The sequence below is a fragment of the Choloepus didactylus genome, chromosome 2 (assembly GCF_015220235.1).
Source record: "Choloepus didactylus isolate mChoDid1 chromosome 2, mChoDid1.pri, whole genome shotgun sequence".
In the NCBI taxonomy this organism is placed as follows: Eukaryota; Metazoa; Chordata; class Mammalia; order Pilosa; family Megalonychidae; genus Choloepus; species Choloepus didactylus.
Genome location: NC_051308.1, coordinates 130768920 through 130909661, shown reverse-complemented (window position 1 = coordinate 130909661; position 140742 = coordinate 130768920). Strand labels below are relative to the sequence as shown.

The following is a 140742-nucleotide window of genomic DNA, read 5'->3' as shown; positions in this document are numbered from 1 at the left end:
GGTGCCTGAGGAGCAGCAGCACCTCCTTTTCCGTGGCCAGCTGCTGGCCGATGACAAGTGCCTCTCCGACTACCGCATCGGGCCCAATGCCTCCATCAGTGTCATCATGCGGCCCCTGGAGAAGACAGCACCAGAGGAAGGCCCCCAGGCCCAGCTCCCGCCCCAGCGCCAGACCCTGTGGCATCAGCTGGGCCAGATCCTGTCCAAGCACTTCCAGCCACAGGATGCCCAGGCAGTGCTGCAGGAGCTGAGGCAGGAGCACAAGAAGCAGGTGCAGAGGTTGAGCCTGGAGGACCTGGAGCAGCTGGCACGGAAACAGCTGGCAGAGGAGAAGCAAGACAAGCCCAGAGAGAGGGAGCCCGTGGCCCTGGCCTCAGAGGCCACGTGATATGAAGGACGAGGAAAAGGCTGATCAATAAACTGGCCCGTCCTACCCATTTGCTCAAATTCTCCCAGCCTCGTCCTTACCATTCCCTGGTGACTTTTTCCACTAGTTCCTGCTGATGTAGACCTATCCTCACCTCACCCCTTTTTTGAAACTTCAAAGCAGCCGGAGGTGTTTTGGACACCCTTGTCCCCTCTTGGGCCTGAGGTCTCCCCTCTGAAATGCAGAATGATTTCACCCCTATTGTCATCCCCTAGAAGGGACTCTAACTGCCCCCCCTCACCATGGGCAGCCCAAGGGGACCATCAAGGGCTGCATCCCCTTCTGAGCTGGGCAGCTTTGTCCAAGTACACCCAGCAACCTCCTGGGCATGAGTCTCCCTGACTCTAGACAGACCCTCTTTGTCCTTTGGAATAGAGAGATATTGTGAGTTCTTTTCCCCCATCCCCAGGTCCCTGACCCCAGGCCCCTGCCAGCCAGTAAAGGAGGAATGCTGGGTGGCTGCCCTGCACTCTGAGTGAGGCTTCCCTGCTTTCTGCTGCTTGGGCTTCCAGGGCTTAAGGGACAAGGACAGCAGAGGTAGGAGTGGGAGGAGAGCAGCCATGTGTGCCAGGCCCAGAGCTAGGGAGACAGACATGGTCCAGGAATAGCAGGAGACTGAGGCTCAGGCAGAAAAAGAGGCCACTGCGGCCAGGGAGAACAGAGCCATGTCCCACACTCCAGGTCTGATCAGTCAGTGTCGCCACTGAGCACCTGTTACTTGCCCAGCACAGTGCAAGTCTCCCTGGGAGAGAAAAAGTGCCATCCGTTGGGAACCTTGCCCTCAGAGAATACAGCCTGGATGGAGAGACAAGGCACAAACGTGAGAAGTAAAATGACATTAAACCGGAGAACAGCCTGTGTGACTAAACGTGCAGGTGGTAGCCACAACCTCTCAGGGCTGTGGGCTCAGCAGAGAGATGGGTCCCCTGCAGGCTGGGGGTGGGGGGAAGCCAAGCCCTTTCCTCTATTCTTGGTGTGAAGGGAGTGGCCCTTGCCCAGTACTCTGTGTATGGGGAGAGAGGGGATGAGGGTGCTTGCTGAGAGCCCTGATCCCTCCCTTCGCCCCGAAGCCCCTGGGTGCCATTAATGCAGTAACTGTCTGGGTGAGGGGGATGGGGAAGGGGGCATCTTGAAAGCCAGGAGCAGGGCCTCTTCCCTGGGAAGCATTCCTTCCATGGTGTGTGGAGTCCAGTCCTAGCTCCGGCCAAGGTGACCTTGGGTAGCTCAAGTCACCAGTCAGATGCTCAGGTTTTCCACCTGTTTAATGGGGTAATTATCATTAGAGCCACTTGCCTCACAGGTTCTCGTGAAGGTTGCTCATGAAGATCACACAATGGGGAGGAATGAATTCCAGGGGTAGGATCATTGGCAGAGGCAGAGGTGGACCCCAGAGCCAGAGACACCCTCCTTCCAACTCATGGCCCATCTCCTTTACTGATGCCCCATCCCCTGTCCCCAGTGGCGTCTCCCTGGGAACCATGGACTCAGCATGGGGTGGCTGGGCCAGCACTCGCAGGGTGGGGACAGGGAGCCTCCCCTCTGGGTCTGGTCCCTCATCCTCAGCAGGCCAGGCCTCCTGACAGCTCTGAGAGGTGTTTGTGCTGGAGCCGAGCCATTTGCCAAGGGGGTTGAGCCTATTGTCTTTACATTAGGGGAACTAATAGCCCATTTCCCAGGAAATCTGAGAGTGATAAAAATAAGTGGGCCATTTTATTTCTTTTGCTGAAAGAAGCTGGCCTGAAGGATGGAGGAAGTGTTTATTTTCTCTCTTGTTAGTGGAAGTGTCAGGGCTGGCTAAGATGCTGGCCAGGTGACGCAGGCCATTGCATCTGGCCCCATCGCTGCAGAGGAGGTGGACAGCCCTTCCAGGCCCCTGGTGTGCCTCCCACTGCCAACTGCCCTCTTCCCAAGGGCGTTTCTGCCCTTGCCCCTCCCCACAAAAGCTGTTTTTCTCAATGCCATGCCCTGTCCCCTAATGGATGAATTTATAGGTATCAGGAAACAGCAGGTGGGGTGGGGGGTGTATATTGAAAGGCTGGGGGCAAGAGCAGCCCCGAATAATTCTAGAGATGGATTAGAATCCTAACCTGTGTGTGAAGCTCTAGCTCTTGGGCTGTTTGCAGCAGGGATCCTTTACCGTGCCCAGTGTCACTGTTTCACCTTATTTCAAACTTAAACCAGTGCCAGCGAAGCAGCTGAAGGTTTCCTGGGTCCTTCTCTGTTGTCACCACTAGAGGGCTGACGGAAGTCAGGGAGCTGGAGGACTCTTCTTTCTAAACTGCAGCCTTGAGCTCTTCCCCTTCATTGCCCACAGCACCTCTCCCTACCATGAAAGGACATACACATCCCTATGGGTAACAACCGTGCTCTAGTAGGAGGCCTCTCGGGATAGCCACTGTGTCCAGGTGTGCCGCTTTGCACTCCAATCCACAGGGAAATCTGGTTCCACGTCCTAGCTCCTTCCTGCTTCACCTGCAAGCCAACACCCCTCAGTCATCTGGTTCCTGGCAAAATAGTCTTCCTGATGGAACAGGTACATGTGTTAGTTATTCACCAGTCCTTTATTCTTTGATTAATGCACATCTATGGTCCTCTTATTCTGTGCCAGCATCATGCTATGGATTTAGGCTTGTAGAGGAGAGCCCTTTCTCCCGAGAAGGCAGTTTAAAGAGAAGCGTGCCCTCTGCCGTCCCTTGTGGCACATGCAGCAAAGGGGCATGGGGAAAGCCCCTTACCTCCCATCGCTGCCTGCATTTGATGCGCTTGGTGGGTAGCTATGTGCTTTTACTCATAATCCTGAATGGTCTGTCAGGATTACAGTTCTTGCAGCTGTTAAAGAAGGAGGAGGCTTATGATGTTTTAGGCCCCAGAGAGCGTGGATACCTGATTTTAGAAGTGAGCCCAAAGACCCATGACCCCACTTCCCCTAGTCTCCCCTCACCCCCTTCTGCTCCCTGCACCTCCCCTCTCCTCTCCTCCCCTTTGTTCAGGAGTAAGTGAGAGTTTAGTTATCATATAAACCTGACAGCTCTTTGACCTGGGGAAGAAGGACATGTGGTGGCCTTGGACTGAAGGAAGTGGAAGGCAAGGCTGTGCTTCCCCAGAAAGTGGCAGACAAGTTGAGCTGCCTATCTAGAGGTGTCCAGGATGGGAGGGCTCTGGGCACCTGCATGTGCCCAGGGAGGCTTGACAGGCGGCTGGGACAGAATCTCAGCTTCAATTTCCGTATCTTAAACTTAACTAGCTTGAACACAACTTTGCTTCTGCAAAAAGAACAAGTCAACAGACCATGGTAAATGCAGTCAGCTCTACTGGGCTCAGTTATAAAACTGTTGAAATCTTCATCTTTTGGGGGTGCCTTGTTAGTGGGAGAATCACTGCAAATGAAAGGCCAGAACCACTCAGTGCAGGACTTCACATTAGGACTAACTTGACAAAAATGCCCTGTGTGAAAGGGAGTGATCAGGTTGACCCCCGAACAGAGCGTGGGCTGATAGGCAGAGGTCCTGGGTGGGAAGCCTGCACCGGGTGTAGACCCAGGTCCCAGCCTCTGCTCTCCCATTAGCTAATGCCATGGCCTTGGGCAAGTCACTTCATATCTCTAGAGCAGAGACCCCTCATTTGCCAAATAGAAAAAGAGAAGGCTGGCTGTCTAATGCAAAGGTTCTGTGATGACATGGAGTCACAGACATGAACTGCTGTTGCCCAAGGCTGGGACAAAGCAACAGGGACCGGCCCTCATACAGCCATGGAAAACACATGTGGGATGGACATCTACTGACAGTGGGGAAATGGTCAGGATGGATTGCTATGAAGCAGCATGTTTTTTAAAGGATATATGAAGCTTGGCATCGTACCCAAACCACACCACAGAGATTGTTTGGAGATGCATGCAAAGGAAAGCATGAAATGTTTGGTGGGAAGGGAAATGCAGTCAAGGAGAGGTTCACAGGTCTGCAATTGTACCGTAAAGTTTATTATTAGATGGTGGACATGAGGGTACTAGTTTTCTACTGTGTGAAACAAATTACTACACACTTAGTAGCTTAAAATAATTAGCAACTTAAAACAACACACCTTTATTGTCTTACAGTTTCAGCAGGTCCTCTGCTTAGGGTCTCAAAAGGCTGCAGTCAAGACGTTGGTTGGACTGTGTTCTCATCTGGAGGCTGGACTGAGGAAGAGACAGCTTTTAGCTCACTCAGGTGGCTGTGGGCAGAATTTGTTTCCTTGAGGTCAAGGACTGACAGGGCCAGCTTCTTGATAGAGTTGGAAGCTGCCCTCAGCTACCTGAGTGCCCACAGTTCCCTGCCAGATGGGCTTTTCCAAAATGGCTACTTACTTCATCAAACCTGCAAGGGTCTGCTAACAAGATGAAGTCATAAACGATGTAATCATCGATGTGGTACCCTATCACCTTTGCCATATTCTATTGGTTTAAAGCAAGTCACAGGCCCCACCCACATGCAAAGAGAAGGGATTATACAAAGAGAATCATAGAGGCCTCCTCAGAGTCTGGGGGTTCATTATGTCATAGTTTTTTGTATCATGAAATCATTGATAATAAATGATGAATTTATCAATGAAATCATTGATAATAAAGTATGGGAGCACAGATGAGAGAGTAATCCTGCCCAGTTGAGTCTCAGGGAGGCTTCCTGGAGGAGGTAGCACCTGAGCTGGTGAAGGGTGGGCAGGGAGGCAATTGGGGGACACTTGAGGAACTTTTTCTGATACCAGAGCTCCACATGTCACATCTGGAGAAACTGCCACTTGGGCTCAGCACACACAGAACCTGGGTATCTCATGCACAACCAGAGATGTAGGGACACCAGACACATCCATGGACACATGGACACCCCCTCCCAGACACAGAATGGGGTCTACAGTGGCGGAACCAGGTTTGCAGAAGGGAGCTTCAGGCCCCATGCTGCTTACAGTATTGGGTCCAGACCTTGCCTTTCTGGACTGAGGCTGCTGGAGCCCTGCTGACCCAGCCCAGCCTGGCCCAGGTAGTCCAGCTGGAAGATCCCACACAGCAAATGTGAGGACAGTGGAGCCAAGCCCTGCCCACACTGCTCACCCAGGAACAGCTAGGCTGTGGGAAGAAGTGGCCTGGACCAACTTTGATATCTTCAATGACATAGCCTAGGACCAGGATGGGAGTGTTCATGAGGTTATGTAAAGAGATCTCCAGGCACATGCAGATGACACATGTGTGCACACATTTGTACATTGGGTGCCCTGCGCAGGCACATCAGCCCATGTATGTCCAACGGCAGAGAACATGTGATGGTTTGTTTTATGTGTCAGCTTGGCTAGGGTGTGGTGCCCAGTTGTTTGGTCAAGCACAACCCTAGATGTTGCTGTGAAGCTATTTTGTAGATATGCTTAGTAAACTTTAAGATGACTTTCAGTAAAGGAGATTACTCTTGCTAATGTGTGTGCCTCATCCAATCAGTTGCAGGACTTAAAGCACTAAGACCTGAGGTTTCCAGAAGAAATTCTGCTTCAAGACCACTATATCAATTTTTGTCTGATTCTCCAGCCTGCCAGCCTGCCCTGCAGATCACAAACCTACCAGCTCCCCCAATCATGGAGACTAATTCTTTAAAAAAAATTTCTTTCACACACACACACACACACAAAAGCAAACACAAACACACACACACACACATTTTGTTGGTTGTTTCTCTGGAGAACCTTGGCTGATACAGCCTCCCTTCTTTGTATGAACTCCCCCAGGTGGAATGTCTCCATTTGAATCCCTGCCTGAGCCTGGCTCACTCTCCCTGCATCCTGAAGTTAGGGTAGGGTGGCTGCCGGCTTGTGGCAGGGGTCTGGCCAGAGGGCAGCCTGGCCTGGGCTGGGGTCCTGCTGCTGAGTCAGCTGTCACTCGTGGAGGCGGCCGAGATGGCAACAGCTGCACAGCTGAGGCCTGTCGCCCTCTGGAGCAGATGGTGCTTCCTGCTGGCCTCCTCGCCTTCTGCCCCTCTGAGTCACCTTTCTCTCCTTCTTCCTTCGGCTTTTCTTCTTTTACCTCATCTCTACCTCCTGTTCTCTCTGACCATGTTTGGGACCGATTTGGCTTCACTGAATGGACATCTGGGTGCTTCCTTTGGGCTCTTTCTCTCTCTGTACCTCATGTCTCTTTCCACCCAAGCCCTGCCTTTCCCTTTTCTCCTTTCGGTCGTCAGTAGTCACCCACCTATTCAACAACAAAAATACTGGCTTTTCTCCCAATCCTCCTCTGTGCCCTCTTTCTCTTTTACTTACCCAGATTCACCCAGCGGGCAGGCCTGGACAGGGACCTGGCACCCACTACCTTTTGAATACGTTCCTGACCCTCCACGCCACCTGCTCACACGTACGAAACTAATTCATAGGCACAGCTTGCCAGCCCAGTGCTTGAGTACAATGAGAAATTGTCTCACTGCATGCATGCACCTGTGTGCAGACATTGAACACAGGCAGAGTAAGGGCATAGACACCTGCACACACACACACTTGCCACAAACAGCCTTGCTCGCAGATGGACATAGGGGCAGGGAGGTAGAACTGCCCAGACAGGGACAGAGCAGCATCGGCTGCACTGCTTTGGGGGAATCTGAGCAAGCTGTCCCTCACAGCTGCAGCAGCCAGCAGTTTGGGGTGCAGGGTCCCCGCACTTCCTACCATGGCTTTGCCTGGGCCAGCCTAGCAGGCGCTCAGGGCACCCTCATTCTCTTGGCCCAGCTCCCGGGGTCCATCCTGGCTCCACGCTGGGGAGGCTAGTTGGCCCCACTGAGCTTCGGGGCTGTAAACCCCCCTCTGGAAATGGCTGTAATTTGAGGAGCCAAGCTGGCTGGAAGGCCCAGCCCCCAGGATGGTCCCACCTACCTGCCCCTCATCTCCCTCCAACAGCATTCCCCATCATGGTGATTTAAGGGCGCCCGGGCAGCCTTTAGTGGCTCCCTCTGCCCTCATGGAGGGTGATAAATCTGAGCTAACTACTGTCGGCTGGCTGGCTGTAAACCCATCACGGCTGACTGCAGTGGGGCCAGGTCTGCTCCACCGAGTCTGCCTTGTCAGTCAGCTGCCCTTGGAGAAGTCCCAGGGCACCCGAGCCGGGACATTATTTATGGGCCTCAGACCCGAGGATCAAAGCCACTGTCCATCAGACAGGACAGGGTGGAGGCTGGTCTCTCCACCCCCTGCTGGTCTCCTCTCATCCAGATAACCTCAGGCCACTGCTGCCACTTAAACTTGAACGATGATGCACTGAAGGAAGCCCCAGTGCCCCCAAATTGCCCCTGAGCCCCTTCCTCTTTATTTTCCTGACCAACTCCAAGTGCATCCCTCCTGCCTCCCCCCACAGCCATCAACTAGAACAGGGACTCTGGAGGGGCTTTGGTGATAGAGCTGCAAAGATGGTGCCAGCCTGGGTCGCTGTCTTTTCCTGACCCACTGTCGCCCTGTCCCTCCAGCACAGCCTGGCTGAAAGGAGAGACGCATCGGGCCCTCAGACCCCAGGCTTTGTATAAACAGCCCCGGAGCTGACATCCCTGTGCAGGGACGTTTGAGGAAGATGCATACTCATCCTCAGCAGGGTGAAGAGTCTCCCGCCTCTGCGTCTGTCTGTGCTGCCTTATTCCCCGTGCCCTCAGCAGCAGGGTGGTGAGAGAGAGAACAGTGTTAGACCTGGAATCTGCAGACTTGTAATTGAGTCTTGGCTGATCCTTCCTAACTGTGAAGCTCTGGGATGATCCCTCGGCCTCTCTGACCTGATGAAATGATGTATGTGAAAATGGTTTGCAAACTCTAAAGTGCTACACAGAATGAGGGCTTATTCTTATAACCCCCTCTCTCCACACAGATCTCTATTGCAGTGAACAGAGTCCATCCAGCCAGTTCACAGATAAAGAGATTTATTGCAGGGAGATGGGTGGTTTACAGGATTCCTGAAAGGGCCAAGGAAACAGGTGTGGACACTTAGTGAGGAGCACCCAGGAGGAGCGCCCAGAAACACCATGGGATGGCTGTGCTGAGAGCCCACAGTAGACCACCTGCTGCTTGGCACCCATAATGTTAGGGACCAGGTCCTGGGGACCCCACCACAGGACCCTAATGCCACCAGCACCGTGCTGTGGAGCTGCTCTCAGGTGACTCACTCCACCCTCAAGTGACTCTGATTGGGAGGAGCCAGGTTCTGCTGAAACCTTAGCTGAAAGGGAGTCTTGGAAATGTAGATTTTAGTTTACCAACAAGGTAGAGGGGGGTTGCATTGTGACACATTTTATGGAACAAATGACCTAGTTTCTTCAACAAATGAATTGCCAGGGAAAAAGAGGAAGAAAGACAGCGAGGAATCCATAGATTAAAAGAAACTTAAACCTACCAACCAATTCAGCCAAGGCTGAAGCATTAAGTCCAGGAGTTGGTGAGGGAGACCTTCTGTCCCATGTCCTTAATGTGACATCCACGTAGAGTTTACAAAGGCCTCTCGCATACATTTTTTCTTTTGATCTTCTCAGCAAGCTTGAAAGGTTGGGATTGTCATGCCCATGTTACACTCGAGGAGATGGAAATGCAAAGAGGTTACGTGACTTGCCCAAAGTCATAGAGCCGGTGTCCAAAACCTTTTCTTTCCTGTCCCATTCCTCATCCACGTGGGTGGGATAACTTACCGCAATTTTAGTCTGTGACTTGATCTTGCTTTTATAGTCAATCATCCTTCCTCCATCCGGAGAGAGCAGCCAGGCCTTTGTGCAACTTTGTCTTACTCCAGGTTTTTATTAGAACCTGGAACTTGGGGTCAGAAGGCCGGGAGCCACTTGTGAACTGGACTGACCTTGGACATGCTACTTCAACCTTCTGTTTTCTCCTGTGGACAAGGGCTAATATTAATAGTATCTACCTTAGGGGTTTTATTCACAGGATTAAATGAGTTAACACAAGTGAAGTGCTTAGAATATAGTAACTGTTCAGTAACTGTTATCATTTTTGCTATTGTTTGGGGTGACAAGGCCCAAAGCAGCAATTGTGAGGTGCCCAGAAGACCACTTTCACACTTTCTTGGCTTTTGCTTTGCAAAATCCTGGGCTCATTGAGGGGGGTTATTGTTCCAGTGCTAATGCTACCATTATGCAAAATACCAGAAATGGATTGGCTTTGATAAAGGGGGTTTATTTGGTTACAAATTTAAAGTTATAAGGCCATAAACGTGTTAAAACTAAGGCATCAAGAAGAAGATACCTTCACTGAAGAAAGGCCAATGGCTTCCGGAACACCTCTGTAAGCTGGGAAGGCACATGGATGGTGTCTGTTGGTCCTTTGTCCTGAGTTGTGTTTCAAAATGGCTTTCTCCAAAATGCTTTTGGGTGTCTGTCTTAGCTCCTCTCAGCCTCTGTGCATCCTTGCTTCTTCCTCCTGGGCCTTTCTCTCTAAGCATCTGGGGGTCCTCTCTTAGCTTCTCTGGGGCAAACTCTGGGCTTCGTCTCTTAGCTTGGCATCTCCAAACACCTCCGAGCGTCAACCTCTGTGTTGGCTCCTGAGTTCTCTTAAGTACACCAGTGAACTAATCAAGACCCACCCTAATTGGGTGGGGTCCACACCTCCACAAAAATAATTTAATCAAAGGTCTACCCACATTTGGGTGAATTACATCTCCATGGAAACCCTCAATCAAAATATTTCATCCAACAAGATTGGGTTAAAAGATCATGGCTCCTCTGGGGTCTGTAACAGTTTCAAACCAGCGCAATTATTCTGGGTTGTCTTGTAGGAGGAGGTGGTGGTAGTGAAGCAAAGCAGGCTAAAGGGGAAGGGTTGGGGAGTCCCACAACAACTGGGACTGGTACACCAGGGATGAGGCAGGACCTCAGAGCAAGAGCTGCAGGGCATCATGAGAAGGCTGACCCTCAGCAAAGACCTTTGCCCCAAATTGGCCCAGAGACAGGAGACCTACCACTCTTCAGGGCTGTTAGCATATCTGGGTGAACATTGTGCCAAGAGACCAGTGGGCCTGTCCCTGCATGTTCTGAAATGTGAGAGCCCCCAGAATCCTTGTTTGCCTCTTATGGATGGTGGCAAGGAAGCTCCAATAACAGCCAATCGAATTTCCCTCTGGACTGATAGGATGGAGAGTTGAAGCAGATTATAGTTGATCTGGAGAAAGAAATGTGACCTTTTATTTACACTATACGTTGGAGAACAGAATCCCGTACCCATGATGCCTTATCTTGTTATCATCCAGAGGGGAGATCATCCACAAAACCACAATTAGGCAAAGATTGCCTTGGAAACCTGCATAACACAGTCAGCAAACAATGCTCTTCTCCCCTCCACCTCCCTTTATCAAACTCAGGTAAATGCAGGTTCAATTCCAGCTCTGCTACATACTAGCTGTACCAGCTGTGCATGAGGGTGGGTAAGTTGCCAGTAAAATGAGACATTAAATTCTGTTCAAAGAGCTGTCAGGAGGAATAAGTGAGATATTGGAATTCAGATGCTCTTTGTAAACTGCAACTGTAACCTGACATGAGGAGGGACTATGGCACCTTATGCAGATTTAAGTCAAGGTGTTATGTGATGGCTTTGTGGTGTGCCAGCTTGGCTGGCTAAATTACATTCCCCAGAACTCCCTTTCTGCTATGCTTCTGGATGTCTCTCATGAAAGCTGGAGGACAGAAATGATGCAGCAGCCATTTTGTAGCATATACACACCTTTTCCCAGTTATTCAATCAAACACTAATCTAAGTGCTGCTGTAAAGGGATTTTGTGGATGTGATTAAAGTACCTAATCACTTGACTTTAAATTAGGGAGATTAACCTGGGTGGCCTGACTTAATCAGTTGGAAGCTGTGGTGGTTTGAAGCTGTATGTACCCCAGAAAGGCATGTTCTTAAAGTTAATCCATTCCTGTGGGTGTAAACTGTAAGTATGGTCTTTTAACAAGATTAAGGTGTCTCATTCAGGATGAGACTTAATCCTATTACTGGAGTCCTATATAAATGGAATGAATACAAAGAGAAGGAGAGAGAGAATGCCCTGGAAGCATGAAGCTGAAAGCAGTGAAACCTGGAAGAGAAGGGAGAGGCAGCCAATGCCATCCATATCCCTTAGCATGTGGCAGAGTAGCCAAGGATCACCAGCAGCCAGTCTTCAGGAAGAAAGCATCACCTCGATGATGCCTTGATTGGACATTTTCTCAGCCTCAACTGTAAACTAATAAATTTCCATTGTTTAAGTCAGCCTATTTCATGATATCTACTTTAAGCAGCCTAGGAAGCTAAAACAAAAGCTCTTTAAGTGAAGGCTTAGGACTTCCCTGAGAGAGAGAGAGACAGGTGTGTGGCCAACAGCTTCGGCCCGTGCCTGGGGCCCTGCCTGCCCAGCACCTTCCCTTCCTGACTGCCTGACTTACGGATTTTGAACCTGCTTAGCCAGCCTCCACAATCATGCAAGCCAATTCCTGGCAATAAATCCGTTTATATCGTCTACTAGTTCTGTCTCTGGTTGAAACCTGACTGGCTCAGGGTGCTCCTCCTAGGCCACACAGCATTGTGGAAGGCCTCGGCAAACCAGGAGGGAGGCATTTGGTGGAAGAGGCCCCCTTGGTACCAGGGAGACATGCAGCCTGTGGTAAGGCGAGCCCTGCCTCTGTCCACCACATCTGCAGCTTTTGTGGAGTTCCTGCCACCTGCTGGCCTGGTAGTAAACACCGGGTCACATTAAGGCATTTAAACAGTGGCTGAGACGGTATCATTATCCCCGCTCTTCAGATAAGGAATTAGAGACTCAGAGAACTTGGTGACTTACTCCAGACCACTCAGCTGATAAGTGGCAGCAGAGCCGCACTGCCTGTTGGGCTGGGTGTCTCTCCAACTGTTCAGCGTGTCTGTGCTGAGTGCCTCTCATTGGCCAGGCACTGCTGGGGACGGGGACCAAATAGTGATCAAGCACATCCTTTCCCACTTTCTAGTCCAGAGATGACTCTCAGGAGGTACGGCTGGACGAGGGTTAATGCTGGACCTGGAGAGAGCAGCAGTTGGGAATTGGCTCTCCCGGCTGGGCCCGGTTGCCCTAAGCAATACTCTGCTGACAGCCTTCAGGAGAATACTCTGCAGACGTCATCGGAGCTCTGGGCCTGCAGGAAGCATGGCGTGCTCTCAGGGCACAGGCAGGAACCCCCGGTGGAGGTCCCCAATTCCCCTGGGCCTTGTTAGGGGCTCCAGGAAGGGCACTGGAAATTGCTGTCCAGAGGGAGGTGCAGAGGAGGGAGTCTGCAAGGGCACAAGGAACTGCCTTCCACTTTCCTCTGCTGGCTAACTCTCCGTTTCTAAGCCTTTCCATTCACCCAACCCTCGGAGAACCATCCAAGCACCCCAGCCTACCTCAATGGTGGGGGAACTGATACAGGTGGTTCTTTAGCAGCAGCCAGAGTGATTGCTTCCTGATTGGGTCTACATAGCACCTCCGGAAATGCAAAACTGACAAGAGCACATTCTCTGATCTGGGTGATAGATTGCATAGTTATCTTGGGAGTAAATTTTTTTTAACTTTTCTTGGTTTATCTATTCTGGCTGCCTATACAAATTGAAGACTGGCTCCTGACTTTTCCTATGATATGTGTAGACCAGCCTCTTCCTTACTGAATCAATACATACTGTTTGAGGGCCTATGTGACAGACACACACCCCTCTCCAGGTGAGGACTACAACCAGTTGCAGTGCTTGCTGAAGGCAAAGGGGCTGGGGAGTGGAGGAAGGTAATTATAAAAACCAGTGACCAGTTGCAGAAATGAAGACTGTTTCTTCCTTATCTTGAGATGAATATGTCTGTCTGGGTGTGTGTATATATGTACATGTCTGTATTTCCATTAAGCAAATATTTTTGTCTTCTTTCCCTCTCTCATTCCTTTATCATCTAACATAAGATGTGTTAATATTGGTTGACTTTACATTTCAGAATTTAAGTCATAGGATATTAAATGGGGAGTGTGAATCAGCTAGAAGAAGAATGAACACCAAACAGACAAAACTACCAACCTCACTGACTTACATTCTGGTGGGGGAAAGAAATAATAAACAGATAAGTAAAAATATATAGATCTCAGCTGGTGATAAATGATAAGGACAAAAAGCCAGAAAGAGGGAATCGGAGTGTGTGAGGATGTGTGCATGCATGTATGCATGTATGTGCAAGCATGTGTGTGCATACGTGTGTGCATGAGAACGTGTGTGCACACACGTGTGTGTGATTTCATGAAAGGTGGTTAGGGATGACGTCTCTACAGGATGACATTTGCACAATAACCTGAAAGAAGTGAGCTATGAGGCTATCCGGGAGACAGCAGGTGCAAAGGCCATGAGGTGGGAATGTGCAAGGAGGCCTCCTGTGACTGGACCAGGAAGCAGGTGGCAGACTGAGAGATAATGGGGACCAGATGACATAGGGCTTGGTGGGTCATGCTAAAGACTCTGACTTTTACCCCAAGTGAGATGGGGACCTGGGACAGGATTTTGAGCTGAGTGTGACCTGCTCTGACTAAGGTTTCCACACAATGTCTCAGCTGCCCTGACTTGACCCCACACTTAACCATCTGGATAAGAAGGATGGTCCCACTCACATGGTACTGCTGCCCACTGCTGGAGGGTCAGAGCCCCATGATCCAGGGCTTCGTGGACCGATGGCCAGAGAAGTGGGGTCTGATGACGCCTCTGCCTCCCAGCCCAGGGATACTGCCCTCTGTTGACTGTTTAGGGTCTTTGAAAGGCTGATGATTAGATTTCATGAATGTGACCCAAGCCTCCCTTAGGGCTGGATAGAGCTAAACCCAGAGGTTGTGGAGCTAGGCAAGGGGCCTTTTCCCTGGAAGACCCTGCAGGAGGAGACAGACATGTCTGTGACACACCGAGATGCAGTGTAAGCAGGGACTGACATACAGGAAAGCTTCCTCCAGCTTATTCTGGACAGGCTGTGGTCCCGGAGTGGCGGTGTAGGGAGTGCATAATCCTGGAGCTGAGGTGTTAAAAAGAGAGGCTGGAAGGGCAGGCCAGAAAGAGGGAATATCACATATAACATACAGCGATATGAAAGTGTGTAGAGGAAGAATCTCAATCTCAAACTCAAGTGTAAGGTAAATAAAATGTTCTTTGTATCCCCAAACAGCTTAAATTCCCTCTTGATTCTATTGCCCCATGGTGGTGAAGACATAACCTCGGACAATTTGAGGGATCCCCATCCGTTTCCCTGAGATTGCTTTAATTCCAGGTGGGGACAACTGGCTTTGACATTGTCTGGCCCTGAAGGCCCCAAAGTGCTGGTTGTCCCTGAAAACCCTGATCCTGAAGACCAGCCCTCGTGGAAGGGGCTCCTCTGCTCCTTGCACACCAGCTGGAGGTGGGCACTTGGGCTTCTAAGAGCTGGAGGAAAGTCCAGGGCCTCCCGGCAGGGTCTGCCTGTAGGGCAGGTGCCCAGCCATCCAACAGCTCTGGGCCTCAGTTTCCCCTATTAGGGGGGACTAATAGGTACTTGTGGGCTGAGTGAGTGGAGAAAATGTGACAGGAAGGGAGGCTGCACAGCATAGCCAGGATGTGGAGAGCTTAGTGCCCTGGGGGACCTTGACCCTCACACAGAGCCATTAAGCCCTGGGCTCTCCCCACACTTGTGGTGTGGTTTGGGAAGATGTACCCCCAACACACTGTGCCTTGGCAGGGAGCAGGGGTAGGGGTGAGAAAGGGGGCGCTGGGCCAGCTGTGAAAAACCTGAAGTTCCCCCCAGCCCCACTTTGTGCCCCTCGGTTCTCAACGCACTGGCTGCTCTCAGAGGGTCTGGGTTGCAGGAGTCCTGGCCAAGGGAACTCCTGAATGGGGGCATCAGGGACCCCCGAGACCTCTCAGCAGGCACTCTGGAGGCACTGGCAGCTGCCCCTGCGGTTTGGAGACCGACCGCTAAAGAGCCCGGATTTCTGTCCCTTCCCCCGCTCCCCGTCTCTCTAGCTGCCGAAACCGGCTCATTTTTCACGGTGCCGCGTGACTTTCCAGACTGTATTTTCAGCCTCGGTTTGACGTCAGGCTCGCGCTCAGTCCCTGGGGATCGGTTTTGTACATTTCCAGGAGCCTCCCCACCATCCCCTTGGGTCTCTCATGCGGTCCCTGTTGCCAGATCCGGCCACTCCCTGGGCAACAGGAGGAGGGGTGGGGGCGGGCTCTGCCCCCAGGAGGGCCGGGTGGCTGTGAGAGTGGGAGGGGCCGTCGGCTGGAGAGAAGTCCAGGTGAGCCGGTCCCGCCTGTGCTGGGGAGTCCTGCGTGGCATGTGCGTGGGACGTGAGGGAGGGGGTGGTTCAGGATGCAGCACGGGAGGCGGAAAGCAGGAGGCAGGCGGGGGGAACCGGGCTGGCTGAGGTGTGCCGTGAGCACGTTTGTCTCTAGGCTGCTTAACCACAGACACTCTGTGGGACAAGCTGTGTCCCCAGGCCTAAAACGAAGAGCAGGAGTGGGGAGGGCAGAGGAGGGTTGGGAGGGGAGGGAAATGGGAGCAAGGATGTAAAGGGAAGAGGAACGTGGCAGAGGCAGAAAAAGGCAAAAACTCAATCACAGATTACATTAGTACCGTGCATCACTTTCCCATTTCTTTTTCTCATTTATTCCTCCAAACAACTTTGCTGGGGATATTGTTCTCTTTTCACAGATGGAGAAAACCTGTTGTACAGAGACTGTTCTTGGCTCCCAGCATCTGAAACTCAGCCCTGCTCTGCCTTGGGCTCTTGTGTCAAAGTCGCAGAGGCGGGATCTGCTCTCAGAGCTGTGCCTGGGTGCACCTGAACCTGCACCAAACAGTGGCCCCAAAATACTGACCACGGCTTGTGTTTTGGTTGTCTCCATCCTCATCCCACCTCTGAACCCAGATCAGGGCTCTGTCTGGGTGAGGTACCCCAGATACAATCCAGAGAGTGTGTCAGTCAAGAGACTCTCTGTAGTAGGTGCCCTAACACCAAGGGTCACTTCTTAACCTCTCTGGACCTTGATTGGACCTTCATTTTTCTCTGTACCCAGTATTATTAGCAAGTCCTGCACTGAGCTCATTTTCTCTCCAGCCCCCTACAGTTGGGGCCCAGATCCCCATGCCACTCATCATCTCAAACCTTCTCCCCAGCTAATACTGTTGTGCTCATCCATCCACAGCCAGAAACTCACGAATCCTCCTACACCCCTTCCTTAACCTCACCCACATCCAGTCTCAACCACCACGTCCTGTTGTGCTACCTAAATACCTTGAGGATTGCTGCCTTCCACTGTGTCCCCACAGCCACGGCCACTGCTCTGGGCCTCCCCCACCTCCCCTGCCTAGCCCTGGCTAGCTCATTGGCCACCTGACTGGTCTCCTTGTCCCCCACCTCACCCCACTCCAGCTCGCCCCTGGCTTAAAATCCTGCAGTCTCCCAGAGTAAATCTGATACCTATCTCACTGGGTAGTGGAGGGGATTAAGCAGGATAATGGACATAAAGCTCTGTACACCATGCCTGAAGTCTGGTAGATGCTCAGAAAGTGCTAGGTCTCCTTCTTACCACTCTCTCTTCCTGCTCTGAAAAGTATCAAGTGATCTGAAAATGCGAGTGTCACTATGAAACAACCTGATTCTGGAGTCTCCGTTCTCTACCTGTCAGTATCCCAACTTCTACTCCAGAGGTTGGAGCTTGAAAATGGTTCCTGGTGGTTGCCCAGTTCCCAGTGCATGGCCCGAGTCCAGGGGTTCATGGCAATACTGCCTGGTAGTTATGCAACATGGGCTCTGGACTCAGATCGCAGATCTGCCTCTAATTAGCTATGTGACCTGGGGCAAATTACTTAACCTCTCTGTGCTCTAGTTTCCTCATCTGTAAAACAGGGATGACACTAGAGAAGAATTCACTATGAGAAATGAATTTTTACACATAAAGTACTTATAATGCTGCCTTGCAGCACACACACACACACACACACACACACACACACACACACACACACACACACGTTTGATAAATATTAGCTTTTGTAATTATTGCCTGGAGTATGTAATAACCTCCTAGATGGTCTCCCTGCTTCCAGATTTGTCCCCACCAATACATTTTCCACTCAGCGGCCAGAATGCTTTCTCTATCACTCCCATGTAGGGTTGCCAGATAAAATACAGGCTGCCCAGTTCAAATTCAAATTTAACTGGACATCTGGTATTTTTAGTTGCTAAATCTGGGAACTCTAGTCCCATGGTAAAATTTTCTCCATGGTTCTCCATTATCTTCAAAGTAAAATCCCTGCTTTTTAGCACAATATTCAAGCTCTATGTAATTCGAACTCCTGCCCTTGCATTTAGTCTCTCACCTCCCCTTTTCTTGTTACTCCCAACCCCCTCATCTTAGGCTCCCGCCACCTACAACTGCTTTCTTGGAATTCCCAGAGAATGAATCTTAGCATTTTGGATCAAGGAAGAACCACTCGCCACATTTTCAGGTGAGGATATTGGGGCCCAGAGATGTTAAGGACCTGCCCAAAGTCACACAGCAAGGAGGTGAAGCCCACAGCTCCCTAGCCAGTGTTTTTAACAGGACCTCAAACCCCTGATCTAAAACACTGAAGGCCACACCTGGGCCAGAAGAGGACTGTCTTGGGGTAAAAAATATATTAGATTTAAAATCTCTTGGATCAGGAGGACCAGCCATGTGTTTCTCACATAGTTTTAGAGGAATGGAGCGGAGGCTGGATTTGCTGGCCTGGAGCAGTTCCCAGGGATGGCCTCAGCAAGTTGTGTTGCCCAAGGGGCTTTGGGAGGTAGGCAGGATCACCCAGATGCATTGGGGGCTTAGGTAAGGAGGTCCCCAGAGTACAGATTAAGTGCTTCTGAGACTTGGGAGTGGGGGAAACAAGCCCCTGTTACAGATCTGTACTTGGGGTTTGGTCTGGGATGGAATCTTAGTTCCCCAAATCCAGGCATTTGAGAGTGAGGACATGTTAGACTGGGGAGTGCAAAATGGGTAGAATAATCCTAGCTGGCCCATGCCTTGCAGTGACCTCAGGGGCAAACATAGAATGGAGGTGAGTAATGGGAGTGGGATGTTTTTGCCACAGGGCCCCTGGGGCAGGTCTCACCACTGTATAGTCACCCCTGGCATTAAACACGAAGTGGAAGTTTCCCAGCCAGATCCCTGGGAGGCTCTGGCTCAGTTTCAGCCATTCGATGAAAATATCTTTGCTCAGTGCTGAAAACTTGGTCTCAGTAATTGACTTGTATAATGTCCAAAGACTCTCTGCATATAACCAGCCCAAAGTGATGCATCATCTTTAGCAAAAAGATTTATCACGGAATTTGCGGCAGCCTCACATTTGTCTGGAGCAGAAATAGGAACAACTCTTCTCCCAGGAGTCATCCTTTGTCTTCAAAGCAAATTCCTCCATGCTTGGAGGCTTCCTGGGCCCTGGCTGAGGCCTGTGGCCAACTTCCTGGCCAGGTCCCAGAATCCCAGGCACCTCCATCTCAAGAATCTTAGCCACAGGCAGCAGGGAGCAAGGGCGAGAGTGGAGCACTGGGTTTAAGAGCCCCGAGTTCTAGAGCTGACTCTGCCACCAGCTGTGACCTTGGGGGAGTCGCTTCATAGCCTCAAGCTTCTACTTCCCCATCTGTGAAATGGAATTTGTGATTCCTTTCTGAACTATCTCACGAGAAAAACAGAGGCGGAATCACACGCTGCGTACTTTGTAGAGAGGCAGCATGGTAGCATGGTTGAGAGCCTGCGCTTTGGGACCAGGTGGGTCTGGGGTCAAATCCCCACTCTGCTGCTTCATTACATAATATTGGGCAAGTTTCTCAACTTCTTTAAGCTTTGGTTTTGTAAAATGGGGATAGTAACAGTATCTACCTCCTAGTGTTGTTGTAGGAGGTATAATGAAAGGATGCACAGAAGCCCTTAGAATGGTGCTGGTGCCTGGTGTGTGCTCAGTAGTTGTGGTAGTGCTTTCATTCCATGCCCAGCCCTGGGCTGGACACTGGCGAGAAAACAGGAAGAGTGAGTGATTATAAGACAGCCCATCACCGCATGCCATGGCATTCTATTTATCATACCTCTACAACCCCTCCCACCCCCCACCTCTGACAACTCTGGATGAGGTCACTCAGACTTGGAGAGGTTAAGGATGTGCACAAGTTCACCCACCTAGTCAGTGGCAAAGTTGCTCTTTAAACCCAGGTCTGGCTGACCCCGAGGCCTGTATTTTTCCCTTCACACTGTGCTGGCTTTTAATGTAGCTGCAGAGAGTCAAGATGGTCAGGTGAGAGTATAATTAACAGTAACGACGCAGAAGAGTGGCATGCAACATGTACAAGCCGTGGGACCCATGGATTTGGGTTTATCTCCCACCTTCACCACTTTTTAGCTCGGTAACCATGGACAAGTCACTTACCTTCTTTCTCTAAGTCTCACATACGTTAGGTTTTTAGCACAGTAAATGGTGTTCTGGAAGGATAGCTTTTGTGGTGTTATTGCTATTAAAGGCAGGTGTACAGTGTCCTGAAGGATGATAGTATGGCCAGTAATAAGTGTTGGCAGAGTTTACTGGAGGAACAGCCCTGTGGGTTGGAGGTGATCAGGGAAGACAGGAGGGAGGAGGTGATACTCAAACAGAGCTTCGAAGGATAGAAAGGCTTTGGATGACTGGAGCTGAGTGGGAGGTCCTTCTAGGCACAGGAAGGTGCTAATGGGAAGACTCAAGGGCAAATGAGCATAGAAGTTGGGGGAATCTGCATGGAAGTGCTTTCCATTCATCCACCCACCATAACAGAAGCGACTGCCTTTAGAACATCACTTTCTACATGCCAGACACTTTGGAAACATTATCTCTAATTTTTATAACTGCTCTTCAAGGTAGATGACAATATATCCTTTTATAGATCAGCAACGGAGGCTCACAGAGACTAAATAAGCTCCACAAGGCACAGAAGTAAGTGACAGAGCCAGGATTCAGTTTCCAAAGCCAATCCCTTCCAGACCCACCCTGAATGAGCTTGTGCTTCCATTCAACGGCCCCTGCTAGAGGAGGGGTTTGTACACCGAGGTTTGGCATTGTCTCTGGACATCAGCAGCTTACTGTTTTGGTAAAAGAAATGCCCACACACGCACACACACACTCAACGTGGGCATTCAGCTGGTTGTGGAGCATCGAGGGAGCATTGAGGAAGAACCGAGGAGGTGCAGTACTCACGTGGCTGACCCCAGTCTCCCTCATTGGGCATAAATGCTCTGCTACCCTTCAGGGTTGGGGAGAGGCAAGTTTTTGTCAGTTTATTTGGCCGGTGCACAGACGGTGGCGTGGGGGCCGGTGGGGAGCTCTGCCCTCAGCTTCATGCCCTCATCCCTAGGCTCCGTCAAGACTGTGTGAGGGAAGAATGAGGGAGCAGAGCCTTGTCCTGGGGCCACTGCAGCTGATACGAGGCTCCAGCACTGTGGATTTTAACCACCTCCATGGAAGCTGCTGGACATCTGTCCCAAGGCCAGGTGTGACAGAGCCGACAACCGATGCTGAAGCACTCTGCCTCCTTCAGTCATAAACCTTTCAACGCAAGTCTTTCTTTTTCTCTTCTGAATCCATCTCCCCCCACTGTTGGACCCGCTGCTGCCAGCTGCTTAAGCCCACCTGATTGACAGTACGAATCGGCCATGTGGCAGACAGCAGCCATCCTGGTCTGAGGTTGGCCAACATTTCCTCAGCCCACTGCAGTCGGACCCACGGGTCTCCCCACTCTGCTCACTTGGGTCCTTTCCCACTGCGAGCATCCCCGAGGATGCTCCTGCAAGCTACCTCCTTCTCCTCACCTTCCCCTGGAAGCCCTCCCTACTTCTGTGGCCTGCCCTGCTTCTAGACCCTAGACCCTTCACTGGAGCACAGCTTGTTAGTTAACCAGATGCTCTTCTATTGGCTTATTCATACGGACTGAGGCATGGCAGCATCGTGAGGGCAGGAAGTGTTCTTTTCCTGCCTCTTCATCTTATCCCCAGCACCAAGCAAGGAAGGGTACAGGATTTGGTGATGTCTGAAGGGTTTGGCTGGATGGGGGCAGATCCTGATCAAAAAGAGATTTCCACAGAGTACCAAAGATTGCATCTGGCTTTGCCCGACACCCTAGGACTTTGCATGATTTCTTAGTCACTCTATACACACTTACCAGCCACGGGGTTAAGGCTGAGTCTTGGCACAGACTAAATGAGCTCTGCTTTCACCTCCCCTGAAGAACCTATTTCTCCAGCCAAGTGGGAAAACATGAGAATAAAGGTCCCTGAAGCCCCATTGACCAGAACAGCACTTGTATCTCTGTGGCCCCTCAACTCCCTCATCCCCAACCCCACTCCCAGCCCCAGGCCCAGAGCTGAGTACTAATTAGATGTCGAGGAGTTAGCTAATGACACACAGCCTGGTGCTTGCCCCAGTTTTGCAACTGACTTGTCATGTGGCCTTGGACAAGTCATCCCACCTTTCTGGGCCTCGTTCTCTTCACCTGTACAACGAAGGTGGTGGCCCAGAGGACTATAAGGTGCCTTCCAGCTCTGGACCTCTGATTCTCTGACTCAAGGACACGAATGTCTACTGCCTTTCAAATAAAAATGTTCCTCCCCTGACAGCCATCCTGGGGAGATCAATAATTCTGTCAGAGCATCCTTGCAGTAAAGTTGGAGCTCTGCAGTCTCCCCCAAGGCTGGAAACTTTATCTTTATTCATTGTTCATCCCCATCTCCCTCTCCTGGTCCTCCCTCCGGCCCCCTCTCACCGCCCCACCCCCATCCATGGCTGCAACCTGCTATGAATGAAGAGTGGCTGGTCACATGGCCCGGTCACCATGGCGACGGATCCCCGCAGACGAGGTAGGCATCGAAGTCACATGAGAACCCCGGAAAACTGGCTGAGGTATTTATAGAAGCAAGCGGCTGGTGCCTTTATGGAAATGGGTCTATATTTGTCTCTGGTTCTGAACCCCTGCATTGCTGTCCCTGGGGCGAAGCGAATTTTGCATCTGATTCTCTCCCCAAGCCTGTTGCCCAGGCCCCCCTCCACTTCCTATTGTCTCCTTCTGGCATGGTCCTCTCTGCCCCGCTCCAGCCGCCCCCGTTATTGTTTACATTGCACGAGGCTTCTAGGCTGGGAGCTTGGGGTTCCAGGGTGCTGGGCGTGGAGGCAGGAGGGTAGACCCTCCTTCACTCCCCACCCTGTGCAAACAGGAGGACGCTCCTTGCTGCTCTCAGTAAAGATGACACTGCTGTTACTCAAGGTCTTTGCCACTCCTCTCTTCCGTAAGACGGTTTGGAGGGATTATACGTCTGAGCACCGTGGAAGGATGCAGTCACCCTGGCCCTTCATTGGCAAATAGCCAAGTTCCAGAGAAGAAAGTTAATGCTAACCATAAGCAGCATTTATTGAGCAGCACTTTAAATATGTTATCTTGTTTTATGCTCGCCGCGCCCTAGGACATAGATACTGCTCTTATCCCCTTTCTACACACGAGGACCAGGAAGCTCGACGTCAGAATGAGAACCCAGATATGTCTGATTGCAAAGTCCATGATCTTCCCACTCTTCTGCAGTAAAGAGTAGCGGAAAGTGTGCCTGAATTCAGGGGTGGGAAGGGAGGTAGGGGTGGAGGGGAGAGCATCAGAAAGGGGCAGTCAGGAGGAGCAAGGAGAAAGGCATTCCGTACAAAGCTTCCCTCCCCAGTGCCCTCTAGTCCCACTCCCTCCGATCCTGCCCCTTCTGCAGAGGAAATCACTGTGGCTGGTTTCAAGAGTTTCCCGTTCCAGGGATGTCATATTCATATAGAAACACATAGTGATATATTGAATACACGTAGTATAGACATGTGGTACAAAATTCGAAAGTCATGCAAGGAAAGCTAAATAGTTTTCCCATGCCCTGCCCCCAGCTACCCAAGCCCTCAACCTGGAGACAAGAAATGTTACCAGATTCTTATGTGTCATTCCAGAAATGTTCTATGCCTCTATAAGTACGTGTAAGATATACAAATGGTCATGTTCTCTACACACTCTTCGGCATCGTTTTTCCATTTAATAATACATCTCAGAGACTTGTCTAAATCAGAACACATAGAGCAGACTTGTTCATTCTAGTGGCTGCAAAGAATTTCAGTGCATGAATGCATCATAAATTATTTAAATGTTCCCGTGTTGATAGACATTCAAATCATTTCCATTTTTTTTCTTTTGCAAACACTGCGGCAAAAGGTGTCTTTAAACAAATGTCATTTTGCACATGTGTTTTCATAATTTTGATAGATATGGCCTAATTGTCAGTGGATGTGTGCTTTTGTCATTTTGATACATACAGCATAATTATTTTCCACAGAAATTGTACAATTTAACTCTTCTCCCATCAGTATGTGTATTATCAACATTTTTTTAAATTTTTAATTATTTCTTAAACTAACAGGTGAAAAATGGTATCCCATTATTTTTGCAATTTTCATTTCTCCTATTATGAATGAAATCGAACATCTTTTCATATGTTAAGAGCCACTTGTATTTCCTTTTCTGTGAACTTCCAATTCATAGCCTTTTCTTTTCCTCACTGATTTTTATGAACGCTTTATGTATTAAAGAAATACACCCCCTTTTAAAAACAGACATTCAACAAATATTTATGAACACCTACTATGTACCAGGACTGTGCTGAGCAAGAGGGATACAGCGTCCATCTAGTTAGGAGAAGAGGACAAACAGTTCAGTGTGTCAAATGCCAGATGGTGATAAGCAGTTTGGAGAACCATAAAGCAGGATGGGGGAAGGAAAGTGCCAGTGATTGTACCGTGCTTAGAAAGGTCTCCCTCACCCAAAATTGTACATGTTTTGTACAATGTACAAACACTGTACCAAATTTTCCATGTTTCAGTTTAGTACTTCTATGGTTTCATTGAAAAATTATTAGACTTTTCAAAGGACAAACTTCTGACTTCAATGATCTTGTATGTTTGCTTTCCTATTTCATTAATTTCTACATCGTCTTTATTATTTTCTTCCTTCTATTTTCTTTGGTTTTATTTTGTAGTTTTTTTCCCCTTAACTTTCTGAGATGGTTGCTTGGCTTATGGATCTTCAGCCTTTTTTCTTTTCTAATATATCTATTTAAGGCTATAAATATCCTTCTGAGTGCTACTATAGACACATTCCTTTGGCTTAATTGTTTACATTTATTTATCTTGGTACATCTAAAATTTATATTGGTAAGGATTCAAATTAATTTTTTTCAGATGGCTGACCCGATATATTTATTAAAAATCCATCTTTCCTCTACTCATTTGAAATAGAATCTTTATCCTCTTCTGAAGGACTGTTTGGGTTTAATTTTGGACTTTGCATTCTGACTCATTTATTTCTCATGGCTGGGACCACGTTAGTTTAGACTTGTATCTCTATAATATACTTTACTGTCAGGTAGGCTACTTTCTCACGTCATATCCACTACTTTCCCTTTGCATAATTTTCCTGGCTATTCTTTTTTCTTTTTCCATATGAACCACAGACTCAGCTTATCTGGTCAAAAAGAAAAAAAATTAGTTTCCTTGGGATCATGTTAAAATGATAGAGTAATTTAGAGACAATGAACATCTTTACTATAGTTTGTCTTCCAATCTAAGACTATGTCGTTTTTCTATATTCAAACCTTCTCTGGGGTCTCTCAGTAGCATTAGGAAGCTTTCTTCAGGTCAGTATTTTCTACCTATCTTTTTACGTTTCTTCCTAAGTATTTTTCTCTGTTGTTGCTATTGTAACAGAAGCATTTCTCATTTCTTTTTACTGCTGTTGTATATCTGAAGAGTATTTTTTTTAATATTTTAATATTGCATCCAACCATGTTACTGAATTATCTTATTGTTTAAGTGTTTTAGTTGTAAATTATTTTAAAAATGAAGCTTTCAGCCTTTGGGGGAAGAATACACATTATATTTTAAAAGCCCCAGAGTAAGATGGCTATTTAATGACTCACTGAGTTAATGTAAAACACTTAGCGTAGTGCCTGGCACATCTCCTTAGTTACTGCTAATAGCAATGGTGATAATACTGCCATATGTTTATATAAGGTTTTATCTAATTTAATCCTTACAACAACCCCATGAAGTTAGGAAATGGATTATTATTTCCATTTTCTAAAGAATCGGAAGTCCAGGGATGTTAATGGATTTGTCAAAGGTTGCCCAGCAAGGGAGTGCCAAGATCAGAGCCTTAGTTTATCTGACTAGATATATCATCCAGTCCTAGAAAAAGACAGGTAAAAAAAGAAGGGTCTCTTAGGATCACTCATTCATAGAGTCTGATTTGGTTCTTATTCTGGATATTCATAGCCAGGTGTGTCTCACTTGGGGCAACCCTGCACTGTTCAATAGGTTCTCTACGCAATAGGTCAGGTTGTCCAGTGACAACATCGATGCCACCAAATTCCAATAAGCAGAAGAATCGGGGCTGCCTTTGGAGTCTGGACAACGGGGTCTGACCTACCTTTGCGTGGAACTTCTTGTTCCCGCGAAGAGCTGTCCATTCATTTCCTCCAGCGTCACACATGACAGCCTTGCGTTGCCTGGGGAGATGCGGAACAAAGCGGTTAGGAGGCGCGCCTGAGTCACAGCGGAAGGAGAGGTGATGGCCGCAGGACAGAACTGGAGGCCCCACTGGTCTTCCAGGCCCTGGGCCCTCTTCGCCACCTTTCTCCCTCCCCCTCCCCTCCTCTCCCCTCCCCCTCTGCTCCCCTCCCCCCTCCCCTTCCCTTCCCCCTCCCTCTCCCCTCCCCTCCCCCCTCCCTTCCTCTCCTCTCTCTCCACTTTCCTTCTTATTTCTCCTCTACCTTCCCCAATCCTGCTCACCACTGGGGTGCAGGAATCCCTCTCAGGCCCCGAAATGAGGCTTCCACTTTACAGACTGAGGCAGGTGTCAAGGTCAGGAATAAAGGTTATCATTTGAAGCTACTCTGATGGGGGTTTGGGGAGTAGAAATCGGGGTCTCCTCTCAAGCAGTAGGGACACTGGGTGCTTCTGAAAGGCTCTGGGGTTGCTACCTTCCACTTAAGCCTACACAGGAAATCATCCACATAACGTCACCGTTGTGCTCTAAAACTTTCAGTGGCTCCCTATTTATCTTCCAACTTAAGTAGAGGCTTTCTAGGCCTCCACATTAGAAGATCAAACTAGCCTTCTGGCTTCATCTCCTACTTTTCTTCTCAATCCACAACTTCTAAAACAGCCCACTGAGTCTATAAGGCCTGGGATATGGTGAATTCCTTCACCAGCTTGTTCCTGCTTGCTTTCTATTTCTTTACAGTGACACATTTGCTCCGGACAGTAATCCATTCTTCATCTGAAAACTATAATTTCATCAGTGTGCGTCAAAATTAACTGTTTCAGCAGTCTTTTCACATTGTTGCCTCATTTTTTAGTTTGAAATAAACTAAAAATCCAGGTTTTTTTTTTCATATAAACTGACAAAATGACCACTTTTCTCCCTCCTGAACTTATCCAACTGATTTTTTTAGCCTAATATTGGCCTTTATTGGTATATTTTGTTTTCAGCACTCACATTGGGTATCTTGCCCAGCTTTTTAAAATCTGCATTTTTATATCTACCTTTTATGATTTCAAGCAGGTGATAAAAATGTTGACCAGGCAAACCCAAAAAAGAATCCTTTAGTAGGTGTGAGAGCCCCCCTGGGAGGTTGGCATCCGTTTATTAAAAGCGACTGCATGCCAGCTAGGTCCTGGGCGGGAATGAACACCTTCTTCTACTCCTTTCTCTGTGTGCCTCCAACCTGGGAGACAGACTGGCAGTTAAACACACAGTTCCAGTTGTAATGCCATCAGGTGTTGCGACAGCCTAAAGAGGGGTGGCAGCTTTCTGGGTAAAGGGCGTGGTGGGGAGTCAGGGAAGGCTTCCTGAGGAGAAGCGAGGGGAGCCTAGACTGAAAGAAGAGGTGTTTCGCTAGGCAAGGGGAATTGCAAGGTCAAAGTTGCAGGAGCTTCAACAGGCTGGACTTGCTTGGGGGGCTTCTGCTGCCTCCATCCTGCGGGTGAAGGTGGGATGAGGCAGGAGAGGTGGGGAGGGTGGGTGGGGGATAGCCCCAAGGTAAGAGAAGATAGCAATGGCAGGAGCACTCTGCCAGGGCACCCCAAGGATAAGAAGCAGTCATGGGAAAGGGTTTTAAGTCTCGAGGGACGTGACTAGATCTCTGACGGAACTGCAAATGGTGGTTTTTGAGAAAAAACCCGAAAAAGAAACATGAAAGGTACTGAACTCACCTGTGCTGTTTCTATAAAGATTCTTACTTGACCAAAAAAGAAAAAAAAAAGGGTGAATGTATAGAAAAAGAGAATCCTATTTCTTTCTGTGCTGGTTTGTATATTTATGTCCCCCAGAAAAAGCTGTATTCTTGAATGCATTCTTGTGGGGGCAGACGTATTAGTGTGGATTGGGTTGGAACCTATTGGTTCAGTGTCCATGGAGATGTGACCCACCCGACTGTGGGTGATAACTCTGACTGGATAATTTCCATGGAGGTGTGGACCCGCCCATTCAGCGTGGGCATTGTTTAGTTTACTGGTGCACTATATAAGCTCAGACAGAAGGAGCTCACAGGGAGCTGGAGCTGAGACAGACATTTTGAAGATGGCCGTTGGAAGCTGATCAGACATTTTGGAGAACGCCATTTTGAAACACAACCTGGAAGCAAGCAGATGCCAGCCACATGCCTTTGCAGCTAACAAAGGGTTTCCGGATGCTAATGGCCTTTCTCCAGTGAAGGTACCCTTTGTTGATGGACACTTTGTGGCCTTAAGACTGTAACTGTGTAACCAAATAAACCCCCTTTATAAAAGCCAGTCCATTTCTGGTGTTTTGCATTCCAGCAGCATTAGCAAACTAGAACACCTTCTAAGCAACATAATACTCAGAGCAGAGTTGAATTGAACTGAACCTTGAAAAGGAAGTCCCTTTTCTTCCCTGCTTTCTCTTATACCCGGATGAAGGTCATTATCTTCTCACCTGTGGGGCTGCTCTGGGGCTTTAATGAGGTTCTGGTCTTGTAGGACCCACACTCCAAAACGCTATCTAGAGGAAAGTTGTTTAGCTCCTCAACACCTTCCAAGTTGCCTGTGGCCAATTGCATAAACCTTTCCTCTGAATTCTGACATAAGGTGAGACTAGCACAGTGCCTGTTATAGAGCAGGTTTCCCCATATATCTTTAGCTGGATTTGAAAACCAAGGCATTGCATAGCAGACGCAGGCTTGGAGCTGCACGGGAAGGGCTGCCATCCTCAAGGCTGCCACCAGTTGGGCAAGGTGAGGAGAGACAGCTGCTCTTTCTGCCCTGACTTTGCCCAGGCCAGTCCCCTTCTCCTTTCGGGTTTTCACTGCTCCCTCCTTCACACATGGCTCAAGTTGGGACAGGTGACCATCTGGACAGCCTGGTTTCCAAGGTGGATCTCTCTCCCTGGATGCAAGGTTCTGTTCCATCTGCACAGGAGCGCAGGAGAAACAGCTTTGAGCCTTGTTTTAGTCTCCTAGGGCTGCTGCAACAAGTACCACAAACTGAATGGCTTAAAACAACAGAAATTTATGGTCTCATGGTTCTGGAGGCTAGAAGTACAAAATCTATAGGGGTGATTCCTCCTTGCCTCTGCCTGGCTAATGATGGTTTGTCAACAATCCTTGGGCTTCAATCTCTGCTTCCGTTGTCACATGGCTTTCTTCCTGGTGTCTGTTCTGCATCTCCTGGCCTCTTGTCCTTCCCCAGGACAGCAGTCATATTGGATTCAGGGCCCACCCTCCTCCAGTATGACCTCACTTTAACTTGCCTAATTCCATCTGTAATGACTCTATTTCCAAATAAGTTCATATCCTGAGGAGATTAGAACTTCAACATATCTTCTTGGGGAACATAATTAATTCAACATGTAACAGGTCTGAAGATCCTGGCCCAGTCCCTCACTATGTTGCCATTGCTATCATCATCTTCTTCTTCATCATCTTCATCCTCACAACCTTAGCGCCTGGACTCCAGGGGCCAAGTCTTTAACCACACGCTGACTGTGCCACTACTGTGCCTTGCAACTCTCATCACGTCTCCTCATTTTCTAACTAGGATGGCAAATATGTTTCCCCTCTTTTGCCAAGTCCACCTGCTTGGTGAGATGATGAAGCCAAGTAGGGGCTCGTTGGAATAGACAACCCCAACTTATTAGGGATGTTGGCGACAGGCAAGGAAAGGGTACTGAGGAAGCAAAAGGGCCCCGGGTGTGGGCTACGCCTAGAAAAAGACTGAGCCCTTGCTTTAACTTCCAGCTTCCTCTTCCCCAGGGGAATTTCACTGACACTTGCCTCTTCCTTCAGGTAGAATTCCACATCCCCACAGGGATTTGCTTTATCCTAAGAAATGACACAATAAACCCAGCATTTACTCCAGAGATGCACTTATCCAGTAACAAGGGTTGTTGGGGCCTTTCTTATTAGCTGTGTTTTGGATTTGAACACTGGTTGAGTGGGATTTGCTCATCCACTTTCCCTATCTAACATCATAAATCTGGGAAAATGGGTTTCCTCTGATGGCTATGGGAAGAGGCTCCATTTACTGCTTCCAAAGCATAAGGGAATTCTCAAAAGTGTGTGTGCTGGTTTGGAAATATTATGTCCCCCAGAAAAGCCATATTCTTTAATGGAATTTTGTGGGGGCAGACTGATTAGTTTGTTGATTAGGGTGGATCTCTGACTGAATTATTTTCATGAAGGTATGGACCACGCCCATTCAGGGTGGGTCTTAATTAGATCACTGGGGTCCTTTAAAAGGAGCTCACACAGAGAGCAGAGAAGACAAAATGCCCCAAGAGAAGCTGAGAGAGACATTTGGAGAGAAGCTAAGAGCTGACACAGACGCTGACACTTGGAGACACTTGGAGATGCAGACAGAAGGATGTTTGGAGATGCTAAGCTAAGAGATGAAGCCGAGTTTGCCCTGGAGAAGCTAAGAGAGGACCCCCAGACATTTAGAGAGAAACATCCTGGGAGAAAGAAGCAAGAACTCACAGGAATTGAGAGAGAGGAGCTAAGAGAAACCCAGAGGCATTTTGGAGAAAGCCATTTTGAAACACAACCTGGGAGCAAAGGACCAGCAGATGCCAGCCACATGCCTTCCCAGCTGATAGGGGTGTTCTGGATGCCATAGCCATTTCTCCAGTGATGGCAGCTCTAGCAAATCAGAACAGTATGAGAGTAGCAGGTAAAGAATGAGTGTTCACTGACTCTTTTTACTGCCTCCATACTTCAACGATGACACCAGCTATTCTGGTTATTTATCACAACTTAACAAATCACCCCCCAAACTTAGTGGCTTAAAACCACAATTTTTTTTTTCTCTCTCTTACAGCTTCTGTGGGTCAGGTATTCAGGAAAGGCTCAGCTGGGTGGTTTGTCTCGGCTCCACACAGTGTCAGCTGGATGGCCTCGAGAGGAATCTGGCAGCTGGAGAAACTGCTTCCAAGATGACTTGCTCCCACAGCTGGCAAGTCAGTGCTGGCTGTCAGTCAGGAGTGTAGCCAGGTTTGCGGGCTGGGGACCTCAGTTCCTCTCCTCGTGGACCCCTCTGTGGGCTGCTTGAGCTTCCTCACAGAATGGTGGTCAGGTTCTAAGAGCAAGCATCTCGAGAGAGAGAGAGAGATGATGGAAGTTACTGTTTTCTTATGGCCTGGTTCTAGAGAGAGGCACAAATTCTCTTATTCAAGCAGGCACAGAGCCCAAATTCAAGGGGATGGGGGACAGACCTCACCTCTTGAAGGGAGCATCATCAAAGAATTTGGGGCCATGTTTTAAAACATCCACACTGGGGCAACTCTAATAATTGTGCCACTCAGAGCAAAGGGGAAGTCGTATCTTAGTATCTGCGTGTTAAAGATACTCAGAAATACAAACACAACTTAGGTGAATGGCAACTCGAGTTGCAGGCCTGTGTCAACACTTTCTCCTACATCTTACTATTCAACATGTCCAGGAGTGGTGCCCCTTAGGTTCATGTAGAGAGAGAGAGAAAAAAAAAAAATTAGGAACATCATCCAGTGTCTTTCTTTTCAGGGAGGCAGACTTGGGTGAAAGGGTAAGCTGGGGAGGAGAGGTAGCCAGCAAACACATCTCCTCTTTTGAGCAGAAACAGAATTGAGAAGAATGGATCAGGTTTTGGAGTTGGACCTCAGTTGCGCTGGGTACCTCCTGTGTGCCAGTCAGTCACTGTGCTAGGGATATCAGGCGAGCCAAGACAAATAAGAAACAGTCCCTGCCCTGCCAGCAGTCACACTCTAATTTGGGATGTGTTCTGGTTTGCCAAAGCTGCCAAAATGCAATATACCAAAAATGGATTGGCTTTTGAAATGGGGGGTTATTAGTTCACAAATTTACAGTCGTAAGGCCATGAAAATGTTCCAATTCAGGCATCAACAAGATGACATCTCCTCTGAAGAAAGGCTGATGGCATCTGGGCTTCCTCTGTCACATGGGAAGGCACATGGTGATGTCTGCTAGTCCTTTTTCTGGGCTCTGGTTTCAAAATGGCTTTCTCTAAAATGTCTCTGGGCTTCTGTCTTAGCTTCTCCCAGGGGCAAACTCTGGATTACATATTTTAGCTTCTCTCTTAGCTTCCCCTGGGGTGTTTCTGTCTAAGCATCTCTGTACGCTTTTCAAGATGTCTCTGCCTTTTATTCTCTCATAGAGGATGCCAGTGAAGGTGATTGAGACCCACCTTGAATGGGTGGGGTCACATCTCCATGGAAACAATCTAATCAAAAAGTCCCACCCACAATAGGTCTGCCCCCACAAGACTGGATTAAAACAACATGGATTTTCTGGGGTATATAATAGATTCAAACCAACACAGGAGGCAAGCCACAATATATTGAAGGACCGATATTATAAGACCCTAAATGGCAAAACTGAGAGCAAGGACTTTGGACCAACTATATGACTTGAATAGATTATTTCCACTCTAAACCCCATTAGTAATATGGGATTGCCATGAAAGAGGAAGAATCAGTGCTCGAGAGGCTCAGAGGAGGGACAGTCATTGAACACTTCCTTTTCGAGGAGACTTCATGGCGGAAGACTTCCTTCCCATGTCCATCTCAGTGCTTTCAATGTGGCTTCACGCCCATCACCCCACAAGGGCTCTCATCAAGGGCCCCTCCCAGGCTTCACTTTCTTTAATTCTGCTGATTTTGGCACAATAGATTGCCTTTTCCTTCCTGAAATTCTCTTTCTTCTGTGATACTCATCGTCCTCTCACCTCCTGCCTGTTCCTCTGTGTGTCCTTTCCTGACTCTTCTTGCTCCTCCTGCCCCTTAGAAGAAAGTCCTTCCCACCAAGTTTCTACTCTCTTGATCATCTTCTACACAAACTTCCTCTGGAAGTCTCATCTTTCCCCACTGCTCCAACTGCCCTCTTTATAGCCATACCTTCCAAGTCTGTGTCTCCAGCCCTCTTTCCTAGGCTCTTTACCTGAATTTCTAACCACCGTTAATCTATTCATTCAAGACATATTTATGGAGAGCCTCCTGTGTCCTGAGGACAGGGAAGGTCTCTGCCCTTGTGGGGCTCCCAGGTCAGCCAGGGAGACTGCCCCTTAGCAGCAAGTCACACCATTAAGGACTTAGTTACAATCTGACAATGGCTACAAAGGAGAAAAAATGTCCACCTGGGAGGTGGACCTAATTCTTCTGCATGGTCAAGAGGGGCAACTTTGAAAAATCTGGGGCTCAGCTGAGCTCTTGTTGGGTGAGTGGGAAGGGAGAGAGGGAAGAGAAGGGGACTTAAAGGATTCCAGGCATATGGGCAGGCACCTGAGTCATGAAGGAGTGGGTGAGTTGGAAGAGCTGAGGAAAGGTCAGTATAGCTAGCGGGCTACAGGGAAGGCTATGGGGAGAGTGGTGTGAAATGAGGCTAGAGACGTGGAAGGGCCTTGTGGGACATGATAAACATGTGGGCAAAACCCCCCATCAGGAGGCCGTTGTGACTGCAGGCTTGAGAAGGGCATGACCAAATTTGTACTGCTAAAAGATCACTCTGGCTGCTGTATGGAGAAAAGGGGGCGAGATTGGAGTTGGAGCCAGGTGGATATTGTGAGAGTTATGCAGCCAAATGACTATTACGGTTTGGACTAGGGTGGTGACAGAAGAAGTAAAGAGAAGTGGCCAGAAGGAGGTAAAATCTTCAGAATTTAGTAATAGATTGCATGAAGAATAAGGAAGCGGGAGGTCTCAAGGATGATTATTGGGTTTCCAGCTGGGTCAAAGTTCCTGGAGCCAGAGAGCACCTGAGGAGGAACAAGACTGAGGCAGAAGATGTTGAGTTCATTTCTTACTTATGTGTGTTGAAGGTAGTTTTGAGGCAGGCTAAAATCTCAGACCTTTCGGAGTTCTTGACAGTGTCCTTCATCACCTTTCACTAGGACAGCTGAGACAGCCTCTACCTCCCACCCCTCCCAAACACCTGCTTCTGGTGCCAAAGTTCCCCTCAGCGTCCCCTAGAGCAGAGATAATTCATTCCAGACTCCCAAATAGTCCTCCAAGGCCCCGGCAGGATGGCTCTCGTCTCCCTAACTTCACCTCCCATCACCCTCACCCCTGCTACGGCTCAGACAACCATCCCCCCTGCACACCTTGTCCACTCTTTTGCATCTGTGCCCTTGTCATGCTGTCCTTCCGCTGGGGCTGCCCTTCCCACCCTCTCTCTGTGAAAGTCCTCTCTCACCTTATCCATGAGGCCTGCCCAGAGTCCAGTCAGACCTTCCCTCTCCCTTTGCTGTCTTCCACTTTGCTCATCTTGCAGAATTCATTAAGTCCTCCTGCCTTGTAGGCTGGATACCTGGGTAAGCCCCACTCTGCTTCTTCTAGAGGTTCTGGACCTCATCTCTGTGAACCTCTCAGCTCCTTTAACCCCTGCCATACAGTAGGAACTCAACCGATGCGTCATGTTTTGAAGAATCGACTTGTACAGGGAATGAATGTTCTTGCAGAATAGTATCATGGAGTGGTAAATGTATAGGTGGGGCAGAAAAGGCATTCCAGGTGAGGGGAACAGAATGAACAGAGGCATAATGGAGAAAACGGCTAAAGCAGGGGGAGTAACCGCTTCGCGTAGGACTGAATTCATAAAGGAGGGCTGAAGTCGGTGGGTCTGAAAAGGTGAAGAAAGTGAGGCCCAGGGATCAAGAGGGCTTTGGCTTTTGGGGCCCCATTCCCCTCCTAGGGCAGAGGCCTTGGTAAGGGCCCCAAGGTCTAGGTTACCTGCCCACTGGCCTCAAGAGACTGCTCCCTAGGTTTTCCCGTCTCCTGCTCTCTGCCCACCCCGTCTGCCTGCGTCGGCCATCAGAGCCTCGCTCGCGGCTCCAAAGCCTCGCATTGACGCGGGTCCGTGCGTGAGTCAAGCCTGCGTCACGGCGCCCCGGCGCCTGGGTGGCCTCTCCGAAAGCGAGGGAACAGTGCGCGCCGCGCTCCGCCCAGCTCCGTTCCGCTCCGCAGAGCTGGCGCGGCCAGGACGCGGGGAGGGCGGCACTGGACACCAGCGACTGCAGCCCAACCTGCTCCCTCCGCCGCGGGACCTGGGCCCCCGGGCCGCTCCCCCCGGGGCCTGAGCGCGTGGCGGGCGGGAGCCGAGCCAGGACCCGAGGCGCGGGAGCGAGCAAGGAGCGAGCGGAGTCGCGTGCGCTGGCGCGCAGGTCGCGCGCTCCCACCCCCCAGACCCGGCGGGGGCCTGTCAACGCCGGACTCCGGTTACCACAAGGAAGGGCTGTGCGCCGGCGACCCGTCGGGGACTGCAGCTCCTCCGCGAGAGTGCAGGGGCTGAATCCGCGCGACGGTCCACGCGGGACAGGTGAGTCGCCGGCCGCGCCCCGCCCGGCCTTACCCGGCAAGCCATCGCAACTTTGCCTGGTCCGGCCCCGGCCTAAGGGCCGAGGTGCGAGGAGGCGCAGCCCCGTATCCGCCGGGTCCTGCGCCGACCCTGGGTTCCTCCAGCAGCTCGAGCCGCCGTTGCCTGGCGACGGAGCACGGGAGCCCGCGAGCCCGCGAGCCCGCGCTCCTCTGGCGCAGCGGTGGTGCTCAGCGCAGCGTGCACCGTCGGGCATGGGGCTTCGCGTTCCGGAGCTCAGGAGGGCCCGAGAACTCCGGAGATAGTCTGGCTGGGCTGCAGAGGGAGCGCCTGTGGAGCACAGGGGAGGTGGACCGAGGAGGGGGACCAGGGAGGAGGCCCGGCGGGTCCCGCCGCCCGGAACTGCGCTCCCAGGGCGCAGTTCTCGCGCGGAGGTTCCCGCGCGGCGGGAGACCCCAGCCCTAGCCGCTCGGCCTCAGGCCCGTGACCTTGACAGTAACATTGGCAGGAGAACAGAGCGCTCACACCCGAGAGGAGGGTTTAATTACCAGTCCTGGAACTAGTCCTCGCTGAATTCCGAGGGAGCGGGAGTCCTTCCTCCCTCGAGGGAAGCGCATCTGGGAACCGAGGGGCGGAGGCTGGGGGACGTGCGTGGGGTGCCGCTCTGGAGCGGGCGCAGTCGGCGGAAAGGCCTCTCGGCCACATTTGTACCTACGCGCCGCGATCTGAAGCGATGGTCCCAGTACTCTAGCGAGGGCCTCTCGCCCACGGGCGCAGCCGCCTTGGAAGGAACCTTATGTTTATTTCTTAGACCGGGACAGCCGTGTCCGGCCTCCAAGTGTTTTTAAATCCCGAGGCCACTCACCTTACAGGACCGAGTCGCTTTCGGGTGTTTTTGTTTGTTTTTAAATTTAATTTTCTTTCTCCTTTCATATTTAGAGAAGTATTTTAATGGGCCCTTTGGATTAGGAAATTTCTAACCAGAGCTACCTTTGTGGCAATTCAGGTGTGACACGAGGCATGCTGAAGTTGGGTTAGGGAGATGGAGGAGTGGTATAGAGAAGGGTAGATTCTTTTGAGGACACTGCCCTTGTTTACAGGGACTTCTAGGAAGGAAGAAAATGCTGTAATGGCTCTAAAAATATTCAACCAAAACTTTAGTGAAGGGCCTGAGTTTGGCTGTGCGGTGCTTGCTGACTGATGTCAGGAGAACAAGGTCAGTGTGTTCAGCTCAACAGTGGAGGCCTCTTGTGGCTCATGCTGTCCTTACATTATCTCAGGGCCCTGGGAGGTGGACCCATCCCTTGGGCCGGAAGGGCTTTGCGGTCACACCTGGTTGTCCTTGGCTGGGGCCCATCCACGGGGACGGTCAGAGGCTCCCCTTCCTCCGCTGGCTTTTTCTCTAACGGAGCAGCTGTGGCTAAGTAGGTGGTTTAGTTTCAGAGAATCCCTGCAGCTCAGCCCGGAGGGTGACTCAGTGCAGGAGGCAAATCGTGCCCACCAGCTCTGATTGGAGTGAGTTTGTTTGCCCTGAGTCACATGCAGAGTTGTGTGTCAGCTGTTTGTGAGTTGAATAGAGTTGTTTAACAGGATTCGTGAGCAGCAGTGGTCCATGCCCCAAGTGTTTGGGGGCCATTGGCCAGGGGTGAGCGAGTCCTCAGAGTAAGCTAAGCAGAACTCAGGCTGCTTGGCTGCTGGGCAAGGGTCCTGGGGCTCTGACCACACAGGGAAGATGAGCAGGGCTGGGTTGAGGGAGGCTGGGGGTGGGAGGAGGTGAGCTGTGATTGCAGTCAGTTCTGGGCCCAGGGCTCTGCCAGGTGCCAGTGGGATGATCTTGGACAAGCCGTTCACTTTCAGAGCCTCAGTTTTCTGTTTCTCAGTAAAACGGGATGCCTACAGTACTTTCTCCATGGGCTTATTTTGAGCCCAGTGCTGGACACATAGCAGGTACTCAATGTGTTATCTGCCTCTTCCCTGAGGAGCCTTAACTGGAAGTGATTCTTTCTCTCCCTGCTCCTGCTCCTGAGTATGAGAGGGGATGTGGAGACAAATGGAAGTGGCTGGGCTTCTCATGTGATTAAGAAGGACCAGTCACTCTGCTTCAAGCTGACCTATTTCCAACCCTGAAGTCTCCCCTGGAAGACCTTGAATGGGGAAGCCTGAGTAAGAGCAGGGCCATTGGAGGGGTGGAAGTGGGGACAGAGTTATGCAGCATCTGCCAGGTGCCTTTAGCTGCTGTGAAGTCTCCAGGGTGAGGCTCCAGGACAAACCTTGACTCTTTGGGATTGTTCATGACCATCACCTGGTCCCTAGCTGTGTAGCACTTACTCGGTGGCCTTCAGGGGTCTCTGCCCTTTAAATAGGTCTATCCCACTTCCCATAGATGGAGTTGGTAGCTGCAAGACCATCCAGGAGTGGCAGGGCTGAAGAGGCATGTGTCTCCAGCCTTTTCCTGAAGGATTCTGGGTCCCTTGCTCCCTGAAGATGTGTGTACCTCAAGAGTGAAGGATATCAGAGGATCCCCAATATAGCAAGAAAAAGGCCATGCTGACCCAGGGAATACCAGTCTGCTGTTAGAAGTGTGCATGTGTGTGTGTGTGTGTAAGGTGTGCATTCATCCTGGAATTACTGTCCTCCCCATTGGATCTGGAGGTAAATTTCAAGGATGATGGGGACAGAAAAGAGGATTCCTGGGAAACAATTTCCTTCTGCCTCTGCACCCTCCCTTCCCTCATGTTTCCATACAGGTTGCCACAGCAGGACAATTCATCATTAATCCCTTTAAAGCCACAAAGATAAGCAGCAGAACAGTTTAAGGGGAAGATGGATTCAAGCTTCTGTCCTAGAATTAGTCTGAGTTATCTGCTGCTTCCAGTCTGATCTGTAAGAAGTCTTCATAACCAAACATCTGTAGCATCAGCCATTTACATCAGCCTCCTCCAATTGGTGTCCCAGGCTGCCAGAGGTCAGAAGCACAGTTCATGGGTAGAGTTGATTGCTAAGTATTATCCTGAACTTAGGTGGGACAGTAATCTGTTGGGAAATGCTACTTTAGGTGCTTTTAGGAGGAGCGGGTGCAGCTCTGGATTCCAGTAACTCACACTGCTTGGCACATAGTGATAATATCCACTTTTTTTTTTTTTTTTTTTGAGGCTTCTAAGCTGTGCTAAGTGCTTTATTTACACACCATCTCTTTTAATCTTCACTACAGTCCCAGGAGACAGATATTGCTATCAGTGGTTTTTAGATGTGCAACTTGAAGTTCAGAGAGGCTAAACAGTTTGCTCAAGGTCACACAGGTAGTAAGTGGCAACCCGAGAATTTGAACTCAGGTTTGTCAGATACCAAAATTCATGCTCTTAACCACTGCATCACATGTCTCCATAAGTTCTTAATATATGTTTGCTGGCAACCCAGGCATTTGCCCGAATGAAGTTGTGGAAGCCCTAAGGACCATTTCTTTAAGAAGCACCCTGAGAAAGGAAGAGATGAGCCCCTATCAATGGGAAATTGGTAGAGAACATGCCCAAACTTCCAGGGCTTGGAGAATATGGTACGTGGCTCCAGGTGGGTAGAAATCCAGAATAAGTTCCCAGGCTACATCTTGGTGCTTCATTGTCCTGTTCCTGTCTTTTCTCTCTCTGACCTCTGCCACCCTCTACTTCATTCCCTTAAAGTTTGTCCAAGTCAGGGACTCAGTGCCTGGAGCACGAGGAAAGAGCCAGAAGCAGGCTGGATGCTGCCCCGAGAATTTCTGCATCTGCAGATTCAAGGCCGACCAGCCACTGATGGGAGCCCTGGTGTGTCAGGTTTCTCTGCTGGAGAGCATGTGCCAAGGATTGGCAGTGGTTTCTGATGAGGTCCAGACCCCCCAGAGCAAAACTGCTAATACTCTAAGGTTACTGACAGCAGCTGCTGGCATTGGGCTGCTCGAAGGGACACTGCTTGCTTCCCGGGCTTGTCCCACAGAGAGCCCACTCTCCTCACCCCTGGGCCTCTGCCACTTGCATCCTTGGCTATTCTGGGAAACCCGGCATCTGATTCCTCCTGCTTCTCTGTCTCTTCTCTCTCTGAGAAATCACCATTCCAGGAGGAACAGGCCCATATTGTTCGTGCCTTCTCCAAACCACCTGAGAGCTCAGCAGGATGTTCCTGTAAATAAGGCTGGATACCTGGACTAGAAACATCAATACTGTCCCACCCCCAGCCAGACAGGGAGGACTTCCCAGGAGCCCTTGCTCCACAGGCAGCCATTTTATAAAGGAGACAGTCATTTGATAATTTTCCTCTCCCCTCCTGTGAGTAATCAATTTTTTATTAAAACTTTGCTCATCTATAGGTAAATCCAGTTATTTATAACACATAGATATTCACTGTGTATGGAAAAAAAAAAGCCTCACATGGGAGAACATAAATGCAGATGCAATATGAATTACTGTGCTAAATCATTCTCATGTTCAGAAGAAAAGAAAATTTTCAGAACCAGGTGTGTTTTGTTAAGAGAATAATCCTGGGTCAGGTAAATCTGAGGTAGCCTGTATCCCCAATTTGAAGCAGCCTAAATAGGGTTCGGGCTAAAAGCCCTGTTTGCTCTGTGACCTCTTGTGGAGTGGGGCTGAGGCAGAGAAGTGAATCTACAGCTTCCAGGCCCTGGGGTCATCTCAGCGGCTGCAGTTGTCACACTGAACTGCCACTCTGCCTTCCAGAGCCTATGCAGCAGTTCATTTGAAGATAACAAGTTGCCTCTCGCCCTACTCCATCATTTCCAATTACTGGTTTGATTAGAATTGCTTCTGGATTCTCTGCGCCACTAATTTCCCACCTTTCACTTGCAAATAGAATTCATTGGTCCACACCCCAAAATCCTGCTGGTTGAACTTTCTCTTTAATTATAAGACTCCTGGGCTCCTGGGGTTTAAAATCTCATGCCAGCTGTACACAGAGCAGGAGTGCTGTTTGGTAAAGCTACCTAGCATGTGATGTGGTGGTGCTAGCAGATGCCATGCTACCAGGTGAGAGGATTCGTTAAGGGTGTAGACCTTCTCTTCCCAGGCTCTAAAGGAAGATGGGCATGTGCTCCAATGCTTATTGGCAGCCTAGCACTGGTTCCCCGGAATGGTCTAGTGAGCGCTGTCCATGGTCCTGGCACACCACTGAGGCTCTGGATCTGCTAGAAATTTGGAGACTCCTTTAGAATAGCTGGAAGGAATCTCCTTGACCAGTCCTCAACATTGCATAACTTTGGGAAAGGACTGGCCAAGTGGGGAAGCTCCTGGCCTCAGGGAGAAATGATAGCAAATGGACTTGTTCCACTGTCGACTTCCTGCATCGGATTTAGATAAAGCATTTGGAAAGGCAGCACAGTACATTGCAGAACCTCCCAACTAGTGCCACATAGGGTAGCATGTGGCCCAGAGATAATGATGCCCTCATCCCTTGGAGTATTCTGGAGTGGCCAAGGGTGGTAGAACCTTATCCATTTATCCCAGTGTGCCATAACAGTATTACTTCTGTGTGTGTGATGGCATGAAAATGATTGGAAAGCACCAGTACATTGGAAAAAATATGGGCTGCCGGGTTTGGTAAATGACAGTTTGAATCTCCACTCTTCTATTTAATGGTTGGTTCATCTTGTCCATGATGATTTTCTTCTCTTAGCCTAGTTTCCTTGTCTGTGAAATGAGAATTACACTTTGTTCCAGTTGTTGGGAGGATAAATAACATATATATAGGTTCCCAGACATAGTAGGCCCCTTCCCTTTGATCTCGATTGACCTGCATCTTGTCACTGAGAGGAGGGCTTTGCTGCACTGAAGGCTGCTGAGGACAGAGACACAGATCTTTTTATTCTCAGAAAATAGACATCATGTTGGGACTGTAATTAAGGGTTTCTGATCACTATTCCTTCAAGTGTTTTCAGCAGTCTGTTGGGCAACTCAGGTAATTGGACACCCTTGGTTCCTTCTGCTTCTCTCCAAGTCAAGAGAAAATAGTTGTGTTAAAACATCGAGGTCAGAGGATTTGGACAGATGCTATGAGGACTTGTCTATCACCACTGTGGGCCACCCATGAATGAAGAAAGAACGGGGTGACACCTTTGCTCATCGCTTGTAGACTTTATATTTTCATGTCAGATTTTTTTAAGTTTCCTTTTTCCAAATTGGGAGAGTCACATTTGTCCCCTACTTGTCCGGGAGCTGGTGTGTCAGTTGGCATCTGGTGGCCCTCCAAATCCCTCTCCCTTTGAAACCTAAATTTACTCCAGTAGCCTGAGCCAGGTCACCTCCATCTTTTACCTACCCTCCCTGCTTCCTCACTCCTCACTCGTTGCCTTACAGGCAGCTAGGGATCCCTTTTAAAACAATGGGGTCACATCACTCCCCTGCTCCAAAACCTCCAACAGTTTCCTACTGGCCTTGAAATAAAACCCAAACTCTTGTCCATGGCATATGAGGCCTGCCCAAACTGGTTTCTAGCTATCTTCTTCTCTCAGCACCTCCCACCCTTTCTTTGCTTGGGATTCTTTAGCCACGTGGCCCTTCTTTCTGGTCTTGCCTCAAGGCCTTTGCACTTTCTTTTCCCTCTGCCATGAATGCTTTCTCAGGGTATCCACAGGGCAACTGGCTCTGGCTTATGGAGTGTCCCCTGTGGGCCTGGCCTGGGTTGAGCACAGTGCTCTGTTAACTCATGTATAATCCTCATGAAAACCCCAGAAGATATGAACCTTCATCCCCATCCTTTCAGGTCCAGAAACTGAAACTCAAGAGAGGTTGTGTACTTTTCCAAACACGTATAGTAAGTGGCAGAGCAGGACTCAAATTCAGGTTTTTCTGGCTTCAAAGCCCACGATCTTTCTACAATAGTATTGTGGTTAAGAGGCAGGGTTCCAGAGTTAGACTATGTTGGTGCAGATCCAGTTGCCTCCACTTTTTGCCTGTGTAACTATGGACGAGTTACCTTATCTCATTGATTCCAAAGTGCATCTTTTGCACATTGTAACACCTTAAAATCAGGACATGACATGTAGTTTGTGGCATCTCCCAATAACTGTCGGTCAGGGCTCAGTGGTGGTCTAATTGTGGGAAAACCTTCTGTGGACACTTCAAGTTCAAGAAAGTGCAGCATCAAAGCATCTTAACTTCAATGAGATATGGGTAATTAATCCCTCAGCCTCTATTTCTTGTCAAATGGGAATAATAGTGGTGCCTGCCTTGCATAATCATCAGTGCATAGTAAAAGGACTTAATGGATGTAAGACACTCAGCACAACAGCTGCCCAGAGTATGTGCTCAAGAAGTGTTGTCTGGTTGCTGTTGTTATTTCTGTGTCCCACCCTGCCTTTAGAAGTTCGCCCAGGAGATCCCTCAGCACCTAAATTCTAGTCAAGGGAGAAGGCACCGTGGGGTGGCCCTGGCGCTGCTCCCGCTCACCCACCCGCCGAGCCTGCATTTTCCCCTCACGTGAAAGGGTAAAATGGAGCCTGATAATTCTGTTTGCACTGGTTCCATCCACATTTCCCAGTGCCAGTTCCTCCCCCTCTGGACCATCTGCCCCCTTTCCTACTTCTCCTTCCTCTTGACTAAGAAAACAAAATATCGACTGCAGAGAACACACTTGCAAATGCAAGAGGAAGGCGGGTGGGCTGCAGAAGATCCCGTTGCCTCCCTTGCCTGATTTGTTGTTTGGAATGGTCCTTGCAGTCCCGTGGAATGCTCTGTGCCAGCACTGTGCCCCTTCCAAAGTTTATTCTCTGGAGTGAGGGTGGCTCTTGTCTACAAAGTGGTGACAGCGAGGCACAAATAGTGGCTCCTTTACAGGAGGCATGAAGTCAGTGAGCGATGGCCAGTCTTCCTAGTTTAGCTTAGCTTTTGAAATGTCACTTGGGGCATCCTTGGAACATGAAATGTCCTTGTATCAGAATATTGTGTCAGAAAATGGGAAAATTTTGGAGCTGGGAAAATATAGCAGACACTAGACAATTTTTTCAGGGAGGTTGTTTCAAAATTCACTAATTTCATTCATTCGTTCATTTCATTCATATTGTTTTTATTGAGCACATGTAATGGTAAGACACCAGAGTTTGGTCTTGTAGAGGCAAAGAATTGAGACATGGACGGGAGAGTAAAACACAAACCCGACAAACCTGTGAAATGAAGTCAGAAAATTACCACTCTATTTAACATCTAAGTAATCTTTCTTTTCTCTTTCTCCTTTGATCCTCGTGGTAACCAGATGCAGTTAGTAGGTAAGCTGTGTTGCCTGTTTTACAGATGAATAAGGAACAGAAAGCTGGCTTCCAAGTGCTCGCGTCCTCCCCGCACGTGCTGCAGGGCTGTTCTCCATTAGAGCCCTCTTGCGGGACGTGCAGATGTCAAATGGGCTTAAGGCCTCTCTCATCAGATCTGTTAGCTCCCCCAACCCCCTCCTCCACCTCTTTGTTTCAAAGGCTAAGGCAGCAGTTAGGATTTAAACATTGGAAGCTGGTTGTTCTCAGAGGTGGAAAGGGAAGGACCACAGAACATCTGTAAATTCCACACTCAGTCCATAGAAATTTGGAGTAACCAGTGTTTGCCAGGCACTGGCTGTGCAGCAGGCTGCAGAGGGTGGATACAAAGATGAATGCACCTTGGTTCCTGCCCTCAAGGAGCTTCTTGTTTAGAAAAGGCACGTACCAGGCATGTAAACAACAAGTTATACCAGAAAGGCAAATGGTAAAAGTGTTAAATAGTATTTCAAAGGAGCATGCTTAGAAGGGGAACCTGATCCACCCAGAGGATCACGGAAGATGTCCCAGAGGCGGGCAGGGGACCTTGAAATCCCAGAAGAGTCTCTGGAGGTGGAGGAGGGGGCGGGGATGTAAGCAGAGGGTGTGGTGAGTTGGCTGGGGAAGAAGTGGAAGTTGAGGCTGGGGAGGACTAGGGGGCTCAGTGGAGGAACCTCAAATGCCGTGGAAAGAGCCGTGGGCTCGTCAGTAGGCAGTGAGGGAGCAGAGCCGTGTGGTTTCTCAAGCAGACGCCTCTGAAGGCAAATGTGAAGGATGGTCTAGGGGGACAGTCAGGTGGATATTGGGTGCAGTTGTCGAGACAGAGAATAAAGGCCTGCACTCGAGCAGGAGGAGGTGGGAAGGGGGAGCCAGATCGGAACACACTAACAGGACTTTGTGACGTTTGAATGTGGGGTGGAGGAGAGAGCGGTCAAGCACGTTGCCGCCCAGAGATTTGAGAGCAGGGAGTGAGTGGGGTGCCCAGCCTTGAGCAGCCCCGATCAGCCCTGGTCTTTGTCCCTCCCTCCGAGCCTTTTGTTCCTCATATATTGTGTTTCTCTTTCTCTGCATCTTGGCACCTTTCTTCTGATCAAAGTTTTCTGTGAATTTTCTCTTTCTTTCTCGCTCACTTTTTTATAATTTAATTTATTTTCAGTTAGGAAAAAAAAAGAATGGTGCTGTGGTTCTTATCTGTCAGAGGCTTCTTCAATAAAACAATTTAAAATAATTTGGAGGCTAGTTTGTGTCTTTGATAACAGTCTGACCTGTTTGGGGCTCAGAGGAAACGCAGAGGCTCTGAGGTAATCAGGAGAGCTGTTTGGGCCACAACTTCTTGTCACATGGAAGCAGCTGGGCATTCTCTGAAGGAAAGCGACCTGGCCACTGTTCCTTCCCACCACCAGATGTTCTGGAACCGGACCTTGGCTTGAGGCCTGGGGAGCTGGGCTTTCTCGCCCTGCCCTCCTTTTCTGGTGGCTCTTCAAGGCTTCCCATTGTTCTGGCTTGTATTTAAGAATATGTGTTGTCGTTACAGCATTGTTTCCAGGCCTACGTAACGGGATCTGAGGGTAGCAAAGCTGGGTACACCCGTGGGCTCCGCCAAGTGGGTGCTTTGGGTCTGTTGTCACGTTGCTGCCTGCTTTCCCCAAGATGGCGGCTCCTCCGCTCGGCTCCCCCTGGGAGTCTGACTTAGAAAACAAATGATTCCGGTTTGTCCCCTGAGTCACCTGTGCAACATCTCTGTGGTACATTTCTGAGGTGGTGGTATTGCAAAATGCTTTCGTTCCCCTCAACCCCCACCCCCCACACTGCAAACTCACTCTGGCCCTTCCTGAGGAGGAAAAGGGGATATGTGTGGCCAAAAATACCTCTGGGGACTTAGATATTTTTAAATCTGTAAAGGCAAACAACACAAGGCTTTCGGGTAGCAGCTGCCAACATTGGGTCCCTCCTGGGGGCTGAGCAAGAGACACCCCAGCCCCAGGAGACAAGTGCAGGGGTCAGCCTGACCTCAGTGTTCCAGAAGAGGCCCTCTTCCCGTCCCTGGGCTCCGGGCTTGGCCCTGGTCGCAGGACAAGCAGCCACCCGCCACCCCCTTGAGCTGACTGCCAAGGGCTGTGCTTGGAAATTGTTTGTGGAGCCATAAGCCCTCTGGCAGGAGATATTTTTACCTGTCTGCCTCCTAGTTGCACTATTTTTTTTCTCCTTTTAAGAAAATTTGCAGTTCACTCGCTCAGTCCTGTTTCTGTCATCTGTGCTATTCTGAGTCGTAAGCTGCACTGGTTGCTAAGTGACAGATCTGGCACTGAGGGCTTTCTCAGCACTCGAGCCCCCTCGAATTGTGCTTTAAGTAATTGAGGCATTCCTTTCAGAGAGCACCATGGAACTTAATCATCTGATGTGCTGCTCATGAAAGCAACTTTACAACCCACCCTAGTTACTACAGGGGTATAATTATAGTATGGCGGGGCTGGCTGTCAACACAGTCCCACAAAGGGCCCTGAGATAGAGGGTGGCAGGACAGACAGGCGTCAGAACCCGTTGCACCTGGAGCCCAGGGCAGGTTGCACTTTGTTCAAACACACATCTGGGAGAGGTGCTTTCTGGATATATGCTGGAGCTGAAGGGGGCCGTAGAGATGATCCAGATCAACCCATTTTACACACAGGGAAACTGAGGCCCAGGGAGGGTAAAGCAGTGGCGCCAGTTTGCACAGTTGGTGGGTGCTTGGCCAGGATGAGCAGCCAGCAGCCTCCTGATGCCTGGGCCCTGGCTGGTGCCATGGCACACAACGGCAGGGGCAGAGAGGAGCCTTCTCCCTGGTGCTTCTCTGACCTCCGTGCTTGTCCTGGGCGATGCTTCAGCATCGTTGACTGGGTACACATCGGGCTCCCATGCCCTGGTCTGGAAGCTGACCTTTTGCCAACATGTGGACTCAGACTGTGGAGGTGAGGGTGCCTGGGTGGGTGGGTAGATCCGAGTCACTGCCGCTGCTCCCCTTAAAGAACCTTTCATCCTGGAGAGTGGAGTGAACACAGGAGTCAGGGGACCTGGGTGCTGACCGCTGTGTGACATGGGCCATGCTCTGTGCTTCCCAGGGTCTCATCTGTGACACGGGGTGATGGCCCCTGGGCTGCAGTATGAACCAAATGAGATCAGTGGAAGAGGCAGCATCTGTGAGTGCTTCCTGGGTGCCGGGCACCATTATAAGAACCATACAAATTTCCTCCTCCCAATGTTACAAGGCAGACCCGGTTATGACCCTCCTTTTACTGACAAGGACGCTGAAGCTCAGTGGGGTTAAGAAACTTGCCCAAGGCAGGCAGTTGGGATTTGAACCCAGGTGACCTGACTCCTGAGCGGAGTCACCATCCTGTAGCAGTAAAGTATATAAAGAGTGGTGTTAGACCATTTCAAACTTTTGTTTTTATTAATGGTCATACTGCTGAACCTTTAATACAAAGCACTGTTTTTATCCATGATGATATTGCTAATCTTCTGGACACAAGACCTGGGGCAGTGTTGCCTTTCCCTGGCTTCCTGTGTTGCTGCGGTGTGGTGAGTGGCGCTGGGTGTCGTAGGGTGTTGCAAATTGCTCCTTCCAGCCCTCCACCCCCCACTCCACTGCAAACTCACTTTGGTCCTTCCTGAGGAGCAACAGGGGATTTATTGGGACGTATATTTTTAAATGTATGAAGGTAAATAATGCAAGGCTTCCCTCCAGCTTACATTTGGGTCCTTCCTGCGTGCCTGGCTCTGGACTAGGCACTTCATTCATTTAGGCGGGAACTGTCAGTATTAAATAGACCCTTTGAACCCACGAGAAGACTGGAGGTCACAGAATGAAAGTGCCCTGTCCAAGAGCGTACAGCTGGCACATGGCTGCCTGCTTACTCGGTGTGCCAGCCGGAGTCCTTTCTGCACCTGCCAGGCCCACTGGCTCGCCCTCCTCCCTCCCCACCCTGCCCCTTGCCCACCATACGGCCACCACGGTGGCTGCTGTGGCCACTGGGCTGTGTCTGGAACCCACCAGTATTGCTTTCCTGTGAGGAGCTTTGGAGCTGCTGTTCTCTCTGCCACCACTCACCCTCCACGTCTCTCTGGACCCCTTGCCCTGCCACTCAGGCTTCTGCTCAGCCCTCACCTCCTCAGAGATGCCTTTCCTGACCACCCACCCCCTCTCCCCAAACCATGAAAATAGCCCACCAGCTTGCACCGCACCTCACCCTGTGCTGTTTTTCCTTGCAGTGTGCATCCCCACTGGTCATTATATTATATATTTATTTCTTTAGTTTCTGGCCCTTCTACTAAAAATCTAATCTCCTCCAGAGGAGTCACATTGCCTGCTGACTGCCTGGTGCACGGGAGACACTTGGTGAATGTTTGTTGAATGAACGAGTGAATGAATGAATGGGATCTCTCAAACCTAGGCCTGTCTGGCTTCAGGGCCCATGCCCTCCACCCCCACACCTGCCAGCCTCTTCCTGTACGCCCACGGCTGAGTCTGGCCCGGTGGGTGGGCCTTCCCAGGGGACACTCTGGCCCGGGAGTCAAAAGGACCTGGGTGCTGTGAGCAATTCACATCCTCTCTCTAGGCCTTGGTTTCCTCATATATCAATGGGGAGCATTGAATCAGGCAATTGCTGAGGTCCCTCAGGCTTTAATATTTGAAGAGTCTGACTTTGCTGATACCTGAATATATTCATTGGGCCTGGAGGTTTCCAACAACCCCCGGTCCTGGGTTGTTTCAGCCCAGTGCACTGGCTTGCAGGTTCTTATCAGCACTTTGCATCCTGCAAACCCTAATGGCATGGCGGCACCCGGGGCTCCCATCCTGCTGTGCAGGACACTCATGGCACCTTGGAGAAGCCTTGAGAAGTAGCTCATATTGAGGTGATGCCCTGTGGCTGCCATGGGCATCCTTCTCTGGTTTTACCAGAATGTGCTAATTTTGTCCTTCAGTTTTCCTAGTGGAAAGTGATGATTCCCCCCACCCTACCCCCCAGCCCTTTCTCCTGCTGGTGACCAGACTTTCTATTCACCAGGCTATTTATAGGCAGACGTGCTCTGCTGGGTCAGCCTCAAAATAAATTCTGCAGACTCGTGGGAATCCCCCTTGGTCCTCTCCAGGTGTGGTGTGATGAATAGTAAATCCTGCCTAATGCATTGCACATGGTCCTGATCAAGTCCTGCTGCAGGCACAGTAGCTGGAGAGAGGCCCTGAGTCGAGGTGCCATGGTGATTGCAGTCTCTGGTGGGAGGACTGAGCCTTCTCCCCTCTTGTTCTTAATAAAAAGCTCTTGACATAAGCTGTAAGGGAAGATGCCAGCCCTCACCCCCCTGTCGTTTGCTACCCCTACCCACTGGGAACCACCCATCTGCTTTCTGTCTCTATGGATTGGCCTATTCTGTACATTTCATATAAAAGAAGTTAGATAATATGTGATTTTTTGTGTTGGCTTCTTTCACTAAGTATAACTTGTTCAAGTTTCGTCCAAGTTGCAGCATGTGTCAGTAACACCATTCCTTTTTGTGGCTGTATAATATTCCACTGTAAGAATTTAGTAACTTCTTTAATACCCACAATAACCCAGGAAGTAGACGTTCTTATCTTCCTTGCTTAACATGAAAGGAAAGAGAGGTTAAGTAATTTTCCTAAGTCACCCTGTTGGTAAGTGGCAGAGTCAGGCTTAAATTCAGGCTGGAGCCTATGCCCATAGCCACTAACCCTGGCTGCCTGGGAAACTACCTCAGCTCTGGGGGAGGAGCCAGCAGTCCTCTGGCTTTTTGTGCCCTGACTCAGGCCAGCAGGGTGATGAAGTGGAGTCCCAGCAGACAGCTGTGTGTCTTAGGGGGAATTCTGAAGTCTTTTAGGATGGGTCTGTCCCAGTCACTCACCCCAAAGCTCAAGACCCTGTCTGTTCCTGGGGTGGCAGTGGGCAGTCACCAAAGACTCGTCCCACTTGGGTGAGGAGGGCAGGGAGGTGTCAGCCACTGATGGGGTCCCAGGCCAGGGTTGGAGAGGGCTGGCTAACCCCACGGATCGTTATGGACAGCCGTCTGCATCTGCCAGGCATAGGTAACAGGATCTGGCTGGCCAGCTTCTCTCCAAGGGTGGGTCTTTGCTGGAGTCAGCCAGCCACAGCCCTTCTGCTGCTCAGCAACCTTGCGTGTGCCATTCAGGTGGTGCATCCGAGGAGAACAAACAGGGAGCACGTCTTGCAGAGACAGTTAGTTCCTTTAATAAAGTAATTACAGAGCTGGGTAATTTACATCCCTAGAAAGATGCAGGGCAACTGCAGGCCAGGATGTGTGTGTGTTTAATTTTAAATACTCCAACCTCCCCTTAATGAGGAGGTGCCTTGAAACATAGCAGAATGTTGGGATTCTTCAAAGAATTCACATTCGGAGTGCTCTCTTTCTTTAAGAAGAAGCATGAAAGACAAATGAGGAATGAAAACAGCAGGGGAGGGTTTTGCTTCCCCCGCCTGTGTTGTACAGACATTATCTGCTGTAAAGCTGTTGCTGAAGGATAGAGAACCAGCTTTTGGCTGCAGTGGCTCTCAGATAATGTCAGTGCTGAGTGATGCCCCAGGATTTGTTGGCACCCAGCAAACATTTTTAGGGCTCTGGTGCCAGAATCTAGCTGAGCCTGGTCAGCTTGCTCCTTTCTGGGGAATGAAGGGGCTGAAGGAGCTGGTTTCCAGGGGCCCCAAGATGAGGCGTCCAGGGTTTTTCTTTGCAAACATTAATGTGCCTTTGAATCACCTAGCATCCTATAAAAATGCAAAGAATGATTCACGGGTCTGGGGTGGGCCTGAGACCTTCATTTCTGACAAGCCCTTGGTGATGCTTCTGGTCCACGGACTGCATTTTGAGTCGAAAGATGCTAGAGAAGGCAGATACTGGCTTTTCTGGGTCTTGCCTTGTTAAGTAACCTAAGATGGGTTTGGTTAAATACATCACAAGAGGGCTGGGTCTTGGCAACAACCTTGGTGACCCCAAAGGGTCTTGAACACTCTAGGATCTGCAATTTTGAAAAGGAGCAATGTCATGGATGACCCTTTTGGGTCTGGTGTGTGGTTTTGCTTATTTTGTCCCTTTACATTTACCTTTCTAATGATGTTTAGGCAAGGCCAATGGGAAAACTGAGTTGGTAGACCTGGAGCTCCTCAGATGGGGGGGAAGGAAAACAGGCTCAATAAGGATGAAAAGTGACCTGAAATTCACCTGGGCTGCTGACCAAGCTCAGAGTGTGTGATGGGTGTTGATTTCGTTTGCATCCACTTTGGCTCCCCACCTCACTGCCGCAGCCAGCTAATCCTCACCTGCTTGCCTGGTCTCACAGGTCCCTGGATGAGAAGGAGCTGACAGCTGCTGAACCCCACCTTCTCTGTGTGCCCAGGAGCAGGGCCGTGCCGCCCAGGTGGCACCAATGCCGAAGAACAGCAAGGTGACCCAGCGCGAGCACAGCAGCGAGCATGTCACCGAGTCGGTGGCCGACCTGCTGGCCCTCGAGGAGCCCGTGGACTACAAGCAGAGTGTCCTGAATGTGGCTGGTGAGGCAGGAGGCAAGCAGAAGGCAGCGGAGGAGGAGCTGGATGTGGAGGACCGGCCAGCCTGGAACAGCAAGCTGCAGTACATCCTGGCCCAAATCGGTTTCTCCGTGGGCCTCGGCAACATCTGGAGGTTCCCCTACCTGTGCCAGAAAAATGGAGGCGGTAAGAGGCAGCCCTTCCTGTCCTGGGGGTGCCCTGCAAGTGGGCTGGGCTGAGGGGTAAAACGGAACATCCCCTTGCTGAGGCGGAACTGGAGCCCCAGTGGGTTGGAGCTCAGGATTCCGGAGTGAGACTCCGCAGGAACGGCTGAAACCATGGTTAATAGCTCTTCAGGGGTTGTAAAGCACGCTGGTAACACGTGACCTCTGACCCCATGCTGCCTGGCTTCAGATCCCAGCCCGGTCAGGCAGCTCTGGGACCTTGTACAAGTCATTTAACTTCTCTGTTGCTCCTCTGTAAAATGGGAATAATGGTAGTTCCCACCTCGCAGGATAGCTGGGAGGTTTAAATGAGCTTTACATGTAAAATGCTCAGCACAGAATCTGACACCTAGTTAAGAGTATTGAATGCTTACTGTGTACCAGATACTGTTCTAAGCACTTGATGGATATTAGGTTGGACTACATGTAATTGCTGATACATTTGGGCATTTTTTAGCAAAACTGAGGCACAGAGAGTTTAGGTAACTTGCTTGAGGCCACACAGCTAGTGATAAAGTCAGGATTCAAACCTGAGGACTTTACCACCGCACCTACTGCCTCCCAGGTGGGAGGGTCCCTCAGCTGCCTGCTGTGTCTTAATCTCCCTTGAGGATCTTGCCTTTGGTATTTAACCCCCACCACCACTTCCATTCTCCAGAGTGAGTAGAAGTCCCCAGGCCTTGTCCCCTCATCATTTCTGAGACAGACTGGAATTTTCCAGAGGCAAGAAACTTACTCTGAAGTCTGGAGAAGACTAACTGAAAATAAACAAAGAAAAGCAACAGGCTGAAAACCATGATGTTCCCAAGCCCAGAACTCTGGTCCTGGGAAAGTAATTTGAGCCAGCAGAGAGATTTCTTGTCCCTGAATCCCTGTGCCCTGGGGTTGCCGCTCTCCAGCCTCATGGCAGCCACAGATTTGCAGGGATTTTAACCTGGCTCCTTCCTTCTCTCCCCATGGAGCCTCTCCCCAGAGATGATGCTTCCCTCAGGGACACTCCCTGCCTCCCCAGGAGGAAGGCTCTCCCTGGTTCAAACAGCAAAGTCTGGCTGGGGAACTTCTCTGCCTTTCCAGTTCTAGTGAAGGGCAGGGGTGAGAATGACTGTGTGAGCCTCCCACCAGTGAGTGGCGCTAGAGGCTTCCGTCTTTCCACTGTAGCATGTTATAGTCACCACATGTTCTCCTTGCTTTTAAAGACCCTTTTTTCCAACAAACAACTGCCAATCAGAGCTTCAGGCCAGGTCTCGGAGTTGATATAAGTCTAGACCAAAGGAAAAATACAAATATAAGTGCGTGATTTCCTTTATGTTCTGTGAGATGCTGAGAATACCTTGGAGGCACCCAAAATGACTTTGAAGGATCCATGGCATTTGGGGACTGTAGCTGGGAACCTCTAACCTTGTCCTTTCTGGCTTAGATGATCAGTGCTGCCCAAGTACTCAGTGCTAAATTAAAGAGTCCCTCTGTCCATCTCACACAAGACACACACACAACGTTCTTGCCGAAGTTTGCCCATTGTGCCATGGCACCACGCATCAAAACCAGAAGAAAAGCATTGTCAGATCTTGGGATTCTGTGGTCTGTAATCCACTCAGGTTTCTGGAATCCCTTTTTATCCCTACCTTTAACTGTCCTGGATTTTCTGGATTTTATAGTAAGTCATCTTAAATATTTTTTTGGAAGGAGGCACATTATCACAGGAAAGAGACTGCTGTTTGATCTGAGAGATGGTGCTCTGTGGTTTCGGGCCATGGGTGGCCCGGTAAAACTTTTTACCTCTGGATCTAACCTCTAGAACTCTGCTTAGCTCTGAAAGATGCTGACAGTCTCTTTATTCTGCATCTTCTTAGTTTGCATTTTTTTCTGTTTATTTTTATGAGAAAAGAGCAAATGTTTATGAAGTTCATATTGTAGGCAACATTTAATTCTCACACCAACCCTGTGCATTAGGTGTAGGGTCAGACCATAGAAAGTGGTCATTTTTGAAAGTCAAAATGGTCAAATATTAGTAATATTTGGTTCTAGCTCATGTGTTCATCCTCCTCATATGAATGGGAAAACAGCAGCAGCAAGAGGTCAAGTCATTTTCCCACAGTTATGCAGAGCTGGGATTCGGGCCCAGAAGGTCTGACTGCAGGGCCTGGATCTTACCCCCAACTCAGCACGCATCTCTGCAGGCTGAAATCAAGGTGGTCTTCTAAACCCCGGGAATAAGCTTGGGCATTGCCAGGGGCTCAGGGTGTAAGCAAAGGCACTGACTCTTAGAGATCGAAGGGGCTGCAGAGATCTTGGAATCCACCTCGCTGTTGCCCTGTGCTGCTCGATTTCGTGCAGCCCTGAACAAGTGCTCCCAGCTGTGCAGAGTGGTGACCTGAGGCTCCCAGAAGCCACCAAAACATCAAAGGACAGCCACTGCATCTCCGCATTGTCTTTTCTAGGCTGGAAGAGGCTGCAAGGGTTGATATGGAAAAGCACCTCTGTCTGGTTAACCAAAATCTCTGCCCACCCAGACGGCAGCCCCCTGAGCACTCTGGGTGGCCAGGCCTCAGGGCAGGGACCTGCTGCTAAGCCAGCACCCTGGGCCTGACGGCACAGATGAGTCCTGAGGGGCAAGTGGCCAGACTTTGCTGCAGGATTGCTCTTCAGCCAGCATTTACCTGGACACTTTTCCCCGATTCTATGGGAGAGGAAAGAAGCATCCATCGAGGATGCCAGCCTACTTCACTGACATCCTAGAGCCTGTCTCTCTGCCTGTCTTGCCCCATCCAAGGTCATGAGGGTGAAACATGAAACCAGTGAAGCTGTGTCCCTCTGCCTTCCTGCAGCACATTGCTTCTCTTCTCTTCTCTTCCATTTCCCCATGCCCGAGACCAAGAGACTGAGTTACAGATAGAACCAGGGGTCTAAGCACGTGGTCCTTCAGGTCCTTCAAGTCCTTCAGGCCCTCCCTCCTTTCGTCAACACATGCTGATGTGTTGAACTGATCAGCTGATGTATGTGTATGCATGAGTGTGTCTGTGCTTAGTGAATTACATGCTGTTGGGTGAGGCTGTGTGGGTTGCTTCCAACTGGAAGCCTTTCCTGATTAGCAACATCAAACCCCGACCTCTCCTTTACTATGTTCCTCAGCACAAGGTGTGTGACTAGCCTGTGTGTGTGTGTGTGTGTGTGTGTGTGTGTGTTGACATTACTCATGTGCATTTGAATGTCCCACTCTCCTGGGATAGCGTTGGTGCCTCTGTTACTCCACTGCACGTGCTCAGCACGGGGTAGACCCACAATAAACAGTTGACTGATGACAAATGCCCAGGAGATGCCCGACCCCTATAGCTCATTGGCAGACTGGGGAACCCATTTGGGGAACATGAGGGATGCGATATTGTGGGGGAAAGTGCAGTGTGGCTGGGGGTCTCCTGGAGATTCCGTGTTTGTGAGGCTTGGTCTTGGGGTGCTGGGTGCCCGGTCAGGACCCTGGCGACTGGCGCTGCCCGACAGTGTTTGACAGCCGAGCAGGACTGTGCTATCAGCATTGCTAACTGGACCAGGCTCTTGTTGGCCCGCTCTCGGCGAGGAGCACTCGCCTGTGTCCAGACCTGGTTTTAATTCTTCTGCTAAATGTCCTGTCACTTGGAATCGAGATTGTGTCTGCAGTGAGGCCCAGGACTGCGAGAATTAATTTATCATCTGGAATCCTTAGCGAGATCCATTCTATCTTTTATGATCCTCCTGGTCACGGTTTCCTGAGCTGCTAATTTCTCTCCCGTTCCTCCCAATTAGCTGCAGATTAATGACGATTCTGGTCAGACCCTCTGTCCCTGGAGAGCTTCCAAGCTCCACTTCCTTGGAGTGCCCAGTGTGCTGTGTCAGTATCTGGTTCAGACACAGGGAAGGCTGTGCCTCTGGGGGGCAAGTCAGTAGGGACCCCACCCACTGGGTCTGCCTCTCTGTGGGTGAGAGGGGTTGGAGCAGGAGTCCCCAGGGTGTGTCATGAGGTGAGTGTGCCTGCCCATGTGGGGCTTGACATGTGGATTCCAGGGAGGCCATGTGGTGTGCGCTGTGTCTGTCTGTCTCTGAGTCTAACTTTGGGTGAGGGAGGCTTTGACATCCATTTGGAGTCCTCCCTTAGCGTTTTGGGTCAGGGGAACCAAAGGGGAGCAGGAGGGTCTGTGGGGACAGGGGTTTGGCCAGTCACGCGTATGAGCCTGGGCATTCATGGCGGGGTGCAAGGACTGGGGGTTCTGAGGATGGTCAGAGATGTGGCTGTGACTGCAGGATGCTGCTGCCGCCCCTTCCGTTGCCCTGCTGCCGTACCTCACCCCCACCCCCGACACCATGCTCTCTCCCATAGGTGCCTACCTGGTGCCCTACCTGGTGCTGCTCATCATCATCGGGATCCCACTCTTCTTCCTGGAGCTGGCGGTGGGCCAGAGGATCCGCCGCGGCAGCATCGGCGTGTGGCACTACGTGTGCCCCCGCCTGGGCGGCATCGGCTTCTCCAGCTGCATAGTGAGTCGGGGGCAGAAGGGCTGCTGGGGAGGGTGTCCCTGGGTTTACAGACCTGGGCCGTGTGCTGGGGCAGGGGGGACCCTTGATGGGAGAAATGCTTCCAGCTGGTGTCTCAGGACCTCAGTCACCCTGTTTCCTAAACTGGAAGCTGCTTTGCACCACCCGAAACAGGACATGATATTTGAAATTGGTGCTGGGCAGGAAAATCTTGGGCACATTCTCATGGGAGTACCTGGGACGTCTCAGGCAGAGTTCTCTGGGGGCATACGGACCATCCCAGATGCTTACCAGCCCATCAGCTCCCTAGGAGGAGAGGCCCTTCCTTTTTCTTTGGTTAAAGTACATTTTAACTGGATAAGTAGAAAGAGCAGGAAAAGGCAGCTCGGTCTTGGGGCTCAGGGTCTCCTTGCCATTTCTCTGGGCCAAGGACTCAGGCGGAGACCTTGTGCTGACCCAGGGGGGGTGAGGCTGGGAGCTGTAGGATTGGGGGACTGGGAGCTGTAGGATCAGGGATACCCCCTGGGCCTTGCTGGGGAGCAAGCTCCAGGCTCGTGCAGGAGGCTGTAGGCGAGGCCCTGCTCAGAGCTCTAGGGGAGCAAACTAAGCTTCCCTCAGAGCAAAGCCAGCCAATGCCCGTGCTCTCACCTGGACAACACCTGCACTCTGCTTCTGAAAGACACTGAGAATTGTCAGCCCTGGCAGCAGGGCCAGCCCAAACCTGCCTCAGACAGAATTTGCAAGAGGGTCTGGGTAGCCCCCTGCCCTCACGCCGAGCATCACCTCTGCACAGGTTAACAAAGCTGGATGCAACACACTCTGCTGAGTCTGGCAGCATGTGTCCGTGTGTGTGTGTGTGTGTGTGTGTGTGTGTGTGTGTGTGATCTCCCCATAAGGTGTGCTGGAATAGCTCATGTCATCTGTGTGCAGAGGTGGCAGCCCTCAGCCCTTAACCCTCACACTAACCAGCAGTCCCCCTGGTATGTAATATGGCCAGACCCCTAGAGATGGAAGGGACCTCTAATATGCAGATTGGATATCAGCACATCCCTGCGCCTGAAAGTATTGCTTTCAGAGAAACCCCTTGGACCTTCCATCAGAGTCCGTGCACTCCTACTTTAAATAAAAGTTCTACCAGGGATAGTTCCCTTGTTTCCAAGCCTACAGCAGCTTAGAAGAAAGAAATGAGAATGGTAAGAGAGAGTAATATCCTGAGAGAAAGAAAGACATAGGAAACCAATAAATACCCACAGAATCTCAAAAAGCACCCCAGTTGGGGGGCCATTTACTTACCCTGGGGGCAAAAGCTGTGCGTGCCTCCATAGCCCCAGCGGGCACCTCTGTAATTATGTTCGTGAATCATCAGGAAATGATAGAGAAGTGCTTCAAGCATCTTAGAAGAATTTCAAACTGGAAAGGATTAACACTGTAAGATTTTGTTGCTTAAAAGAATTTAATATCTGAAAAATTCTTTCATAGACTCCCTGAATACCAGATGACTGGAGGAATAGGGGGAGCCCTCGGCTCCCACATCTCAGCCCCCACCTTCTTTGTCTTGCTATCACCGCACTGGGCCTTGGGGGTCTGAGGTAGGGGTGGAGTTGCCTGCAGCCCCCTTGACCCGCCCATGGCCCTCACCCTCAGGTCTGTCTCTTTGTCGGGCTGTACTATAATGTGATCATTGGGTGGAGCATCTTCTATTTCTTCAAGTCCTTCCAGTACCCACTGCCTTGGAGTGAATGTCCTGTTATCAGGAACGGGACTGTCGCAGGCAAGTACGGGACCCCTGAGGGAGCCCTGCTGGGGACCCCAGTCAGCCCTGTCCCAGCAAGGAGCTGAAGAGGCCTAGGGCACAGATTTGGGCTTTCGTGGACCTGCTATGCCACCTTGGATATGTTCCTTAACCTCTCTGATCCTCATTTCCCCTTTCCTGGTGTAGATGATCTCTTGCTGGCCTGACCCACAGGAACTGAATAAAATAACAAGTATAGGTAAAGTGCTGGAAATTGAGACTTCTGTTTAATTGTCATCAACTACCCTGTGTTACTCTAACACTGCTCTTTCTGGGAGCAGCCTTAATTTGCCTTCCAGTCCTTTAAAGAATGGGATGATTATCCCATCTCACAGATGGGAAAACTGAGGCCCAGAAGTCCCTTTCTCAGGGTCATGCCCATTTAACTGAAGATCTGGGTGAGAATCCAGGTCTCCAGCTCCCAGCTCAGGCCCTTTCCCAAGCGACTTTAGGCCAATTCAGCCTCACCCTTCCTGCCCTCTTTGGAGAGACATGGGCAGGAGGTTGGCTTGGGTGTCAGGGTGGCCCCCTCAAGTGCCCAGGCATCCTCGGTGTCTGCCAGACCCCAGCCAACCCAGGATGAGCACAGCCACCCCCTCACCCCCTGCTGCCCTGGGTGGTGGTCCAGCTGAGGAGGTAGCCCCACCGACCCCACCACTGAGGCCCTGCGGCCTGGGCTGCGGTTTCAGTGGTGGAGGCAGAATGTGAAAAGAGCTCAGCCACGACCTACTTCTGGTACCGAGAGGCCTTGGACATCTCCAGCTCCATCTCGGAGAGTGGGGGCCTCAACTGGAAGATGACTCTGTGCCTCCTCATGGCCTGGAGCATCGTGGGGATGGCTGTCGTCAAGGGCATCCAGTCCTCAGGGAAGGTGAGTGATGGGGGCACCCAGATCCAGGTGGGGGCGGCAGAGAGGCGGGGAGGGCTGAGGACTGGGAATTCTGGGTCCCTCGGGTGGGGTCAGACCCTGGAGCGGCTAGGGATGATGGCGCAGGCCCCCAGAGGAGGGGGTGGGAGCATTTCTGCTGCAGGATTGTACCAGGGGTCAGCTCACCAGGAGTGGACCAGAGGTGGACTTGCTGGGACCTCACTGTCTGACCCCAGCTGCCTCCACACCCAGATAACTCAGGCCTCCTCTGCAAACATTCAGGAGAAGGAGATCTAGAAGTGTTGACCCAGGGACATCTGTCTAGACCCTGTCCCTCAAGTCCCCAAGCAAAAGCCTGAGAAGAGCCTGCTCTGAGCAATTTTTGGTAAAAACCCAGCAGCTCCCCATGGCTACAACTAAAGGGCTCTTTGCAAACGTGGGTGCTGTGAGTGAAGGGCTCTTTGGAAGCCTCTGAAGATGTCTCTAGACCCATCTCTGAGGATGCAGACCAGCCAGGCCCCTTTTGCCAGCAGCTCAGATCTCTTTTAAATAATGGCCCCTTCTTCTGCGTCACATGTCAGTATTCATGGACTGCCAGGATTGGAAAGGATTTAATACACTCATTTTATAGATGAGTAAACTGAGGCCCAGGGAGAAGGGAGCAGCTTGTCTGAGATCGTACATCCAATGAGTCTCAGAGCTGGCACTAGAACCCTGGCTTTTTGTTTGAGGCTCCATAGTTCTTTACCTGACTTGATGTGCAAGGAAGCTAAGCCCTAGAAAGGTAGAGTGGTCCACCTTCCCTCCTCTCTCTCCAAAAGCCAAAGTAGTAGCTGACACCTCAAGGCACTTAGCAAGCACTGCCACATATATGAATGCATTTGGTCCACAAAAACCTCATGAGTTAGGAATTATACCCATTTTATAGGGGAGGAAATGGAGGCATGTCAAAGTTAAGTAATTAGGCCAAGGTTGCACGGTTGATGCATGGTAGAGCCAGGATCAGAACTCAGGCACATGCGTGCTCTCTCCTTCGTACACTCCTGTCCAAACAGCCCTCCTGCTGATTTGTTTCAAGGCTGAAAGCATTTTCTTAGAATCTCCTCTGTGTGAGTCTCTGTACCAGGCACGTGGGGATATAGAAATGTGCATGAAGCACATATGGTCCCTGCTGGAAAAGAGCATGCGGTTATAATCACCAGACATGAGGATCTGAGTATCTCTTCCTGACTTAAGCTTGGGAGCCGTGTCTGTAACCTCCTGGATGTCTTCTGTCAAAGGAGCTCTAAGAACGGGAGATCCCTACGGGGACCTGCTGGAAGCAGGGGAAGAAGAGCAAGCAGGAGACATAGTAAAACAGGAGGGGAGAGCAGAGGGTTCCCTTGTCCCCGTGGCTGCCCCTGGGGGGCTGCTGGCCCAGCCCTGCCAGCCCCTGAAAGGAGAAAACAGGCCCCAGACAGAGCTCAGGCTAACTCCAGCTTGTCCCTCCTCCTGCCTCTGCCGTGGCCCAAAGCCAGACGTGCGGTGGGTTTGGCCCTGTGCCCAGGGGTGCCAGGGTGACTCTGCTTCCTGCTGCCATCAGAGGAGGCTCGTGTGCCCTAGCTAAGAGTGTGGGAGGTGGGCAGCAACATGGGGCAGGGGCACCAGCTAGAGAACAGGCTCTGCCCCACGGGGTGTCCCTGTCCTCTCTGCAGGTGATGTATTTCAGCTCCCTCTTCCCCTACGTGGTGCTGGCCTGCTTCCTGGTCCGGGGGCTGCTGCTGCGAGGGGCTGTCGATGGTATCCTACACATGTTCACTCCCAAGGTAAGGGTCTGAGGCTCCCACATGCCGGGGAACACCAGCTGCTCCACTGGGCCTTGTCGGGTTCATGCAATTTAATGAGCACTGAGCAGCACCTGCTGTGTATCAGGTGTCATGTCAGGCCCTAGAGGGGTGCACTGGGGAAGGAGCCTGGGCCCTGCCCTCAAGGTTCCCAGGAGCAGGAGATCACATCATTTTGGATGAACTCCGTAAAAGCTTCAGGGAGGAGGTGACATCTGAAATGAGTCTTAGAGAGCAGGTATGGTGTCAGTGAGTGGCAATAAGACATTGCAGTCATAGGGAACCACGGGAGCAAGGGTATGGAGGTGGGGACATGTGGACATGCTTGGGGCAGTGGTGGAAGTCAGACTTGGCTGGGGGCAGTTTCAATGGATGGATCCATGACAGCAGGAACTGAGCTGATGCCTAAGAAATGAAAGCCTTCCTATGCCCCGAGGAATCCCAGTATATACCCCAATAAACAGAACAAGGTTACTATTTTATTAAAGATAATCCCATGCATAGTGATTTTAACCTTATCAAACCCATTCATATCTACTCTCATTTGATCTTCTCAATAGCCCAGTAAGAAACAGAGCAAGAGCACTGTTCACATTTCATAAAGGTGGTAGCAGAGGCAGAGCCGTTGAGAAGATGTAGCCCTGGGTTTCCCAAAGGTGGTCTTTCTCCACCACGTGGCCTTGCCTCTCTATGACCCTTTAGACCACAGCTGGACACAACTGACATGAGCCAATCCATTGAGGAATAAGAGAATTTCCAATGCAGAGCGACATGCCCTTCAAGTTGCCCGAGCCACGTGCATTAGTGACCCCAGCTGTTCGGTCTGGGAAGTCCAGCCTCAAATGCCACCTGGTCAGCCAGCAGCCAGCGGGGGCCTGGAGAGACTCCAGTCCACGGCACAGGGTCAGAACCTGGCCAGGCCAGCTTGAAGGCTGGTCACTAGTGCCAGCTTGCACACTTGCTCATGGACACACACACACACACACACACACACACACACACACGGACACTTACAAGGAAAGGTGATCCAGGATGCAGGGAGAAGAATATAAATCTCCTGGGGTTTAACACCCCCTCTCCCTCCTGACTGCTATGAACAGGCTCCTGATCTGGGGGTGGTAGCAATGGCCAGGGCACAAACTAATCCGTAGTCATCAGACAGTGCAGGCGTTCTTGAGAGTAATATCTGAGCTTTCTGCATGAGCAGCCACATAAAGGTCCCTTTTACGAAGCACTTAGTGATTTCTTGAGGCTTGAATGTGAAACTGAGCCGTGGGGCTAGCTGTCCAGTTATTATGAACATGTGATATCTAACAAAGGAAGAAAAAAATGCAAATCTGGTCTCTTTGGGGCAAAAAGGGCTGTGAGAAGAAAGCCAACTGCTTTTATGAATTACTTCAACTGTATTTCTAGAATCATGATTTATTTAATGCATTCACTTGACCTGGTTATACTTTACTGAACTTTATGAGGAAATTCTATGCTCTGGTGATGTTCACAAACATGGAGATTCACAAGGGCCTCCAAATGGGTTGCTTGATGGCACTGAAAGTCCCTGGCATGTAACTCCAGGAACTAGTGGTTATAGATTCACTGGGACTGGCTGCTGGTCCTCGGCATATGCAAACTGCTCTCCATTTGATTCAGATGCTCTTTGAAATGTCTTATTAATTATGAAATATGTCAGGCATAAAGCTCTGACCCCAAAGACATCCTCAAAGATAGCCACTATTCTAAATGTTTATACTGCTCTTGCATTTTAAAAAAATTTGTAGTATAGACACTTGTCCCCATAAACAATAGACTTCGTTTGCACACACTTTTAAACTTTCTATAAATGTCATCACACTATACATATCCTTCTGTGACTTGCTTTTATTTTTACTCAACACTTTTTTTTTAGATCTATCCATATTGATATATATAACTCTGGTGCACCCATTTTCACTGCTGTATAGTATTCCATTGTAGGACTAAACTGAAATTTGTTTATCCCTTCTAAAGTTAATAGTCATTTAAGTTGTTTACAGTTTTTAACCATTGATAATTATGCTACAATAAACATTCTTGCACAGGTCTTCACGTGCACACATTTCTCTAGGGTATATATGTATAGAGGTGGAACTGTTGAATCAAGGAGTAAGCATGTCTTCAGTTTTACCAAATGTTGGCTAAATTGCTCTCCTAGGAGTAGGAATCATTATTGTCACTGTTTTACAGATGGGGAAACTGAAGCACGGAGAGGTTGGCTAGCTTGTCCAAAGTCCCACTTGTCCAAAGTCCCGAACTCTATGTTGTGCAATTTCTCCAGCTACATTTAGCTGCAAGCCGAAAGCAGATGGAGGATTTGAATTCACTAGAGTTGGGAATTTATTAGGCAGTTGCAATGGAGAGAAACAGGCAGGGGAGTTGAGAGTATAAGCGAGGAAATGACTAACATGATGGACACTGACCTTAACCTGGTTAAGAAGGGAAGTTAGGATATGAAGGGGGTGAGGGGCAGTGAAGTGGAGGTAGGTGAAAGGATTGGAGGTTCCAGTGGGGATGAAGAATTATTGGAGTGAAAACACTAGAGGGAGCAAGCTAGAAAGACAGGGGGTGGTGCTTTGGAGTGTGGGGGGCTTAACACCGAGGTTATAGTCGGAGCACAACTCTTAGTTCTGGCAAAGGCTGTGGCATGAATGAAGGAGTGGGCGGCTGAGGTGGGATGAAGGATAAGCTGAGCAGAAGGGAGGAGGTCAAGGAACTGAGAGGCCAAGTTGTTGGAAGGGACATCTGTGTGGATTGAGATCACTCAGAATAATGACTGTAAGTAGTGCTGGAAAAAGATACAGTACACAGTTGATAAAGTGTTCAAGGAATGCGGGAGCATGGCCAGAGGAACCAGCAGCACCCTGTCCCCCTCCAGGCCCAATGGTACCAGGGATGTGGAGAAAACTGCCAACCCTTGAGAGGGCTGCAGGGGAAGCAGTGTCCTGGGCTGGGGAGGCGTCTCCCGGTGCTCCTGCTCATCAGGTCACGTGGGGAGCTTTAAAAACAAAGGAAAAATACCCATACTCAGGCCCACCCCTGACTAATCAGAACTGATCCGTCAGACTGACTAAATCCCAACCTCTGGGGGTGGCGTCTGGGTGTTAGTATTTTTTAACGCCCCCTAGGTGAGTCTCCTGTGCAGCTAGGCTTGAGAACCACTGAGTTTGAGCAATAAGGTAAAGGAAATGTCTAGAGAAGAGGTTGTGGGTATGGGGAGTGGGGTGGGGTTTCTGCTGATGACGGGCTGTGAGTTCCAGGGGCCCAGTGGCAGGGGGCAGACACTGAGGGAGGGGCCGAGGCTTGAGCCAGAGCCGGGGAGAGACTTCTGGGGATGAAGTCCTGATGGAGAGGGATGACTGGAGAGCTGAGGACCTCTTGCAGCAGGTCAACAGGGACCTGGGACATGAGGGTCAGGCCTGGTGGTCTGTTAGGTGGGACAGTAGGGACGAGGCTGTGAGTGGGCAAAAGCAGAGGGGCAGCTTGCCAACAGCAGGTGGAACCCTGTGGGCTCTCAACTCAGCACACTGAGAAAGCATTGAGGCTGGGACAGGGGCAATGGTACTGGGAACATGGAGAGCCCCGTGCACAGGGAGAAAAAAAGGGGGAGGAATATATGCACATACACACACATATGGGTGTGCATATGTGTGTGTACATATATCTGTTGCTGCTACACACCTAAAATATCACTGGAAGGGTACATAATAAACTGATATCCTGGCTACCTCTGGAGAAGTGGAACTGGGTATTCAGGACACAGGGGTGAGGAAAAGAGAGCTCAAGGTGTACCTTCTTGTGTCTTTTGAATTTTAAACCCTGTAACTTGTTACCTACAATCAATCAAAATAAAAAACACACCAGTCTGCTGGGAGTGGGTCCAGCACAAGCTGCGCTGTCAGTGGCTTCGGGCATCTGCCTTCCGCTTTGCTGCCTCTGGGGTCTGGTGAACAGTCTGACCTGGGAACCACAGTGGCACCAGGATCAAGGGGGTGTGTGGACTCCTGGAAAAGAGAGTCCCAAAGGACCAAGTGTGGCGATGAGGGGTGAAACGTCCTAACTTCCACAATTAAAGGAAGGGCTTAACAGCTGGGTGATGAAGGCAGCCTGGCCTTGGGACCAGAGGTGGGGGGGCGGGGTGTCCCTGGGGCCAGATGATCTGGTCCAGATCCCAGCTCATCACTCAGTGGTCAGGTGGGCATGTCAACTGGCCTCCCGGGGACCTCAGTTTCCTCTGCTGCAGGGAGGGGTGAGCAGTGGCTCCTTCTTCCCAGAATTATCAGGATTGCACGTGAAACTGCTTCCGGCGAGTGGGGAGCGCATGATGCGCATCAGCTATTATTATCCTAGTCCCTTGTGAAGGTGACACTGTTCTCGGGCAGTGGGAACCTGGCGCTCCAGTGCCATCTGGTGTCTCGTGGCCCTGTCTGGCTCTAGCCCTACTCTAGCAGGTGCTGCAGTAGGGCTGAGAAGCAAGGGCGTGGGCTCCTGTAATGCACCAGCTCAGGCAAGGGGTTCAGCCGCTGCTTCTCAATTCAGAAAGCATCTTCATACTGGTGCGTCAAATGCTGTGAAACACCTTGTTCCTCTGCGTGAGGAAGTGACTCAGCCATTGTGCCAAGGAAATGGCAGGGAGCCCTCATGGCTCTGTTTCAGAGCAGGCACCCTGAGGACGAGGACGGTGTGAGTCTTATCTTCAGTGGGGGAAAGCCGATTACTTTTCTCTCTTCTTGCAGTCACGTCTTGATGTCTGAAAGGGACACTGGGCTTCCTGAGGTCTGGCCATGGGTTCATTCTCTTTTGACACTAAGACTGGGAGCTTGTTGAAAGTATACACCATCACCTGAGGAATCCTGGAGAGAGTCCTTTTAAGTATGGAAGGTGTCTGACTCAGTTTACCCCCCGGTCCAACGTAGGGCATCTGTGGTCATTTCCTCCATCACCAAGAGTGCCCCTCCAAGGTGAATGCCCAGGGGCCAGTCACACAGGGTCTTCTCAAAGGCCCATCAAGCTTTGGCACTCTCAGGTGCCTCCCTGGGGTCTTTGTCAATGGCAGGGTTGGATCCATCAATTTGTTTCAAAATAATCGAGGGGAGAATGGGTGGGGACATAGAGGAATCAAGATCGGCCGTGTGTTGACAATTGTTGGATCTGGGTGATGGATACATGGAGGTTCATGACACCACCCTCTCTACTTTGTACATTTTCATAGTATATATTCCATGATTTTTAAAAATGGGAAAGGAACAGGAAATAGATAAAATCTTTAAAAACAGAAAAAAAAGATCCCACAATTTTTGTTTCTATCCCAAATCCCTGCATATAAGCAACCCTGCCCTGTCCTCTGAGAACTCCCACAAGCCACAGGGCCAGCCAGCTGGATTGTGCAGTTTGCAGTCGTGGTGTCCTCCCGGGGTAGGGGCTTCCATCTGTGAAATTTGGCCTTGAACAGTAACTGGCCCAGGAATTTAGGGTTAGGGAGTGGTGACAATCCTGATGATGGAATGCATTCTGATCTCACAAATGATCTGTGCATTTCGGTAAAAACTGCAGTAATGAGTCACGTAGATGAGAAAGGAAATGATCGTAAAAAGGAAGGAAGGATGTGATGATACTGTGAGCCATTGATTGTATACTTGGGATGGTTTGCATGGTGTGTGAATAAATCTCAATAAAATGACATTAAAGGAAAAAGAAGGAAGGAAGGAAGACAGAGGAGAGAGAAGGGAAGACCAGATCTGCATTAAAACGGTCATGTTTTAGAAAGTAGAAGTTTAAAGCCCTCAGGATCTTGTCCTAGGAGACCACATTTTAGCCCACAAAGGCTAGTGCAATTTCACAGGTCCTTCCCATTCAGCTCACAACATCGAAGACACAGGTCAGCCTTTGTCTGTCTGTCTGTCTCGCTCCCCACTCTTCCCTGTGTTCATGCAAAGATGAACAGAGGTGGGACCCATAATGCAGGTATTGACGAGAGCTGTGAGAGCCCAAAGGACAACCCATAATGCAGGTATTGACGAGAGCTGTGAGACAACCCATAATGCAGGTATTGACAAGAGCTGTGAGAGCCCAAAGAGGAAGTAACTAGCTAGCTTTGCCAGAAGCAGTCAGGGAAATCTTCAAAGAGGAGGTGATGTTTGTGCTGGGTTTTTTCTTCAGAAAGTGAGTAGGAGGAAGGGAATTCCAGAAGAGGGAACAGCTTGGGCAAAGGCCAGGGGTATGAAAGACCAGTGTGCTTTAGAAGAGTAGTAAGTTCACTACATTTGGAATATTTGGAACATAAAGAAGTGGGAAAAAAATTGGAATCACTCATGAAGGACCTCGTAGGCCACTAAAGGAATTGATTTTTTTTTTCCAAAAAAATACCATTAGAGACTTTTCAGCATGTAAGGGGCATGACCAGAGCTGTGTCCTTCTCAGCCTGCCCTCTCTACCATGTCTCTCTTTCCTAGTTGGACCTCACCAAATTGCCAAGAGCCCACCCATGAGGTCTGGGTTTCTAGCCTGAGGGAAGTGCCCTGCTTCCTGCTGATTAGTAGAACTATCAAAATAGACATTTTTGAATACCAGTGAATGGTGAGTGCCAGCATGCCTTCCAGGCATAAGTAATGCCTCTGCCCATTTCTGGAGCCTTCTGTGATGATCATTTAACCCACCTCCCATCCCCATCCCCATTCCCATCCCCCATTGAGGAATTACTAAAGACCTCTTCCAGTGGGACTGTAATTATTTTCTTTTGTTTTCTTTAAACTCCAAATTTCTATTAGGAGCACACACAGGTCTGTGTTTCCTTATCCACGATGCCAAAATCCAAATAGCTTGGAAAAACAAGTTTCTTGTTTATTTTCCCCCAAAACTCACTTGGCTGCAAAATGACCTGAACAGATGTGGGGCTATTTATAGTCTTTATTGATTCACTTGATGTGAATATTCATACATTCTGCTGTAGAAATACTAATGTGTTTGATTACAAGGTGCTGCCCCAGACCCCACTAGGGGTGTTATATAATTATGTGGCTTATGCACCATATTACCTTCCTAAAATAAAAATTTCTAGACAGTCCTGATTTCCAGAACCCATCTGGCCCCAGGGCTTCTAGATAAGGAAATGTGGGCCTGTTTTACTTTTGTAAAGCAGATAACGTTTCATCTTGGTTTTAAAAACCAGGCCTCCACCTGGTGCAAACTCAGTGAGCCCTCCACGGTGCCAGACAAGCCTACGCTGTTTCTCCAGTCATGTTGCACTCCTGTGCTCCACCATGATCATTTCATAAACCTTTTGCACCAGTCTGAACCCCCTGACCTCCCCTCCCAGCACATCTAACTCCTAGCAGACAACTTCACCTCCTGCTTTGCGGAGAAAACACCAAGATATAAACTCTCCCAGACTACAGAAAGCAATGCACACACCTGCCTGTAGCTGCCCCATCCTGGCCTCCTCCTCCTCCTCTTTCAAATGAGGAGCCCAGGGGTCTCCTGTGGAGGAAATCCCCCTTCCCCCGCCTCTATAGCCTGGCTCTCCATCAGCTTTTAAATATGGTCAAGTCACTCCATCAAAACCCAAAACAAGACAACCAATTATAAAAGGAACGCTTCATTGTCTTCAGGCCTTCTCCTGCTGCCACCCCGGCCTCTCCTGTTCCAGGACTGGCTTCTCCAGGGGGTTGTTTGTCTCCACTGTCTCCACTTCCTCCTCTCTGCTCCTCTCCTCGCTTCCCTCCCACCTGGCTTCTGGCCCCTTCACTCCCCTAAACAACTCCTTGCTGCTAATTCCCTCCAGTGGCATCTTCCACTAGGCATTTGCATGCTCCTTCTTCCCCACAGGTTCTCGGTCCCTGGGCTCTGAGACCCAGCCCTCTCTTGGTTTTCCTCCTGCTCCACTGCTACTCCTTCCTTGCTCCCTCCTAGGGTCCTCACCCCCTTCCCTACATTAAACCTCAGAGATCTTGACTTCCCGGGCTCTTGCCTCTCCTCACTCCACACCCACAGCCCCAGCTTCAGTTTCTCCCAACCCAGGCTACTATCAAACTACAGTTCTAGCTCAGCTCTCTGCTCTGAACTCCAAGCGCATTTATCCAATCTGCCTACTTGACATCTCTTAAATTTGTTAAAAGCACATTAAACTCAACGTTTCTAGAATAAAAAGTCTCAGTCTTCCCTGCCCCAAACCCCTCCCCCAAACCTGCTCCCCTTCCACCATTTCCATTTCCAGCCACTCAGGTGGGCAGGCCAGAAACACGGTGGTCACCTTGGCACCCCCTCTCTGGCCCCTCCCATTGCTACATCATGAGGTCATCTTGATTTTCCCTGCTAAAGTCTCTCCATCTGTACCAACCCAACCCTAAGCAAATCCACCATCGTCTCCCACTTGGATCCCAAAAGAGCTTCCTAGTAGGTCTACTGCATCCACTCTGTTTCTTTTGGGAATTTACATCTGTATGCTTCCCCCTTTTTCAAACCCCTTAGTGGTCTCCTTGTTTTTTCTTAGGATCAAGACCAGGATCCTTGAAAACTCTGCGATCTGCCTCCTCTGACTCTCCCAGCCTCCCCTGTGCCCTTTCTGCCTGGTCCTCACTTTTTGTCCATCCTGGCCTGTTTCCACTTTCCTCTACTCACCATCCTCTGTGCCACCTCGGGGCCTCTGTGTACACTGTTCCCTCTGCCTGACATACTTTTCCCTCCCCTCAACCTGGCTTTCATCATCTTTCAGGTGTCAGTTCAAGAATCCCTTCCTCTGAGAAGCCTTGCTGGGCCTCCTGACTGGGTCAGAACCCCATTCCAGGCTCTCAGCATTGGGTGTCTTCCTTTCCTGATCACATTTGCAGTTTATCTTCTGTTTGTGGGATCATTTGACCAGGGTCCATCTCTCCAGCCATGGGAGCTGGGGCCTTGCCTGCTTCTGCTCCCCATTGTATCTCCACCACTTGGCACTGGGCTCAGCCCACAGCAGGTGCTCAGTGTTTGATGGTGAGTGGGGGCACGTGATGACTGCACAGGGGCTGTAACACATCACAGCTCCTGCGCGCACCGAGGGGTAGAGTCAGTGCGGAGGGGATTACCTTCTCATGGATACCAAGGGGCTCTTAGCTCTTTAAGAGTCTGGGATCTGGACTTTCCAGATGGACCAAAGATAGTGTTACCTGTTTGGCGGGGTGGGGTGGGGAGGGGAGCTTAGCCTTCCCTGGACCCTGGAGCACACATATTCACTAACCAGGCATTCAATTGGACTTTTCATTTGTGCATATCTATTTGTGGCACCCCCTCCTCCTGTCCTTCCATCTCTCTCTCTCTCTCTGGAACCTAAAGGCTATCGCATCACACCCTCTTCTTCCTCCTTAGCAGGGGGGTGCCTTCCCCCAGTCCCTCTGCTCCCCCAGCCCTCCTTGTTTGCCCACACCTCCTCAGCTGCTGGGGTGACTCCAGTTGCTAATACATGTCTAGGAAGCTGCTGAACTGGTAGGCAGGTGGGCCTCTCTCCTGGGTTTTAGGGCTATAAAATATTAGCAGATTCTCTAACTCGCTCCTTGCCTCTCTCATCTGTCTGGAGTGCGGTCACTTGGGTCCACCTCAGCAGCAGAGACCCGGAGGGAAAGTGCTGTGAAGAGGAGAGTGACCAGGCCAGCTGAGCCAGGAGATGGTGTGAGGAGGGCACCCCGGCCCAGCCTCGGAAGATCTGCTTTTTAGTGTGACTCTTCTTCCCCTAGTGACTAGCTTTGTTACTCTGAGCAAGTCATTTTACCTTTGGGTTCTCAATTTTTGTTTTCAAAACGTGGAACCCTGTCTGTCTCTCAGAACCCTGCCCCGCCTAGGTCAGCTGCAGTTTGTCAGGGTTAAATGCCTACTATGTGTCAAGCATTGCTTGTGGCTGCACACAAGCAGCAGTCCTGGGAGGGAGATTCTACCATTACTCCCATATTTCAGATGGAAAAACCGAGGCATGGTCACTTGCCCAAGGCTTCCCAGCTGTTAACAAATGGGAATTGGGATTTAGAGCTGGGTCTGTCTGACTCAAAAGTTCCGTGTTTGGTCCAAGCCTTGGTTCCTGCCTCAAGGAAGAAACAGTAAAAGGGAAATGGATGTGGGAACACTGTGGAGATTGCCCCGTGCCGTCCACATGCCGTTGTGGTTCAGGCTGCCTTCAGGGCCGAGGGCAGATGCAGCATTTGGCAGGGTCTGCCCCTCTCCGGGAAGTATCTGGGGTGGGAAGGTTTTCTGAGTCCTGGAAGATGTGGATCCATATGGATGAATGTTGGGCCTTTTTTTTTTTTCCTTCTTTTTTTCCCTGGGAAATGGAAGATTTGGTAGGCAGGAGAAAGATGCTGATATCTTTTTTCATGGTTTGAGGTGAGACATCAGTGTTCTCAGTTCTCTTGTACTGTTGTGCAGGCTGTACACTGTACGACTACAGGAATCACTAATCACACTATGGTCTAAGCGAGTGGCACCCCCGAGAGTTGTGTATTACACAACCATATGTGATGGCCCTGCTGACATTCCTTAGAATGTAATAGCTCCGTGGTAAGGCAATGATAGCAGTTAAAACTAACTGAGAACTTACTATGTAAGCACTTAGCATTTATGTTATCTTCCTTGGGACTCACAGCAATCCTCTGAAGTCGATACTCTTGTCATCCAGGTTTTACAGATGGGGAAATTGAGGCTCAGGGGGGTTAGGTGAATTGCTCAAGGTACCACTAGGTGCTGCTGAGGCTGAGGAAAGGGAGTGTGGAGGGAACCCCACGCACACAGAGAAAACGCTCACCTCTGGGTCTCGTTTCTTCCCTTTGCCCCGGCCCTCCACACAGCTGGACAAGATGCTGGACCCCCAGGTGTGGCGGGAGGCAGCCACGCAGGTCTTCTTTGCCCTGGGGCTGGGCTTCGGCGGCGTCATCGCCTTCTCCAGCTACAACAAGCAGGACAACAACTGCCACTTCGATGCCGCCCTCGTGTCCTTCATCAACTTCTTCACCTCGGTGCTGGCCACGCTCGTGGTGTTTGCCGTGCTGGGCTTCAAGGCCAACATCATGAATGAGAAGTGTGTGGTCGAGTAGGTGGCGTCTTTCCTCCAGTCCTTCCTTGTGTCCCCAGGAGCAGGCAGGTGGGCGGGGGGTGGAAGAGGTCCCCCCGCACCCTGGATTGTGGAGCAGAGATCAGAGGAACCCTCTCTTTTCCCCAGCCCTGGACCTCAGGGACAGGTTTCCAAGATGTCTCTGTTGATGGCCACTTGAGGTTCTGGGGGTCTGGGAGGAGCCTCTAGGATCTCACCCCTCACCACACCACCGACCTCTTACCCGATCCTTCCCTGCCCCTCATGCTGCAGGAATGCCGAGAAGATTCTGGGGTATCTCAACACCAATGTCCTGAGCCGGGACCTCATCCCACCCCATGTCAACTTCTCCCACCTGACCACCAAGGATTACACAGAGATGTACAATGTCATCAAGACCGTGAAGGAGGGTCATTTCTCAGCCCTAGGCCTCAATCCCTGCCTTCTGGAGGATGAGCTGGACAAGGTACGACTTGGGGGGGCTGGCAGAGAGGCAGCCATGGAAGTGCAGAACCCAAAGGCAGGCCATGGGGGCTGGGGCTTAAAAGCCAGCCTTAGGAAACTGACGGGGAGTCACTCACTTACCTAGTAAAGCCCCTGACCTTAGGTAGGCTTGTGTCTAGATGAGGCAAGCAGGCAGGTACCCAAGATATCACCAGTAGCTGTCAGGGAGGACTTTGACCCTGACGAATGGGTTTCCTGTGTGTGGTCCCTGCCATACGTGGTGGACTTGGAACAGCGCCTCGGACATGGGGAACGTAGAAGTGGTGTTTAAATTAGCGTTTGCCATTGATGCTCAGGCCCAAGTTTGAACACTTTCCTTCTCTTCCCATTTGCTCAGTTTGTAACTTTCAAATGACTGTTCCGATGGAAAGGGTGACAACAAGTGAGCTCCCCGGCAGGAGCCTCAGCCTGGCATGGGCAGGGCTAGTGCCCCTCAGCCTGGGCCAAGCTCACCCTTCTTTGTGGGGCCAGTGGGTACTGCTTTCCCTGAGCTCTTACCTCCACATTAGCTGTCCCCCTCCATCTGACCAGCACAGACCTGATGCTGAGGGAGCTGGACCCATGACCCCTTCCCATGTGGTCAGGAAGAAAAGGACCCACTTTGGGTCCTGGTTTCTCCCAGGGTCCTGGCAGCATAAGGGACCTCCCGTTTCTATTCTGATGGGTGTGGCCCGGTGCCCTGAATAGAACTGGGATTGCAGCAGTTTTTTCATGCAGTGCCACCTCCCTAGCATCCAGGTGGCAAGAATCACCGCCCTCCCAGCTGGGGGAGGCACTCCCTCCCCGTCACCAGGCATTACAGGACAGTGCATGAGTGATGTTCTCCAGCGGTGCAGGCTCAGTTGCCCCTTGAGCAAGGGCCCATGCAGTAAAGAGGTGGTTCTGGAATCCCCTGGGGGCTTTATAGACCTTGACAGCCAGGCTTCGCCCCAGACCAGATGAGTCATTGCCTCTGGGGTGAACCCCAGGCCCGGGTGCTTGTAAGGGCCACCCCGTGGTCCACTGGGCAGCCCCGGCTGAGACCACAGCTTTACGGTTCGGAAGTTCAGAGCTGGGAGCTGGCGGGAGCCGTTGGGGAAGGCTCCTTTAGAGGAGGAGGGTCTTGCCCGGGCGTGCTTCTAACCGTGAGCCTCTGCGTCGGGGTCACCTGGGGTCCTTGTGAAAACTGTCGATTCCAGGTCCACAGGTGAACCACTGAACTGCTGTTTTGACTCTTCCCTTAGGGGATTCTGGGGCTTAAGAGGCGGCCTTGGGAAACTGATGGGGAGTCATTCATTTACCTAATAGGTGAGGAGCTAATAGGTGGAGTGGGGATCCCTATGAAAGAGGGAATGGTCACTCCTAAAGCTCCAGAGGGGAGAGAGAAGGAAGCAGGGGGTCCCTTGGGTTGGGTGGGGTTGGGGGGCCGGCCCTGACTGCACCCCCTCTCCGCCCCCACCCGCAGTCCGTGCAGGGCACAGGCCTGGCCTTCATCGCCTTCACCGAGGCCATGACGCACTTCCCCGCCTCGCCCTTCTGGTCTGTCATGTTCTTCCTGATGCTCATCAACCTGGGCCTGGGCAGCATGATCGGGACCATGGCGGGCATCACCACGCCCATCATCGACACCTTCAAGGTGCCCAAGGAGATGTTCACAGGTAACTCCACCCCACGGCCCCACCCGGCCAGCCGTCAGGTTCTGGCTCTGACTTCAGAGAGATGGGGTGCTGGTGGAGTCATCTGTGCCTCCATATCCAGCAGGCTCCAGCCCTGCCCCACCCCGGGACCCAGCCGGGGGCTTGGCTCTGCCACCCGGAAAAGAGTGCTCATGAGCCGGAAAGAGAAGTGGTTGTTTGGAGGAGAGAAGAGATGGGCCTCTCTCTTGGGTTCATTTGCCCCTTTCCCCAAAGGCCTAAACGTCTTCTTGGGCAGTGTCCCTCAGCACCGGCCTTGCATGCTGTCTCATCTCCATCACTCCCTGTCCTGGGGTATATCCACAATCCCCTCCACCACCACCAACTCCCTGCCCCTGCTGAGTTGCTCTGGGCTCCATACAGGGCTACCTCTCACCTACATCTCCAGAACAGAGTATCTCGCTATTCTCAGGTGGGGAAACTGAGGTGGAGGAAAAGACTCATGGGACAATCAGGTTAATCATTTAAATCAAATGCCATCAGTCAAATGGACTCCCCACTATGAACCAACCAGGTGCTAGGCCAGGGGCAGTGGGCATGGGAGGAAAAATGAGCGATGATGCCTTTGTCAAGGTGCTCACCGTCTAGTAACGTGGGAGCCAAGAGTCCCAGTGTCTGGAACCCTCGTCCAGGGCTGGGGCCTGCTGGAGGGTGGGGTGTGATGGGAAGACCCCCCCGGGCCCCACCCACCCTGCACCTTTGCCCCCACACTGGCCTCCCGGCTCTCTGTAGTGGGCTGCTGTGTCTTTGCATTCTTCGTGGGGCTGTTGTTCGTCCAGCGCTCCGGAAACTACTTTGTCACCATGTTTGATGACTACTCGGCCACCCTGCCACTCACGGTCATCGTAATCCTCGAGAACATCGCCGTGGCCTGGATCTATGGGACCAAGAAGTAAGGGGCATCAGGGGCAAGGGGCAGTGGAGAGCGAGAGGGGTCTGTCCCTCCATGATTCCCCGGAGCATCCTGTGTTTCCAGGGTTGCTTGTGCGTGGTGCAGATCATAGAGCCAGAATGTCAGAGCTGAAATGTCCTTTTACTCAGTGAGGGAAACTGAGGCTCAGTGAGGACACGACCTGCCTGAGGTCACACAGCCAGGAGCAGTGAGAGGCAGAGGCAGGCTGAGATACCGGGCCTCCTGGGGTCAGATTCAGGGTCCTGGTATGACCTGAGACTGCCTTTGAGACTGCAGTCCCTTTCCTGGGCAATGGCTCGGCTTCAGAATTCTGTTCAGTCTGTTAAGTCCTTTGTGGTTCCGTAAGAGATCCTGCCCTCACAGAGCTTGTAGACTTTGGCTGCCTGAAACACAACTTTAAGGTGCTCTAGATAGGGGACAACCAGATTAATCTGATGAAGTGTGGCTGCAGCCCTAAGATTGGGGTTGGGCAAAGGGAGAGGACTTGGCACTAAGAACCAGTTGGGTCTAATGGCCTGGGCCTGAGGCAGGCCCACTGTCACTGCTGTTCCTCATTTCAGAACAAATCAGTGTCCCAGGAAGCCCCAGCCCTAGGTCCCTCCTACTCATCCCTGGCTGTGGCCGTGCTGTTCTTGTCCTCAGCAACCCCCCGAGGCCTCCACTACCCCACTCAGTGTGGCGCACACACACACCCACGCACACACACCCACGCCTGGACCTGGTGTTAGAATTGGCACTCTCTCCCAGGGGCCCTGCTACGGCCGTCTGCCTCCTAGGAGGGTGCAGGAGGGGACAGGGAGTGATAAGAAAGGGCACATCCTGTTTCCTCCTCCCCCGTGGGCCAGGAAGGGAAGACGCTGCTAGAAGGGGCTCTCACTCCTTTTTGTGCCAGTGCTTTTGGCAGTCCGGTGAAGCCCCCGTCCCCCTTCTCTGAATACTATTTTTAAATGAATAAAATATCTAGGCTAATATAGGAAACTAATTATATTGAAAAAGAGCAGAACTACTGTCTAAATAATGTAATGTACATGTGCTTTATTTTTAAAGCATTGAATTTCAATATTTAGCAGTGGACGTATAATTTTTAAGTAGTGATGAGCATAAAGGATGTTTCTAGGTATCTCCAACCACTGTTATGTGATGTGAAAATACGTGTATTTAATCTAGTGGTGACAAAGTCACAGGTACTGTTAACACTACTGTGGTTTGTTGTTTGCATTCATAATAGGAAGAAATACTAGATTTCAGTTAGAGATTGGCAAAGTGAAAAAAGAAAATAATTAATGCTATTCAAGTGCACAGACTGCCCGCCTCCGAGAACTCCACCCGCAGACTGTGTGGTTAAAAACCCCTGAGCTGAGCAAGGCAGGCTTAGGACACTAGACAAGCGCAGTTCCCCCTCTCCCCAGCAGAGGGCGTCCGGCTCCATGGCCTCATTGGCGCTGGGCCAGCGTGAGTGGGGCTGGGCTCCCAGGGAATGCTGAAGCCCTTTCGGTCCTGTCCAGGGCGTGTCCCAGCAGCTGCATCCTATCCCTGGGTGGGGTGGAACAGAGAAGGGTAGAGGACAACATCAGAGCCCAGAAGGGAGGGTGGCTGCAGGACTGCAGGCTCCCTGGAGCAGGTGGCTGGGAGGGGAGTGGGAGGTGCAGTGGGGGCGCCAACGCGGGGCCTGTGCTGCGCCTGGCAGGTTCATGCAGGAGCTGACTGAGATGCTGGGCTTCCGGCCCTACCGCTTCTATTTCTACATGTGGAAGTTCGTGTCTCCCCTGTGCATGGCCGTGCTCACCACAGCCAGCATCATCCAGCTGGGGGTCACGCCTCCTGGCTACAGCGCTTGGATCAAGGAGGAGGTGAGAGGTGCCCCCCCCCCCCCAGCAAACCCCAGGGACATTTACGTCTCTACAAACCTTTAATGCAACAGGCAATAGGGATAAACCTTTGGAAGGCAGCTGTCAGGCTCTAGGAGCTGCCAGGGGCTTCACACACCTAACATGTATTCTTTACTAGAACCCAAAGATAGGGGAAGGCATTATTCCTATAGCATAAATGGGGAAACTGAGGCTCAGAAAGGTTAACACACTTGCCCAGTCTTTCTATCCCTTATTCTCTCTCCTTGTCTGGGGGATGCAATTACTTATCCATTTTACAGGTGTAGAAACTGAGACCCAGACAGGCTCAGGCTCCTGACCAGCATGACCGGCTAACTCAAGTAGCCATCCTGGATGGCTCTCATCTCTGCTGGTGCCTGGCCAGGGTGGCGGATGGGGAGGGAGGAGGAAGGCAACAGGCGAGGGCAGGAAGAGGCTGTCCTGGAGGTCCTGGGAAGGTGAGGGCTGTCACAGTGTCCAGCAGCAGCCCTCACCCCCACCCCACCCCGCCTCCCACCCACCCCCAGGCTGCCGAGCGCTACCTGTATTTCCCCAACTGGGCCATGGCCATCCTCATCACCCTCATTGCCGTGGCCATCCTGCCCATCCCCGTGGTCTTTGTCCTGCGGCACTTCCACCTGCTCTCCGATGGCTCCAACACCCTCTCCGTGTCCTACAAGAAGGGCCGCATGATGAAGGACATCTCCAACCTGGAGGAGAACGACGAGACCCGCTTCATCCTCAGCAAGGTGCCCAGCGAGGCGCCCTCCCCCATGCCCACTCACCGCTCCTACCTGGGGCCTGGCAGCACGTCGCCCCTGGAGACCAACAGCAACCCCAATGGACGCTACGGGAGTGGCTACCTCCTGGCCAGCACCCCTGAGTCAGAGCTGTGACTACTGTCCCACCCTGCCCGCTCTGCCCCCAGGCCCGACCTGACCACTAGTCCCGGCCTGGCCTCTCTCTCCACAGTGGCCCCCAGGCCTTCTGCCCAAGGAGAGAGGGTCTGTCCTGCCACAGCCCCCAACCCAGTGCCAGCTGACTTCTGCTCCCTAGACCTGAGTAGGGGCTGGGAGTGGCTCTGCCCTCCAGTCCAGCCCCTGACCCACCTAACCTTCTGAGATCCTCTCACCAAATTCTAGCCAAATAACCAGAACAATCCAGAAGTCCTGAATCCCAGCGCAGGGAAGATTCCAAGTGGCCACTTAAGGGTCACTCCACTCTCCTGCTCTTCCCGAAACCTGCCACCTGCAGTTCTGAGGGCTTGGGCCTCTCCCTGTCCTGCCAGGTGCTGGTGTCCTGAGAGCAGAGCTCACCATCCTGCCAAGCCCTTACAGGGCTGCTCCTGGGCCAGAAGGCTGCCTGATTTAAGGCTGGAGGTGGGGATGGGGGTGCCAGGACTCAGGCTTGGACTCAGTTTGTGTGGGTGGATGGAACTTTCTGTTTTGAGCATGAACCTTGCCAACCATTGGGGTGGGAGCGAGGCTGTCCTCAGCCCCAGGATCCGGGGTGGAATCTGCAGTGCTCTGGCCCCTGCCTGGGGTAGGTGGGGTGTGCTCCTGCATCCTGGCCTGGGAGGGCAGGGTCTGGGCGCAGACCCCTTCCCGATCTCAATTACAGCTTAGCTGTAACCTCCCACCCCCCGGTCCCCAGCCAGCCTGGAGCCTAGGACGGTGGTTTCCTTGAGAGAGAATGGGACAGCGCAAGGAGAGATTTCCAGAGCACAATTATATTGGTCACAGCACAATTTAGATGGTTTGGAGCACAATCGTGAAGCACACTCCCTTTCCCTTCACCTGGGGCCAGACTTTCTCTTTAGTGGCAGCTTCTCCCCTGTAACAGGGGTCCCTGGAATTCAGGGGCTCACACCCAGGAAGCCTTGAGCCTGGGAGAAAGACAGATAACTTCACTGCCCTTTTGGGCTGCCACCACTCTCCCTGTCACACAAGCCCAGGCACTCAGTATGCTCACCATGTGCAGACACCTTGGAATTCTCGCCCAAGCCCCCCAGGTCCTTGGTGGGAGTCCCCACTGGCAGTGCTGTGGACAGCAGAGGCTGCTGAGGGGGAAGGCCCAGCCCCTGTCCTGAGGCTCAGCCCTCCCAGGAGGGTGCAGCCCTCAGGCAGCAACCCTACCTGCTCTGACCTTCAGGGCCTGTCCTGGAAGGAGGACTGCCCTTAGAGAGCAGGCTCAGAGGATGCAGAGCCTAACTGGAGAATAAATGTCTGCTGAGTGACCGGATGGATGGATGGATGGATGGAAGTGTGGATGGATGGAAAGATGGATGGAATGGGGGATGAATGGATGGACGGAAGGGTGGGTGGACAGGCAGTGGACAGACAGATGGAAGGATGGATGGATGGAAGGAAAGAAGGATGGATGGAAGGAATGGTGGATGGATATATGGAAGGAAGGAAGGATGAAGGAAGGAAGGAGGGAGGGAGGGAAGGAAGGGTGGATGAATGGATAAATGGATGGATGGATGGGTGGATGAATGGATGGAGGACTGGCTGAGACAGCAAACCTCTCCATCCATGAGAGCCATGTGCAGGGCAGGACCCTGGAGGGTCCCGAGTCACTGTTGGTGCCTGTAGCTCTGACTGCTCTCAGCAACTGGAGGGACAGGACAGGCCCAGGGTCCCCTCCTTCACCCTTTGGTCCTCCCCCCATCTCCACCCTTATCCAGCTCCTCTTCTGTCCTCCCCCCTCCCCCCGCCATCTCCCTTACTCACCTCTTCCCCACACCTTCCCATCTTTCCTAGCCCTCCCAGCCTGCCTGTCCTTCCTGGGTGTTTGGGTGTAGAGGAATATTCACATTTCCCCAGAGAGATGAGCCTTTGGGGGCACAACCTCAGGCCCCCTCACCTGGCAACACCTCCCGCCTGGCCCCATGCCGAGTCCCAAGCAGAATTAGCAACAGGGAAAGCAAGGCCCCAGGAGAGACACTCTACTATATATACTCTTCTATATATTCTATTTCTATTGTATATTCAATCTGTACATGTGGGTGTAAATGCTGTTAAATGACAAACCCAATATTATATCGTGGCTGGTGGACTATTTTCATCCTCAGTGCTGTACAGATCTATTTTCATTGTATATTTGATATATTTTTAATTTTGTAGCGTGCGGCTGGGCCAGCCCCAGCCCTCCAGCCTGCGGGAGGGGGCTGAGCTGGGGCCGCCTGCTTGATTTCCGTGGGCTCAGCAGTGCTCGTAGCCTCTTGCTGTCGGCCGTGCCCCGTCCCGGCTGTGTCATTGCCGTGTGTTAGACGTAGGGCCCAGAGCTCGGTGTGTGTGCGTGTGTGTGTGTGCGTATGGTGGGTGTGGGCATGTGCAGGGTGCTGATCTGTGATTCCCAGTGTTCACCTCATCCCTGAAGACCACTCTGCCCTCCACCTGCCTCTCCCTCCTGCTCTCCACTGCATTACGCTCGGCCTCAGAGTGGGGTCCTTCAGGAAGCCCCCTGCCGTGGGGAAAGGAGTGTGTTTCTCACCGGTGACTCATCACCTTCATGCTACTGGGCTTGCCAGAAACAGGGAAGGAGGGCCCTTGGGGTTAAAAAAAAAAATCCCCCAAATCTCTTTTCCCATCAACCCCTCGCTGTTCCCACTGGAGGCACAAGCTCTTCATCTGCAGGAAAAGGAATGGGTTTCTTAAGATGGTGAGACCCCGAGAGGGCAGCTTGCAGTGCCTCTGCCCCTGCTTTGTCCTCGAGATAGTCCTGACTGTCCAGAAAGTAGCAGCTGCCCCCTCTACTCTGCTGCAGACACTCCTCAGGGGAGCTGGGAGTCGGGCGAGGCCAGAGGGTTTCAGGGGCACGTGGGGCCACCTGATGAGGTGAAATGCAGCTCCAGATTCCCCAGGGAGCAGGAGGTGGCCAGAGAGGGGCCGGTCCCCAAGTCCCTGCACAGGGTCCCCATCCCCGCTGGCCTCAGAACTGTAGGTGCAGCACCAACTGGGAGACAGAGTGGACTCCATGGCTGTGAGTCACTGGGGTGGGGGCTGGGCGGGGGTATGAGTGAAAGAGTCCCCTTGACCCCTGCCCTTGCCCTCCCTGCAGCACCAATCACCAGCTTCTAGCTCAGGGAGCCTTCTGCCCTCTCCACTGAGGCAACCTGAAGCCCAAGGCCCAGACGCGTGTTGGAGGTGGGGTGGACAGGTGGGCACGCAATTGGGTGCCAGTGAGGATGCTTCTGCCCTCCAGCAATAAATCTGCAGGGGATGCTGCTTTCCTAGGGCCTGGAGAAGGCCTCCTGGGTCACCTGCCTTCCGTAGGGAGTGAGACGGGGGCCTGGAAGCAGCTTGGTCCTGGGCCCCTCACAGTCCTGCAGTATTACAGGGCACAGGGCTGCCCTTCGCCCTTCTTCATAGGCACGCCCCCTCCCCCTGCCCAGCAGAGCACATCCTACTGTGGGAAAGAGAAGAGAAACTGGTTGGGATGAACCCCAACTCCCTGAGCATCCCCAGTTCCTTCCACCAGGCCCTGAAACATGGGGTTCTGCTGCCCCTTCTCACCCAAGGCCCTGCTTTGTACAGACCCATGCGCACGCACCAAGCAGTCACTTTGAGTTCTGGCACAAGCTCGGCCAGTTCGAGGCTGTGTGTCCCATGGCTGGTGAGAGCCTGGGGTCAGGATCACTCAGCCCAGGGGAGGGGACGTGGCACTGTCACCCCTCCGAGCCCCTCCTTCCTCTCTATTCTCCCCAACCATGGTGTAAAATAAAGTGTCTGTTCTTACCAGTGCCCTCTTGCTTTTCTTACCTGCCCCTGGGATTGGGGGGTGGGGGTGGGGGTGGGGAGCCAGAGAGCCTGAGGGAAGCTTTGGGGTAAGAGTCAGAGAGGGCTGCTGTGGGAGTTGTGGGTGCTGGTGGAATGCGTGAGGAGTGAGGGGAGGGTGCGCGGGAACGTGCATTAATATTCCTAAGAATTATCCCAGGGATTAGCAACGTACACGCCTCTAGTGGGCCTTCCTGAGTTCCACGTCCTCCACGCATCTACTATGTGGTCTTTGCAACAATTCTCTGAGAGAGAGACTTTGCTGTCCACATCCAGGTGAGGAAAGTGAGGCTCAGACTGATGTGAGGATGCAGAGTCCTCTTCCAGAACCCTGCAGGGGAAAATCCCACCTGGCCTTCTTGCAGGGAAGAGGTCTACCTCTCAGCTCTGCTAAAGTGCGGGGCTTTGAGGCCCATCTCAAGGAAGGGCATGCTTGGGGGCTGGGAATGAAGAGGGGGCAGCAGGGGACTGGGAGTGCTGGGAGGTGGGTTCATGGGAAGCAGGCCATGCTGTAAGCTCTGAGAAGCTGCCCCTCTCTTAAGGGGAGCTCTCCCTTCTCCAAACTTAAACAGAAGATAAGGATGAAATATAGGATTAGATATAACCTATTTGCTCAAATTTCAATCCCAAGCATTTATTTATTAGGTGGCGGAGTGGGGGTAGTGTAGAGTTGGGGAGTAGGGGTAGAGCTGCTCTTCCTGCCACATCCTCAAGGAGCCCAGACACTGGAAGAGGCGAGAAGTCCTGCTTCCCACCCCATCCAGTATGAAATGATGCAGCTTGATCTCCAACACACACACACATAGCCAAGGTTCTCAAAGGAACCTTCCATTTTCATCTCCCGCCAGAGAGGAAAGTGTTGTTCCAAGAACAGCCACCAGATGGCAGGAAAACCTTTCTCTCCAGATACCAGCGTGTTTCCCCTCCTCTCCCACAACATCACGTATTCCTTTGTGGATTATATTCATTGAACAAACATTTATTAAGCACCCACCGTGGACAGGCTCCATGCCAGCTATGGGAACAGAAAATAAATAAATCAGCCCCCACAGTCCTGAGTTTTGTGGCTGGAGGAGCCCTGAGCCCTGTCTCCAAGTCTCCCCATCTCAGTCAGAATAATGTCCCAGTGCTAGAGACATCGCTCCTTATAAATTCATTCACTCCATTAGTAGAAGGTAGTGTTTCTGGTTGGAGTGCCAACCCTCCTGCAGGAGGGGCATGCAGACCCACGAGAGGGCAGTATAGCAAGGGGCTGGGTCCAGGGATCTCTGGGGTCAGACTTCCCAAGTTCAAATGCCAGCTCCACCTTGTGCTTCCTAGGAGTCCCTCTGAGCTTAAATTTCCTAGTCTGTGAAGCAGAAGTAATGAATGGATTGCAGGAGATAATACGTGTTGCTCCAGTCATCTATTGCTGCATATCAAATTACCACCAAATTTAGCAGCTTAGAACAACCATTTTATTATATTTCAGGGTTCTGTGGGTGAGGAATTCAGGCAGGGCTTCTCTGAACGTCTCTTCTAGTGGCAACTGAGGTCACTCAGTAACAGTTGACTGGCAGGTGAGTTTCATTCACGTCATTCAAATGTCTGGCCCCTGAGTGGGGCTGGCTGGAAGGCTGGGCTCAGCTGGACTGTCACTCAAGAGTGTCCACAACTGGTCTCTCCAGCACAGTTGATCTTTGGATGGCCAGACTTCTCACACGACAGCTCAGAGTGTCCAGAAAGATTGTCCCAAGAGACAGAGGTGGAAGCTGAAATGGCACAGTCTCACTACCACCGTATTCTATGGGTCACGGCGCCGGCCTAGAATGTAGGGGAGGGTGCAGAGATCCTACTTGTCAATGGGAGAGGTGTCAAAGAATTTGTGACTACCCAGGTAATGGGCTACCCCACAGTGTTGGGGATCTATTGTCAGTCATTGGCACCCAAATGGAAACTGCTTTCTCCTGAGGGCACATCCAGCCAACAGACACAGAACTGGGACACAGAACAGGTGAGTTCTTCTGGGGAGGTAAGCGTCTAACTTTGTGCCCTGGGTTAAGGGAGCAGACAGGGAGGGAGAGGAGAAGGGCAAGTGGGAGAACAAGAGAGAGCTTCTTCTACCTCATGTTTGCCCAGGGCAGGCCCATGGCTCTGTCATAAACGGGACAACCTTGGGCAAGTCCCTCAACCCTCCAAACCTCCATTTTCTAATCTGTAAAAGGGCAATGGCAATCGATTCTCTTCCTTACAGAGTTTTTGTGGAGAATAAACAAACTCCATCTGGAATATATGTTGGAAAACAGTACAGAATGCATTTCATGCTGGAATGCAATAGGCACCCATTAATTATTAGATTCCTTTCTTCTTGCAACCCTGGGTGAGGCTATGGAGTCTGCCTCATTCTGGGGTCCCCATCACCAGTGCAATGAGGCTGTCTCCCAGATGGTTTTGGCCTAAAACCCTGAAAAACCCAAGGAAGGAGGAAAGAGAAGGCACTGTTTGCAGAGAAGCGGGGACCCAGAGCCGGGGGGCTGGGGTGAGCTCACTGATTCCGTACATTGTCCCGTTCCTCCAACAAACACCCACATCTGATGCAAACCTTTATCCAGCTTCAGCCACAGGGGCTTGGGCCAGAGCTGAAGGACCCCACAGACTGCAGTGATGTGGTGGTTCAAAAACAGGACCTGTGATTCTTTAACACTCTCCCATGAAGAAGCTGAGTATATGCCCCTCCCTGTGAATCTGGGTGGGCAAGTACCTCCTTTGACCAATCGACTCTGGTGGAAGTGATGCTATATGGCTTCTGAGGCTAGATTAGAAAAGACCATGCCACTTCCGTCGGTGTTCTTGGGATCCTGGTTTGGAGGGAAACCAGCTGCCATGTAAGAAATGCAACTATCCTGAGCCTGCCATGTAGGTGCTTCGTTTGACAGCTTCAGCCAAGCTCCTGGCTGCCAGCCAGCGCCACCTGCTGGCCATATGAACGTGCCATCTTGAACGTTGAGCTCAGCTGAGCTTTGGGGGACAGCAGCCCCAGGTGACATCTGAGTGCAGCTGCATGAGAGACCCTAATAAAGAACTATCCGGATGAGTCCTTCCTAACTTCTGACCCACAAAATCAGCAAACTCAACTGAGCAAACTGAAATGGCAGTTGTATTTTTACCCCACTAAATTTGGGGGGTAAGTTATTTCACAGCAATAGTAACCAGAATACATACCTTAGTGATTTGCTGGCCCAATCTCCTCATAAAACAGATGGGGAAACTGTGGCATTGAAAGGTGAAGAGACCCACTCAGAATTCTCTCAACCAAGCAATGGTAGAATGGGGCCAAAGCCTAGTTTGACTCCCAGTCCAGTGCTCCCTCTACCACACAGCAAGGTATTGATCGGAAGGGCTCCAACCCTTTCCTATCCTTACCCTACCTACTTCATTAATTCTATACATCAAGCATGAATTGCATCTTCTGTGTGCCTCGGATAGTGCTAAGCACTGGGAACAGGCCAAGAAGAAACAGACAGGTGTCCCTGCCTTGCAGAGGTAGGCACAATCTGATTTGGAATGACCCACCCACTGGCAAACCCAGTGGGTGACAGGCAAACTGCCGGGTGCTTAACTGACACAGTCTTAGTTAAGAAGAAACCTGGGAGATGGGCAGCAGGCTGTATCTGTTACTCGCCTGCAAACAAACCATTATTAAGATTATGCCAGGCAAGCACCAGCTGCTGAATAGAAAGATGCAGTGGCAGTCCACCCTCTGGCTGCCAGGGTCAGAACTGGCCAGGCCCTGGGCTTCTCCTTGCTGCCCAGGGCTGACCTGAGCACAGATGGCTCCCTGGGCTTCACAGACAACAAAGAGGAGCCAGAGTTTGGACTGCCTCTCCTGACAGCTGCTTCCTTCCCCTCTCCCCAGGACACTGGTGGAGGGGACCGGACCTCTCAGGACTAATCAACTACCCTAATGGAATGAGCCAGTTTGACTGGAATTTAGCCCAGGTGGAGGAGTCTGTACTTTTCTAGATGGAGAAATGCCGAGTGCCAAGGTGTCTTGCCAACTGGGCTCAGAGCTACCATGTGGGGTGTGGGGTGGGGGCGGGCTCTCTGGACCTAGGCTGGGTCCCAGCCTTGTCCAACAAGGGTTCTGGGTCCACTCAGTTGGCCCTGTGATTCCCAGGAAGACTTTTCCATGTGAGGAGGCCACGTGGGCCCCCACATCATTCCCTGCCCTTGTTCTAACCCCCGAGTTCACTGCTGCTTCTTAGACTTGAAATCCCTCAAGGGGAATGTGCCTTTGAGCTGGCACCCAGGTCCCTTTCAGCCCCATCGCTGACTTCAAGTCCTGGTTTAGGAGACCCTGAGTCCTGGCCTGGCCCAAGCTTATGGCCTGTGCCCTTCTGGTTCCTTACCCCAAAATCTGGGCCAGCAAAGGTCATCCTGGGAACTGTCAAGAGCCTCAAATATACCTTTCTCTGGGGTTTTCACAGCAACCCCATCCGTGCCTTCAGCCCATGGGCAGAGCCACTCCAGTCAACCTCCACAAGACCTGTCTCCCTAAGGGCTCTCCGCTGAGCCTGAGGTCTCCCCAGATCCCTCCTGGAACAGCTCTGGGTGTGTAATTTGGAGCCTGCTAGTCTCTGCAGGCTGCATGGAGTTGGGTGTGAGGGGCAAGACAAAATGAACTGATAAACCAGAGGCTTTCAGCCTTCACTGGCCCTCCTTCCTCTCTGCCCTCCCTGAGGGGAAAGGCATTGTCACCCCCCCCACCCCAATGATGATCTGATAAAGCAATTCAATTAACGGGGCTGGGGGGAAGCAGAGCATTCTGGGAAAAGATGCTAGCTCCTTGATTTGGACCTGAAGGAGGAGGGGCCGGTCCCTGGCAGGAGCTGGAATGCCAAAAGGGGGAGGCTTGAGTATCCATGGATGGGACCTTGCTTTGGCAGCCACAATCCTAGGCTGGATGGGACTTGTCACCCAAGGCTGAGCCCAGCACAAAGCCCCCATTGGAGTTTGGGGGAGGGGGTGGTAAATGACTGATTTCAAGCTCTATGATCTCCTCGCTGCCAGGATCAACTTGAGTTCTCAGATAGCAAGGGCCTCATTCAGGGGGCTCTAGTAAGGCTACAGGGACTTGACAACTCCCAGCAGCGTCACTCTGGGATCAAATATTACCATCTCTTCCTACTCTTTTGCCTCACCCTTATTCCTCGTGAGGGAAAGCCATACGGCTGACATCTTGGTGTGACGTGGCTCCCAGACAGATGCTCTTCCTTGACATCCAGAAGAAACTGGGGCATCTAGGGATGGAGGATGGAGAAAAGGGGATCATGGGGGAAAGAAGCTTGGGGAATTAGGAATTTCCAACTGTGGTTGCCTCATGGTCTTGCTGAAACCTGTCAGTTATCAAGATCTTGGAGGAACGGAGAAGGGAGAGAGCAGGCAGAGTCCCAAGATGGAGTGTTAGGCTGGGGGAGACATCTGAGATCCTAGAATTGACAGGAAGCTCAAAATCAGTTGCTATCCCAGGCCCCTTTCTTCTCCCCTAACACATCCCAGAGTTGAGGGTGAGGGCTGGAGCCAGGGTCTCCTAGCACCACAGGGGGCAGCACACATACACCCAGGACAGGCCATCACAAAGCCTGCTGGGCAGGGGGCTCTCCTCTCCTTGCTGAGTTCTGTGCTTTGGGGAAATATCCTGACTTCATACACAGAGAACTGATGAGGACAAGCCCTGTGATGCCAACAGAAGCACATCGACCCCCACCCCCACCCCCAGAAAATTCCAGAAAGGCTCAAGTAACAGTTAGCCCGGAGCTCAAAAATAAAACCTACAGCAAGTAGCGAGGACTTCTCTGGAGGCCTCTGGCCTGAGGCTGAGCTCCCTCTCCAGGACCAGATCAGTGTGCTGAGCCAGGGGTCCTCTCACCCAGCTGCCTCTCCAAAACTGTGCCCTTTGCTCTTCCTGGGTGCCCTCACTCCCACCCACCCAGCTTTCTCAGCTCCCTTCCAGGCCTCCTTCTCTCCTGGGAACTTAACCCCCACACATCTCTCCAGATGTTTATCACTTTCCTCCACATACACAGTAGAATGGAAGTTCCATGAGATCAGAGGTTTATTTGGGGGGAGGGGTGTCTGTTTTATTTGCTGATACGTTTCCAGTCCCTGGAACAGCTTCTGGCACATAATAGGCACTCAGGAAATATTTATCAAAGGAATAAATGAATCAAGTGCAGATGCTGTGAAGTTTTTTTTCTCCTCTCTCACCCCACTGCCATCAACCCCTCCCCCTTCTCTCCCAGTTTAAGGAATGGCTGAATTCCTGCCAACCAGAGGAATGGAAAAAAGGTAACTCCCAAAGGAGTTTGCCAGGGCAAAGCCCAAATAATACTTTAAAGGTATTCATTACAGTCAATTCTTTAATATCCTCTCTGTGATTCTTCCTTCCTCCCTGCAGCTTCTTGCCAGTTCTGGGCCCTCTCTGCCCAGTCACATTTGGGATATTTCTTTTTTTGCTGCAGCAAACTCAAAGCCAGCTAAACTCTGAAATGCAGACATCAGGTCTGAGGGGTGGGGGGACTGGCACAAAGCAAGTGCCGGCAAACATGTGCTTCAGCTGGGGGATGATCCCCACCTCCCCTGCATTTTAGTAAGGATCATCCAGGATTCGTTGTCATTTTGATTTTCTGACCTCATTATTGATGACTTTTACTTACATGAATCCCTTTCAGTTGCACTGGGCTTTTAACCTTTCCTCACAGCACATGCAGTCCCTTCTCTTGTTTTCCCCAGTATACCTAGGTACCGCCTGATCTGGAAAGTGATGGTGCACAGGTGTCCAGGGCAGGTGTGTTAACCACCTTGCATGTGTGCCTTAAAATTCTCCTTACATCATCCAGACTGTCATGGAAGCTGCCTGAAGCTGTTTAAAAAAGAAAAAGAAGGCTTCATTTAAAGATGTAAAAGAGGTCTGGATTTAAAAACAAATAACAAATAAACACAAATGAATCTGGAAATACCTCTTGGAATAGAGCCAGAGAAGTCCAGTTGGTGCCTAATTTTTTTTGGATATGGCAGTTTCTCAATCACTTAGCAAACAGGTTCTCAGAGGCCGGCACTGTGGGAGCCATCAAGATGAAAAAGCGCAGTGCCGGCTCAGGGTGAGAGAGGGAGACTGAGACACAGGCAAAGTCAAATTGCAATGAGAAAAATAACGGCAAAACCAGGAAAGGGTAACAGGGCAGGTCACGGGCACCTCCTATGTGCCCCCCAGGGCAGCGATGAGCAAGGGTCTTTAACAGAGTGATCTTTCTGGGTCACCTCCTCCATCCCTACTCCCACAGACAATTTTCGTTGAACAGAGCCAGGACTCCGGTTTCCTTCCACGCAGACGAGGAGCCGCTTCTCTGCAAGGCCGTCCGGTCCTGTGTTCCATCGCGAAGCCTCGGTGAAAGTGCAGAATGGCGGCGGGGTGTTCGCGAGGCCCCGACATCGTGTCTGGAGCAGGAGAGGGCAGTCTCAGCCTCCTCTTTGCGACACCGTCTCCCCACTCTCTTCCCTGGCCTCCAGTCAGCCGCAGTGAAACAGCAACAATGTGACCAGCTTGACTGGGAGGGGGCGATAAGCGCAGTAAGGAGGGGCGGCCGGAGGAGAAACCCGGGTTAGAGGTCAGGGGTCGGGAGCGCCTCGGTGTCACCCCGGCTGCAGTGGGAGGAGCTGCGGGCTCGGGGAAGGCGGGAGGCGGGAGGCGGGAGGCGGGAGGCGGGCGGCGAGCTGCGAGGCGCGGGAGGGGATGTGGCGGAGGCGCGCAGGGGCGGCGCGCTGCGCTGGGCGCTGGCGGCGAGGGGGTTACGCGCCTCGGCTTATCTCGGCTCGGTGGAGGAAGGCTGTAGCTGGGCCGCCGGGGCCCTGCAGGGCACCGGACAGGCACCGTGCCGGGCCCCGCCCACCCCGCCTCGCGGAGGGCGCGCCCGGGCGAGGCGGAGCAGGGAGGAAAAGGCGCCACCGGAGCGTGGCGTCCGCAGCCATCGCCGGAGGGAGACGGAGGGACCCTGAGCCCCTGCCCACCAAGGCGTCCCATCCCTTAGGCAACCTCCCCGCCCGCCCACCGCCGCGAGCCAAGGCCGGCACCCAGCCCGGAGATGGGCAGACACGTGGATGGCGTGGCTCCCAGCTCTGCCAGATCACAAGAGCCCGGCGCCGGGGCGCTGCGCTGAGGCTCCCGTTCGGGGCGGCCCGGGAAGCCTGCAGGTGTCCTTGGATGCTCGGCCGCCGCGGGAGGCACTCCGTCGCCAGTGCCAAGAGCTCCGCTCCAGGGAGCGGCCCCGCCTCCTAAGCTCGGCGCCGCGCAGGACGCCCCGTCTGAGGCTCCCCCCGCCCCAGAGCGGCCCCAGCGCGGCCCCCGCAGCGCTGCGCCCAGCCCAGTCCCGCTCCCAGTTGCCGAGCCGCGGACGCAGGACCGGAGGCTTGCTCCTGCTGGCGCGCTTGTTTTTCTCCTGCTGCCATCGGCTCGCCCTGCGCAGCCCCCGCCCTCCCGCCAGTCCGCGGCGCTCTGCTCAGCCCCGCCCGCCATCCGTACCCTGCGCTGGATTTATGAATGGGGAGAAGAGGCCACATGCCGCCGCCGCCTCCGCCTCGTGTTGACCGCTCGCAGCCTGGGCCCGCGGAGCTCCGGTTGCCGTAAGAGCGTCGCCTCGGCCTCGGCAGCCGCTCGGAGGACTTGTTGCTGCTGCGCTACTGCCGCCGCGGGGAAGCCGGCCGTTCCCGAGGCTCGGCGCAGTCTGGGACCGGAGGGTGGCCCGTGTGAGTGTGAGCGCGCGCGCTCCCTGGACCCTCGCAGCGAGCTCGGACTGTGTGCTTCCTTGTTTCCGGGGGACTGAAGGGGGGCGTGTCCCTGGCCCCGAGCGTCTGTGTGCCCCGTCTTCGCGGAGTAGCGTGTGTGTGCTTGCCCCTGACTCTCCCGGACCCTCGCTTGGGTCCTCTGCTCTCCTTTCCTCCTCCTGCCGCCCTCCCCGGTGCTGCCCTACCCAAACCCCAACCACCTGTGCACCCGAGAAACCCAACTCCTCCCGCTCCGCGCCCAGGGGGGGAGGCACAGAGGTTGGGCCACGCCGCAGAGGGGGCCGCCACCGCCTCCTCCTCCTCCTCCTCCTCGTCTCCTCCCTCCCCGGTCTGACGCTGCCTCCTCGGGAAGGGTGTTTGGAGGGCAGCGGCCGCCCCAAGCCGTCCCCCGCAGCGCTTCTTATGATCAGCTCGGTGTGTGTCTCCTCCTACCGCGGGCGCAAGTCGGGGAACAAGCCTCCGTCCAAAACATGTCTGAAGGAGGAGATGGCCAAGGGCGAGGCGTCGGAGAAGGTCATCATCAACGTGGGCGGCACGCGACATGAGACCTACCGCAGCACCCTGCGCACCCTACCGGGCACCCGCCTCGCCTGGCTGGCCGATCCCGACGGCGGGGGCCGGCCCGAGTCCGATGGCGGCGGCGCGGGTAGCAGCGGCAGCAGCGGCGGCGGGGGCTGTGAGTTTTTCTTCGACCGGCACCCGGGCGTCTTCGCCTACGTGCTCAACTACTACCGTACGGGCAAGCTGCACTGCCCGGCCGACGTATGCGGGCCTCTCTTCGAGGAGGAGCTCACTTTCTGGGGCATCGACGAGACCGACGTGGAGCCCTGCTGCTGGATGACCTATCGACAACATCGCGATGCCGAGGAAGCGCTCGACATCTTCGAGAGCCCGGACGGAGGTGGCGGCGGCGGCGCGGGGCCCAGCGACGAGGCCGGTGACGGTGAGAGAGAGCTGGCCCTGCAGCGCCTGGGCCCCCACGAGGGCGGCGCGGGCCCCGGCGGCGGGCCCGGGGGCTGCCGCGGCTGGCAACCCCGCATGTGGGCGCTCTTCGAGGATCCCTACTCCTCCCGGGCGGCCAGGGTGAGTGGCAGGATCCCAGGTCACCCCCTTTCCGGTTTGTAAGGGGTGCCTGGTGGCGGTAGTGGGTAGGGAGAGGGAACTGAGACTGTGACTTACACCCCCACCCACCCCCGCGGAGTGTTCCCTTCTCCCTCCAATTCCCCTCCCTTCCATGGGCCCACAGGGGAATTACGCACTCCCACCCTCTCCCCTGCACACTTCCGTCAAGAGATTGCACACACTGACTGACTACTTGCACCTAATCCCATCTGTGTCCTTTGTGGCATCCCCTCCCAGTGAGTGGGGTGCCCTTAGCCCAGCTCTTCCACCCCCTCCTCTGATCTGCACAGGCCCCCTACCTCCAAGGGCCCCCCACTCCACCACAGAGCTGCAGTTCTTGAGGAGTGGGATTAGGCATTCTGCCGGGCAGGCATTGTGCTAGATGCTTCCATATGGGTCACCTCATTTACATTTTCCCAGTGTGCTACAAACTATCAGTTTAGAGGGGTGGACACAGGCTTCCATATTTTGAGCTCGTCAGAGGTAGAGTTGGGACCAGAACCCAGGCCTCTGGTCCAGGTTTAGGAGAGGCCTTCTTCCTTCCATGGATATAAGTCAAGATGCCTGTCCCATGCCGTGCTCCCAAGGCTCCTGCACACCCGAGACTGTGCAGCTAGGGTAAGGGGAGGCTTAAACAGGAAGGGTCTAGTGTTCTGGGCCCTTTGGGCTCTCATGGTCAGTGGCAAGCCATAGGCTGCCTGGTGATGATCCCACGTTTGTTGCTCCCCACCCCCCACACCACATACCCGCAGGTCAATCCAGTTTCCCTTAACCCCTTTACATTGAAGGGGGTAGGGGGAGAGACACTCACCCCATTATGCTTAGGCAGCTAAAAGCAACCTGGTAGGATGTCTTTGGGTTCTTTAAAAAGCAACCCCTGAGAGCCGGTGTCTGATCTCATGGCCAGCAGTCTGAGGCCTGGCTGGGGTCTTAACTGGACCGAGCAACAACAGAAAAGCGCAACATGATTTGTTGAGTCTGGGGACGACATCTGGCATCCCAAGCTGTCACAGTAATGAGTCTCAGAGCTCTGCCATCCTCCCCAACACCTCTGGTACTGGGCCTCAACCCAGTCATGGAAGGAAAAGTTCCACTTCCCCTCCCAGGGGAGGGGAGATCGGGGAGTGAGGCTGCAAGGAGGGGCCAGGCTGGCAAAAATGCTAGACCAGGGCATTTGCATCTGCTGCCTAGAAGAGAAAGAAAGAGGTCTAAGGGGCTGTGGCATACCAGGCTGGGGCTGCAGGTGGCCCAGAGCAGCCACTGGAAGACGGACCTTTTTTAGGTCTGAGAGCGAAGTCAGGGTCAGCCGCCTTTGTTTCTTTCCTTGTAGTCCTGAGACCAATTCAAAAGGTAAGGGCAAGATAACATCCGTGGCCTGTGTCTGGTGTGAGTGCTATGGGCTTCTTATGCATATCATCAACCCTGCTAGTGCCAGCTCTTGGTTACTTGCATCAGGGGAGAGAGATTAGCACAGATAATTCAGAATCCTTGAAAGCTAGGAGGAGGCATATTTAGCTTGATAGAGGAGGGGAAAGGGGACAAGCCAGGGAGGCAGGAATGAGAAGAGGTAGTTAGAGGAGTGAGGCCTTATTTCTGAGCCTTCTGGGGTCTTTGGGGGGTTTTCATCTGTTCTGGTTCTTCCCTCTGGGATTCCAAGGGACTATACCATCAATGAGTTTATTTTCTGCTCCACTTACAGCAGAGAGAGCCTGCTAGGAAGCTTTTTGAGTGAGCCTGGTTTGCCCCTTGTCCTCCAAAGCCCAAGATATTTCCTCCATTTGAGGTAGAATCACGTCAACAAGGGCATTCCAGTTGAGGTCTGAAGTTTGGGAGAAGGCGGGGTTAATTCCTCCCATTTAAGAAGTGAGGACACCAGGATTCAGAGAAATTCAGTGTCGTGCCAAAGATGCATAACTAGTAGCAGAGCCAGCAAACCACCCCTAGTTTCAACTTTCTGGTTATTCCTACCGATGTGAATAGCTGCTTGGTTCGTTGAGTGGCACACGGGCCAAAAGAGGGCTTGCCAACTTATAAGGGGTACAGGCAAAGAGCCCTGCAGCTGTTCATGGAATGCACAAGTGGGAATATGTTATTTTAAAAAATTAGTTAGAAATAACTGCTATTTATTGAGCACCCCGTGCAAGTACTTTTTTGTGTACTTTAATCTCTAGTCCTCTCAGTAAATTTAGAAGGAGGGTGTTATCCCCATTTAACAGATTAGGAAACTGAAGCTGTGAGAGGGTAGACCATTTGCCCAAGATCACCCAGCTAGATGGTGGCCGGGCTAGAATCAAAGCCAGTGCTCCTTGACGCCCAAGCCCTTGTTCTTCTGATGACAACATGCTCTTTCCACTGAACTGGGCTGTTTCTTGAAGTGGAGAAAAGGCTTGCTCCTTGCTCTGGCTGGGAGGTGTTCTGAGGTTCTGTACCTCCTGGGTCTGACATTAGGAAACCCAGGGCAGATGAGGACATCAGAAAGGGGTATTTCATCTGTTCTGCCTCCAGGCTTGGGGGAGCAGTGCTGTGCAGGGGGTTTAGGGCTGAGGCCTCCTCTTCCACTTACCCCAAGCCAGAACTATTGCCCCTTGCTGCCTCAGCCCTGCTCCCTGGTGGGTATGCATAAGCCCCTAACCCCATCACCTCCTCCCTGAGCCTCTACCTCCCTAGACAGGGCCTGCGCCTGCAGAGTGGTGGGCGTGGGGTGCTCCAGAGGGCAAATCAGGGCAGAGGAGCAGTGCCCTGCCCGGAGGCATCTCTTTGCACCCAGCCGCCCAGTCATTTGAGCAGTGTGTTATGACGGGAGCAAAATAGACACAAACGGAAAGTGAACTGAGCTGATTAGAGGAGCCTGTTGCCTAGCTACCAGCCTGGCCCGCAGAGCCCTTCCCCTCCAGATAGGCCCCTGGCCTGGGGTGTTCACCCCTGCTCCTTCACTGTGGCTGGGCCAGTGGGCAGCTGCTTCTGTGGTCTCTTTCTGCAGCCTGCTCTTGGGGGCAGTCACGGGGGTGCAGGCTACTGCCCGTGGCTCCAGGCCCAGTGGGGCCTCACCAACAGCCAGGGTGCCTTCCCAGCCTGAGGGGGTCAGTGGGGCTTTCAACAGTGTCCAAAGTATACAATGGTGCCTTCCTCCTTTTCTGAAGGTGGGCAGGAGAGCCCGGTGAATGGGGACCCTGGGACACTCCCCGCCCCCTTGCCCTCAGTCTCCCAGGCCTGAGGGGCTGGACTGACTTTAAGTCAGTTAGCGGCCTGATTAAGTATTATAGCCTTTCTCCTTTGACAAAGTCAGTTCTTGTTTTTTTCCTATAATCTTTCCTTTCTGAGTAAAGGAGGTGACCTATAGCATCCCTACCACTCCGGGGCTACAGCTAGAACCAGGCTTTAATATTTATTAACAATCCACTATGTGTTGGGTGCTGTGACCTGTGCTTTCTTCTGATATCTCATTGGGCCCAGGTGAGGCAGGGATTATTAACCTCAACTTACAGATAAGGAAACAGGTTCTCCAGAGAGGCTCACTCAAGGTCATGCAGCTGGTGGTAGAGCTAGGATCCAAACCCAGACCTAAGTCTGTGGCTCCAGTTCTATGCCACCGCGACCCTGTGCCTCAGCCACCTCCTTCCCGTGGAGCATCTCTGGCTTCAGGAAGGCTTGGAGGGCACCTAAGCTCTCTGACTCCTCACTCCCTAGAATTGCTCAAGTCTGAGCTCTGTCTCTTTCTTTTTTTTTTTTTTTCCCCCTCACTGTGGACTTTCAAAGGAAATAAAAGAAAAGGAGTCTTGGTTAGGAAGGGAGGCCTGTTTTCTGTGCCTGCCGGCAGAGGAATGAAACCTAGGCCTTCTAGGAAAGAGATGGGATCTCTGTTCCCGCCGCCCCGTTCTGCAGGCCCTGCTTCCCCGGGCCCAGCATTGCCTTGGAGACTTGCCGAGCCTTCGGGACCACACCTGGCTTTGCAGTGAGGCCTGGGCTGGCTGATGCTGTGCCCTCTGGCATAGTAGCCCCTCTGCCTCCTTTCTGAGGAGGAGGAGTGGGTGTCAGACATGGCCATAGCCCCCCACCTCCTCCAACGCAGACCCTGCCCCCGAGGCAACCTCCCAGGCTCCTCCTCTGTTTGTTTTGTGTTTTTCTCTCCTGTTCTGAACAGACCAACATTTGCCTCTGAACATCTTGTCTCTGGATGATGAGGTGTTTCTGTTTGTCACTGTTTGGGGTGGGGTGGGGTGGGGGAGAAAATAAACTTGGGCTATTTTGGAAAGTGGGGGGAAGAGCAGGCAGGAGCAGAGTCAGGCAGCTGGGCCTTGGGAATAGGGAGCCCCTGAGCCCCTCACCTCTGAATCAGGGCAGTGTCAGCCTGGGATGCCGGACATCAGGCCACCAGGCCACCTGGGCCGTCCTTGTCCACTGGACACAACCAGCCTACCAGGACCGCTGTTCCAGTCAGGAGTGGGCTAGGCCCACCCCGGAGAGCAGCAGGGGTGTCCAAGGGTGTTCCTGAGCATACCTTTGTCACCTCTAGTGCCAGTCTGAGGGTCGGATGACCTTTCCGTGTGGCAGGCTCCCCAGGCCCGGGAGAGACACAGACACCTTGGCTCCAGTCATTCAGAAAACATTTATTGAGCACTTACTACATGCCAGACACCCTGCTGGGTTCTAGAAATATAAAGATGAGTCAGAGGTGGTCTCAGCTCCTGAAAAGAGCCCCGTTCCGATGGAATGGAGAGCACTTGGGGGGAATTAGGTGACAAGAAATGTAATGATAACACGAGATGGATCATAAGAGGTGTCATAGTAGTCGTAAAAAATAAAGTTGAATAGGCTGTGAGAGGAGGAAGCGGCACATCCCAGCTCTGCGTGGTATGGGGTTGGGGAGTGTACGGGAGGCTTCAGCTAGGAAGTAGAAGTTGAGCTGGGTGGGCCTTGCCAGATGAGAGTGACTTAGCTCCCGTAAATAATTTTGTAAGGAGGCAGGTTATAAATAAATAAATATAGATACAAAGAAATGAATACTCAATGTGGGTAGTGCTAAGCCATGCAGAGTTAGGGAAGGGGAATTTCCTAGCCAGGGGTCCATTCCAAGCAGAGAGGTCTCCATGGGACATGGATAGGCAATAACCAGGAATTGCATTCGGCTGCATTGTTAGGTTCTTGGCCAGCAATCTCGGCTGGACTTAATTCCTTCTAGGCCTGGGACTCATCCATTCTGGGCAGCACAACTTCTTTGAGAAGCTCCTGGTGGGTGGGCATAGGTAGAGGCTGGCTCTAGACTGCAGCCAGAGGGTCCTGGCTCAGGATGAAAGGAGCCAGATTCTGTTCCCTAGGGGATCCCACAGTGAGGAGGTGCGGGGGTCCATCGGCTGGGATCCGGACTTCACAGTGCAGGCCCTCACCCAGGAGCCCGGGACAGCTTGGAGATCCTAGCTCTTACTCCCAAGGGCTGCACCCACTCCCTTTCTAGCACAGCCTGGGCACGAGGCTCTTGTTTCCCAGGAAGCCCCTCACCCCGTCCCCACAGATCTTCCTCTGCAAGTGTTTTTGGCCCATGAACTGAGTTTTCCCTTCTCCTACACTTCATCCTTAATGTAGGTTAGGTTTTTGTACCCAAGTCTCCCTCTGTTTATCCGTCCATCTGTCTTCCTGGCCATTCTTCCTTTGGCTACTCCCACCCCACCCTCCTACCTCTGCGGATTGTATTCAGTTCCCAACGACTGGTGTCTGTCACCTCTCCCCTCCAGCTAGCCTGTGCCAGATTCCTGAGACACTACAGGCTCTGTGCTGAGTTTTACAAATATGATTTCATTTAATCCTCAAAGCTACCCTACAGGGTAGGTGCTACTTTCATCCCCTCAGACACTCCAAGCGTGTGCCAACCTCAGGGCCTTTGCACTGTCCGTCCCCTCTGTCTCTCACTCTTTCCTGAGGACTTGGCCCCTCACTCCCTTCAGGCCTCGCTCAGATGTCACCTTGGTCTTGAGGCCTTGCCTGACCCCCTATTGAAATAGCTCCCCTACCCTCACATTCCTTTTCCCCCTTTCCTTTTTATTTTTCTCCCTAACACTTATACCATCCGGTGTACTATGAACTATACTTTTTGGTTCACAGTCTCCCCCCGTTTGAATGTAAGGTCCAAGGGGCAAGGATGTTTTTCTCTTCTGTTTCCTGCTGTTCCCCAGCACCCAGAACAGTGCCTGGCACATAGTAGGTACTTGATTCCCCATATCATACAAACAAGGATCCCAAGGCTCGGAGAGGTTAAATAACTACCCAGGATCTCACAGGCTGTAAGGAGCAGAGCCCAGCTTGAACCCAGGACTGTGTGACTTCATACTTCCCCCACTGACTGTCCTAGGATGGGGAGGATGGGGCTCCTGGAGGAGTCTGGTACCACAGCTGAAACATCTGGGCCTTTGGGGATTGGGGGGACGCTCCCCTTGCATGCTGGACCCAACAGGACACAGCCAGCCAGCAGGTGTCTGAGAGGTCTGGGGGAAGCAGGAAGCTCTGAGGGCACTCTCCTGCACACAGGCTGGAAGCCCCCCTGTCCAGGGCCGTGAGCCCCTTCTGCATCCTCCCAGCAGACAGGAGAGGAGCTGCTGCTGGGAAGAGCTGGTTCACACAGCCAGTTCCCTGCTTGGGCAGCTTTGACTTCCAGCAGCATCCATGATCTGTGTCCTCATGCAGTGGAAAGTACCGACTGCGTCAGCCCTCACTGCTCGGGCCAGGGGAACCAGGGCAAGTCCCTTCTCCCTGGGCCCCAGGTTTTTCATTTGTCAAACAGCAGGAAGGGAGTTAAACTGCATGACCTCCCAACTGTCTCTTAGTTCTAAAAAGCCAGGATCTGTGATATTCTTGGCTCCAGCTCTTAACTCGCCTTCAGAAACTGCAATGCAGGGTCCGTGGAGACCCCTCACACCTCCATGCTGTCACATCTGTGAGAACTGCCCTTTATTGAGCACTTACTGTGTGCCAGGCACTTGCCATGGAGAAGCTCAATCCTACAATATTACAAGGTGGATCCCATTTTATAGTGAGGAAACAGGCACAGAGTGTACACTTTATCTGGTTGAGCAGCGGGGCCAGCATTTGGAGCCCGGGCCGTCTGACCCCAGGGCCAAGGCTTCTAGCCCTGGCTCTTTAGCCTCCTTTGCCCCTCAGTCTTGGCTCCCCTGAGGCCATCCAGCCCCACGTCTGGCAGCGCAGGGGCTGAAGGGAGGGAGGCTCAGATGCATGCTGCCAGCACTATAGGATGGCCCAGTACAGGCCAGATAGGAGGCTCAGATTGGGGTTTTGAGCTCTAAGCAGGGTGGTGGTGCTGTAGCACTTCCCCCATACTCCCCCATACCCCACCCCCTCCAGGCTCCTTTCTGTCCAGGGAAGCCCCCTGCTCAAGGAGGTGTGGAAAAGAAAGCTGCATTCCAGTCCCCAGAGGAGAAGGCCTGGTGAAAGCCACTGATTGCAAGCAGGGCCAACCACTTACAACCGCTTATGATTCAGTTTGGGAAATTACTTAGGGGACAAAGGAATAATCTGGGCCCTGAAGGGGGAGACCTCTAACCTCTAACCTTGGAGCAAGTGCCAGAGCCCAGGCACCTGGCTGTGTCTCCTCGGGGAGTGGGGGCTTCCTGGGGTCTGCCCGGCACCTGCTGCCCAGTCCGGGGAGGTCTCAGGGAAGACTGAGGTCCTGCCAGGTTTCACGAAAGGACAAGCAGATTCCCCCCTTGTTGGGTCAGACTCTCTGAGTGTGAGTCGGGAGATCCAGACTCTGATCCCCAGTCATTCATCTCCTCTCTTGTGCCTCCATTTCCCCCGAGAAATGGACACACTGGGCTACTCATCACCAGCCCCCATCTTCTCAGAGGGCGGGGGCTGGAGGGGTGGATAGATGCAAACTGATGGGGCAGTTCTGTGTTTAAAAAACAAAAAAAGCAAAGGTGAGTGGCCCCTGCAGGAATGCAGGACATGGTTTCCTGAGCCAGGAGGCGTGGTTGGTCTCCCCTGGGCCTGATTCTCTTGCCAGCTGCAGGAAGAATCCTTGGACGGTGGCAGCTGAGGAAGGTTCCTTGGCCCTTCCCAGAGAGGGGCCGGGGCTGGCACTGCCCTCCCTCTCCCTCCCTGCGCCCTGTGCTCAGCCCTTGGCAGCCCTTCCTGAACTTGTTTTTCCAAATCGCTAATTAACTTCACGCTTCGGCTCCCAGGTGGGCCAACTCTCCTGGCTAACTTTTCTTCCGACAGAGAGAGAAGGCTCTGGCTTCCCAGGCTTCAGGATGGAGCTGGGATATGCTGTCCCCACCCCTTACCCTGACCCCCGGGAGCTGCCTCCGCTTCTGGGGTGGGGAGGTTTAGGAGAGGGGCCGGAACTCTGGATTCCCAACATCCCCACCCCACCCCCAGGCAGGCACCTTCACCAGCTCACCTTTGGATGGCCCTGGAGAGCCCACAGGCTGGAGCCCCTTGTCTAACCCCTGTATTGTCTTGGCAGCCCATTTCTCAGGGGAGGAAAAATGAGGCCAGAAAAGAAACTTGAAATTTACCTTCATGGGCAAAAGCAGGCAGGAGAAGCTTGAGGCCAAGTTGTAAAGTGTGGAAAGTATTTCTGTGGTCTGCTTCCCCACCCCACCCTGTGCTGGTTCTGATCAACCCATCCAGGTTAGAGTGCAAATGGGAGTCTCAGTGTGTGATGAGGAAAACATCCCTGAGAGGCTGGCCTGGCTCCTCACTGATCAAGGAAGGGGCAAGGCCACAGCACGTGGAAATTGGAGTGGGGCAGCTTGGGGGTTGCCGAGTGGGTGTGGGGCCATGGGCCTCCCTCACCCACCCATTTGGGCCCACTCCTCTGCTCGGGGAAGATGCCCACCCCCACTCACCAAGCAGGGCAGGCAGCTGCAGGAGGCATGGGAGCGGACCCTGGCAACGGGTGTCCTGACAGTGGTGAATGGCTTTGTGTGAATAACAGATGAAGACTCCGTAATTGGTGTTATTACACGTGCATTTCATCGCCATTCATAACGATTGGACACTTAAACCCAGCGGTTCCTCTGCCGAGCACTGCTGTCATCATTCTTGCCGAGAGCCCAGACGCTGTCAGGTTCGATCACTGCCACTCTCTGATCCCAGTGGGTGCAGTTTGTTTTAGTTTGGAGCTCACGGCCCAGGAAATATCAGTTCGTGGGAAGGAGCAGGGCTGATCGTTCTGGGCAGACCACCCTGTTTCCTGCCACAAGCATATGTTGTCTTCCTTCAGAGACTTCCTCTGTGGGGTGGTCAGTGGGGACATCCCGGTGTGAGAGGCAGGAGAGAGGGTCTGGGGCTTGTGGCTTCAGGAAGGGGGTTGCGGCTGGCTCGGCAGGCAGAAAGAGGCCCAGGTTCAGTCCTTCCAGCCCCCTGCTGCTGGGCATATCCCTGAGAGCAGTGGACTCAAACTCTAATTCCCTGGAAGGTTTGCTGAGCCCCACTCCCAGAGGTTCTCATGCAGTAGGTTCAGGTTGTGCCTGAGAATTTACATTGCTAACCTGTTCCCAGATGCTGCAGGTGCTGGTGGTCTTGGGGCCTCACCTTGAGAACCACTCTGCCTTCAAGCCTGGTTACTCCAAGTAGAGTGTGTGGACAGGCAGCCTCACAAAGAGCTTGAAATGCAGACTCTCAGGCCCTGCCCTAGACCTCCTGAACCATATAACCTTTTAACAAGATTCCCAGTTGATTTAGATGCCCATTGCAGTTTGACAAGCCTCAAAGCATGGATGAGATGGGCAGAGTTATTGTAGGCAGGGCTGGGCAGCTGTACTTCCCTGACCAGTCATTTCCAGCCAGGAGCAGCTTCGATCCTCTTCTGTGCAGGTGACAGTGAAAAAGATTGGGAGGCATTGCCTTAAAACACCCATGCAGATAGATAAAGCCCCCCTGTGGAGGGGACTCCAGCCCCTCTATGCCTGAATCCCAGCTCCCACCATCATAGCAGGCTGCCCGGTGACCACAAGCAGAGGTCCCTGTCCCCAGGTGGGCCTAGCTCTAACAGCCATGCCCCTCTTCCCTGTCCTACCTGCAGGTGGTAGCCTTCACCTCCCTCTTCTTCATCATGGTCTCCATCACCACCTTCTGCTTGGAGACCCACGAGGCCTTCAACATCGACCGCAATGTGACGGAGATCCACCGGGTGGGGAACATCACCAGCGTGCGCTTCCGGCGGGAGGTGGAGACGGAGCCCATCCTGACGTACATTGAGGGCGTGTGCGTGCTGTGGTTCACGCTGGAGTTCCTGGTGCGCATCGTGTGCTGCCCCGACACGCTGGACTTCGTCAAGAACCTGCTCAACATCATCGACTTCGTGGCCATCCTGCCCTTCTACCTGGAGGTGGGGCTGAGCGGTCTGTCCTCCAAGGCCGCCCGCGACGTGCTGGGCTTCCTGCGCGTGGTGCGCTTCGTGCGCATCCTGCGCATCTTCAAGCTCACGCGCCACTTCGTGGGGCTGCGCGTGCTGGGCCACACGCTGCGGGCCAGCACCAACGAGTTCCTGCTGCTCATCATCTTCCTGGCCCTGGGCGTGCTCATCTTCGCCACCATGATCTACTACGCCGAGCGCATCGGCGCCAGACCCTCGGACCCGCGGGGCAACGACCACACCGACTTCAAGAACATCCCCATCGGCTTCTGGTGGGCTGTGGTCACCATGACGACGCTGGGCTACGGGGACATGTACCCCAAGACGTGGTCGGGCATGCTGGTGGGGGCGCTGTGTGCCCTGGCGGGCGTGCTCACCATCGCCATGCCCGTGCCGGTCATTGTCAACAACTTCGGCATGTACTACTCCCTGGCCATGGCCAAGCAGAAGCTGCCCAAGAAACGGAAGAAGCACGTGCCTCGGCCGCCCCAGCTTGAGTCGCCCATTTACTGCAAGTCCGAGGAGACCTCGCCCCGGGACAGCACCTACAGCGATACCAGCCCCCCTAACCCAGAAGAGGGTACAGTCGAGAGGAAACGGGCAGGTGAGCTCAGGGAGTGGGTGGGGGTTGGGAAGGCAGGCCCCCTCCCATCCACGACCTGAGGGGATCCCCAGATGAACCTTAGCCCCTGAAATCTGGGATTGTGCTTTGTGGTTTAGGATTTCCCTCAGCTTTAGACGTCCCTTTATGAGGACAAAGTATTGAAGTCTGATTTCTCCACCCTCTGGTTCTGACAGCGTCCTGAACCTCAGGGTCTGGAGAGTGGGTAGAACACCCAGTTTGGGCTCTGATGGATGCTGCTTGGGGCTGTCAGTTAGCAGCCCTGGTTTCTAATTCCTTCCTGGCCACTGTGCCCTGTGCCCTGAGGCCAGTCACTCGCCATCTCAGGGTGCAGTTTCCTCACCTGTAAAAATGGGGCTTTTGCCCCAAGACTTTGATAAGACCCAAAAGCACGATAGATATCAGAGCACTTTGAGAAGCTTAGAACCACTTTACAAATGTCAGGCGCTGTCATTATTAGCTGAAAAGCAGGACAGCTGTTCTTCCTAGGTGCATCAACACATGAATCACTTCTTTCCAAACATTAGAATCTGGTGTCTCTTGGCCTAATAAATGTGATAACGTAACAGCAGTGGGAGGATGCCTTCTGTTCGGCACAAGCTAGATTGGAGTCCTGGGCTTGGGGTTTGACACGGGATAGAAGGAAACTGAGGTTGGAGTGGCCCAGAGAGCATTGGAAAGGGAAGGGTAGGAAGGGGGAAGAAACTGGCATCTGCATCCAGGAAGAGAGGGCCTGGGGGATGGGGAAGTCAGCCTGGGAAAGCACGCCTCTACCCAAGTCAGGAGAGGGGGTGAGGAAGTCAGCTTAACCCACAGCAAGACAGAGGCTGGAGAACGGGAAGGATATCCTGACTGTTAGGTATGGGATGGGATCCCAGAGAAGGCTTTGGGATCCTGATGTGGGGAGCCATTGGGTGCCAGGCCATGGGGGACTGTGGGTGGGGCCAGGACACTAAGGCTGGCAGCTCCTGGCCAGGCTCTGGGGGCCCAGTGGGACGAGTCCTCAGGAGGAGGTGCCTGACTCGGTTCACTCACGTGGCCTGATGGCGTGTGTCCACAGCAGATGCTGATGCCCATTCATTCCCTGAGCTTATGAGAGGGGGCCTGGGCCTTCCAAGACCTTGATAGAGCAGCACCCATAGGCTCCTCTCTTTTCTCCCACCAAAATGCTACCCCCTTCCCCATCCCTGATTATAAATCTCCCAGCCCAGTGCCCCAGGGCATTTCAGCTGTACTCTGAGGCCCATTCAGGGCTCAGAAGAAATCCTAACGTCAAGAAGTCTCTCGGCTGGCCCTGCATTGCCCTTGGCCTGACCCTGACTGCTGGGCCACTGCCTCCAGACTAAGCAACCCCCCTTCTCCAGATCCAAAGGGCCCAGCTTCACCTGTACTGCTGCAAATGAGATAGAGGTTGAGGCTAGAATCCCACAGTGGGGAAGCTGAAATCAGAGCCTCTTCCCCAGAATGTCCTCCCCAGGTACAAGTGAGCCCTGAGAGCAGAGGGCTTTAAATTCTTCCAGCACTGGACTGTGGCCTAGATGCCTGGTGAATGAGAATAACTGCTTTCAGTTTGCCCAAAGAGAGAAATAGAGTCATGAAAGCTACTTTATAGGTTTAACCCTGGCATTGCCTCCCTCCACCAACAAGCTGGGTGTTCTCCAGAGGAATGCAAACTCATCCAGATGTCAGCCTGTGCCAGACCCAAGGAGCAGCAGACTCTGCTGCCTGCCCGGGGCTGATCTCACAGAGCAGCCCTCAGCCAGCAGATTTAGGAAGTCCCTGCCACAGGGAATCTGGGCTGTAACTCCACCCCCAGGAAAGACCCCAGGCTGAGGCTGGGAGGGTGGCTGGCCTTCAGACTAAGCACAGCATCCTGCCCCTGCCACAGGATTGGGCCTCCTCCCTGGTTTGGTGACATTCCCTCCTGGGAGACATAAGCCCACTTCCTAGGGTTGGGGAAGTGACCCACTGGGTCAGGGATCTGAGAGCTCAAGGAGCCTCTCACCCAGCCTCCTTTCTGTCTGCTCCACTCAGACTCCAAGCAGAACGGGGACGCCAGTGCGGTGCTGTCGGATGAGGAGGGAGCTGGCCTCACCCAGCCCCTGGCCTCTGCCCCCACCCCCGAGGAGCGCCGGCCCCTGCGTCGCTCAGGCACGCGAGACAGAAACAAGAAGGCAGCTGCCTGCTTCCTGCTCAGCGCCGGGGACTATGCCTGTGCCGACGGCAGGGTCCAGAAAGGTATGGCTCCCCGGACTGGGCAGGTGGAGAGCCCCCGCACAGCCAAGTCTCCCCAGTCTCCCCCACAGGGCTTGAGGTCCCCTCCTCCCCTGAGGCCATGGCCGCCGTCTCCTCTTCCTTGGACACGCTCCTGCTTTTAGGATGGGTGCCCTGATTTCCCAGTCCCTGGATTAGAAAGGCCTCCAGTCTCTCTAAAAGGTATGCAGAGCTCTCTCCACCCATCCTGTGTGCCCCCAGGGAAGAGCTTGGGAAGACAGCGCTAGAAGGTGGGGAGATACAAGAACAGGGGCCCCTGCCCCTCACTTCTATTTTTATTGCCTTCCTTGGCATTCTCTCCCTCTGGTTGGTGCTGCGGCTACTTCCAGACCTGGCTCAGCTGGGTCACTACCTGCCCGTCCTTTGGCTTCCCTTAAATGCAGCTAAGGCTTCCCCTAAGCAAGCTGCCCCAGGAAATGCAGACAGGAGTCCTGTGCGAGAGCTTCAGAGCAGCCTGGCATGGCAGATGTTTCACAGTCCCACCCCCTCCCATCCTGCACTGGGGTCCCTGCCCAGTCTGCAAGCACCTTTGACGGGACTTCCCTCTTGAGGCAGAGCAGAAAGTGACCAGGGCGTGGGGGTGGGCCGGGAGGGCGGGTCCCATCTGAAGCAGCACAGAATTTGAAGTTTAAGTGAGCAGCCCATTTCTTGCCTGTTGGAGAAAGCTGGAATTCCATCACCAGGCCCCAAGCCAGTGGCAGGGGACAGGCAGCAGTTGAGTGGTGGAGCTAGGGACTCCTGGCCTGAAAGAGTGAGGCAGAAATATCCAAGGATGGTTGAGAGCCAGTGGTGGCCAAGAGTCAGGGGTCTCCGGACCAGGCACTCGCTTCTGCTCAGTTCCCAATCACTTTTTTATCTTTCGGGCCCTGTCCTGGTGATCTAACCTCTCCCAGCATCCCACCTAGTCCCAGGACAAACCCTGACTCTCCCCCAAACAAGATCTCTTTTCCAGTTCTCTGACCACTTCTTCACCAGCCCTCTTTGGGCCATATCCCATTACTGAAGCTGGTTAGGATACCCTACACCTCCCATTGTCCCCAAATCTCCCAGACCAAGGCTGGGCCCGTTCAGCCACTTTACATCGAGTGAGGCGAGGATGGCAGCTGCTGCAGGGATTGCCCATGATGCCTCTGCTTTCCAAGGTTGTACCCATGCCTGCCTAGCCCGTGCAGCCTCCTCAGCACCACTGTTCCCACCATCTCCAGGCTGGCCTGACCCTAACCAGGCCCTGAGAGGGGTGTGTCCAGCTTTGCTGGGCACATGTCCTGCTGGGTTACAGAAGTAGGAGCTGTGGTCTGGCACCTGGAAGGAGGTGGTCCAGAAGCCCCAGCTCAATGGCTGCAACAGATGGAGTTTGTACAGACCACTTAGACCTTCACCTGTGCTCCTCTCGTAACTTACCTGGCCTCTGTCCCCCAGTCCTCACGCTCTGGTGGGTCCTTCTCTCCTGCTCCACAATGTTCATGGCTTCTGCTGTGTCCTCATTCAGACCCAGAGCCTTGCTCTGGCTGGGACATGCTAAGTGAAGGGCCTGGAATATGGGGCATTGGGACTCCATCCGCCGTGCAGGAACTTGAGGAAACAGTCTGGCTGCCAAGAATCCCTGCTTTCATCCCTGTGTGCTGTGAGGGGGCTCGGGGGAAGGAGAGATGTGGAAGAGACTATGAGGGTGCAAGTCGGAGGAGGGACAGTTACTTATTGAGGAGCAGGTTGCACCTGGGGAAGAGGGTTTACACGTGGGCGTGCATGGGGCAGGAGAGCCTGCGTCCCACCAGCAGCTCTCTCTGGGGTGCCTGTGGGGCCCGGCTGCTCTAGTTTCAAGATGCCTCCACACTGCTTCTTGGCAACAAGCATGTAGCTCAGCCAATTAGAGTGACCTTCAAGAGGGAACAGGTGGGTTGCTGGGAAACAGGCCCTGCTAAGCAAGCATGGCAATTAGCATCGCCAAACTCCCAGTGCGCATTCAACAATTTGCCCCACTCCCTACCATGCCACTCTCTGCACTCAGGCTACATTTAAGAGGAAGTGAGCCCAGGCCTTCTACAGCCACCGGTGCAGACCCCTGTCACCACCCATATGTCAGAGTGTAAACTCTCTGGAAAGAAGGTGGCAGTGATAAATAGGGCTTCCCAGGGTTGAAGAAGGCAGGTGCTGCAGGCTGTGGGGTCTCCCTGCAGTTGGGCATGGAGGAGCTGGAGGGGAACTCACCTGGGGACAAGGACAGGGCAAAGGTCAGCTGGTTGGGGGACCTGGAGTTTGTCCTCAAGAGCCCAGGTGACCTGAGGCCAGGGAGCGTCAGAGTCAGAGAGCCTTCCCTAGAAGATCCAAACCCTTCCACCCAGCCTGGGGCCGCCGGCCCTGCAGGGTTCCCTGGAGCCTGGATGGATCCCGTGGAGCACTCTGGCCAGAAGCCACGCCCCTCTGACCCATGTGCCTTTTCTTCACCAAGGCTGTGAAAAGTCCCGGAGTCTAAACAACATAGCCGGAGCGGCTGGAACCGGTCTTGGGCTGTCTCCGCTGGCATCGCGATACAGCTCGCCCTACCCTCCGAGAAAGCTCCTGCTCTCCCACCCCTTCCACCCTCTCACCAGCCCACCCCCCGGACACTCCGCCCCTTAGCTGCACCCTCTGCTGCACTCACCTGCCCTCTCTCGGCTCCTGCCCTCCCGGGGTTCATTCTTCCTTGGGCTCAGCATTGCCCACAGCCCTGAGCCCTGCAGGGAGCAGCGGGGGGCAGACAGCCAGGCCCCTGGGCCTCTCCTGCACAGCACCCAGCTCCCCCAAACCTTCCTCTCTGGAGCTTGAGAGCAAGGGGGAGATCATTCCCAGGGCTTCTACCCTACCACCCACCACCATCCCCTTCCTGGGCCACAGGTGCTGGCATGCCCAGGACCCCACCCCCCCAGGCCCTGCCTCCTTCTCTGGGTCCCACTGGGGCCAGCCTCTCTGGGCAGGCATGTCCATGGTAGGACACGGGCAGCAGGGCTGGGGAGCTGTGCTGGGGAGCCAGGCCTGGGTAACGGTTTTTAATCACAGCAAATGCATTTCCATCCTGTGTGGCCTTTAAATGGTCCCCAAAGAGCCTACAGTGGAATGTCTCTGTCTGTCTGTCTGTCCGTCCCACACCCAGACCAGCAAGGAACAAGGCCACCATGTGGGACATCCCCTGCTGGTGTAAGGGGGCTTGGCTCTTCTGAGCAGAGCGGGGCATGTAGACTGGCAGTGCACTCAGGCAGTGCTGCCTGGGAACAGAGGCCTGATGGTTTTCTGTCACTGGCCTGGGGCACAGGTGGGGGCCCCCAGAGTCATAGCCCCAGGATTGGCTCAAGCCGTGGGTGGGGGCTGCCCACTTCATGGAGGGGGTCCTTCACCCAGATTCAGCGGGCGATGCCCAGCGGCAGCACCTGGGAGCCCATCTGCGCTCCCCAGCCCCAGCCATCTCTCTCCACGCTGCTTCCTTTGCTTCCGCGACAGTTTTTCTTCCCTCTCCCGCCCCCCACAAACTCCTAGCCCTGCCTCTGAGTCACCTGCCACTCCCACCCAGCCTCTGTGCTCTGTATTCCTGCCAGAAGCGGAGACTCATCTAATTTCTATAATTAAGTGTATTCATTTACCTAACGAGCCCGGGAGCACAACAGGTTTGTGAGTCACTGAGGGAGCAGGAGTACACCTTGGGCAGGGGCAGCTGAGGGAAAGTCTGGAGACGCAAGCGGTCCTGCCCCCACCTGCTCCTGCACAGACACCCTGCCGCTCGCGGGGAGCCCTGGGGCTCAGTCTGGCCCAGCCAGCTGGCCGCTCGGAGCCCCCTCCCCCAGCACTGGCACCCAGCAAGGCTCTTGCAGGCCCTCCTCCACCTGAGGATGGGTTCTCAGCCAAGACACTTCCTGTTTCACCTGATGGGAATCAGACCTGACAGCAGAGCCGTGTGCCTAGCAATTTTTAGAGTCAGATTATGCAACTTTGTAGAGGGAATGACTAAGTAAAGTCCATATCTACTCCTTCAAGGGTGGGCAAAGATAGGCAGCGGAAGACAGCATTTGGGGCTCTACAGGAGGCCGGAAATCTGGGGGCCACCCGTAAAGGGCAGAGAGGGCCAGATTATCTCATGGCGCAAGGGAGGGGCAGGGTAGCAAAACCTGTGCCACAGGCATCCCCGTTTCAGCACTTCCCTCAGCCCTGGGCAGACATGGGAAGGCCCCTTCTAGAAACGTCTGTTCACGATGGTAAATAGATGCCTCAGGCCTGCTACAGTCTGTGGGATCTGCCTGCCACTTGCTCTCAGAGTGGATTGGCCCCTAAGAGTTGAGAAGGATACAGGGACATCCACGTGACCTCCCTTCAGCAGGGGATGGGTCCCTTTAACGGAGAGGAAAGCCCTGATCCGGGCAGCCTCTCCCCTCACAACCAGCCACGAGAGCTCATCTCCTTCATGAGGAGAGGTCCAGGCCTGGCCCCACAGGGCTCCCTGGCACCGGAAGTCTGGACCCTGACAGAGCCATGGTGACCCAGGTGTCCAGTTCAGCGTGAGTGCCACAGCTGTTTTCTCCTCATTGCCTTTCTGGTTCAGGAAGCCGAGGCGACTATTTCTGTGGCAGCCCTCAAGTTGTCAGGAGCCCAAGTTTCCACGGCACCCACCGCCTCTTCCCTCCTCTCCCTCCTACGGGGACGGGCATGCTCACGGCACCCCTATGGTGGGCGCAGATGTCCCTGGGCGACATGATGTGGTGGTGCCAGGCTGGAGCCCCCAGTGCCTTAGGGAGAGGGGCTCCTATTCTCCCTACTGGCTCTGGCTTTTATAGGGAGAGAGACAGGACCCAGCTAATGGGAGAGTCGAGCAGGGTTATCTGCCCCCAGCCACCTCTCAGAATCTCCAGGGCTTCCCAGGGGCCTGGGAAAGGGCAAAGTGAGTCTTGGTGTTTCCAGAGCCCCTGCTGTGCAACAAGCGCTGCCTGAACCAAAGGCTGCCTGCACGGCCTCAGACACACTCAGGCCTCAGGCATTCCTCCTTAGGAGAAAGCTCACCACCATCACCACCACTACCCTACCCATAATCTGAGAGCGCAGTCTGCCTTTCCTTGGATCTGACTTGGACCTGCACCCATTAATTTGGCTAGAAGCCTTCCCCCACAGCTGGGGGGAGCTCAGTCCCCTCCCACAGTGCAAGGAAGAAGCAGTTCTTAACCTTACTTTCCAATCTACCATGAATATTGACCACCCTGGAGGCCACCTCTCTGTCCCAAGGCTTCTGAAGGGAGGGGCTGTGAGGTGGAACCAAAGGGGAGGGGGCCTGTGGCACTGGGCAGGAGCCTGAGGGGAAACCGTGGACCAGCCCAAGGGCCTGGGCTCCAGGAAGCCCCTCTGGGGCTGGGTGGGGCTGCCCTTCCAGAGAGCTTCATGGGGGAGGAGAGTCATCTCTGCCCTGGCCAGGTAATATCACCCTCCAGCACCTGTGTCCCCAGCTCCCTACTGGAGGGTCACATAAGCACATTCCAGAGTGAGATTCCTGGGAACACCCCTCCCCAACTCTCAGAGGCCCCTGAGGATGGAGAGGGCCTGGAAACCCCTGAAGAAGGCAGAAAGAGTGGGCTTTGTGCTCCCCTAGTCACCTCACAGCTTTCCTTGACTCTCCTCCTGCCTCATGCCACACCCATCCAAGACCCCTCGGGAGCCCAGGTGTTCTCACCAGTGCCCCTTAGAACTTGGGTGCTCACAGGGAGGCCCAGTAGCACTTTCCCTTCCTCTAGTGAGTTGGGAGCAGTATCTGGGTATTGCTAAAGTTAAGCAGAAAGGCCGGGGCTGGGAGAACAGGGCAATACCACAGCTCTCTCTCTGCTTATCTTCAGAAATGGGGTTCTAAAGAGTGTTGGGCCTCTCTGATTTCCTCCAGGATCATACTCAGAGGCCCAGGATCCAGGTGAGCCAAAGGGCTGTCTTTAAGGTGGTGAGGATCCACAGAGGGCCTCCTGTGGTGGAAACAGGGTCACTCCAAGATGAGAACCCCCTTTCTCTAGAAAAGTGATAGAGGTGCTTCAGGATGGCCAGGTAGCCCAGGACAGAAGCTGTGGAGCCTAGATGCCAAATCTCTGACCCCCACTTTTATAAGTGGCCTGGCCCTGGACCATAAAACCTAATAGCTGGAAGGGCTGTCCTAGCACTGACCTGGAGGGGGCTGGACCTCCCACCCACCCTATTTACCCAACTCTGGGACAGCAGCCTTCTCCCCCCTACCCTAGCTGTACTCCAACTGGGAAGGTAGGGAAGAGAGGCCCTCGGCCATTGTCATCCCAGGATAAGGATGGGATGCCAATAAGGGCTCATGACGGGTTGGGTTTCTCAACAAGATGGGGTCCTTCTGGCCTTCTCTCCTAGACAGGTGCATCCTCCCCAACCTTCCCCTTCAGCGTCCACCTCCCAGCATGAGGAAGGGGTCATGGCATGGTAGTATAATAGAGCTTTCTTGGGCACAAAGGCCTCTTCAACAGCAACCTGGGGTGGTGATGGCAGATGGAGCTATTGGAACAAGAGCTCAAGTAGGGCAGGCAGTAGGCTGGGTGATGAACCGTGGGCACAGGAAAACTGTGGGCCAAAGGAACCTCCCACTGCCTCCATGCAGGCTGCAGAGCTGGGGCTTTCCCCCACTGCACTGGAGCATTGAAGACCTGGGGGCTACTGGTTCCTGGGCTCCTTACCTGAGCAGGTATGGGAGATGAGTTGTAACCTCACCTTTGAGTCAACACGGCCAGAGCTGGGAGGGTAGAGGGGTGCCAAAGGGGCTCACCGCATTCCCTGACCCATCCCTGCTCTTCCCTGGCCTCTCAGCCCTGGGTTCCCCTTGCCTTCCAGCTCTGCTCCTGGCATGTTCCCCAGCCCACAGCCTGTGGGTCAGAAACCGGCTTCCTTCTAACATCTCCTTCTTTGTTTCTCCCTTTCTTTTGCTGAACTCCTTGCCCCCTAGAAGGCAATGTTGAGCCGAAAGCGTGCGTCCCAGTGTCTCACACCTGTGCTCTTTAAACACAGAGACCTGCCAAGACGCCCTCTCGTCCAACTATGCCCAAGCTGAAGTCCTCACCCTCTCTTAAAGCAGCACCAACGCAAGAGAGACAGGCAGACAGACAGAAAGCCAGAGGCTTAGGGAAACTCTGGAACCCAGGCAAGGATCTCGCTGGGAAAGACTCAGATATCCTTGTTTGCACAGGACTGATGGGAAACCTCCCATGCTACCGTTGGGGCCCGGAGCCATCTGGGTCTGATGTTCTGTTTTTGCTGTACATTGAAGAAATATATATGCACATATAGTATCTATATTCATGCATACTATACTCTGTGTGTAGTGCACGTGCTATTGGTGATCTGTCTTCTTTGTTAGGCTATGTCTCCCCATGCCCCTGCCCTGCCCCCCAGGCTCCCACCCCCTTTCCGTTCCCCGATTCCTCGGTTGATTCTGCTGAACACGTGTCTGGAATGTCCCAGGAGGAGCACACTTGGGAACTGCCAGTCCAGCTGAGTGGTCCCAGACTGGACTCTCCCTCTTGAGGGTGTTTCCTCTTTCAGCAGGTGGCCGTTCAGGGCCAGGGTCACTGCTCCACCCAAGTGGCATTCTACCTCCCATCCCATGCCCCAGTTGCAGGGGGCATCCAGGGGGCTCCTCTGCAGCCTCCTCCACTCCTTCCTCCACCCCCTACCTGTGTTCTTGACTGAGGGGTCAATATGTCTTACTCTTTCATTTTTTTCTGTCTCCTTCGTCTGTTTGTTTTCAAAGATGCTGCTGAGCAGACAGGCAGGGAAGGGGTCTGTCTGTCCATCTGGCTCAGGGGTCTGAGAAGGGGAAGCCTCGGGCGAGAGGAGACCAGTTGCAATACTGTACTTCCTGGCCAGTGGCCAGAGGATGCGTGCAATAGCAGAGGCCAGGTGACCCCTTCGGCCTTGGCCTCTGCCCCTCCCTCGGTCCTCCCTCCTCACCCCAGCCCTCCCCAGCCCTCCGTGGTGTTGGTCAGTCCTTCTCTGAAGCTGTCCCTTTGTGTGTGTCTGAGGCATCACTCGGCTGGGCCCCGCTGCCCTGTCTGCATGCCTTTGACTGTCATGCTGTGCTCGAGTCCCAATAAAGACATCTGGAGCCATCTTGCTGCTCCCGCTGTGTGAGTGACTGCTTCCGCCTCTGCTTTCTGGATCTGAATCTGCGGGGACCTCCCCGGGCTTCCAACCCCAACACCTGAGGAATGCAACACACACAGATCATAACACTGCAGCATGATCCCGCTAACTTCCTCCCCCACCGGGGATCACAGATGCAGCCCAGCCCCTGCACTTCAGAGCTAAGAAAACTTAGGCCCAGAGAGGGACAGCGATTTGCCCAAGGTCACACACAGAGGACTATATAACCCCAGGGCTCCTGACTCCCAGGCAGTGTCCCGGCGCTCCACTGCTCCACCTGGCCTGCCTCGTAACATGGAGGAAGAAACTGTTATTCTCCATTTAAAGAATTCCACTGTACCCCTGCTTGTTTCTTCAGGGGTCCTCCCCTCCTCCAGGAAATTGCTGCAGTCTATGTGGGCCTAGGCCCCCGGGAGGCCAAAGTCATTGCACTGACGACGTGACTGACAAAGCAAGGCCAATTGGGTGGCAGGTGGCAGGACCGGGGACCACTTAGAGATAGGCCTTGATAGGATAGGGGTGGTGGAAAGTGATGGTCAGATGTGGCCCCCGACCCTCACTGTCATTAGCCCTCACACTCATGGAGGGATATACACCAGGTGACTTCACAGATGTGCAACCTGTACAGTCACTCGGGAGGCCCCGCTCTGGGTTTAACACTTAGCTGTCGTCGTCTTGAAATTCTAAATACTGTTGGGACTAGGGACCCTGCATGGTCCTTTGCATTGGGCCCCACAAATTATGTTGCCTGTCCCGGGTACATGTTCGTCTCCCCTTTCTCTTGCTTGTCTCCAGTCATAAACTTAAGAGTTCTGAAGTCTTGATCTGCCACTTTCTAGCTGGTAACCTAGGGTGACTCACCAACCCTCAGTCTCCATGTCTGTAAAATGGGGATATTGAGAGCGCCTATTTCAGAGACAGTGAGCGTCTAGAGCACTGGCCCCGTGCCAGCCCGTGTGACATCCAGTAGGTGCACAGTGAATGTCAGTTCCCTCCCCAACCCTCTTCCTGTAGGTCGCGTGCTTTTCTCCCCTGACTTTTGAGAGCTCCATGTACAGTCCCACCAAGAAAGGACATGAGCACACTTGAGGAGCAGCTGGGTGGGGCCGGCAGAGCTGAGGGGAGGGAAGAAGCAAGGGGCAAGCCTACCCCTGCAGCCTGAGAGGAAACCAGGCCTGGGACAGCTGCGGCCAGGCACTGGCAGGCAGCCAGTTGTCAATTAAAGATAAAATCTCTTCACCGGCAATGGAGGGCAAGTTGGGGCTGTGGCCCCCCTCAGACAGAAGAAAGCCATTTGCAGCCAGGCTCGGCCCGGAGCAGCTTGGCCGGGCGATAATGGGATGGGATGCACTGCCGGCTCCGTAATGATATTATGCATCAGGGCCCACGTCCAGGAGGGCTGTTTTTTTTTTTTTCTTTTGGTCGATCAATGTGGAATCATTTCACAGTTGGGCTGAGAACCCAGCAAGCAGCCCAGGGATACCAGATGTCAGGGTGGTCCTGAGGGAACCTGAGGGGATGTAGTGGGGGTCCTGGGTGACACCTGCGGGCCCATGGCAGGGGAGAGAGGCAGCATGCAGGAGGGCAGAGAGTTCAGTAAGAGAAGTAGAATCTCACCCTCAAAGAAACAGCAGGCCATGCTGTCAAGGAAGAAAATGCTGTGGCTTCCTCCAGTCCCCTAGAAGCTGGAGTTCAGCCCAAATGAGGGAACTGGCTAAAAGACCAGACACTGTGTGATCAAGATGGACTTTTGGAGTCAGACAGACCTGGGTTTGAGTCCTGGCTCCAGCACTTCCAAGTCATGTGACTGTGGGCAAGTTGCTTAACCTGTCTGAACCTGTTTGCTAATATGTAAAATGGGAGTAATTATATTTACCTCATTGAGCCGTTAGGAGAATTAAATGAAGCAGTTCCTATAAAGGCCTTATCACACAGCCTAGCACATAAATTATTGCTTGCAGGTATTGGTGGTGGTGGGGATATGGTGCAGAAACTCACCCCAATAACAGATGACCAGTTTGGTTTGATGTCCTCACTTTTCAAAATAGGTGCTAAGGATGAGCTTCATTTCAGTAAAGCTTTCATCTACCTTGAAGGAGTAAGAGTAGGGATGATAATACCAAACAACCAACATTTTATTAAGGGCTAGGCAGTACATTTAATGCACATAAAAAATAAATTCTGAAATTGGTTTTATCATTATCCTTGTTTTACTGATGAAAAAACTACAGCACATAAGTGTTGTCATTTTTCCAAGGTCACACAGCCAAGAAATGGCAAAGCTGGGTTTGAACCCAAGGAGTCTTGACTCTGAGCCCAGTGCTCGGCGGCCATCTAACTGAATGGGCTCGTGAGTCATAATATCTTGTGTAGAGATTTGTGCTCTCAGTGTTTTTTATTCCCTTAATCTCAGTTGACCCTCATAGCAAAGTATTGTTTCCCCCTTTTACAGATAAGAAAATGAAGGTGTGGGGAAGTATATGATTTAACCATGCCCTCTCACCCTCCCCTACACACACATAAAAGGGAAGAGCTGTTTCTCAGGCTTCATTAATTAAACAAGAGGTAACATCCAGCTCAGAGTGTGATTGGTCCTTCCCTCTGGGACAGCCCCGCCCCCTGAAGTTTTATGCTCTGACACAGAGAATTGGATTATGTCCAAGGCGGTGATGGGATGGGTACAGGTCTGGAAACCAGGACGCACAAGAAGCAGCTCCGCCTGGAGAAGACCCAGTGGAAACATGGTCCCCACCTTCAGTATTTGAAGGGCATCTCTAGGGAACTGGGCTCAGCTTCTTCTCAGATTCCAGAGAGCAGCTCTGGGAGCAATAGGGGGAAATCCTGTAAAGGCAGATTGAGTTCCAATAAAGAAAAACCTTACTTTTTGTTGTTCTCCTTACTGTTACAAATGTAATACAAGGTAACGGGAAGCATCCCAAACCAAGTCATCAGGGAAACCATCATCACGTGCCCCCTCCTCGATCCCACTCCCCTCCCCAGAGGCAACACTGTCAACAGTCTGGTGTGGGTCTTTCCAGGCCTTTGAAAAAGAGACACCGTCTAATAAAACCACCAGATAGGAACGGGCTGCCCTCTGGGGTAGTGAAGTTCCATGCTTGGAAGTGTTTGGAAAGACGCAGGATGGTCACGTGCCAGAGGTTTGTGGGAAGAGTTTCTGCTCAGCCATTTCTAACATTTCCTGAGAACTCTTTTCCCGATGTCCCTTTCCTCAAATTCCGTAACTCTAGAGTGGAATTTCCTGCAGACGTTTGCCAGGTGAGACCTCACCACATCTCCAGTCCTCACCCTGCTCCCTGCCTATTCCCAGCCCATCGGGGTGTGCACCAGGGCAAAGAGACCGCATTTGGGGAGCATCTAGGGTGGAGCGATGTCCTGGGCTTGGCTTGACTATGTGCATCCGGTTCTCACTCTTCCGGAGCCCCTGGGGCGTTACTGCACCTTCTTTCCTTCCCCAGCTCCGAGCCCTTATCTGTGCACACTGGTACCCACACAGCAGGTGGCACGCGAGCCGGCTCAGTCACCTGGGACTGTGGTGACCACACACATGCCCCAGTGTCCAGGAAGGGCTGCCAGGGACTCCAGGGACCCATTTCTCCCTGACCACAGGCTGAGCAGAGGGACTGGGGGAGGGTCATGGTTCCAGGTCAGAGATGTCAGAGGCCTTCTGATGTTGGTGCTGGAAGCCTCTCCTTTCTTTCCCCACATGGCTATGAGACCCAGGCCCCCTGTATATTCTTGCTTCTCCAGGGAACCCTGGGAAGGGCTGGGGTCAGCAAGCATTTACTGAGGGCCACTCAGTACCAGCATTCTGGAACAGCAGGGCTCTAACAGGAGTTAGGACCCCTGTTTCCTTAATCAGTAATGCTTGCAGGAAGGGAGGGGAGGGCCCCTTCCTTTCTCCACACACTCGTCCCTAGGTGACCCCCTCCACCTTCCAGGTGCTGGTGACATTCTCAATTCTGTTCATTCATTTGTTCATTCATTCAATAAACACAAATGGAAACTTGTCTATATTCCAGGCACTGCTCTACCTGCTGGGTGTACAACAGTGAGCCAGACAAACCCCCTTCTCAGCTCTCCATGCTCACATAATGGCCTGCTTGACACCTCCACAGGCATCTCGACTGTTTCCCTGACATTGGACTTGTGCCTGCCTGGCTGTTCCCTCTCAGTGTGCTACCACCATCCGGCCTGAGGCCGAGCCAGAAACGTGGTGTCATTATTAATGCCACCTTCTCTCATTCATTTATTCCCTCACTCATTTGTCATATGATGAATCTTTAGTAAATGCCTACAAGGGCCAGGCTCTGTGCTCTTTGCTGGGGAAACAACAGCCAACAAGACAGGATCCCTGCCCTCGTGAAGCTTACACACTAATGGGGAAGAAAGACAAAAACAAAACAGAACAGTAGACAGAAAAAGAAAAGTCATCTCTCTTGCCCCACAATGTGGGGCGAGTTCCATCATTTCTAGCTCTGAAATATATTTCGAGTACTTCTATTGCCCTCTCCCGTCACTCCACCACCACGATTCGGCTCTGTCCCTCTCTCTCTGCTCTCCCCGTGTCCCTTCTGTCCTCTACCATCCACCCAGCGGCCAAAGAGAGCTTCTTAAAACGGAAACCTGATCACATTACCCCCTGCTTAAAACCCGCTGTGGCTGGATTCCCACTGCATTGCTAATAAAATCCAAACTCCTGAGGAGGCTCTCCAGACCCTGCTTCCCGGCCTTTTCCTGTCCCTGCAAATTCCTTCATGCCTCTCTTCCCTCAGCCCCTGCAAACCAACAACTCCTTCCCCTTCAGCTTATCCCACTCACAAGAGTCTCTTTCCCCTCCAGTGTTTTTGTGCACGCTGTTCCCTCACACCGACGTTTTTACCTGTGCCCGCTCCACCCCCAATTCCTCCACAGGGCTGAGCTCTTCTCACCCTTCAGGCCGGGCCTCAGGGGCCACTTCCTCAGCAAGACCATCCCTCACCATCCCAACCCCTCTGTTAATTTCTGTCACCATGGCCAGTCCCATTTCTTTGTGGTACTTACCACTTTATGTAATTATAAATGTGCTTACTTGTTTATTGCCTGCCTCCCTGACTAAACACTTGGACTAGGGCCTAAATATGTTCCTAGGGCCTAGCACAGTGCTAGGGGCTCGATAAATATTTTATGAACGAATGAATGGGCAAGAGATGGGCCTGGCTTAAGTAGCTGCTGAACTCCATCCCCTCTTATCCCTCCCAAGCTCTGTCTCCAGCTGGCGTTTGCACCTCACTTCTAGGGCTTTCCTGGGAGTCCGTGGGGAATAATGTGAAAGCTATTCTCTTTACATTATGCATTTCCTCCCAGAGAAACTGTCAGAATAACGAGGAAGGCTGAGAGCGAGGCTGAGAGGAGAGTTCCCATCGCTCTTTCAGTACTTACCCTTTTCTACCTGGTATATTTTGGTCCTTGTGAAATTCCTCCTCCCTGGACTGCGAGCTACTCAAGGGGGCTGATTCAGCTCGGCTCTCCCTGCAGGGCCCAGGGCACCATGTGCAGGCCGTGCTTAGAGAAATGTTTGTTGAATGAATGAAGAATGGGATGGAAAAGGAAGAAACGAGAAAGGACAGGGAGAAGAGGAAGGTATGATAGAGAGGAAGAAGGAGGGAGGGAAGTGGGCAAGAGGGAGGGAAAGCCTGGCCCAGTCCTCCCATCCACTCCTCCACCCCCACCCATTCTCTCCTGAACTGCCCAGGCCTTAGGGTGGGGCAGAGGGGCCACCCCAGCCCGCCACTGACACCCAGGCTCAGTCCCTGGGACCCCTGGGGCAGGGCTGCCCTGAGATCTCTGTAGGGGCCAGAGTGGGAGTTTCCTTATTTTATGGCACAACTCCATTCCTAATGTCCCTAGGGACGCCCCCTCTTTACGATCCTTCCCTCCATTCCTGATATTTAGGCCCCAGTCCAAGGACAATTAACTTCAAATTTAATATCAGTGACCAAAGGTTCAGAGCAAACAAGCAAAAGAAAAAGCCAGAGACTCGCCACCCTGCCCTCAGCCCTTGGCCCCAGAGGGAGGGCTCAGAGATGAGATGGCCCAGGCCCAGCTAGCTGCCCCTCGGGAACACCAACGGGCAAGCCCAGGAGGCCGGGAGGCCCAGTGGGGCTGTTTCCTGGGTAGCAGTTGCCACGGTGGCCCTCCCTGGGATGGCAGCTCCCCAGTTGCTATGGAGAGCAGACTTGTGCCACTGCCACTGCCATCACTATTACACTGCCACCGCAGAGAAGCTGCTTCCGGAGTCCTAACCCTCCCGTGCCTGCTGGCCGGTCAGCCTGATGGCCAGTCTACCGTGCTGTGCTCTCAGTGCAATGGGCAGCCACAGCACAGAACAGAAGTCAGGAGCAGCCCTCTCACCCAACATCCCAGCACCATCCAGCCTCGTGCCCCAGGACCTCTCCTCCCCTTAGGGGACAACACTGTTTGTACTCCTGACAAGTCCATCAGGGACCTCAGGTCTCCCAGGACCCCACTGAAGGTGGCAACCAGGTCTTGGGGAGCCTGAGGATGGAGCAGTGTGGGTAGGGGGAGGTGAGAAGGTTCCAGTGTTACCACTCTCCCTCTGGGCCTCAGCACTGGGCTGGGACAAGGTGGACAGCACCGGACAGGCCTGGAGAGTTGCCCTGTAGCACTGTCCGTCTCTCTTCCTGGGTTCTTCCCCACCCCAGCCAGAGAGCTCTCACTAACAACTACTCCTTTACTGCCTCCCAAACATACACACGCTTCTATACACAGGAAAGCATCTTATGTCAGTCACCCACACTCTAGTATGAATTGTGTTTTGTGTATATTTTATTTCTCAGGAGATAGGATTGTTAGACCTCTCAGTGTATGGAGAGAGAACTTTGTTCTGTTACAGAAAATCCTAGCACCAGAGCGCTACAAGCAGAGTAGATAAATTTTTTGTTCAGGGGAAGAAGAAAGCAGGAGCTTTCTTGTATGGCTCAAATTAGAGGCCAGGGCTCACAAGAAATTCTGGCCTGACTGTCATTAATGAAAAAGCAAATGGAGCACAAAAGGGAAATAAGAAGTGATATGCAGCAGGTGTTGCCTCTGTCTGGAAGAGTCTTCCCTCTCTCTTTGTCCCCTTCCACATTCCAGTATTGAGTACTCTGCCTGGCAAACTCTTACTCATCCCTCAAGGACTGTTCAACTGTCACCTGCTCTGAGAAGCCTTCCTAGATTCTCCCAGGTGGAATTCCTCCATCCTTCCTTGATGTTCTCACAGCCCCTTGTACCCCATGTGCAGCTTTGTACACTTACCTCATTGAGTGTTTGTTGCTTGTTTACTGATTTATGGATGCTTCACTTATTAATGCTTTCATCTCCAGCCTCCACTTGGTGCTCAGGAGTTCAATAGTGAATGAAGAAAAGAAGGAATGAATGAATCAAGAGTGAATGAGTTGGTTGCCCAGTGCTGACTTCTGTTGTTCACACCTGTCATCCCAGCCAATCTGTCTGGGTCTCAAAACTTGTCCAGGCCATCTTCCTTCTTCTCAATCTTCATTAAGCGTGTGCTTTTCTGAGCCTCACACCCTCCCCAACTCTCCAAGTGCTAGTCTGGTCACCCAAGTTTGTGCTCTGGGGCAAAATTCAAGTTACATAAGTGGAATGTAGAGAGAGAGAGGCTGGAAAGGCTTATCTCCACAGGGCTCCAAGCCAGGCCCCTAATATGACTAGACTTCAGGTTCCACATCTGTAAAATGGGAATAAAACCTCCCCCGCCCTCATCCAAGGCAGTGTGAAGATTCAATGTGAAGATGGATGGAGGGATACTCTGGAACCCCTAAAGCACTACCTGAGGTGAAGGGTCATCATTCCAGTCTTCTCTAGAGGACTGCGTATTACTCCAGAACTGAGAGCAGGTGCCTCTGGAAATAACAATGGCTGGTATTTATTAAGTGTTTAAGATAGGCCAAGCACTATTCTAAACCCTCGATGCGATGCGGGTTAATTCTCAGGAAAAACGCTGGGGGGTAAAGGCCCCTTTTATCTCTCCCATTTTACAGACGAGGAAACCAAGTAACTTGATGGAAATTTCACTGTCCGATTTTGGCCTGAACACATTCAGCCTGGCTCTGGCCCCTATGCACCACTGGCTCCCTGGCTAGATATACCACCAGTGGGAGCTGGCTCCCCAGCACCAGCACCACCACCACCACTGCCATTCATTCACCACCCATTGCCCACAGACAGCTGGCATTCGGGCTGCCACCGGCGTTACCACTAATGAGCTGTGTGGCCTTGGACAAATGACTTAACCTCTCTGAGCATGGTTTCTCATCTGTGAAAGGAGGATAATAATATGTCTCCTGCAGGTTTTGCTGAGAGGAATAAACAGAGGTAGAAAGTGCTACAGCTAGCCAGCCCTCGCACGTGAATGGTGCTCAGGGCATGTGGGAGACCTTCGCCATTTACACTTGGAGAAAGAGTCTTGGGGTGTGGCGTGGGGGTTGGCAGGTGTGACTTCCCCAACAGAAAGCACCAAAAACCCTTTCCCAGAAATGCTGTCTGGCGCCACTCCCTGTGGCATGACGAGGATGGGGTAGTGCCCAGTGTGAGGCAGGGCCTGGGGGCATGAATCCTCAAGGCCATTTCCCTACCCCTGACTGGAAACAGCGATACTTGTGTGCTTGCTTCCCAAAGCAGGGAGAAGTCAGAGAGAAACCCACGAGGCTGCTGGCTCCCTAAGCCACCACCTGTGCTTGAGGGTGCCTCTGCCCACCTTCCACACCTTCTCCCTCCCCCAACGTCCTGGGGTGGGAGCTGCCACCACGTTTTTTTTTCCACACACACCCATGTGCCCCCGGCAGTAGAAGCCAAGGAGGCAGCGAGAAGAGAGAAAGCAGGAATCTTGGAAGAAAAAGAGAAGAAGCAACAGGAGAGGGAAAACAGAGGAGGAGGAGGAAGGGGAAGAAGGGAAGGGGAGAAGGGGAGGAGGGAAAGTAGAAGATAGAGGACTTGGTGGGGAGGGAGAGAGAGAAAGGAGGAGCAGGCCAAGGGAGGGGAAGAGAAGGAGGAGGAGAGACAAGGTCCCATTGTGGCAGAGGCCGTGGGACCTAAGATGAACTGAACAGGCTGGAAATAGAACAGCTGGGCAAACCCAAAACGCTCTGTTTGGGTGCCTGCTGAGCCAACACGTAAACGAACAGAACTGGTGGAGCAATTCAAGGAGGAACTGATCATTTCACCTCAAAGGTAGGTCAGAACAGGAGGTGTTTATTCCAGTGCAGCACAGATTAGCTGGAGTTCTTTTCCTGGGGATGTTTTCTTTACATAATCATTATTTTTAACAGGCTGTCTTGGTGGCTGGGTTAGCCCGACGCCACCCCATGCTTGGCAGACAGGAGGTTTGGGTTACTTTGAGATCAAGACCACTCTGGGTTTTTATGCTAACTGTGGATACTGCTGGTTTCAGGGGAAGGGATCTTAATCCACTTTCCAAATGGAGATTTAGCAGGAATGTGTGAGCTGTGTGACTGAATACCACTTGTCTTATTAAATCAAAAGCCAGTTCTGGGGTGGGTCTGCTTCTCCCAGCTCCTCAGAGCTCTATCAACCCCTTTTGACGATCTCATGTGATGTCAGCAAACTTCACCTTGGAGGTGCCCATGCCACCTGAGGCCCTGCCATGGACTGGCTCCCTGCCAACTGCCCCTTTTTTCCTTCTTCTCCCTTCCCATAGCACTTGCTTTCTACCTTCCTCCATTCTCCCAAACTCTCTCTCCCAACCTAAGCCCCTACGGAGACTGCTGAACTTCAACAAGAATTTGCTGACTCTCAGGGTTCATGAACATCTAAAATTGCAGACAAAGTTGTATGGTTGTATGTATATGTGGATGAATGTACACTCTCTGGAGGGAGGATCCAGAGCTTCTTTCAGATCCTCAGAGGAGTTCAGAAGTCAGATGTTGGGCGGGCATAGGCTATGAAGGTAGCTAACGACAGGTGGTCCTTGGCAGCTACTTTTCAGCCTAGGCTATGGAGTCTTCTTCATTTGCAGGCCTCGCTCCATCACTGTTTTCTCCAGAGATCAGATTAGCTCAATTTGGGGCTGAATGTGTACAAGAATTAGGGCGCCTGGACTCGAGGCTTTTTTTGCCACTGGCTGTGCAATCTTTGGCATCTTACTTGACTCAGCTGAGCTGCAGTTCCCCATTTGTAAAATTGGAGCCAATACTAGCCACTTGAGCAGGTTCTCACAGGACTCAAATGAGATCATGCACCCCAACTAGCTCAGTAACTGGCATTTCATAAAGCTTAATTTCCTTTCCTCCTCTCTTCCTTCTTTCCTGGATGAAGGCCCTGTCCAAATTTATAAGGTAGAAGGGACCTTCAAGGAAACCTCCATTGGGGAGAGAAAGAACACAGGCCATTCAAGGGCCTCTCCATGAAAGGGCTGGGCCAAAGGGTTAGGCCCAGTGGAGGCTGGAAGAGGGAGAGCTGAGTAATCAGAAAGTCTCAACTTAAGTGGTAGCAGCTTAGGTTGGGGAGAAGCAACTGAACCCATTCCTGATATTTGGAACACAGCTGGCCATCGGATTGGATTTTTGCTTTAACCAAATTTTCGATAATTTGTAGAGTCCATTTCTAACCATGCATCTGGGAACAACTGGTGGCCTGGGTCCATTCCCCATGTTCAAAATCTGTTCTCTCTACTACTCTGGACTTCAGTTTTCTCATTTCTTCCTCTCCCTGTCACCTGAAGGCTTTCACACAACCCCCCTGCTGGTGATCAGTCCATGGCAAAAAGTGTCAGAGACGAGAGAAAGTCTTATCTCCAAAGAGATTAGATCAGAATTTACCTGTTTCGGCTGGGTAGTTAGTCCTACACATGGTAATTATATAACCCCAAGTGGAAACAGGACCCTAGAATCGACTGACTTTCCAGACTGGCCACTTAGAAACAACTCTCCATAAGGAAACGGATTTAAGACCCCTTCGGCCTCTGTCCCAATCGCACACCACCGAGAGACAGCTGATTGCAGCCATCCTGAAATCTCTCCTTCCCTGCACCCTTCCTTCCTGCCAGAGGCTCTCAGTATAAAGAAGCTTGTTCTGTGGACTTATTTTGTCTTCAGGTAGAATAAGAAGTAAAGCAAGTCAGGCTCTTCTTCTCTGACACTGATGTGGTGGAAGGATCTAGGGGGATGTTTTAGAGAATGAGTTCCTCCTTGTTCTTTGTACTATCTGTGCCTGTCCCCGCTTTACCTGACCTTGTCTGACCTGTCTCTTGCAGGAATTAGAGACCAGCGTCTTAAGGAATGCCCCTAAATTACTTTGAGCTTTTCAGATGTAAAGGGCAAAAGAAACCAAAGCTCGTTATTATCTCCTTCCAGGCAATGGAGATAAAAACAGTCCAAGCCACTGCCCTTCCTTGCCTCACTTGGACAGTGGCTGAGCTAATGCCAAGCTGAGATTTCTATTACTTCATACTAACCTGGCCCCAAAAGTTGCCAGGGAATCAGCTACTAAATTACCCATCCGTAAAAGTTATCTTGCAACCTGTGACTCTCCAGTGTCCTCAGATCCCAGAGAATCCTTATTCCATCCTGACCTCCTTGCCTCTTTAGCGGTGCTTTCTTCACCTGGGCTTGGGCTTCATCTCTGTAGCCTGATGCCCAGAAAGTATTTTCAGCTCCCTCCATGACACAAACTTCATCTCCATTCTCACCTGGGGTGATGAGATGGCAGGGAGTTGGAGAAGACTCCACCAGCCACAGGGCTAACATCTGTTTGAAAGCTCTTCTCATTTTCTGAAAACCCTTCGGTGACTCCCACTTGCCTGGTGGCTAAGGTTGGGCTGCCTCAGCACAGTTTCCCACGGCCCTTTGCTAACTAGTCCCAGGCTACTTTTCAGTTCTCAGTCCCATTCCTTCCTCCTGATACACCCTGTGCTCCAGCCACACTCAAGCATGGGTGTTCTTTGAGCTTGTGCACTTTTGGGATTTTGGCTGCACTGTACCCTTTGCTAGAAGTGCTCTCCCCCCTCCCTCCTTTGTCCAGCTTGTGAAACCTACTCATTCTTTTGAAGGCTTTTCTATCCCATCCTGTCCCACTAGCAGAATTTTGTGTTCCACGTCACTTGATGTGCCTTTAACAGAGCATTGGTTGAGCTAGATGTTGACTCAGCTGCCTTGATCAGGCTTTTAAGGGGCATAGCTTGGACTCACCTTTCCTATAGCCCCTACAACTAGGTCACAGTGCCCTATTTAGACATGTCAAAAAAAATTATCTAAGATTTAGATGATGGCAAGAGGATGACTGAGGGTTCTTTTAATGTCATATTAAAGCTTTGTTTAATAGACCCTCATAGATTCTCTAGAACTGTGTTATCAACATATGGCTGTTGAGCACTTGAAATATGGTGCCACATGTCAAAAGACAATATTTTGGATGTACTGTGTTAAATAAAATATATTTTACTAAAATTAATATCATCTTTTTCTTTTTCCTTTTTTAAATACAAATACTAGAAAATTTGAAATTACACATGTGGCTCACATTATATTTCTAATGAGCAGTTTTACTTTGTTATTTGCTATTATTAATTAAGGGCTCAGACTGTGAAGTTACATGTTAACTTGTAGATTTTTGTCTGGTAGAGATGGTAGAGATTCAAATGATTTCTGTCCAGCAGGAAAGATAACCCCAGTTTTATAGCCCTGTAGGACATTAACCAATTTGTCTTTTATTTTTATTTACTTATTTATTTTTTGGTATGCTCTTCTTTTTAAATCCCAGTTCCTCAAATGCTCTTTGAACCAACTTTATTATCTCATCCCCTCATTAATTAATGAGTTCAATAAAATATTTGACACACGTTCATTCAATATCTGTAAGATCCTCATGTTTTTAATTTCTTGGAAATTATACTTTGACAGATTTCTGCTGTCCAGCTTGAGAGCAGAGACTATGAATTATTTATATGCTTGGTGTCAAGTAAGGCTCAATAAATGTTTGTCAAATGCATAAAAAGCACTTGTTTGGAATTGGTACTTTATGTTTAATATCTAACCACACTTTGCACACTTTCAGCCAAATGCCTGGGGAGTGGCAGATGAAGGAAAGACGAGACCATCTTTTCAGGACCCCAAACTATTTGCGTGGTCCTCATGAAGATGCCGAGATTCTTGGGGCCTGTGATCCCAGGGGGGATGCTGGCCAAAGCAAGCCTTCAGTTAGCTCAAGGGTGAGACATCTCCCCTCCCCCTGGGCTCCCTGGCTCTGCAGCCTCACCCAGGGTGCTGAAGGATGTTTCCCTTCCCTTCTCTTCCTGCCCCACGGGCTGGGCTCTTGCCAGCCAAGTGCAGCTCTATGAAGATTCTGCCAGACAACCCTGACTGCTCCTCGAGATCTGGATACAGAAGAACTTTGTTGAAAGGCAGTAGCAGTGCCAGCCTGAGAAGCCAAGTCTTCTGGGGTCTCAGAAAATCAGTCTGGGTCCTGAGTTCCAGCAGACACATTGGAAGTGCAAAAATATGTCTTTTCCCCTTCACCCTCTTTCACACCCCACAATGGAAGATGGCGGGTTGGCAACTGAGGGTACAAGTTGATTGCAAAGTCCTGGAGGGCAGAAGCTTTTCATTTCTATCCCTGGCACCTGGTTAGCTGCTGCTTAACATGCAGGAGGCACTCGATGAATGCTAATCCGCCTCCCCCCTCCGTCTGCCCAATTCAAGCACCATCGCCAGCTTCCTTCCAACAAGCCTGCTATATGGACTTCTTGGCCTGATAAATCGCTCTCTCCTCTGGGATTCTGGGTAGGATCAGTTGACAATAGATATTGAGCTCAGGACTGATGACCTTTTAGAAGTGTCACAGCAAGTCTGCCCTTGTTCACTCGCCTTACAAGGAAAACAGCAGTTGGTAGAGGCTTTGCTTCTGGAGAAGGAGAATAAAAATCAACATTTCTGAGCAGCTATTTTGTGCTGGCTCTGAGCTAGGCTCTTTCCATATGGCATCTTGTTTAGCCCATGTAACACCACTATGGGATGAAGCTTGTTGAGTCCATTTTGCAAAGAGCAAAGGTTCCAAAAACGAAGTGACTGGCTCAAGGTTGCAAGTAGCAAGACAAAATTTGAACCCAGGTCTGTTTGATTCCAAAGCAGGCACAGGAGCAGGCACTGAAAACAGACAGTCCTTAAAGGAGGGGTCACACCTTAAAGCTGTCATCAGCTAACACTTTCCTTGATTAACAATTAACACCTTAGTGGGAATTAGTTGCTGACAAGAAGAATGGGTTATGGGCTCTCATTTTCTCCTGTCAGATAGAAACTGTCTTCCTGATGGCACCCACCCTTCCCTCCCACGTCACCAGGTCCCCCTCCTTCACCTGGCCTATACGACTCAGGTCAAACCTCACCTCTACCTGGAAGTCTTCGCAGCCACACCCCAGGAGGGTCCCCTCTCCAAGCTTCCCGGACTATACTGGACCTCCGCCCTCTAGTAGGGCGCTCTGCACTTTGCACTATTGGTTTACACACAGACTAACTTCCGCCTGACTACAAGCTCCCCGAGGCTATAGTTCACCTTGGTCTTTTTGTATGGCTTGCACCTGCTGGAGCTGGTTCTGTAACTGTGTGAATCACGAATCAATGAATGAATCACTCAATCACTAACAGTTGGGAAGACAGTCAGGAATGAAGAAAAAACCAAATTACCCCCCTCCACGTCACTATTTGTGTAAGACCAGGCTGTGAGTTGTTCAGAATAATTCGTGTGCCCCATCCGGCATCACTGCCCAAGCTTGAGCCATTTTGTGATTGGAAACTCCCAGGAAAAGTGACTGGATTATCTTCTTGGAGAAATATGCCCATGTGGTTGGCCCAAAGAAGGGGAGGGGGGCTTTAAATGTTGGTAGAGATTTCCTGTCCTGAAGCAAACCAGATCCCAAGAGACAAACTGTTTGTGAGACTTCAGCAGTTATTCATTCATTCCTTTATTCACCCAGTTATCTCACAAACATGCAGCTGTGCTTCCTCTGAGCAAGGCGCCAAGCCCAAAACCTACTGAAAAGAGCAAAGTAAGATCCACTCCTAAGCTCTGCATGCTCAGAACCCAGCCATTGCCCCAGGAGAGGCCGCTTCACCTAGGCTGCGGGGCTTCTGTGGGAGGAGAGCAGGCTGCAGCTGGGAGGCTCAGCCAAGCCCATCGGGCAGGGAAGCAGGTGGTAGCTCCTGAAGCCAAGTCCCTAATTGCAGGGAAGCACTGGCTTTACCTTTGCAGGCTCAGCTCAAGCTCTAGCCTTGGACGTCAGTACCTGGTGGACGAGGGCCATGCAACCGATGGGGAGAAGTAGAGCAGTAGGCAAACAGAGAGAAACAGCCAGGTGTCTGGTGTGGCAGCTGCTTCTACCCGGAGGGTAGGGGTTGTGGTATCAGCAGGGTTTGGGTGGGGGTGGGGGTTCCCACTGGCCAGAGCCGCTGCAGTATCTCCATATGAGGGGACTTGAGGTCATTCCCACCACCGCAGCACTAGTCTGGCTAGCTTTAGAGGGTCTGTCTATTAAAGGGACTTCAAGCTCCACAGGTCAGAATATAAAAGTGCAGCATAAAGAGACAGGATTTGAATTTGATTAGAGAGCAAGGATTTGGGATTATTTGCAAGAGAGGAGGCACTTAAGTGACTTGGTCCCTTATGATGATTTGTGTAAGGTTTTAAGGGATGACAACATAGACCCAAAGGATCCTCATATCAATCCTATGAGATGAGCAAGGCAGGGACAGTGGTCCCATTGTTCAGGCAAAGACAAGGAGATGAGGTTGGACCCAGTGTTTCTGTCTCTGGCCCAGGGTCCTTGCTCACACCAGGCTGCCTCCTGACTCTGCCCTAAAAAAGGGTGACCTCACATGTCCAAGGGGGCCCCCATGGTAGGGGGACTTTGAACACACGATGGTGAGCTGTCCAGTCGCTCCGGCTAGCTCTTCTGATGACTGGCTGTCGGACCTGGGATGGGGACAGGCTCTGAGTCACTGCAGGCCTGTGCAGCCCACCACACACACACACACACAAACACCACTCCAGATAGAGGTGTCTGGAACCCTGTGCCCCTGGCAGCTTGAAGACATAGACCTCCCAGGCTCAGACAGGGGTGGCTTGGGGGACTCAGGATATTCATGGCTGTGGGAGGATGTCCAGGTTCTGTGACTCTGTGCCTCCAAGGAAATAAACCACTAAAAAGATTCTTTTTCCTTCCATACGAAATGAGATTCATAATCCACCTTGGCTGCCAGGCAAGAGCCCTCTCTGAATTCCTTCCCTGCCTTGGTTACAGCCATTAAACTGGTCATTTGGGCTGAAGGGAGATGAAAGTCTGCCCTGCACAGCAGAGGTCAGGCCTGGGAGAATGGAGAGAGAGGGTTTCGTTCCCACTGAGAGCTCCCTCCCGGGCACAGATGGAACTCGGTTTGGTTAGAGCCTTCAGAAATGTTCTCCCTCGGTCACAGAAAAGAGGGTGGGTGGCTCAGCTCAAACCCTTCACCTCTGCTGACAAAATATCCCAATGCCCCTGCCTCTCCAGAGCAGACCTGTACATTATCACATCCATTCAGCATCTACTCTGTGCCAAATACTGGATATTCATTTTCTTTGCTAAATCCTGATACCACCCTCTGAAGGTGGTGTTATCCCCATTCTAAAGATGAGAAAAACTGAGGCTCAGAGAAGTTAACTTGCCTGGACCAGGCAGCTAGTGAGTTGCAGAACCATGGCCCAGATCTAATTGAATCCTCACAATTGTCATTTCAGGTCGATAGGGTTATCAACTTTTCATGGGGGAAAAATGAGACTTGGACAGGTTAATTAAGCTTACCCCAAGGTTAACAAGTGCTCAGCAACAGAACTGAAATGGATGCCCAAAGCCCAACCTATGTGTACAATCTCACCTCCCTGCCACCTGGGGTGGGCTGTCTTCCCCACACCCAGCTTCCCAGGTCCCCTCTACCTTTGACACCCTTCTCCCACCCACACCCTCTCAGCCAACTCTCCGAAGCCAGCCTATCTTCAGTCCAGTTCAAAATGGGCTTCTTCCCCAAAGCCTTCTCTGATGCTTCGGGCCATGCTGCTCTCCCCCTTTCTTTCCTTCCCGATCTCCTGCTGCACTTACTGAAATGAGGACACTTAATTATGGTCTGTTTACATGCTCTCAGGTTGTTTCATGCACATAAGCCTTGTTTCTGCCCCCTCTTGTCTTCCCTAAAGAAGAACAGCCAAGCACCTGAGATTTCACATTGCTTGGACCCTAAGATTTCAACCCTAGATTGCACGAGCTTCGTAAGGGTGCAGACCACCCCTTTCATATCTACCACAGCTTCTAGCATGATGCCAGACACACAGTAGATGTTTAATAAATTCCACATTTGTATGGCATTGCTCAAAGCACTGGGACAGACATCTTGATTAATCTTCCTAAGAACCTTGTGAGGTGGGAACACTGATTCTGAGGGTTAGGTAGCTAATGTGACTAGCTGGTTAGTGGAAGAGAAGGAATGGGAACCAGGTTTTCTGATCCCAAGCCTAGCGCCCTTTCTTCTGCATGGACCACAGCTAGATGATCATGGTTTAATGGAATGGTGTCCCTGATGAGCAATTTCCTTCTCTGTTTCTTCCCCCACAGAGCCCTGAGAAGAGGCTGGTGGGGTGCTGATGAGCATGTGGTCAGACTGGCTATGAGGGCATCTTAAGTCAGAGGGTGGGGTGGTAAAAGCCTCTCAGGTAACAGGGCTGAGGTTCTGGTCTAAGGAGGTCCCTCCCAGTGCCCCTCAAAGGGTTCATGCCGGTTCCTAGGTCTATGGGGTCTCTACTCCACCCCAAGGCCCTGCAAGGACCCACTAGAGGAGCAGGTGTTCAGGTGCAGACCATTCCCCAGGTAGCCACAGGATCCTTCCTCCTGTGGGAAAGGAAAGGAGAACTATCAACCTGCTGCCTGCCTTGTGTGAAGATGGAAATAATCAGGGCAGAAGAGGTCACTGTTGTAGTTTTGCCCACAGAGTTCCAAGAGGGAACCAGAAGTAGAACGTGCTTCCCTCAGGCAGTGGTTGCCCCATTGGGCCTAACTGTGGTTCCTTGGACAGAAAGGAGAAATAGGTTGCAGGCAGCCATTCCTGTTCTTGGTTTTCGGATCCCTCCAGGAGTCCAGCCCCTCATCTCTGCTCCCAGCCAACCAGGAGTCACAGGATCTGACCTACTGAGGCTCGGGAGGATGGCCAGGGTCATCACGACATCCTCACGTGAGCTGAGGCCTCATTTGTGGGTCTCATGTGCCTGCACAGCACCTGCTATGTGTCCAAAGACAGTCATAGACACGGTCACTTTCCACTTCTCCATCTTGGGCTTATCTGCCTTGTGGAGGAGGCCAGGCTTGGAGCCGGGACTGGGCTGAGAGCATGACACCTGCTTTTTGAGTGCAGCCCAGGCACGGCTGCTTGTTTAAACTCTGACAGCTTCCTGCTCTGGGAAATACAGAATTAATTGAATGACATGTGCCGCGATTACGGGAAGAAGGAGGTGGGGGAGGGGGAGGACTGTCAGCAGATCCTGCCAAGGAGACTAAGAATTAATTCAACCTGTCACTTTATACTGAGCTCCCTTAGCAGGTGTCAGTGGAACAGTCACCTCATCTATTCTGAATACAGCACCTCACAACATGAGCACGCACTTGGCAGAGTCAGCCAGAGCCTGTGGGACACCCAAAAAGAGGGGTAGAACAGGCCACAGCAACACCACCATTCGACTGCATCCATTCCATTCAATCCAATGATAGCTCACCACCTACTATGTGCTGGAAATTGTGCCAAGGTTATAAGTACAATAATCTCCATGTTGAAGTGCATAGCAGAATAGACATCTTGATATACATATAGAATTTCTGGATTTTCAGATTAATCCCGATTTCCAACATTCTGAAAGCCCTAGTGAAGGCAGGAAACATATGTACTCTCTTCTTCACACCTGTAACCTCAGTGTCTGGCACAGAGCCTGGAACAGAGTAGGCACTTAACATGCATTTGTCGAATAAGCAAATGAACAAATGGCTAGATCACCTGAGTTGGACAAGCAAGTTCACTGGAGCTGTCTGCTGGCTGTCCCTCAGTACACCTCTAGGAGAGCCTTCTTCTTCTCTGCAAAGCACCCCTTCACACCTGGGCTCTATAATTTCATATTCAACACCCCACTCCATGTCCCCAGCCCCAAGTTGCAGAAGATAACTAATATTAACAAGCTGAAATCAGCACAGATGCACTTTAAGATGCTTAGCCTGGCTGAAGAGCCCTAGATACAGCCCGATGTATTTTTAGCTCTTTGGATATCTGGAAAGGTATTGAGATGCAGTCGTCGTTACAGACACCCTGGAAAATCAGTATTCTGCTACTGGCCTCCCCACGCCAGCAGTTTCCATTCAGTGTCTCAAAAGCAATTGTTGCCATGGAGATTGAGTGCTAGGGCAACCGAACTTCCTGTCGGGAAAGCCGCACAGGTAGAGCTCTGGGCCAATAGGAATCAAGGAGCCCCTTGGATGGTCACAGCTTCCTTTCCTGGAGGCAAATGGTGGCAGCAGGCCCAGGCAGCCATGGAAGGGGTCAGCCAGGAGATGGAGGACACTGTCTCTGGAACTTCGTTCAGGGACACATTGATTTGAGTTCACCCTCACACCTACTGTCAGACTAGTTTAGTTCCTTCCCTGTTTCTTTCTGCCCCTAAGGGCTTTAGCCACCCAAGAAGAAGTCTGGAAGCTGCTTGGGGTGGAAGGTGGCAGGGTCATCTTGTAGTAGAGGCCAGTCCTGGCACATAGCTAGAACACAAGCTCTGAGTGAAGGCAGGGAAAGCCAGGTCATCCCTGTCTTAGAGCCATTTGAATTAAAGCAACCCACTCTTCTGAATGGCTCTGTACAGATAATCTCATTTTTATTCTATCACCCCAGGAGGCAGCCAAGACAGGTGGCATGATCCCCACTTTCCTCTTTCATCCAACAAACATCTTCTGTGTACCTGATACGCTAAGCAACTGGGATGAAAAACTGAGACTCCAAGGGCCTAAGTGATCCTACAAAGTTAAGAAGAGGTGGAACCAGGAGAGCACTTGGGTCTCATCAGTCCACACATTCAGAGGTGTAAAAGCCCAAAGATGCTATGAAAGAGCATTTAGTCTGGCCCTCACATGTCACAGAAAATAAACCGAGGCTCAGGGATAGCATGTGGCTTGGCTACTCAGGGAGTTGGCAGTGGAGCAGGGCCAGGATTCTTTGGTCCACCCTCCTTCTCATAGTCCAGTGCTCTTTCCAGAGAAATGTGCTCCCCCAAACTTTTCCTGAGCACTCTGTGTCAGGCACTGAATCAGTTAGGAATTATGTTAAGCTGCTGTTGGTGAGACCTGGCCACAGTAACTTAAACAAACTAGGGTTTATGTCTTATTAAAAAAAAATGTCCAGAGGCAAGTATTCTAGGGCTGGTATGGCAGCTCTGCAAAGTTATCAGGGATGCAGATTCCTTCTAGCTTTCTGCAACAGTGTCATTAGCACACAGTTTAAATCCTAAAAGTCCCAAGATGGCTGCAGGAATTCTAGCCATCACATCCAAATTCCAGGCCAGAAAAGGGGGAAAAGGAAGGGGCAAAAGAGTAGGCATGACTGCCTGTCTGTGCCCTTCCTTTGGGAGTTTTCCTGTAATCCTGTCTAACTTTCACTTGTAACCCATTAGCATCTCCTAGTTGCAAGAGAGGACAGAAAATGTTGGCTTTTACCTGGGCACATTGCTACTCTAAATAAAATTGGTGTTGTGGCAGAAATGAAGAATGGGAGAATGATAATGGGAGCAATCAGCAATTTTTAAGCACTTTGGTAAGCCCTCTTTGGGAATACAATATTTTAAAAAAAAAAAAAAAGCTACATATGGGTCCTAAGATTTATGAAGGGTTTCTGTTTTCTGCTTCTTAAAACTTTTTGGTACTTTCTAGATTCTCTGCAGTGTGTATATTTATTTATATATTATATATAAACATATATATACCACCACCACCACCATCCCCCCCCCACACACAGAGTTGACAGTTAGGAAAAGAAAACAAACCATGCAACCTCCTTCAAATCAGCCAGACAAGTGATTATTAATTAGCCTTGACCAGAGTCACCTCTGCTCTGCTGCTTTCATGAGGTCAGTGCAAAAAAATATCTTAAAAACAGTGTTTGAAGTAAATTAATATCAATTCAACTCACTTCGAAAGAAGTCTATTGAACATATCCTCTGGGGAAGAGGCTTGAAGCAGAAGTGTGCAGAACCACCAAGGAGCTGGAGAGAATAGTAGCTTCATGCAAAGCCAGCAACCAAGCCCTGAGCCCGCCCCTCCCCCTCTGCCAGCCCCCAGCTCATCCTGTCTGGGAGAGCCTCCCACGCAGTCTCCACGAAGCTGAAACACACCACCCTCCGGGGCTGCTGGGCTGCACGCCTGCCTGGAGTCACGCTGAACAGCAGGGGTGGACACGGTGGAGCCGCCAGGGAGGCTCAGCCCTTGCACAGCCACTGCACAGCCTCTCACACACGGCCCCGGTTACTTATGAATCAGAGGTGTCTTCCTCCAGTACCCGTAAGGAAGGTCGAGGACTTCGAGGAGGCTCTCCTCTTTCCCCAAAGCCAGAGAAACCCCAAAGTAAGTCAAAGCCTGAGACCCTGCCATCCCCATAGAAGTATTTCGGGAGTGCTGACACGGTGGTGACCGAGACAGGCCAGGAACCCCTTCTGGTGCTTCTTGATAATATTTTTAAGTAATCTGTTATCCAAGGCAGGCTGAAAAGGTTTTTGAGTTTGGACACTGAAAAAGCAGGGGCAGTCTCTTCAATGTGGTGTTGAAACATGCGTGATTCATTAATGAGATGAGCCCAGAGACTCCTAGATTACCCCAATATCCATTCCTCCTGATTCTTTACTAAATGCACCCCAATTTTATTTGGGGCAGTAATGTGCACACTCAAAATATTTGACCTCTCAGGCTTACTTGCAGATATTCAGTGTTGGACAGTGATCTATAAGGTGAAAATCCTGAACTAAAAAGCAAAGTCTCAAGAGGAGAAGACTCTTGGCATTTTGGCCCCACCATTCCCCTTCTTCCTGCCTGGAGTGAGGACAAGATGTCTGAGAATGAAGCAGCCACTTCGTGATCCTGAAAAGGAAAGATGGACTTTCTTGACAGTATCCTTGAACTGCCTCCCTGCTTACTTCCTGTTACATGATAAACTGAAAGCCTCACTTGAGTAAGCCCGCAGTAAGCCCGCAGTAAGCCAGTGGCTTTTTGTCACAGGGAGCCAAATGCAAGCCTAACTGATGCCTGAGAATTGCCAAGGCGGAGCCTTTTTGTGTGATTGCAGACTCGCCAACCAACTGCGGCGGCTCTCCTGGTTGTGCCCCCAGGCTCACTTCCTAGAACCTGATCAGGCTTTGGGTCAGACCACACTGTTTATCAGGGAGATAAACTGGCTGAATTCTCCCAGCAGAACTCCCGGCAGGCGTGGGCATGCATCCCAGACAAGGCTGAGCTCTTCCTTGATTGTTCATCTATACCTCTCACTCTGGGGGAAAGAGCAGAATTAAGTCCCATGGACTCTGTTTACTCCTCCCAAGAGAGAATGTGACATACTGAAAATGTGGCCACGAGAATTAAAACTTGATCCTCCCAAACTTAGGATCAAGGTCTCCCCCCCCCCCCCCTTTTCAAACCATTGAGGGTACAAGGCTTCTCCCCATTGACGGCCCCCTAGATTATGGATCTTGGTCTTCTGGGATCTGTAAGGTCCTGAGGCTTTGAAAGGAGATGATAACTGTGCCATCTTGTCAGATTTTTCTCCATTCAATCACCATCTTTTTGAGTGCCTACTATGTGTCTATATAACTTTTGCTAAGGAACAAATGGCTTTAAAAGATTCCTGCAAAGAAACAATGATTGGAGATAATATCAATATTGTTAGCAAAAGAAACAACAAGAAGATGTCTGGAATGACACTTCTCCTTCTCTATGAACTCTTTATTTAACTGCATTATGAGACAAAAGCAACGACAACCTAATTGGATCTGAAAACAAGTTGGAAAAAAAATCATTTTCCAGATAATTCTCTGAAATATGGGTTGACATTTATTATTATTAATGAAGGTTATTGCCCTAAGGGTTTTGCCTTGAGATATTAGCTAATGATAGCAGAAAGCATTCCAGTTAGTAAGATATTTAAAAACTAAGCACCCAGAACATGAAGATAACCCTCCCCTATTTTTTCATTGATGTTTAAAGTCATTACAATACGTAATCCAATATGTTACAATTTCACTTAACTTAATGATATATGTATACAAGAATCTTTTGATGTTTCTTAACAATTGCAAAACATAAAAACCACATGCCCTTAGGGAAATATTGCTTTTCCTACCATGAAAAATGGCTAAAATAATACGTGAAAGGCATATGGTTACAAAAAAGATGCATTCTTTCGTCAGCAAATACTGTTGAAAGTTGCACAGAAAACATTACTGACATTTTTAACAAATGGATATTAGGAAAAAGTATACTCTATGGGAAGTTCGTCATGTATTCAATTTAAAAATGTAAAGGTTTCCAACTCAGTTTATAGAATTTGGTAGATTCTGTCTAGATAATAGAAATACGTAAGAAAGAACTAGTTTTGTGTCACTAAAGGAAATATTATGAGAGAAGAATAAATGACTTCCTTAATAAAAATGTTTTATGGGAAAACTTTGGTTGGAATAAGAAGAGGAGTCTGGAGTGAGGTTACAAAGATAGAAGAATCACACTTGAAATTCATTCAACTGGACAGCAAAGAAGTTAAAGCCAGGCATGGGCACAATGCTAAAAGATGTCATTGCTGCTGTTAATTTTATAAAAATAAGGTCTTTAGAATATAACAGAGTCCTTACAACACTTTGTTGTTGTTGTTTTGTAAACACCCCTTCCTGGGGTGACCAGGAAGATCCTTTGTAGCACATAGAGCGTCACCAGTTTTCTCATGGCAAAGATACTAAAAGATGAATGACACACTTTTCTTATAGAAAAAGACAAGTGTTCCATTTTTATTACCTTTCCCCGTGATGACAAAAGGCTGGCAGATTTTTTAATTAATTGGTCGCTTCAAGATAAAGGTGCTTTATCATCTTTTAAAAAATAAATTCATGGTGAGGAAAGAGCATTTGAAAACAAGTATTTGTACACTTCCACTGTTTTACAGTTTTGTCCAAAGCAATGCAGGTAATACACTTAGAAAGGAATCCAAAACAGAATTTTCTAACTTGGTTTAAAAGCTTTTAAATAAGGAGTACCGATAGGTTGTGATCCCATTTTGTTAAAATTATTAAAATACAAGATCTTTCTGTTTGTTTGAAAGTACAGACTCTGAGAACACAGAGTCTGGAGACCCCAAATGTCATTATAACCCCCAAATTAGAGTGGGGCCTTCAGTGGGAGAGATAATAAATGGAATTCTGGCTAAAGTTCAGCTCATAATGGGTATACTAGTTCACAAACCGATCCATTTGTCATTTCCCTTGTCCTTGAGTATAAAGTTGGAATTGATATTCTTAGCAGTTTGTTTAATTCCCACATTGGGTTCATGATCTGTGATGTAAAAATACAGAAATCTAGGGGCTATAGCAATTGTGTCTTACTTGTCGTACACTGCCTTATACTGTTGGTTGTCTTATTACATGGCAGCATGCTTTGTCTTCTGATCCAAATCACCCTGATGATTTCTTATGCTTCTTTCCATACCTACCTGTCTTTCCTACCATGCCCCAATGCCTGCTTCATTGATCTACAGGTGCTGAATTTGTTAACTTGGATTTAAAGTTCAGGCCAACAGGGACTTCCTTAGTTTTGAATTCTACCATTTTGAAGCCTGTTTCTTTGGCTCCCTCACGGTCACAGGATGAACTCTAAAACTTTTAAGCAACCCATCTGTGGTTTTGCCTTCATCTGGTCTCTATCAACCTCTGAAAACCTGCCTTTCCCAATTCTTCTCCAGGAACCCTTCCCCATCCTTACTTATCTGGGGTCTAGGTTTACGTCAAGATTCTGTTCAGATCCCATTTCTCTCTTGTACCTCTTCGGCCCTGACGTCCTCAGTCCTCTCTTGGCTTTCTCTCCTCCAAGTGCTTTTCTTCAGCATTTACCTGCACAATCAGGCACTTTGTAGGGGATGCCTCTATAAACACTCATCATGATGAGGATGTCCTCTGTTTGACTAGACTGCCAAACCTGGGAGACTCCTCGTCGCCCCTACAACAGAGCCCTGTTAACAAAAGCACGTGCTGTACAGAGGCCTCATTCGGTAAATGCTCATTGGTGACAGAGTGACATGTCTGACGGTCTGCATCGGAGACCTGTGTGCATCTGTCACTTGCATACGTTCCTATGGTAGAGGGACCAGCCAGGTGCTGTGATCCTACAATTGCTGCCTGCCTAGTGGCAGAGGGGACATGTGAGGTCAGCAGAGCTGGGGCTGCTGAGCCTGCTCTGGGGACAGTCGACTATCCCAAGCCCAAGGAACTGAGGGCTGAATGCTGGCTCATCCCTTGTGTAAGGGTTACGGTAATAACTGCTGTTCCAGGCTGAAATACATTTAGTGACATCCTGGGAGATTTTGGTGCATGAGACCATGCTTTAAAAATACATGAGAGTTTATGGCTCTTTCCACACCTGCTGGGGGAACATGTCCATACGTCTGGGCTAATATTAGGGCTGTTTATTTTCTAAGGTTGACATTTCCCTGGCCGTCTGAGATTGCTGCTGAAGATAGAATGACTGATATTTACTTTGGCACCCTTCGTCAAGAAAGGATTATCAAGGAGTAAGTGTGAGGGTGTCTGGGCAACACAGACAGACAGACGCCCAGAAAAATGTGTCCTGCTCCAAACAGGGCCATCATGTGACCTGCAGTTGCTTCTTGGGTTCAAAGTGGCCCGTGCAAAAAGGCTCCCAGGTTAGAGGGAGATGTTTGATGTGAGGGACCTATAGGTTCAAAAATCCAATTGTGTACATAGAATAAGAATCAGTTCTTCCCTTGGGGAAGACTCCTTGGGGAAATATATTAAGGCCTATAAGGCAACAGCCTCTCCCCCTAAAACAACCGAATTCTTCCAAGCTTTGAGTGAGAAGGGGTTAGGAATGGGTATCTTCATTCAAGGAGGGCCATGCTACAAGCATCTCCTTGCGTTTTTGGTCTTTCCCTCCCCGTTGGTACAACACTTCCCAATTCTCCCTGGCCAAATGGATTGGGGAAAAAAAAAATCTCTTTCCTGTGTTGCCCTTAGTACAACTGAGACAGACTGGAATCGCAAAAGGCACTTGACTTTAAAAGTGAACAACAAAAACAAAAAATAATAATAATAAAGGAGAAGAAGGGAGAAAGAAAATGAATAAAGTACAAAAACAATTCTGATTTCAAAACATAATTATTCATGCTAGACTAGGAACTTCTCTTATCTTGTCCCTTCCCCACACTCTTTGAGAATTCCCAGAAAAATTTGTCCTCTACAGTGCTTAGGCTTTTCCTAGGCTGAAAGCATCGGAAAACAGGTTTGGAAGTGACCAGTGGAGGAACAGTAGAACTCTGTCTTCCTGGGTCTCCAGGAGGAGGGGAAAAAAAAGCCATCCCCACCCAGAGGCTAGCCAATACAAGTCTGGACTGAAGGCTGCTGGGAGAGTCTGTAGCCAGAGCCCAATGAAGTTTTACTGCATATTCACTGGGCCACTCTCCCTCGACAGCTTTGTGGATGCTCACCCCACAGTATTCTGTATGTTTGGCTTCTTGGATTATAATAGTACTTATGTCAAAATGTGAACCTTCATTTGTTTGGGGATTGAGCCCCAAGAAGATAGCATCTTCCCTTTAGCACCAGAAAGTCTTTTCTGGGGCCTCAAGGGGGAATTCAGAGCTGGGAGAGAGGCCCTTGGAGGTTGGCAGGATAGGTTAGGTTCTACCCAGCACCCAACTCTCTCCTCCCAAATAAATAAATGAAGCTGGTTGTGCAGGGGTACTAGCTCGGTGCAGAGTCTGGGCTGGCTCCAGAGACTTGGGGCAAGGACAGAAGGAGCATTGCTGAGCACCTACTAGATGCAGACATGCTGAAGCATAAGTACAATTTATGTGTTCTCCATGGGGAAGGGGGGGAGGGTGCAGAAATAGCGAGTCAGAAAGTAAGTTAAATGGCAGACCAAGGATGCAAATCCAGGTTTTGTGTCCAGATCCCCCACACTGCTGCCTCGAATAGCTGCAGGGTCTCAACTGAACTGAGCAGACCTTGAAATGTTCATAGCTGCAGGGCAGAAGCTTTACACACTGGAAGGCTGGGTGGGGAAGGGAAGGGCTAAGGTGCAGAATGAACAAGGTTGTACAAGTAATAGAGGGTGACTTTGCCTGTTTTCCCTGTTATTGATTTCTAGCTTCATTGCATTGTGGGTGGAGAAGATATTTTGTATGATTCCAATCTTTTTCAATTTATTGAGGCTTGTTTTGTGACCCAACATATGGTCTATCCTCCAGAATGATCGTGTGCGCCTGAGAAGAATGTGTTATCTGCTGCTGTTGGATGAAGTGTGTTATGTATGTCTGTTAGGTCTAGTTGGTTTGTAGTCGTGTTGAAGGCCCCCATTTCTTTACTGATCTTCTGTCTAGCTGTTCTATCCATTTATGAAAGTGGAATATTGAAGTCCTAGAGTGTAAGTTTCCTCTGGAGGAGCCGCAAGAATTTCTGGAAAGTGTTTGGAACTCCTTGGAGACCCTCTGTAAACACACTAATTCATTGTTGATGACCCTTATTGAGTCCTTACTATCTGCCAGGTTTGTTCTAAGCACTTTACATGCGATAGATAACTCAGTTAGTCCCCCCAACAATCCTGGAAGTGGGAACTATCACTATCGAGACACAGAAAAGTTAAAAATTGTGCCTAAGGGTCCAGGATGTGAGCAGGGCCGGGATGTGAACCCAGGAAATCTAGCTCCTGCCTCTGCTCTGAACTGCTGCTGTGGCTGTTGCTGCTATTCCTGGGCCTGATTGGCCACTTTGCTAAAATGTGCTCATGGTGAAGAGCCCCCTTCTGAACCCCCGTCCTTGTCATTTGCCCCCAAGGAACCTCTTTACTGGGAGATCCCTGAAATCATCTGCTTCCTGGGTCCCTGAGGACCTCGGGCCT

General features: G+C 51.5%; 3 protein-coding genes and 1 long non-coding RNA gene across 7 annotated transcripts in view; 3 read left to right on the top strand and 1 right to left on the bottom strand.

Moving 5' to 3' along the window:
* UBL4B (ubiquitin like 4B) overlaps positions 1–388 on the top strand; it is a 492-nt gene extending 104 nt beyond the window's left edge. Inside the window, exon 1 of the mRNA XM_037808434.1 lies at positions 1–388. This exon is cut by the window's left edge and continues 104 nt beyond it. Within this exon, the coding sequence (XP_037664362.1) occupies positions 1–388 (388 nt within the window).
* Positions 389–34942: 34554 nt separating this feature from the next.
* SLC6A17 (solute carrier family 6 member 17) lies at positions 34943–78717 on the top strand. 2 transcript variants are annotated; one of them, XM_037826439.1, is made up of 12 exons: positions 34943–35329; positions 50995–51310; positions 55697–55854; positions 57496–57622; positions 58333–58514; positions 60206–60316; positions 71170–71411; positions 71685–71877; positions 73360–73552; positions 74321–74480; positions 76189–76351; positions 76897–78717. In XM_037826439.1, exons 2-12 carry the CDS (start codon positions 51025–51027, stop codon positions 77263–77265), a joined length of 2184 nt encoding a protein of 727 aa, XP_037682367.1. In that variant the 5' UTR covers positions 34943–35329; positions 50995–51024; the 3' UTR covers positions 77266–78717. The 2 variants fall into 2 exon arrangements, with proteins under 2 accessions (XP_037682367.1, XP_037682366.1); XM_037826438.1 differs by having other exon boundaries at positions 50938–51310.
* A 3533-nt stretch (positions 78718–82250) lies between these two features.
* Positions 82251–88832, bottom strand: LOC119526906. Its single transcript, XR_005215284.1, has 4 exons — positions 88146–88832; positions 87843–88048; positions 86328–86426; positions 82251–82950 (listed from the first exon to the last, which is right to left on the bottom strand). It is a non-coding gene; the product is annotated as an uncharacterized LOC119526906 (long non-coding RNA).
* Positions 88833–89023: 191 nt separating this feature from the next.
* Positions 89024–112464, top strand: KCNC4 (potassium voltage-gated channel subfamily C member 4). 3 transcript variants are annotated; one of them, XM_037826436.1, is made up of 4 exons: positions 89024–91050; positions 101126–102062; positions 104115–104318; positions 111372–112464. In XM_037826436.1, exons 1-4 carry the CDS (start codon positions 90370–90372, stop codon positions 111431–111433), a joined length of 1884 nt encoding a protein of 627 aa, XP_037682364.1. In that variant the 5' UTR covers positions 89024–90369; the 3' UTR covers positions 111434–112464. The 3 variants fall into 3 exon arrangements, with proteins under 3 accessions (XP_037682364.1, XP_037682365.1, XP_037682363.1); XM_037826437.1 differs by having other exon boundaries at positions 111310–112464; XM_037826435.1 differs by having other exon boundaries at positions 106804–111442.
* Positions 112465–140742: the final 28278 nt, after the last annotated feature.

What these genes read in the sequence shown, in the direction of transcription:
- SLC6A17 (XM_037826439.1), top strand. Translation starts at nt 51,025, where the DNA reads ATGCCGAAGAACAGCAAGGTGACCCAGCGCGAGCACAGCAGCGAGCAT. An exon ending in TACACATGTTCACTCCCAAG is followed by an intron (nt 60,317 to 71,169) that starts GTAAGGGTCTGA and finishes CCCTCCACACAG; the next exon opens with CTGGACAAGATGCTGGACCC. An exon ending in GCCCAAGGAGATGTTCACAG is followed by an intron (nt 73,553 to 74,320) that starts GTAACTCCACCC and finishes GGCTCTCTGTAG; the next exon opens with TGGGCTGCTGTGTCTTTGCA.
- KCNC4 (XM_037826435.1), top strand. Translation starts at nt 90,370, where the DNA reads ATGATCAGCTCGGTGTGTGTCTCCTCCTACCGCGGGCGCAAGTCGGGG. An exon ending in AGTCGAGAGGAAACGGGCAG is followed by an intron (nt 102,063 to 104,114) that starts GTGAGCTCAGGG and finishes TGCTCCACTCAG; the next exon opens with ACTCCAAGCAGAACGGGGAC. An exon ending in CGACGGCAGGGTCCAGAAAG is followed by an intron (nt 104,319 to 106,803) that starts GTATGGCTCCCC and finishes TTCTTCACCAAG; the next exon opens with GCTGTGAAAAGTCCCGGAGT.